The 144,179-nt window shown below is 42.1% G+C and overlaps 2 protein-coding genes across 5 annotated transcripts; one reads left to right on the top strand and one right to left on the bottom strand.

The window, feature by feature from the left end:
- Positions 1-35,281: 35,281 nt before the first annotated feature.
- On the top strand, positions 35,282-45,522 carry LOC134612020 (leukemia inhibitory factor receptor-like). The gene is made up of 5 exons (XM_063456405.1): positions 35,282-35,537; positions 39,266-39,427; positions 44,252-44,374; positions 45,258-45,410; positions 45,518-45,522. The coding sequence occupies exons 1-5, from the start codon at positions 35,282-35,284 to the stop codon at positions 45,520-45,522; spliced, it is 699 nt and encodes a 232-aa protein (XP_063312475.1).
- A 38,487-nt stretch (positions 45,523-84,009) lies between these two features.
- SREK1 (splicing regulatory glutamic acid and lysine rich protein 1) lies at positions 84,010-142,810 on the bottom strand. Of its 4 annotated transcripts, XM_063454079.1 has the most exons (14): positions 142,604-142,810; positions 130,958-131,091; positions 115,992-116,119; positions 108,533-108,565; positions 105,567-105,626; positions 104,259-104,465; positions 95,691-95,869; positions 94,306-94,436; positions 92,652-92,757; positions 90,803-90,922; positions 88,584-88,730; positions 86,761-86,853; positions 85,081-85,222; positions 84,010-84,777 (listed from the first exon to the last, which is right to left on the bottom strand). In XM_063454079.1, exons 1-14 carry the CDS (start codon positions 142,726-142,728, stop codon positions 84,646-84,648), a joined length of 1,737 nt encoding a protein of 578 aa, XP_063310149.1. In that variant the 5' UTR covers positions 142,729-142,810; the 3' UTR covers positions 84,010-84,645. The 4 variants fall into 4 exon arrangements, with proteins under 4 accessions (XP_063310149.1, XP_063310151.1, XP_063310150.1 ...); XM_063454081.1 differs by lacking the exon at positions 105,567-105,626; XM_063454080.1 differs by lacking the exon at positions 108,533-108,565.
- Between the last annotated feature and the right edge of the window lie 1,369 nt (positions 142,811-144,179).

Raw genomic sequence — 144,179 nt, 5'->3', positions numbered from 1 at the left:
GTTGCATAGAGGAGTCGGGCAACTAGAGGCCATTAAATCTTACTTCAGTAGTGGAGAAAGAGACAGAAGCCATGTTAAAGGAAATGATTGTTGAACATCTAAACATGGATTTTAATATCAGAGACAAAATGGGTTTACTTCAGGAAGATCAAACTAATCTTATTGATTTTTTTGATTGGGTAACTAAAATTATAGATCAGGGTGGTGCAGTAGACATTGCTTACCTAGATTTCAGTAAGACTTTTGACACTGTTGCACATAGAAGGCTTATCAATAAACTGCAATATTGAAGTTTGGATTCCAAATTGTTGAATGGGTTAAGCAGTGGCTGAGTGACAGGCAACAGAAGGTTGTAGTCAATGGAGTATATTCGAAGCTTGGGCTTGTCACCAGAGGGGTACGTCAGGGATCTGTACTTGGACCCATTCTCTTTAATATTTTTATTAGTGATATTGCAGGTCTTGATGGTAAGGTATGTATTTTTGCTGATGATCCTCTTCAACCTATTGTTCCTGTAACTTTTCTTGTAATTGTCCTATTTATTGTTACATCCCCCCTCTCAAAATATTGTAAAGCGCTACGGAATCTGTTGGCGCTATATAAATGGCAATAATAATAATAATAATAATAATAATACTAAGATCTGTAACAGGGTTGATGTTCCAGTAGGGATAAGCCAAATGGCAAAAGATTTATGTAAAGTAGAAAAATGGTTAGAGTTGTGGCAACTGACATTTAATGTGGATAAGTGCAAGATAATGCATCTTGGACATAAAAACCCAAGGGCAGAGTACAGAATATTTGATACACTACTAACCACAACATTTGAGGAAAGGGATATAGGGGTGATTATTTCAGATGACTTAAATGTAGGCAGACAATGTAATAGAGCAGCAGGAAATGCTAGCAGAATGCTTGGTTGTATAGGGAGAGGTATTAGCAGTAGAAAGAGGGAAGTGCTCATGCCATTGTACAGAACACTGGTGATACCTCACTTGGAGTATTGTACTCAGTACTGGGGACCTATCTCCAGAAGGATATTGATACTCTGGAAAGAGTTCAGAGAGTGGGTACAAAACTGGTTCATGGATTGCAGGATAAAACGTACAAGGAAAGGTTAAAGGGTCTTAACATGTATAGCTTGGAGGAAAGACGAGACAGGGGGGATATGATAGAAACATTTAAATACATAAAGGGAGTCAACACAGTAAGGAGGACACTATATTTAAAAGAGGAAAAACTACCACAACAAGAATACAGGGCAAAGGTTTAAAAATAATATCAGGAAGTATTACTTTACAAAGAGGGTAGTGGATGCACGGAATAGCCTTCCAGCTGAAGTGGTAGATGTTAACACAGGCTATAAGGCTATCCTAACTATAAGATAAGGCCAGGGACTAATGAAAGTATTTAGAAAATTGGGCAGACTAGATGGGCCGAATGGTTCTCATCTGCCGTCACATCCTATGTTTCTATGCTTGTGGGGCCCCCGAGCGTGCCCATACGGAAAGACTGCTCTTTATGGAAAAAATAGTAATTTGAACATAATAATCACATCCACAATCTGGCAATACAGGTTTGAAACCCTTGCAAAGTATAGGAACTGCATTGGGAAACATCAATTTTCTTGAGGAAAATCCACCTGCTTTTGCAAGTGAAATCCAATTATTATTATTATTATTATTATTATTATTATTTTATTTTATTTTATTTATTTTTTCTAGTTAAATGCTAATTTATATGGTGTTTGTACGAAATGATTTCCATTAAACTCGAGAATTGACATCTAATATAAGGTCTCTGCAAGAGAACAAAACTGGGCAATTAACAAAGAATTTATAACAAGAGCAACATTTACCTGTGGTACAAAATGTTTCTGAATATTTAATTCAAATCCTGATTCATTTTTAAATATAGGACCTGCAGCTTTCTCTTTCATTGCCGCCATGTTTAAACCACACCAAGACGTCAAGAGGCATCATTCATTGCTGAGCCTGTGCTGTACCAGCACCATGTGAGTAGAAATCCCTATACCATGCTACTCTACACCCCCATGTTGCTGTACTATAACTATAACTCCCATGGCTTTCTGGTCATCTACTCTATCTCTATCTTTATCCCTATAAGTTGTAAGCCTTCAGCATCTGGGAAGCCAGAGTTTGATATCCCTACTCTATACTCACTAATTGTTCATATGCATACCTTCCAACTGTCCCTATTAAGGAGGGACAGTCACTATTTTGTGTCCAAATCCCTCTGTCCCTCTTTTCTCTGCTATTGTCCTTTTTTCAAGGAGCTCCATATTGTTTGTGTCTGAGTGTAAAATAGCTGCATACATTTCTAGTAAGTCAACTAGCCACACCTAAACTCAATCCCAAAATTAAAGTATCATTCTTTGTCCTTTTAACATGTTGAGAGGTATGCATGTGTGATAATACTGTATTGTACTCTTTCTGTACTTATGTCATGTTACAGTTACTAACTACCATAGAAGAATGGGGTATATGTTTTCTTTTTCGTGACCTAGCTGTTATTTAGAGGATATGGTAAAGACCTAATTTCAGCCACTTGACAACCCTGTGTCCACATGGAGTGTCCTCCTTGTTTAAAACTGACAGAGCAATATAGAGAGTGGTGTATTTTGAATTTGTGCTGCCCTAGGCATGGCGAATCTCGGGCACCCCCTAATCAAACCTCTTCCTGTTTTAGGACCAACACGCAATTTGACTGACAGACATACGGCCTCACTGATGCATGCACAGATATATACATACTCTTTGGCGCACAGACTGTTTACCCAGCACACACTTTCACTCCCACTCACTGATACACATGCACTGACATACACTCACTGATATACACACACTCACTGATTTGACACACTCTGACAGACACACACAATCACTCAGAACCACAGAAACACATATTTACTCGTTGATACACTCACTCACTCAAAGACACAAACACATTCTGACTGACTCACACTCACTGACAAAGCTTGCTGAAGTGATTATGGTTCCAGGAATGCCCTGGTGCCCTCATACAGTAAGTTGACAAAAATAAGAACTCTCAGTCAATATGCTCAACCTTTAGCTCACTTGCAGAGCTTCCAGGTGCTGAGGAGGTGTGAGCCAAGGTACGTTGTCAAACCATTTGTGTCCCACCTTTGTTTCCACAGGAGCAATGTATTTATTAAGTGTCACTCATTAACTTTAAGCTTTTGTGTATGTTTTTTATTTTTATTTTAGAGGGATGAACTATTTCTGGATCCTCATATTCTTGATTTCTTTTAAGACAGGTATGGTATTATGTGTGAGTCTAGAATGAATGCGGTTTCCATCTATAAAGAGTTAATTCATCCCTGACATACATAGATATAGTCACCCATACCAGCATTTCTACAATGCAGTGAGTCAGTACACCCACTCTGTACAGCAAAAATTGCCCTTCCACCCCTCACCTTCCTCTATGACAGAATGAATATCTGCCTCATCTCCAAAACAAATTGAGCCCCATCTCTGTGATAGGGTGAGCCTCTATCCATGCACACCTGAGTGAATTAAAGATTTGTTTTCCCCTTCTATTACAGTGTGCTTCTGGACCCTCTGTTCTGTAACAGAACTGTACCTCTATAACTGACTTAATTATTTATTGTCCGATTTTAAACACCAGTCAATATATATAAAAAAATGTTTTTAAAAAAATGTGTTATATAGAGGGCAATGAAAGAATTCTTATGTCTGTCAATTTATTGCAATTTATCTTACAAGACCCATCCATGACTTAATGGGATCCTACAGTGTCACAAAAACAAAGCCGTTTTCCTGGCACTATAGGGTTAATAGGTCCCCCCTTCAGCCATTTACCTGAATCCAGCGCCGGTGTCCCTCGACATCAGTTGGCGGGGGACACCTAATGCGCATGCAGCACTAGGTGCAATAGGGACATTGCACCCAGACCAGTTCAATGAGCTGAAGTGGTCTGGGTGCCTACAGTGTCCCTGTAATATAGCTGACTTCCCCAGTTCCCCCAAACGGCATAAGTTACACTAGTCATGCTCTGACTTCTTTTAGGCATGCTCTCACCGTTCTGAATATATGGAACAGGAAGCCCAATTATTCAGCTCCAGATTTTTATTATTGTTTTTGGTTATGACCCAAAGCATAAAATTGTCTCCTGACCACTAATTATCATTTAGCATACCAAAAGTGCACAAGGTCTGCTAAGCAAACTTAGCCAAAATTTGTGTAGAATATTGTGTAGATCATATAAGGCGAGTCCATCGTATCTGCCATTTAATGGTCTCTGTCCAGTTATTCATCCTAAATATTGAACATTGCAATATCAACCAATGTGCTTTAATTTTTTTTAGGGTTGATATATTCATCAAGCTGCACTAGTTCAAACTGTGAGCTAATTCCAGGTAAGCCAGGATTTTATTACTCAAAGTATTTTTATTAATGCAATAGTGGAATGCATACAAATTGTTACCTAGTTCTGTCACTGTCATGTTTTTTGTTGTTGTTTATTGGGCATTTTTAAAAAGCTCTGGATGTAATGCTTCACAATAAGCAGTTTCTTATTAATTTCTTCAAACCTATCATTTAAAAAGATTGGTTTGAAAATCCGTTTTCCTGGACTCTAAATGCATAGTTGGCAGTCAAATTCTAAAGTGAAGAACTCGTCTTTGCCACATGCACATACATCTTCCATTGTTAAATATGTCCGAATTACCGTAATAAAAAAAAAAGTCTCAAACCATGATAGCGGACAAAGACCCCACCAAATAAAAGGAGTTGGCTCTTTTTGCTTCCAGTGTTTCAGAGAAATCCAAATGTAATTTAAAAAAATAGTACATACATTTATCAAACAGAATTTTATAAGAATGGAAGTGAGCAGTCCTTCCCACCACCTTTTTCACTGTTAAAATTAATGTTGATGGTTTGTTGTAATTTTTGATAAGCTCTGTGTCTGACAGGAAGTTTCTTGCATATCAGCCCGGTTGAGGTTTTTGATCAGATTTGGTAGGATCCAGCTATAAAACCAGTATTAACTACCCAAATATGGTCTATGGAAGGCAACTGTTTGGGTGGGGGTATTAATAACATAAGGGGGGAGGACATGCCACTGTCCACTCCCCAATCTCTTAAATGTTGGGCCCCTAACTCTAGGTTAGGGGGTCTAATAGCCACTCCCCAATAACATAATGCCCTAGCTACCTCCTTCTTTCTAATAATAGGGAGGAGCCAATAAATCTAACTCCTGTAAAAAAAAAAAGTAAAAAAAACTTCCCTTCAGACGTCTTCTATTCTTTATCCCCTAAAAAGGCTGGAAATATTCCCAAGCAAGTCTTCTGAGAGCTCCCTGATTGGTTGGCTTCCTTTTTATTTTAATAGTGGGTTTATGTGATTATTTTATTATTTTTATTTGTTATTATTTAGCCTTTTGGGGGGCTGAAGAAAAGACTCCTGGTAGCAAGTATGAGCTTTACTTTGAACTTTTTTTTTTTACATGTTAGATTTATTGGCCTCCCACACTACTATTTGGGGAGAGGCAAGGGGCTTTGGGACACATAGCTACCAGGAAGGGAGGGAGGAAGAGGATCCCCAAACTTTGTGGAGTGGACAATAGCATATCCACCCCATAAGTAAATGCCGCCACCCAAAGCTCGGGGGTGAACAAAGGCACCTTTTATCAGCTCCTACCTGCCACCAATAAGTTTGACAGAGAGGACTTTAGCAAGTCCCACCCATGTTTGTTTTTTAATTATTTTTTTTTTGTAGATGTCCCACTAGCCATGGGTGGTGGCAGGGGTGAAAGGTAACCTGTCCAGCACTCCATTAATTAATTTCTGCTCCCACCCAATGTCCATGGATGGTTTTACAAGAGGTCCAATGACAGGTTCCCCCGCCCAATATTAAAATCCTAATTGTAGTGAGCTGAAAATCTGAATGCTAAAATAGTCTAGTTGTGACTATATCTAATTGGACAATATGTCAAAATCCTTGTACACTATTAAAATATTTCACATATAAGGTTTCTATTACACTTCTCCATGTTCATCTGTTAATGTAACCTGCAACTCATTAACAGGAACAGTGCTAAGTTCCTTAACCAGATGGAACAAAGAGGTTATTTCTTCTCCGGAGATTTCAGGCACTTCACTCATAAATAAGAACTTGCTACAGGGAAGTATATATAGAAAGTAATATATTCACTACTTTATTTTAGAGATGTGTATTCACTGACCCCTCTACATCCGTGTCAAAAATACCCATCTTCCTTCACACTTCTCTTCCATGTAACCACTTTACCCTTTCCCAAGCATCAACCATAACACAATCCCATCCTTCACTCATTTTCTGACACAATGCTAAATGTACCCTGCCGGCTTTGTGTGACCTTTTCCTCCAATCTCTGCCTTATTCCTTCCTTTTCACTCCTCCCATACAGCGATAGCTGTTTTTTTCCTATAATAAAGTGTCCCTGTATCATTATAACAGAAACATATACCTTAAGCATATCATAATGAACCAAATGATATGAGCTTTGCTTGAAAAAACTCCTAAAAGATCTTATTCCAGTGGTATACTACCTCTGTACATATGAACTGTATGATCCACACTTCTTCTGACATATGTTGTTGCTCAAGTGGACCGTGTGGAACATTCTACCACATCTGGTGGACTGCTCCAAGCTAGTAACTTTCTGGGTGAGGGTGTGTTCACTCTTGCAGGATATCTTTCACAGAGCTTTTGACCTTGACCTACAGAGGTTTTAACAATACACCAACAGAAGCTATTTAGCAAGATTAAACTAGCGTCTCAAAGGGCCCTTGCTGCCTATTGGTTACAGGACATGCCCCCAAGAGGGAGGTTCTAATGATTAAAAATTAACATTAAGCAAATTGATGAACTCACGATTATTGTCCAGATACCTATGACAGAGTGCTTGTACCCAAAGTGGTACCTCCGCTGTAGATTCTCCCAGGTTTCATAGTGAAGCAGTGATCCATGTATTCCAGCCGAATCGCCACTGGGGTAAAGTTAATAGGCAGCGGTCGGTCAACTCTCGGGAGTTCCCATACGAAAACTGTAGCAGAATGGATTAGCTATAAAATACTTATTTCCCTTTTGTTTGGCTGTCCGCACCACCCTCTGTTTGTTTCCTGAACAGAATATGTGTGCTGCCCTTTTATAACCCCACGAGCACCGACCATTACTGGCTGTTAACTGCAAATGAACAATTATCTTTAAGTGCTTCACCTGGGTGGCCACCATTCGTATATACGAACACATGTGCTCAAAAGAATGGCGGCCATTTTTTCTCCCAAACGCAGGTAGCGGTACATGGTCGTTGAGTGTACGAAACTCTAAGGCAAATATGCAACCCCGCAAATGCCGGAGAAACTTGTACCACTGACCGTACAACTTCCGTACAACCGTACAAAGTTAGGAGAATGGCATTAGGGGGAATATAACTACCGAAGCCAGGGGGAGCATTCATTGGTGTTCATACAGGAGCCCGCAAAAGAAGACCGGCCATTGCTTCTGTTTCTGTGGAACTTTTTTGGGCTATCATCTGGTGGCCGGCCGGTCAAAACCTTACCCGAATGGCGATTCAGTTCTACCGAAGGGATCTGAGAGCTATTTGGACAACTTGAGCACTCAGATCCGAGCTATTTAGGGATATGACTTTTGTGGGGATCCTGTATAATTTTGACATGTTTTGGGAGTGTTTTGCATGATTTTGTATTATGTCTTGTGGCTGAGAGATAATTGAGTTGGCTTCTTTGGACTTAATTATCTCCCAGACACAGAGACGCCTGGGAGTGACATGTACCTCTTTCTATGGAGACCCCATGCTGGGGGTCTGTGCATAAAATGCAGAGTGCAGCATAATAAACCTCAGTTGACTCCCAGAACTATGTGTCGTCTAGTTGCTGGGGGGGGAAGGGTTATAATCACTACAGCGTTTCTTACAGTTTCGAGGAAGAATCAGCGGAGATACCTAATTGTGGTAACAGAGCTCTGCTACAAAAGCAAATGAAGGTTCCCCCTGGCTCGTAGGGAGTGAATGATCTCTTTGTTCGGAAGTGTCTCTTCACCGAAAAGTGCTCTTCTGGCTTGTCTGGGAACGAAGTAGGCAACGGTACGATCGTCCCCGGGGTTTGCGAGGTCAGGTAGCCGAACCAGAGTTCCATACACTCGATGACGAAGTACCGCTGCCTGCGTTCGGCAGACAAAACGGCCACTATTTTCTGTAGCACGTGTTTTCAGTTATACGAATGGCGGTCACCCAGAAAGAGCACTTAGGTCTGTGGTTACTTTGTAGTTAACGAGCCAAGGGGGTCAGTGTTTGCGAATACCGAACCAGGGAAAAACACTGAGTTTGGGGAAACTTGGGAAAACTAAATAGGGGGAACTCTTCGCAATAGATGAGTAATAGTGAGTTTGTCACAATAAAACCACTTAATTTCTCAAGGTATGGAATCCTTGGATTGACGCAGTGTGTGACTAATGCGACCCAAAGTCTTATGCTTTATGGGCTTACTCCTCCAAGGAGTTCTCATTCCCTGTGTTTTCTCTTTTTTTTTTTTTGCTTTTGCTCGTCACAATTTGTGTGAGTTAATAAAGAATTTTTAAATAATAAACATGTCCGTATGGTAAAACTATAATGATGTTGCAGTCCTGCTACACAGCATTGTAAAGGATGCACAGGTTACAGTACTGTACACCACCCTGTAGGTTTAGGAAGACTTAGGGTGTGAGGTTTAGGATTAAGTAATCTTTAAAGTGGCGAGTGCTTAGGTTTAGTGGGAATTAGGGGTTAACATAGGGTTATGATTGGGGACCCTTCACGGCAAAGGGTATCTGCCACTAAGTGGAGCTAAACTCAAGAGGCAGGCAAATGCTCAGCGCATCTGTCTTGAAAATACTTCACATTGAGCTGCATTGGGAAGTGATTGTACAGCCAAAGTCTGGGTGAGGAGGGCTTGCAAAGGCTTCAGGCTAAAAAAGATCTGCAGCGTTTGCAAGCTATTTTAGATATATCCCCAATGAAAAATGCATAATTAAATGTTTAAATTTGGAGTATATCTACTAAATATTTTTTTATGTTTTGGGCAGTGGAGTGTCCCTTTAACCCCTTAACGACCGCTGACGGTTCAGGACCGTCAGCGGTAAAACGTGCGTTTGGACCGCTGACGGTCCTGAACCGTCATAACGGTTTTGGGCTACTTACCTGATCGCCGTCGGTCCCACGGCGGCGATCAGTGCTCCACCCGGTCCAGGGGGGTTGCCTGTCTGCCCAGGCAGTCCCCCTTCGGCAGATCAGGACCCCACGGCCATGTGATCACTCGATCACATGACCGCAATAGGTGTCCATGTGTCTGCCTGCAGGGGGACTGTCTGTGCTGACAGGCAGTCTCCCTGCAAGTAAAAAATCCAAAATAAAGTGTAAAAAAAAAATCTGTGTAAAAAAAAAAAAAAATATGTGTATATATATGCTATATATACATGTATTATATCTATATATACCTATATATAATATATGTATATATATCATATATATAATGTCACACTAAGTGTATTTTTATATTTATATATACGTATATAATTATAAAAATACACTTATATTTAAATTACACACGAATATATACAATATATATAATAACTATATATATGGTATATATATATTATTATAAAATACAAATAATATGTTAATAAAAATAAATAACAAAAAATAAAAATAATTTTTAATAATTAAAAAAAAATTATATATATATATTCAGTTTTATTCTAACAGTATTTTGATATTGATATATATATATTTATATCAAAATATACTTAGAATGTAATGATATATATATCTATGTATAAATAAATAAATAAAAATAATACGAAATATACATGTGTCCACATACATAATTACATAAATAATTTCATAAATATACACGTAGACGTCAAATATATAAATATGTATATATATTAAAATTCTACGTGCATATTTATGTAATATTTTTACCTAATTAAGTAATTTTAATGATTGCAATTTGAGGGACCTGCCTGCCAACCCAGGCCAAAAGTACAGATAATTTAATTTGCTAGCACTGTGTTTAACCCTGTAACTTTCTATGACACCCTAAATCCTGTACATGGGGGTACTGTTTTACTCGGGAGACTTCGCTGAACACAAATATTAGTGTTTCAAAACAGTAAAACATATCACAGCGATGATATTGTCAGTGAAAGTGAAGTTTTTTGCATTTTTCACACACAAACAGCTCTTTCACTGAGGATATTATTGCTGTGATATATTTTACTGTTCTGATACACTAATATTTGTGTTCAGCGAAGTCTCCTGAGTATAACAGTACCCCACATGTAGAGGTTTTATAGTGTTTGTGAAAGTTACAGGGTCAAATATAAGGCTTGATTTTACTTTTTTTTTTTTATTGAAATTTGTCAGATTGGTTAGGTTGCCTTTGAGAGCGTATGGTAGCCAAGGAATGAGAATTAGCCCCATGATGGCATACCATTTGCGAAAGAAGACAACCCAAGGTATTGCAAATGGGGTATGTTCAGCTTTTTTTAGTAGCCACTTAGTCACAAACACCGGCCAAAGTTAGCGTTTTTTGCATTTTTAACACACAAACAAATATAAATGCTAACTTTGGCCAGTGTTTGTGACTAGGTGGCTACTAAAAAAAACTGGACATACCCCATTTTGAATACCCTGGGTTGTCTACTTTAAAAAATATGTACATGTTAGGTGTGTTTCGGGGATTTATGACAGATAACGGTGTAACAATGTCACTATTGATACATTTAAAATATATATATATTGAAACAGCAATTTCCTACTTGTATTTATAGGCCTATAACTTGCAAAAAAAAGCAATAAAGCATGTAAACACTGGGTGTTTTTAAACTCGGGACAAAATTTTGAATCTATTTAGCAGTTTTTTTCATTAGCTTTTGTAGATAAGTAAAAGATTTTTCAAGTAAAAGTCCAAAAACATGTTTTTTTTTTTATTTTTCACCATATTTTATTATTTTTTTTAAATACAATATATGACATAATATATATACTGGTATGTAAAGAAAGCCCTTCTTGTCGTGAAAAAAACAGTATATAACTTGTATGGGAACCGTAAATGAGAGAGCGGAAAATTACAGCTAAACACAAACACCACAAAAGTGTTAAAACTGCTCTGGTCCTTAACGTACAAACATCGCAAAAACAGGCCGGTCCTGAAGGGGTTAAAGGAGTGCAGGTCCTTGCGTGCCTCCTCTCATGCTGATGAAGAAAAGGTGAGGGAGAGAGCCTCACAAGACCTGGCCGCCAAGCAGTAAAACATGGACTAGACTTTAGAAGGTTCAGCAGCAGGCTAAGAGAATATTTAACCCACCCCCACAGGCCAGACCACTCTGACTACACAAGATATGCAGCAATAAAGGCTTATTTCAGCCTCTCATAAGTGAAATGTGTCTGATAACTCTCTAGATAATAACAACATTGGAATGAGTGCGGTGGACTTTTATTTTCCAAACTACAAAAGCTGTGCTCTGTCTAATCCTCAAGTCTTTTTACCACTAGTATACAATACATAATTCAGGAATACATAGACACAGCACAACCAAAATTACATATACAGTATTTCATTAACAATATAAACCTCACATATTTCATTCTAGCTATGCTAACTATCCTCACTATATATATATATATATTTGTAATTTGTAAAGCTAAATGTATATATACATTGTTTATTTTATCAATATACAAATAATTAAGGTCCCTAAGGATTTGCAACAAATCTGTTTTATGATAAAATTTTGTGTATAATAGAGATTGCTATATAATAATCATTTATTTAGTACCAAAATATTTCACAGCGTCCTACAATTATAGAAAGGGGATATTCTGGGTAAAGAAGACCCTGTTCAAACAATGAGGATCTCTGAGCATTTAAGGCAAGCAGATGTATATCGCTAGGTGTCTTACCCAAGGACACTTACTGGTGAGGTGGCTTGACTGGGATTTAAACCTAGCTTTGTCAGTTCTAAAGCAGTGATGTGATGGTGTGCATTCGTATACTTCGTGTAATGTACTACAATCAGTGTGGGTTTGGAGAAGCTGTTACTAAGTAAATCCCAGTTTACATGTAGAAAGTGATCCCAAAAATGGTACAGCTATGATTGTGGTAGAAACCAGATTCGTTTCATAATTTATGAAAATGCAAGCTCTTGTTAGGTTGTAGATGCAGCAGAAGGTCACATAAATAGTAGTTCCCTTGTGCTGGACATAATATGACACACAGAAGCATGTATGTTGGTAATAGCTGAGTTTTGGTTCCTGTAAATAGTTATTTTGATAACGGTCTCAGTACCTTGGACATGATATGACACGTGATAATGGGTCATAGTGTCCTGTTATTATCAATAACTGAGAATGACTTCCACAAACACCACAGCTGAACAGGACTGCTGTGATTTTCCAAGCGAACATGTAGATTGCATATAACTGTGTTTGAATTCATTTCTTAATGTGAAATTAAAATTAATATATGAATTTAATTAGCTGCTGGTCACTACTAAGTTTATTTGCTAACACCAATAAAAATAAAGTCTAAAACGTAGTGTACTTTTTTTGGTAGCCTGCCTCATGTCCTCTCATTTTTCTTTTGATGGCTACAGGACTTTGGTGCCACCCTCTGTTATATAGTGTGGAGTTTTGGTGACTTATTTCATTTTTAATGGCTAAGCTTTGTGTTAAAATTTTTTGTGCATCTACATCCAAATGACGCCAGCATTAAAGCTCTCCTGGGGCCATATAAAAGTATTCTACAATATGATGAGTCTACAAGCCGTAACATAGAAATGTGTATCTATTTTGTTTAATTCAAATTTTGAAAGCAGTTTTTGTTTGTTAATGCTTAATGTGCTTTTTCTGTTCTTGCTCTATGTACAGGTGATACACACTGCAGCCGGTTCCCACTTACAAGTTGTTTTTACTTTTTGCAATTGCAGATGGTTCTTGCTCTACCTCCAGGTGTTGCTGACTCCAATAGTACATTATTCTCACAGTTCATTAGTGCTCCACTCTCAGTTTGTTCATGGTACTTTCCAATCTATTCACTAGTAATACTCCTTTCTAAATAAGCCATTTATTCAAATTAGCTTTGAAACCCAATAGTTAACACATTACACATAACACATTGCAAAGTAGATTCTGAAAAAAACACATTCTTGGTGTAGACCAACATTTCTGAATACTTTTTAGATTACATACATGGCTTTAACCTGGCCCCAGATTACATATATGGCTTTAACCTGACATTAACATTAGCTCCGTAACCCAATCGTCAATAGTTTATATAACACATTGCAAAGTAGTTTCTGAAAAAAACACCTTCTTTTATTTATTCCACCGTCTCCCAGGACTTCCTTGGGTGCATTAGACCTGGTGAATTTATTGTGCTATTTCATGAATTGGGGGTCCCTCTGAATTGGCATGTGGTATTGGCTTCCCACTGTGACGGACTGCCAGGCACCCCGACTGGGTGCCTCTGCCAATTACTGCTTCCTAGTACCTCTGGGTACTTCCAAGCACTCCACCAGACACCATCAGTACTGTAGACCCTTAGCCACCGCAGCTTGGCTGGAGTCTCGCTGTCCTCCACCCACCCTGGACCCTAGTCAGGGATCCAGCTTCCAGTGGATAGACCTCTCCTACTCCAGAGAGTATAGCAGGATAGCTCTTACAAGAGCTAGTGATATAGTTTGTATAGCTGTTCTCTACAATCACTAGACGAGGCTCTGTGTTGAGGGTGAAGTTGAACTGCTTAATGGCAGCCACAACTGACCTTATATGAATGTCCCCATGCAAGGGGTTTTCTATAACATATTCCAGGGGCATTCCCCTCTGAACCTGAGAGGGGACTGTGACAAAGTACACACTGTAATTACATTGGCTCTCAGGTCCAGGACACTTCCACTCAAAACAGGATAACCCCTCCCCTGTGCCTGAGAGATAATTGAGTCAGGGACTGTACTAAACTCAATTATCTCCAGGCACAGAAAATCTATATTTTACAATAACCCAAAAGTACCCCCAAAACACATGGAAACCCCACAAAAGTCATATCCCCTGACAGCCTCGATCTGGGGGACCAACATATCCAAAAATCACCCAAATCAGTTCATGGGTTTGGGATTTGCATAGAAGTCATAATTTTGACTGACCGTGCACATGGTCCGATGTCCAAAACAGTTAAAGGGAATTAGGGCCAACGGTCGGTCTCTCTTTCTGGAGTACAAAAGTACATGAAATCACATACGTTTTTAAAGGGCCCATAGTATTTTGTCAGGAAGCTGGCAAGCAGGCCCCTCCAAGAAAACGTGGCAGAAGCATTTCTGCCACACACTCCTCCAATATTAAAACCAGAGAGCCAGAGGTTCCTTAGCTTAACAAGCTGAGTTTAGCTGACTTGCTAAAAGTGATTTTGAGTGCTCACAGCTAGCGAGTCAAGCCCTGCATTCCATTCAAAAAATGTTTCTTAAACTTTCAATGGTGGGGAGGGAGGCTGCCAAGGTACCCCTGGCAGGGCCGCCATCAGAAATTGTGGGGCCCCTAACACAGCTCAAGGTCTGGGCCCCTGGGTGCCCGCCTCCAAGCCCCGCCTCCAAATCCCGCCCACAGGAATACACACACACACACACAAAAGGACACAGACACACACCCAGAAAGATACACAAATACTGAAACAGACATACACACATATAGACACATACACAGATACAGATACACACCAGATACACACAAACACACACACACACATACTGACATACAGACACACACACTGACGTACATACATACTCACATACTGACACACATACATACAGGCATACATACAAACTGACATACATACACATAAATACATACTGACATACATAATGGCATACATACACATACATATTGATATACATACATACACACACAGATAGATATATACATACACAGATGCATACAGACATACTGACATACACACACACAGACATACATGCATACTGACATACATACTGATAGATATATACATACATACATACATACTGACATACACACACACACACATACATACATACAGATATATACATACTGACATACACACACACAGACATACGTACTGACATACACACACACACACACACACAGACATACATACTTGCAGACACATACACAGACATACATACTGACAAACAGACATACATATTGACATACACGCATACATACAGACATACTGACATACACGCATACATACAGACATACTAACATACACACACAGACATACATGCATACATACAGACATACTGACATGCACACACAGACATACATACTGACACACACACACACACATATATACATACTGACATACACACAGACATACATACTGACATACACACAGACATACATACTGACATACACACACACACACAGACATATATACATACTGACATACACACAGACATATATACATACTGACATACACACAGACATACATGCATACTGACATACATACACACATACATACTGACATACACATACATACTTGCAGACACATACATATACACACACACTTCATTTATAAGCCACCCTCCTCTTACCTTTAGGTTGCAGGAGGATGGCTGGGGGTGATGGGAGTGGATGCCTCTGTTGTCCTCTCCTGTACTCTGCTCTCCCTCTCCTCCGCTCTCCCTCTCCCCCCACGCGGAGTAAGCTGGGAGGAAGTGACCGGCCGTTACTTCCTCCCAGCAGCACTTGTGTGCGGCTGCATTTATTTATTTTTTTAAAGGAGCCTGGTCGTGCTATTACAGCACTGACCGGGCCCTTGTAGATAATAGGACCCATTGGGTGGCCCTAAATGCTTGGGCCACCTGATGTGCAGATGCATCTGCGGCAGTTCCGCCACTCCACGTGGGGCCCGGGCGGCCGGGCCCCCCAGGCCCGTGACAACCATCATGGTTCTCACCCCCTGATGGTGGCCCAGACCCCAGGCACCATAATGACTTCAGCTAGCTTTAGTGGTTGTTGTGCATGTAGTGTTCCCTTAATCTTCTCTTCACGTTTGCAAGAGATGAGTTAATTGAAACCTTTTCATACGCAAATATTACAAATAATGTTTTAATGCTGAAAAAAAAACTCTGCTAGATGGTAATAGTGGAACTAGATTTATTGTTAACGTGTGGTATTGTTTGTGGATAATATGAAAGTGAAAATAACACCCAATTTGGCAGGAAACAAAGGTGCTGTTGCTTATATCTTGGAGGCCTGCAGAGCAAACTTTTCCTGTTGTATGAGAAAATGAGAAATGGCAGTTTTACTTTTACAGTGTATATAATTTTATTTTTTAACCACTACTGTCATTTCAACTATTTAAATATTAAGCAAGTAAGATGCGATGAGGAAAATGTGGAAGCTTTATGGGTAGGTATCTGCTTGGGGCAAAAGAAGGGAAATCAGCTATTGGTTGGAATATGTTATAAACCACCTAATGTTAATATTGATGGGGAAGAACAGCTGTTAGAGCAAACTGGAAAAGCTGCACATCTGGGTAACGCATTAATTGTTGGAGATTCTAAATACCAAGATATAAATTTAGACTGGTAGTTTGGCAAGGGGAATCAGTTTTTTTTTAACCTGTTAAATGACACAATCTGGTTATAACAAACAATGTTGATCTTTTAAACAACATTCAAGTAGGGGAGCACTTGGGAAATAGTGATCACAATATGGTGTCTTCTGAAACTTAGAAAACATATAATTTTAAAAAGGCCAATTTGTATAAGATAAGGGTAGCTTTACAACGTATGACTGGCATGGGGGCCGTGGCTTGGACTCCGACCTGAATGGCAGCATAGTCAGAGACCATGGACAGGTCCTAACCTTTATAGAGTCCCATTTATCTGGTGGCTTAATGAGGAAGGAGCCTTGTCCCTATACTTCCAGGAGAATGACGGAAATGACATGTCGCCACTCACGCTGTTTGATTGGCCTAGCTACCAAAAAGAAAAAAGAAGCGACACAACAGCTAGCTGACTTGACGACTCGGATAGCCAATCTAGAGTCCAAGCATAAACTCACGCTTGGAGTATGTCTACACTGAATTGCTGGACGCCAGACATACACTTAAAGAACTTTTGACATGCTGACATTTCAGGGGCATCCAACGATCTAAAGTATTTTTCTACACACATGCCAATAAAAGGGGGAAGTAATCGAATGCTCAGTGGTCCATGCCAATGCAAGCAGATACAGACTTAAACTGGCATCAGGGGGCATCTCTCCATTCTTGCAAGACATTGCGAGAGGGTTCCAGGATTTTTACTCCACCTTCTACAAGACCACAGGGTATTGTTTTAGACATACCTTTACTCTGTAGTAAGCACAGAAAGATCGGTGGAATCCTCCTACTCAAATACCACTACATATGGTTGATAGCTATGCTCCAGAATGCCCTGCAGTTACTGCTCTCGTGGTTAATATGACTTTTTGCCCTTACAATGCATCTTCTCAACATGTAACAGTTTATTCTATGTAACCTTTATCAATTGACATATTACTGCTACACCTTTTGGGGCATGAGTGCTCCTACTGATCTTTACTATTTCTTTGATAAATCTTAATAAAATATGGTTTACAAAAAACACAAAAACATATGACTGGCATAAGCTCTTTAGTGAAAAAAACACTGAGGATAAATGGAATATCTTCAAATATTATAAAGATACCTTTTACAGTATGTACTATTGGGTAATAAATATAAAATAAACAAATTCAAACCAATGTGATTTAGTGGGGAAGTAAACCGAGAAATTAAAAATAAGAAAATTACCTTTACGGCATTTAAGTCGGACAAATCAGAAACAATTAGGCTGACTAAACTAGAAAGTAAAAAAGTGATAGCCAAAGAGGTCAAAACCAAGCCCATATTTTTTTAAGTACATAAATTCTAACAAACCAAAAAAGTAAAATGTAGGTACACTGAAAACAGAGTTGAATGTTTTTAGTTAATAGAGACCAAGAAAAGGCAGACATTTTAAATAACTGTTTTGTGCCAGTATACATTAAGGAGGAACCTATGGTAAAGAGATATGCAAATGATTTGATTGCTGCAAAATACCTGCAGAAATATTGTTGGATGACTCAAGACAAGGTGCTACAGCAACTAAAGAAAGTTTATATAAACAAAGCTCTGGTGCCTGATGGTATTCACCCACAAGTAGTTATGGACCTAAGTGTGAATAAAAGTGAGCCTCTGTTTTTAAATTTTCTGGATTTTTTTTTCTTTCATTAATTGTACCAGAACATTGGAGGAAGGTAGAAATGGTTCCTCTAATAAAAAGGACTCAAATAATTGGGAAAGTATTTGAAGGGTTATAATGGATACTATTTAGGAATTGGTTCAAAAGAATATTAGCAAAATTCAGCATGGGTTTAGAAACATAGATGTTCCATCTTGGGTAGAACATTGGATTAAAGGGACACTGTAGGCACCCAGACCACTTTAGCCCATTGAAGTGGTCTGGGTGCCAACTCCTATCACCCTTAGCCCTGCAAGGGTAATTATTACAGTTTTTATAAGGTTAAGTCCTCCTCTACCAGACAGCCACTATAGGGACCTTTGGCTTCTTAGACGACTTTTGGTTGTTAAAACGACGCTGGACATCCTCATGGTATGCATGAGGACCTCCAGCGTCGCCGTAATCCCCATTTCCGCGCATACGCATTAGGTCTCCCCCGACGGCGGACGTTGGCGGGGAGGAGCATGGGTGGAGCCTGACCCAGCGCCGAGGGACATCGGAGCTGGATTCAGGTAAATGTCTGAAGGGGTGGCAGGAGGAAGGGGTGATGGGGGGGGGGAGGCTAGGGGGCGGGACTAGGTTTGTTTTCCTGGCACTGGAGAATCCCTTTAAAGATAGATTAAAGAGAGTTGTCATTAATGGTCAATTTTAAAGCTGGACAAAAAGTGGTAAGTGGTGTCCCTTTAGAGTTTTGTTCTGGGACCACTTCTATTTAACATATTTATAAATGATCTTAAAGTAGGCATTTGAAGCCATGTTTCAGTGTTTGCAGATGGCAGAAAACGCGTAAGTTAGTGTAAGTTAGTGTGGGGGAGGTCTTACCTCAGTGTCACTTGGGATTCGGGCCAGCAAACAGCTTCCCTCCCGCCCACCCTATTGGTATATTTAGTCACAGCTAGCCGGGGGTATGTCCTTGCCAATTGAGTTTGAGGGGTTACGTTTAAGTATATGGAATGAGATTAACAGGTTTTTAAGGTCTCAACCTCCCCTGCTTCAAAGGTTAACATTAGGTTGCCTTAAGTCTCATGCCCATCGAGCGTGGATAAGGTCGGCTGATGGCGGGCTTTGGAAAGATATGATTTTTATGACGAGGGGGGAGGTGAGAGGAAGTGGTGATTAGGAACCACTGTATGTTTATTGGCAAGGACGGTTGGGTCACTGTATAACACTATGTGTGGAGTTATATATGTATATATGTTAATTTATGCTTATTTATGTCTAACGTTTTGGTTACAGAAAAAGAAGAGATTTAATAAATAAAGTTATGGATGTGTTATGCAGTAATTTAGTTTGTGATAATAAATGCTGTGGCCTGTTTCATCCATACTAAGTGGTCTGTCGTTATTGGGGGGTTGAATGGGGTTAGATTTTGTTCTAGGCTGCATCGTGATTCCCCACTACGTACATACATGTGAAGTCAGTGGCAGACCTACTGCAGAGGGGACCCTGGTGCAAGAAATATTTTTGGCACAAGAGTGCCCAGAAAGATTCCCATCTGTTGTACATACTGTATGATGCATTGCCAGCTAAAGATCTACTATTTGCTCATCCATGCAGGGTTTTGCTTGCGAACAGTTTGTGTGTTTGAATGTATTTGGTAAGAACGTCAAACTTTTTTTTTGCCTTCTTTGGATCAACAACAAAAAACAGATGTCAGGAAGGCTGAACATGAGAGACATGTCTCTTTTCAGCCTCCTTAACGTGTAATGTTCTACCGATTGTCACGCATTCATCCGCTTATAAAAATGTGGTTAATGGCCTTTACTGTCCACACAGGAAAAGTTGTGCCGAGCAGCAACCAAATCCACAGAAGGGTTGATGCTGAGCAGCAATAATGCAAATGGGAACCTGGTTACTGACTTTGGGGTCAAAGGCCGGTTACAGCCTATCAGAACTAGAGGAGGGGTATTTAGGCCCAGTTCTCATCCTGCTCAGTGCCCTGTTGTGGTTTCCCTTGTGGTTGTCCGAGAGCGCGTTCCTGATTCAAGTTCCTTCTGGTTTTTGACTTTGTCTTTGATTTTGACTTCCCTGTATCCCTGACTTCTGTCTTTCTCTTATCGTTGTATCTCTTTCTGTATCCCCTGACCTTGGCAAGTATCCTCACTTTTCTTTGGTATGTTAAGTCCAGCCATTCTAAGGCCCGGTAATACGTTACCTATTAGTCATCTGTGTGACACAATTCTAAGTGCTGGATCAACTAGTAATCCTGACACCGATACCATTCATCTTTTCTTTATGTTGCTATGCAGCTCAGTTTACTTGTTAAAATTTCAAAGACATGCCAAACAAGCAATTTTGCCACCAATATTTAGTGAATGGTATTGCGATTTCACAGGCATACATATTATTGGTATAGCAAATTCCTATATAATCACCTCCAAAAATAACTTAGGAGAAAATATGAGGTTGGGAACTAGTTGGATAGGCAAGACTCCGGAGGTGGCATAAAGAGATGGAATTTTATGTATCTGTAATGCATTCCATATAAAGCATTCATGAAATCCACCCATTGTACACTACGCTAAAATGCATTGGCAATATAAAATTGTATGGTATCATCATCATTGACCAAAATGTATGAACCAAGTAAAAAATTTATCTTACCGAGTCTCCACATATGTTTTAGCACTGTTACTAGTATGTTCCGTTCAGGCGGTACTTGTGAAATCTTGTGAATAGAGTCAGCTCTTGTGTATGGGAAATACACAAGGCTTTAATTTATAACATTTGTTGAATAAGTATGCTTTAAGAAAGTTTAACAATTTAATTCATGTCATGCTAATAGGAAAGTAAAGATACAAGCTACCACAAACCACACCAGTGAGGCCAGATCACACCATTGTGGTAGCCCTTTCAAGCTGTTGTGTAAGCTTATGGGTTTGTGTAAAATATTAATATCATACCACACTACCCAGCCGACCTCCTTTCTCTTGTATGTAAAAGCAAGACATGCTGGAAGGTGTTATTTTTTATTTAATTTTTTATTTTAAGCAGATACATCCTGTACCCTTGTTGCTAAGGCAGCAAACAGATTTTGTAGATGATGTTGGTTTAGGTGTCACAGAGAAAAATAATCCTTCCTGGGTGGCTTTGTCAAACACAGTAACGCCTGTGACACTACTTAATTATGCATGCACTTGGCAATTTATTAAATTAGCAACATTTGGAAACTATTATTTGTTTTAGTTGGTTGTAGCCCATTTATTCTCACAGAAAAGTAATGGATTGGACCCAGGCAAACGCAACTAAATGCCAAACTCTTCCAATCGGCAGAATGTTATTGCAGTTCTGAAGAAGACAGCCTCTAGAGGTGGATGTAACCCTGCAATATAAACAGTGTAGTTTCTACTAAACAGCAATGTTTTACAATTCAGGATTAAAAGGACAAGGTCACTGCACCCAGACCACTTCATTGAGATTAAGTAGCCTTGGTGACTTTACTGGTCCTTTTATGAAAATATGGCAAGAAGTATTGAAAATGTGTGCATTGTGATAGATAAAGATTAGGTGCTAGTTTTGCTTATGTCAAATACCAATTTGCATTTTAATAAAATTCAAGGCTTTATAACCTTACATGGCATTTAGTGCAAATTAATGAAGTCTCAATATTTTGTGCATTTGATGCTCCAGTTTCATGAGATAGCGCCCAGTACACATACACAAGAGGGGGCATGGTAATAAGATGGCAATGATCCTGACCCAGGACCTTCAATATACAATAAACTATGGGTTCAATTAATCACTACCATTTTATACAAAGGCATCATATTTAGCCCATTATATATACGTTGTTTTTCCAAATGTGTTCATCCACCAAAGACATATTTTCACTATATAACAAATTGGAATGTCTTGAATGAAACGCTTGGGACTTAATTAATAAGTGTGTTCCCTTTCCTTTACAGACACTGATGCTGACCTTTTCTGTCAGTCTTACTTTGTTCTTAACAAATTATCACATTTTGTTTGCTCATGGCTGCCCTACAATACTCCTTCGGGTACAAGCTGCACTTCGTACACTCTACATTTAACATGGTAAGTGTCAAACCATTAAACCACTAATGCCAATTATAATTTTATTTATTTTTAAAAAGCAATGTTAAAATGTATTCATTTCCTGTTTGTTCCTAGGCTGTCAGTAAATAATACAATCCTAACTCACAAGAATCATAACCAGATCACAACCAAAAAGGATAGAAAATCCACAGGAGTATCGCCGTTATACTGCCAGTCAGTTTATTAAAATCCATTTTACAATGTAAAATAAAAGGATCGTGGATTCTAAATATAAAACATCGTCATGAAACCAGATGTACACATAAATGTAGAACCATCCAAAGTCAAGGAATCTAATCTAGACTAGACTGAATAGTTGAACTCAGAGGGACATTCAAACATGTATTACTTAGATTGAAAAAGACACAAAGGCCATTAAGTTCAACTTTTCTACGTACCATTATAGGGGGAATCCAGAAATACCCAGTGACAATCATTTCACTTTTCTCAGCTTAACTAACTTTTTTTTTTTTTTTTTTTTTTTTAGGAATGACTGAATAATGTAAAAAATCTATATTTCTCAGTGAATTTTGCTTAATTGAATTTAATGTTAGAGTTCACTTTTTTTTCAATACAGAGTAAGTATAGCAAAAATGAAAATAATAGCAGAACAAAGCAAAGTAATTCATGTACCATTACATATATACCTTTAACAAAGTAAACTCATTGGGTTGAATACCTCCAAAACATAAAAAGGGGGGCGTGTCCGGCAGCCGAGGAAGATGGACGCCTAACACCAGAGCTCCTCGTGGCGCCCGCATAACAAACGCTACAATACCGGCACCAAGCCCGTCCACACACAGATATGGGTCGCACTAGAAAGCAATCCGACCCCACCGGCACCCCGAGACCCTCGGGGCGCGAAAGGGGGCACTCTATCCGCTCCTACCTCCAAGCCGCAACCCGCGCCCGATCACCACAGCGGGAGGAGGAGGCCGCAAGCCAGGACCTGGATTCCTTCCCCTCCACGCCGGCTAGGATGTCGCCGGTACCATCAACCGCATCGGAGTTACAGCCCCCACAGGAGGGTGAGTGGAAGGCCATACTCCCTAATCTGCTCACCAAGGCAGACTTTGAGGCCCTATCTGAACGCCTGGGCCGCGTGGTGAGGGAGGAGGTGGCTCAACTCCGCGCTGACCTGACTAATGTGGAAGCGTGGATGTCAGTGGCGGAGTCTGAGGCCAGGTCCCTACGCACGGACCTGGAACACACAAATTCGGCTGTTGCTAGCCAGGAAGCGGACACAGCCAACCTCGCCACGTGGATAGATGATTTAGACAACCGCGGCCGCAGGCTGAATCTACGGATCCGCGGAATGAGGGAGGGTGGCCCTGCAGAACACATACCTGACACGCTGCAGCGCCTGTTCGCCCAGATACTGGGGGGCCCACAAGTGTCCAGACTTGGCATAGTCAGAGCGCATAGGGCACTGCGACCCTTGCCAGGGCCGGGGGAACCACCTAAGACATTGTATGCTGCCTAGACAATTACCAGCTGAAGGAGGACATACTGCGCACGGCCCGCCGCATGGGTACCATCCGCTTTGAAAACCAGAACATATCAATATATCCAGATCTATCCAGGTACACCCTGCAGGCCAGGAGAGCCCTACGCCCAGTAACATCCGCTCTGCAATAGGCAGGAATACCGTACCGATGGGGCTATCCGTTCTCCCTCTCGGCCAGGCACGGCCCAGATCAACTGGTGGTAAGAAGGCCAGAAGACCTCCCGGGTTTCCTCCGCACCATGGGCCTCCCGCCGCTTCAAGTTCCAGATTGGCTGGCAAGATCGTTTTTCCAACTCCCGCCAGGACCGCAGCAACCGCGCAGGCCGGACCAAGGTCCTCAAAGACCCCAGCAACAACGCCGCAGGGACCGGAGTCCGGGCCCGGCATGGCGCGAGAAGGAGAACTAGCTGACTGCCAGCCGGAAAAGCGGGGCCCCTAGGTTGGGGACCTGCTAGCAGCAAAGAGGACTTGCAAACCGTGAGTACTACTTGGGGAGACACACAGTCGCAAACTGGCCACATAGACAGAAAATGGGGTGGGGAACGGGGATGCGGGAACAAGAGACCACAGTGCATCACGCAGCATGGGGATTCCAGCTCTAGGGCACTAATCCGCACTTGCAGAGCCACGGGGGGTGGGGTAACTCAGGACACTTGGGAGGGGAACGGGGTCCAGCACCTACACTGGCATTGCTAAGGCCGGGCAGGCACACAAGTACTCTGAACTGCTGTTGATATGTTATGAGCTACTGAACAGGGGGCCACACACGGCGCCTCGCCCGGGCCACAACAACTGACATGCTCCCTATCTTCTGGAAACAGACAAGTACCCCCCCCATAACAAGATGGTTAGAGGAGGTGGAAGCCACGAGGTCATTCGAGGACATGAAAGCAGACACCCCGAACCTCAGGGACCGTCATATCAAACGCTGGTTCCACTGGACGAGACTAACTACATCGGACTCCTTCAGGCACCACCTAAACATTCCGTAACCAGAGGCAGGTGGAGGAGGCCAGGAGAAACACGGAAGGCGAAAGGAGGTCGGCGGGACGCAGCGGCTCGGGCGGGGGACAGGGGGCGAACCACAGAACACCCGACCCACCTGACTATATCCCACACACAGACACCCACCCGCTACAGCGACTACCACAACCAACCGCGCAGACCATGACACCCACGGACAGGGCGACGTACGCATAACATACACATGACCTCCGGACAGACCACGACTGCGCATGGGGATAACTGGATTGATGGCCCTCACGCGAACAGCAGACTGATAACACACCACACAGGACCATACACTTGACCCAACACGGTACAGTACCCTATCCCAGGACATACATGACACGAACGGAGTACGAAAACAGGTGGTCGACCTGATAAGAGAGTCAAGACAACAATGATGTACACAATATTAGCGATGAAGCCAGCACACAGCACTGATTGTTAGTACTGACGCATAGTTTCTTTGCCCTAATCTGCCAACGGACCTATTAATGGCCTACTAGCGCCTAGAAGACGTTCGCCTGGAATAGTTACAATGCCAAACGCTACACAATATTAGACAGGATCATAGAACCCCTGCGCAGGCCACAACTTGCGGACTCATTCAAGCAACTATAACCAGACCTCTGCGCAGGCGCTGGCCCGCTTTTCAACCACTACGTTAGCGGTGTGTAGTATTGGGAATCCATTACCCGCACATAACAGCTCAGAGTATGGGACACAAAATAATGAACTGTGAACAAAACTGCTACGCCACATAGCCCCCTGCGCAGGCAATCATATGCATATACGGCTCTCAACTGCAGCACACGCCCACACGCAGGCAATCCCATGCCTTGGTGTCTTGCACAGCGGCTAGATTCACGTATCTATGCGGTGAACACAATAAACATATTCGAAACAGAGTAATTACATGACTAATACAAACCTGCTCACGCAAAGCACTTGCACACACCAACACACGCGCAAAACAATGCGTACACCAGCCACTCAGATGAGATTACGTAAACCGACTAGCATAAAAAACCTACACAAACAGACTCACAAACTGCAACTCGAGGGTACCTCCGGCCTGCTCTTACATTATACTGTGTATGGATGTTGAATCTTAAATACCACATTCTTGTTTTTTGTTAATACATGCCTGCACTGTATCTGTTTAAATGCTGTTACATGACAGACAACTATTGCTTAATCGCTAAATAATGCGTAAGACATCTGTAATAGTGCTAACATAATCCTGGCAATTCACGCCGCAATGCTTGTAAGTTTAACCCTGCAAAAGTTAGTTTGAATACGATTCTATGTTTTCACCGAATTCGCCTCTGCGTAGGCGATACAATACATTTCTTCTCTTCTGCTGATAATTAAGCCTCTGCGTAGGCAACAATTCACCTTATTGAAAGTTACTGCTTAGGCCCCTGCGAGGGCAACCACCTGCCTTACTATGACCTAGTTCGTAATTTACACTTATGCTGTGAAACAATAAAAATATTCAAAACAAAACATAAAAAGTTTAAAATTCAAGTAATATCAGGCAGAAAGAGAAAAGCAATAAAATATGTTTGGAAGGGAAGATAAGAAGGAACAAAAGGTGAGAAAGTGGGTTGGGAGGGAAGGGGATCCTGTTGTGGGGTTAGGGAACCGAAGGGCACAGAACAAGAACACAAGGATGCAAAGAAGGGCACCTAGGCCAGTTATCAGTCAAAAGAGGATCAGATTTTTATAAACCAATATACTTCTCACATGAAACCTCTTGAAATGCCGTTAATGTGTTTTTGACATTTGCACTCAGTTTACCCATCCAATACTTATATATCTTCCCAGACATTGCTTTCTAGGACTTCATTGAATTCTGTCTCCCTGTTCTCCTTTTATGTTGGTTTACCCTATTATTGACTGTGATTGGGGGTTGAATGTAAGAATAGAGGGAGGATGTGACATGTGTGTGAGTGTGGTGAGTGTGACAGGGTGTGTTGCATGGTGATTGATGGTAAGTGACTGTGGCAGGTTAGTGAGTGTGACCGGGTTAGGGAGGGTGAGGGTGAAGGTGTGTGGTATGGTTAGGGTGGTGAATGACTGTGGGAGGTGAAATTAACACCGGTTGGGGGTAACTGACAGAATTGGGGGATGAGTGAGAAAGGGTAAGAGGAAATGACAGGGTGTGTCATTGAGAAGGGTGGTAAATCACTATGGCAGGGTTTGAATGTGACAGGGTTAGGGTGGTGATTGAGATTTGGTGGGTAGTGAGTGTGACAGGGTGAGGGTTGGTGAGTGACTGACTGTGGCAGGGTGGTGAGTGTGACAAGGGAGAATGATAGTATGTGGTTAGGTTGTGTTAAACACTTTATCCCCACACTGAGAAGTACTGCCTTTTTTTGTAAAATATATAGAATTTGTTCTCTTCCTGCTTACCCCCCTGGGCAGTAAGGGGAGCAATAATTCATCACCTGGTGGTCCAGTGGGCTACTGGTGCAGCCTCAATCCTCCTGGTCCAGCACTCTGTGATGACGGGCTGACTGGAAAACCCAGAGCCGGCATCTGACTCCCTCACAGAGCGCCAGACCAACAAGGTAGCGTGGCTGCACCACTGACCACTAGGGAGACTTTTTTTTAAAGAGCAGGCAGGGAAATATTTTGATCTCCCTGCCGGCTCGAGGAGTGGGCCCGATCAGAGTCGGATATTATGGGCATCCAGGTCTGACAGTGGCGCCACCCTCCATGTGGTACCTGGGGCACTTGCACCCATGGACCTCACTCCTAGTTTTGCCACAGGATGGGAGTCACACCAACCAAGAGATATCAAGATGATAACTTGCTTTGTGTGGTCAGCTACATTTAATTATAAGCATAGGCTATTATTAAGTGTTTGTAAATCCAGAAAAAGCCCCAACTCTTTTTGTGTTGTCCCTATCTTTTTACGTCCTCCACTTAATGGAAAGTTGTACATTTTTCAGTTTCATTTCATTTTTATTTTTTTTGTAAATCTGTTTATTGAAGTACCAAGAAAGCAATTGTTGCAGTAATCAATACAATGAATAGTAACATGTCGGACACGCAGGTCCTCGATTTTTCAAAACTGCCATGGAACACAAATATGTATTCTAGAAATTAACGGACAGTATTGCACCGGCCTGGGAGATACCGGCCGTGTCGTACACACGCACATGGGTCGACAAGTAACATATGATATTACGCTTCGTTACCTATCACCTCCTAGTTTCAGTGTGCATAACCCTGGGCAAACTCAGAGTGTGTTACGTGTCGCTGGCGCATCCTGCAATCCAGAGTGTTTTGCATGTGTCAGTCGTGGGGATGTCACTTTTTATCGGGGTCCTAGTCATAACCGGTAAGGTTGGCTATGCAGGAGCTTTATGTGACGACCAGGCCCTCCATCAGATATGTATATGGGCCTGCGTGTATTGTTACTGACAGATCTCCGTGTCTGCCGTGGAGGCAGGCGTGTGTGCGAAAGAGGTGGGTATCGTGCCCCCTGCCCGTGTGCCGTCTGACCGGTCCCAGCTAGGGTACATGTGTTCTACAAGAGCGTAAGGTTATCGTGTCCGTGAGCTTGTTCATGCGAAAAGTGTGTAGGCGAATGTCACACATAATGTAGAAGAGAAGTAAATAGAGTTAGGGGGCATTTCATTTTTTTACATTATTTTTATTGGATTCAGTTTTGGCATATAGTTTTTCTCTTGAGGTTGCTCACTATCAACTTGGGATTTCTTATTAATTAATATCTCCTCATTTTTTTTGGAATATTTTCTAAAGCTGACCCATTTTAATTACCACAGTTGTAATATTTATTTTTCTATTCCTGAACCCTGTCTATTTTCAGAATGTCATTCTTGCTATTACCCAATGACGGCCTTTGGAGACCAGACATACCATATGTCTGTCTTTTAGGGTATCCAAGATCTACAGGTCAAATGTAAAGCCATTGGATGGTGTCAGAAATCCTGTTAGAGCAGGCTAAGCATGTCTGAGACACTTCACAGAATTGTGTCCAGCTATTATTAAGTGCGGACAAAGAGAAATAATTTGCAGAACTAATCATAAATCACAACGTTGTTTTGGGGTTTTTTTTTTTTTTTTTGCATAACACATTTATTAGTCCTTCCAATGCTATTAACCTTATAACTGCTGCCCTTAATAAGAAATGAGGAACTTAGACTAATGTTACAGAGAAGGAAAGAAAGATAATGAAACTGGAGGAACTACGGATAAATAAGAATGCAGAGGAGAAAAGGGGTGAGCCTTGAGAATGTAATATGGGGGAAATGAAACAAGGGAGAGGTAAACATGCATTAAAGAAATGAGAAAGGTCAAAGAAAATAAAAGAAGGTAGTAAATGCATAGGAGAGGGCTGGGGAGAAGATTGGTGAATAACTGTGTGCACTCAACACACGCGTAGGGATAGAAACAACATACGGGGCGGAAACAGATGCGTGTACAGACATAGACAGAGTGAAGCTCTTACAAACCACAAAGCACACACAAACACCACCCTGGCAGCTTGGAGTTACCACTACAGTTTGTTTACACTTGGGAAAAAAGGATGTGCATTAAAATAGAATACTTTTCTAGTGAAGGAACACGGATCATTTATTTATATTTTCGGTTGGGTGGAAGGTTACTGCGCTTTTGGCAGAAACCTGTTTCACACACAAATTCACACACGGTTACATTTGTGTTAGCAATGATCATTTACAGCACGCACAATGGGAAAAAATCTTTTCCTGAATGATTTTTTAAAAATGATTTACCACTCTTACATAATTATGTACATGCAACTTGTGAGGAGACCGAAAATGGCAGTAAAATGCCTTTATAGAGTTGAATTTAAAATTTTACAATCTTGTTTTAACAAGGGAATGCTCCATATAAGAATGTTCATTTTTTTTAAATGCTTTTGTTTTCCTTCTTAAGGTTAAGGCCTACAAAAATCTGTAAATTGATAGACACAAATGTGTCATTTCTGCAAATCAATCAGTCGTACAAAGCTGAAGCCATCGTTTGGGTATCTTGCAAACTATCCCAGGAGACATGCGTAAAAACAAATGAATTCCGATTTTCACCCTCCCGTAAGTGTTTTACTTTGATCTAACATGAATTTAATTTACCGTAACTCATGTCACACAAAATGTACGACGGGTCATAAATACCCTATTTTAACACATATTACAAAGACCTTTTTAATTATATTTTTATAAATAACGACCAAAAGAAAAGAGATGTAGAACTGGTCAGGTGTGTAAATCTATAAAATGGTTAAGGCATGCATCTGATGGCTTACACAGTGATGATTAACATGCTGGTTCATAATGTGTTTAAGTAGAACTATATATCTAATTAAGATTAAAAGTAAATCTTTAATAGCAAAAATAGCCACAGTGTGAAAAAGCTTGCATCCACCAGTAATATACAATACAAAAATAACAAAACATCACTATTAATTGTTGAAATACCAAGATGTTGCTATCCCACGTGAGGATTTTCCCTAAGGACTAATGGAGAGGCAGCTCTATGCCTTTGCTTTTTTAAATAAGCTCATAAAATTCACAATATAACTGCTGAGGTTTCATTTTTCACTTATGTATTTAGAAATGGGCTACTGCCACAACAATGGGGCTCGATTCATATGGAACTGTCTTTTATTTATTAAAGACTTCCAATGCTATGCACAGAGGCTGAGTTTTAATTTCTATACCCAGCCTCAAAACCAGATATGTGGGGTCATAGCTTGGCACGCAGAGAGAATGGAAGCATTAGCACTGCTCTCCATTTGAGCAGACTGCATGCATCCTGAGACAATTTTTGGAGCTTAGGGTGAACAAAAATGGCAACTCTGCTGTGGTCCGTGATACCTTTAATATCATCGGACATTTTTTGTCCCAGGATGCATGCAGTCTGCTCAAACGGAGAACAGTGCTCATGCTTTCATTCTTTTTTTGTGCAGGTTGTGTGAGTCACAGCCAGGGGAGGACCGAATCAAAGTGATTGAACTTCTAAATGGTAGAGAATTCAGCAGTGAGACTGCAGGGGCATGATCTATGCACAAAAACTGCTTCATTAAGCTAAAGTTGATGCAATGCCTATAGTATACCTTTAAGGTAAAAACTTGCGGAACTGGAAAAATTCTTTAAGTCAGCTATGCTTTCAGTGCAGCTACTACTGGACTTAAATCTGAAATTCACTTTGAATTCTCACTTTGGTGAATAACCCTGTTTATTTCACATTTTATCCTTGAAAGGTTGCATTTGCAATAGGTCATTGTTTCATGAATAAGCATAAGCGTAAATCTTGAGATTATTATTTTAGCCTCAATAATATAATCTACTTTACAATTTCAGAACAATGTGATGAACCAAAACTGATCGCGGCTATACATTCCCCTAAGATATTACGATTTAAACTGGATAATGTTGGAGAAATCAGGTATCGAGAGAAAACATCAAACATGTGGCACACGGTAAATAAACTCATGGTATAACTGTATCAGTAAACCTTATGGAACATGTTTAGAAAAATGCATAAGAATGTGTGACTTGGTATTCTATGAGCTGAGTCCTGGTCATAACTGTAAGTGGAGACAGTCAAACCTTCATACCTTTCTGGTTGAATCATTTTTTTTCACATCTTATTAAAAAAATATATACCTAGTATTTCAAGGTACATTTAAAACTACAATGTGCTGCCGAAGATTTCAAACCATCTGAGTCTTGACAACTCAAGATCTTGATAACTAAATGAGAGAACTGCGGTTGTTTTCATCTTCTTAATAATAAAATAACTGTGGTTATGGGATTTTCAGCAAGATCACATTCGATTAATAGCCAGATTCCTTTCATGGGTAGGCTCAGGATTGGCACTTTAAGGTATTATAGTGGCCCTTTTGATTTTTAAAGATAGTTTCTTTCTGAAAATTCCAACAAATCTAAAGATTTAAACATGAGGCAAAGTAGGGACTAACTAGGGATTACGTAAACGCTGATTTCTGGCAATCTTAGGCAAAAGGTGGAGTTTTTCTTGTTTCCACATACTGCGCTTGTGTATAGCACCCATATAAGCAATGGGCAACTGTGATAAACTAAATTCTGTCAGTTAACACTCCAAGCTAATCACCACCACCAATTGCTGTTTGGGCTATTGCTTCCTCATTAGCCTGAACTGCATAGAAGGTAGGGGCTGTCAGGGGCTCTTGTTTAAACCATTCAAACACATTTTAGCACTGAACACGGTACAAGAGTATTCCAGCCACTAAAACCACTTCAATAAGATAAACCTATCACCATTCCTATCCTGTCGGTTTAATTACCCCAAATCTGCATATATGAGAAGAAAAGCAATGTGCATTCTATGAAATTTAATTTTGCATCTCAACGTGATTATATTAAAGAAGAAAACCTCCAAAGCAACATCAAAGCATCTAAGGGTGCCCCTTTCAATTCGGTCAAAAGTGTAGCAGGAGGAGCATCAGACGTACTCCTCCATTAATCATTAATGATTATATCAAACAGATTGCACAGTGTTTGTGTCTTTAACATACAGAGATCATGTGCTATAAATGTGTGTCTGCAGTGTGAACACAGTGTTAAAATGTAAAGTCAATTTTAATGATGGATAACAACCACACCATAGGAAAAAAATGTTCCGTTCTGTTCTTGCTTTATTCGAAATGTATTAGATGATTATGCTCAACCTTTTTGAGCAGTGCAGTGTTTTGAAGTATGTGTGTGTGCATTATATATAGATACAGTATTATTCTTATTTGTTCATTCTTAGAAGGTCATTATTAATTAGCTAAAAAGCTTTTTCACTCGACTAGCCGGTCCAATGAAAAAGAATCAGAGAGGATAGTACCAGTCTATCCTGGGCATGAACCCTGTAGATTAGACAGCCAAAAAATGGTGGAACATTAAATGGTAAATGTTATATACAGCGTACAATAAAGGTCACTATTTATATTATTAACCTTTTGTTTACCTTTTTATTAAGGGTGTACAAGTGGATATAGATAGAGCACTAGTACCTTGTTACCTTTGGCCATATGATTGTTTCCAACAATATCAGAACCAGTTACCACCATCACCACTGCTCTATCAGATTCTGGGGTAGCTGTTCTGCAAGGAGGGTGTTTTTTTGGTATTGGTAAGTTGCTGACTTAGCACAGCTACTGAGGCAATATCCTCTATTGCAGATACTCATTTTCTGTCCTGTGCTGGTAGTGGGCTGTTGTCTTCCTTAGAACAGCTGAGGTATTGGTTAGCTGTCCCTATTTATACTCTCCTTTGAGTCATTTCTACTTACCTTGTTACAAGGGTGAACAAGTGGAGATACATACAGGTACCTTGTTACCTATGGCCAAATGATTACTTCCTGCAATAATAGAACCGGTTTCCACCATTACCACTGTTCTCTGAGATTCCTTCCCCTTATCTGCTATTTCTTATTTTATATATTTCAGTTAGTGTATCTGAGGCCCGACTCAATAAAGCCTGATTAGATACACATTTACTGATTTTATTCTTAGCCCTCCCTTTGCTACCCCCATACACTATTTGATACTTTTTTAGTGCTGTATATAACATTTACCAGTTTTTGGGACCGAGTGTTCCACCATTTTGTAGTTGTGAGATCATTATTAATCACTGTACTGTGAAAATAATAGTTTCTATATTATTTTTCATGTTATTGCGTCCCTGACAGTTGCTTTTTTTTAAAATTTAGAATAAGGGGTGTTATATAATATTACAACTTTTTCTGTGGTATTCTCTATCTAAAAGCCAGTTTGTTATCTTAAAGTGTCTGCAGAGAGTTTAATTACGATTTATATTATTTGTTTCAACAGGTTGAAGCAACAGAGAAAGACCTCAGGATTAATTTATCAGAATCTTTTAAAAACAAATCTTTTGTGGTCCAGCAAAGGTGCAAAAGTCCATCGTGCCCTCACTGTCGATGGGGGGCAGAGAGCAATGTGTATCATGGTAAATGAATTGTCTTCACGTTCAGTGGATGAAAAAGTACCTTGTATTAAGTCCACTACCTTTTTGATATATTTTATTAAAACATCACCAAACTGAAAGTTAAACTCTAACTAGGGAGATTTAAAAACAGTTAAGCAGTCTTCATCTCTCACTTCCTGTATTATGATAAAAGCCGTTGAAAAAATAAACTTTCAGATTACATTAAAAAAAATACTCTTAAATGTTGCTTTGCATGTAGACCTCCATGTCACTGTTGCGCCACAATCAAGTGTCAACCAGCTGTATTAGAGGACCTTTCAGACTTGTGAAAGTTCTTTTTGGGCAGTCCCCATGTTATTCGTTTTCTCCTAGTACCTACTGAATGATGTTCATAAGAGACTTTAGGAAAGTGCATTATGGTAGCCGGTATTTATTTGAAATGTGACATATGTACTCACTTTGGGGACTAGGAGCAAGGGAAGGGACAATATAAAATGGATAATTCCAGACAGAGTACAACATTACAGAATAAGACTTTGTTTTTTGAAAACATCCCCGGTATAACACCTTTACATAATATACAGAGGTTCTTATCAAAATGTGTAGTAAACTAGAGAATAGGGAAGATTAAGAGAGAAATATATAAAAAGAAAAAGATGAATATATTGAATGTCTTGATGCTGGTCTGACAAATTGAATATATGGAAATCAGCCAGTGGTTATTACACATTAGTTGACAATAGATAAATCATGTCTATACAGATCACATTGTAAAAAATGTAAATGGTATGGGCACACAACAGCGTCTAAATATGCAAGCTTCTTTATTGCTTTAAAAAAAAAAAAAAAAAGCAGGTGACATTTCGGACCCACTATAAGACCTTTGTCACGTCATGCAGATCACACTATCTCAAAATATAAGCACACATCCAGGTAACATGTATCAAGGTAAAACAGGAAGCTGTCCAGGCGATGACAACCCAGTATGGAAAATTAGTGAATGTATTTCTGAGGTAGGGGAGGCAAGTAGGCCAAATAAAGGAAACAAGTATATGTAGGAAGATTCGCAGATTAAATGGGTTATTTTCTGGTTTAATTATTGTTTTATATTTATAGACTTGTTCATTTTTTTTATTGCCATTTTTAGAATTGATGGAGGCTCCAGCAATAAGTGTTACCACTGAGGCGTTATCACCAGGAAGACAAAGAGTTTCCATCAAGTGGGAGGTATTTCATTTACTGTGAATATTTTCACTGTGTCTTCAACATATACTAGATATTTTTCAAGCAAAAGAGACAAGGATTGTTCTTAACTGTCCACATTTATACATGAACCAAGTAGTTTGAGACCGCAATCCAGAATTGTAACCTATTGTATGCGGACCGCTCTTCATTATTATGTAACCCTGTTGCCCTCTCTACAGTATGAACAATCGGATGAAGTCTCGTACGTCCTCAATATCACGCGATTGCCGGACAGCTGCCAAAATAGTCCTCAGTTGTATGAATTGATGGACTCCCAGTTCCATATAAACCTATCTCTGGCATTTTACGAAATCACTGTATACGCTAAAAATAAAGCTGGACCTTCACCATCATCTAGTACTTTGGTTCCATTACTCTCTGCACCAGGTAACAATTTGGCAAAATTATCAATATCAATTTTATTTATAAAATATATAAAAAAAATAAAATCTACCACAATAATTTTGGGAAGTGCAGATATGCCTACTTGGGGCAGGGCCAGATTAAGAGCCCAGTGGGCCTGGAGCTGACAATTATGATGGGCCTAATTACAGAATCTTATCGACCAAAAACACTAAAACAACCATACCTCCCAAGCGTCGTGTATCTGATGGAGATGGTGTTGGAGGGAAAGGATGCAGCTGTACAAAAACACATACTCTATGCTAATCTCTCTCTAATTTATGCTTTCATCTTTCAAGTAAATCCATACCCCCTAATAGCGTTGTCCAGTGAAGCAGGAAGTCAATGGGCATGGTAAAAGGGTGGGCCACTGATGCGAATCACGTGACCAGACCTGCCAAAAGGGGTGAACATGCCCGAAAAGGGGACATGTTTGTCCAAAGAATTGAAAGGCCAGCCTGGCATGAATGCATGTCAGGCTGCCTGCCAATCATGCAGGCTGTCCAACTAAGGGCTATGCAGGCAGCACCCTGAGCTTGACATAAATGCATCAAATGATGCGCCTACTCCACGCTTTCTAAGGACTGTCCCCTAGCACTCACATGTTCACTTGTCTCCTTATCGTCTTACTAGCAGGCAGAAGTTCCTGGTATATAGTCTGGGACAGAGTAAAGGTGTAGGTAGTGAGTGTAGAAGAAAGGGAACATGCCACAGTGTTAGAGAAACCAAAGTCTGCATTACCTAAACTAATTTTATTGTCAGCCAGTCAACACATGTTTTGTTGCCATACAACCCTCTTAAGCTTCCAAACTTAACCCCTTAAGGACCAAACTTCTGGAATAAAAGGGACTCATGACATGTCACACATGTCATGTGTCCTTAAGGGGTTAAAGGGACACTATAGTCACCAGAACAACTACAGCTTGTTGTATTTATTCTGGTAAGTAGAATCATTCCCTTCAGGCTTTTTGCATTATACACTGTCTTTTCAGAGAAAATAACTCCACTGTCCTTAGATGGATGCTAGAGGTGCTTCCTGGGGCAGTACTGCCTAGTGTGCAGCAATGACACTCAGTGTCTCCACCCTCTGTATGCAGACTGAACTTTCCTCATAGAGATGCATTGATTAAATTCATCTTAATGAGGAGATGCTGATTGGCAAGGGCTATGTTTGACTTGTGCTGGCTCTGCCCCTGATCTGCCCAGTTGACAGTCTCAGCCAATCTTATGGGGAAGCATTGTAATTTGCTCAGACCACCACTTCTGATGATGTCAATTCAGAGGCAGAGCCAGCATCTACAGACTTGAATACAAGTAAGATTTTACTATATTTAGGCAAGAGGGGGTCAGGGGGGCTAGATTGTGTTTTTTTACATAATAGGGTCAGAAATACATGATTGTGTTCCTGACCCTATAGTGTTCCTTTAAGCAAGAGTATGTGAAGAGTAGTTAGGGTTGCCACCTTTCTTGGAAAAAAAATACCAGCCATAATCATTTGTATAAATAATTAGTTATACATGACATCGCATTATGTAAATCACAAGGAGTGACATAAGAGAAAATTCTGTAAAATCACCAACAAACTACTCACAGTTTGATTCTGCTGTATAGATGAATTGCTCCCAGTGTTTCCCTGTCTCCCAGTGTCTGTCCTGCAAGTCACCCAGTGTCTCAGTGTCCCTATGCATCAGTGTCAGTGTCCCCATGTCGCCCAGTCCCATAGTCTCCCAGTGTCCCCATTTCTCTCAGTGTCCCCATGTCTCAGTGTGTCCCCATGTCACTAGGATACTAGGGGACACAGTGAGACATGGGGGCACTGGGAGACTAAGACACTTGGGGACACTGGGAGACATGGGAACACTGGGAGACATGGGGACACAGACATTTGGGGACACTGGGAGAAATGGGGACACTGAGACACTAGGGACACAGAGACATGGGGACACAGACACTGGGAGACAAGGGGACACTGAAACATTTGGGGACACTAAGACACTAGGGACATTGAGAGACATGGGAACACAGACACCGGAAGACATGGGGACAGCGGGAGACATGGGGACACTGAGGACACTTGCTGGGAGACATGGGGACACTGGGAGACATGGGGACTTTGAGTCACTAGGGACACTGAGAGACATGGGGACTCAGACACTGGGAGACTAGGTGAAACTGGGAGCCATGTGGACACTGAGCCACTAAGGACACTGGCTGGGGGACAGTGGGAGACATGGGGACACTGTGTCCCTAGTGTCTCCATGTCTCAGTGTCTCCCAATGTCCCTATGTCTCTCAGCGTCCCCATGTCTTACAGTGTCCCCTAGTGTCTGTGTCCCCATGTTTTCCAGTGTCCACAAGTATCTGTGTCCCCAGGTCTCCCAGTATCCCCTAGTGTCTGTGTCCCCTAGTGTCTCAGTGTCCCCATGCCTCCCTGCTGCCTTTCCGGTGCTGGTATTGCAGTGTAATCTCTGTTTATACTGAGCAAATACCTGCATTTGTATTGCTGGTATTACTGCAATACCTGCACAGCCAGGCAGCCTCAAATACCGACTGTGCCAGTAAAATACCAGTCAGGTGGCAAACCTAAGAGTAGTGTGTGTAAAAAAAAAAAAAAAAAAAATGAAAAAAAAAATTATTATTCTTTTTTTTTAAAAAAATGGGCATATTCCATGGGCCTGGGCCTGGGCCTGGAGCTGCAGCTCCATCAGCCCCTATTTTAATCCGGCCCTGAGTTGGGGACTGGTGGCTATTACGATACTAAATATAAAAGTAAATAAATTAAATGTATTCTTGAGAGACTGAGCCTTAACCAAGCCTTCTGCTAGCATTTCCTGCTGCTCTATTACATTGTCTGCCTACCTTTAAGTCATCAGAAATAATTACACCTAAATCCCTTTTCTCAGATGTTGAGGTTAGGACTCTATCAAATATTCTGTACTCTGCCCTTGGGTTTTTACGTCCAAGATGCATTATCTTGCACTTATTCACATTAAATGTCAGTCGCCACAATCTCATTTCTCTAGTTTACCTAAATCATTAGCCATTTGGTTTATCTATTAGCTGGAACATCAACCCTGTTACATATCTTAGTATCATCAGCAAAAATACATACCTTACCATCAAGACCTTCTGCAATATCACTAAAAAACATGCACTTGTGATCTCCAATGGAGAGTCAATACATGGTCTGAATTCGGGCGCTACTTACTCAGAATGTATACAATTTCTTGGTTACATAATCAAACATATATTACTAAGCAGGATATTTTTTTGCACATTGTTTGCATTGTAAAAAAACAAACATGTTTACAAGTAACTTAAATCTGATCTCACACTCGTATTCATATTCTTAAAATAGTGTCTGGAGGCGATACAGGCCCACTCATTTCATACCTTGGTTACGTCATTCCCACACGTTGCTCATGTATTTCAGATGATTTTACACAAGATACTAGAACTCACGCACAAAGCAGAGGATGAACCACATGCATGCAAACTCCACAAACGCTTTCAAATCTGTTAATCTCACAGTTTATGATCCTTCCACATCTGTAAATAAGTCAAAACAAGTTCAAATGTACAAAATAAGCACAAAAAAAAGAGGATGTCTGTTGCTGCACGCTAGGAAACGTGTATTCTAAATACAGTTGATGGATAAAAGAAGTGAAAATATACAATAAATTTTATACAATAACCAATTTTATTTCTCTCCAGAATTAGAAGGCAAACTATTTGCTACAGTTCAAGATGGTAACATTCTACTTACATGGAGTCCACGCTTCCAATGTGACTTTTTTATAGTGAATTGGGGTACGAACAGTTCAAAAATGGAAACAAAGACATTTATGGAGAAAATGGAAAATGTGACACTTACAGGTAATAGTGCAGTAAGTCATGTACACTTTGAGTTATATACTCTATCTTTGTATTGGCTGAAGAACACAAATATTAATATTATTTAAAATTCATAGCCCCTGCCCATTATACAGCATTCTGCTTAAAGGGACACTATGGTCACCAAAACAATTTAGCTTAAAGAGAGACTATAGTGCCAGGAAAACAATTTGTTTTCCTGGCACTATAGCTTAAACCTCTGTCAAGCCTCCCCCTATCCCCCGTGGGTCCAGCGAAGTCGATCGGCGTTGGCACAGCTCCGCCCACGCTCCTCCCTTGCCGACGTCAGCTGGCGGGGAGACCTTATGTGCATTAGAATTTCTTATCTCCAGCTCTGTTCATAGCTTTCTAGACCCTGTAGGAGCCTCCTCTATGTAATTAAAGTTAAATTTAACAGAGCAGGAGATTTTAAGGTATTTTAACATGTGATTGAAAATGAAACAATTTTTTGCATGCAGGCTGTGTCAGTCATAGCCAGGGGAGGTGTGGTTAGGGTTGTATAAACCGTAGATGCATAATCTGTACACAAAAAAACTGCTTCATTAAAGGGAAACTCCAGTGCCAGGAAAACGATCCGTTTTCCTGGCACTGGAGGGTCCCTCTCCCTCCCACCCACCAATCCCCAGTTACTGAAGGGGTGAAAACCCCTTCAGTCACTTATCTGAGGCAGCGGCGATGTCCCTCGCCGCTGTCTCCTCCTCCGCACCGCTCCTCCCTGTGCTTCCGTCGGCCGGTGGGCGAGACTGATCCCGCCCACCGGCCGAGGAGACCTAATGCGCATGCGCAGCAATGCCGCGCATGCGCATTACGTCTCCCCATAGGAAAGCATTGAAAACGAATTTCAATGCTTTCCTATGGGGATTTGAGCGACCCTGGAGGTCCTCATACAGCATGAGGACGTCCAGCGATGCTCTAGCACAGGTTTCCTGTGCTATAGAGCAGTAAGTTCCCTCTAGTGGCTGTCTAATAGACAGCCACTAGAGGTGGAGTTAACCCTGCAAGGTAATTATTGCAGTTTATAAAGAACTGCAATAATTACACTTGCAGGGTTAGGAGTAGTGGGGGTTGGCACCCAGACCACTCCAATGGGCAGAAGTGGTCTGGGTGGCTGGAGTGTCCCTTTAAGCTAAAGTTGTTTTGGTGACTATAGTGTCCCTTTAAACCTTCTATTGACTCCGACATTTAATCTGGTTATCAGATTCCTGTTCTCAGCCACTTGTTTCTTTAGCCTTTTTTGTTTGCTGCCCAGTGTAAAGCCCCTGTACCCGAGTTAGACATATTCCAATTATACTTTTAACCTATAAGTATCCCTGGTTGCAGAGGCAGAACTACCCCAGGGCCTGCACACTTTTGGGGGTCCATCGGGTGACCCATGGACTTAGGGCCATCCGATGGGTATTATAGGTGTATTGCTTAACAGGGGCCTGGTCACTAAGGCCATTTTAAACAGCAATCGGGCCCCCGTACTGTCGGACGGCTGGGAGGAAGTGACATCCGATCACTTCCTCCCAGTTAAATAGAGTATGCCACACGGGAGGGAGGAAGCGGAGCAGACAAGCAGCTGGAGGGAGAAAGGCTGCAGCAGATCCCATACTCACTCCCATCAGCCTAAGCCAGGAGCAGCAGCAGGACCCCAGGCAACCACCCTCCAGGAGGGTGGCTGCAAAAATAAAAATTATCACATGTATGTGTTTATGTATGTTTGATTGCGCGTGTGTGTGTACCTGTGTCCAGGTGTGTTTATGTATCAAAAAAACACAGCAACAGTGAAGGAGAGAAAAAAAAAAAACCACCTCCACTGGAGTTGAGTAGGTTGTAGGGTATCAGGGCATAACCCAGGGATATAAATGTTAAAAGAGAAGAGACTGAAAACAAGGGATTACCGAATGGTCCTCCCAAATATCAGTCCCTATACCCTTAGGAAAGGTTGTTCCACTTTTATAAGGCAATAAATTGCCAATTTTGAACATGGGAAAAGTTGTACATAAAAATAATAAACCTTTATTAAACCCCCTTAGGGGAAGAGATAAGTGAAATGAAACTTAATAAAAGTGTATTCACAATAAAATAAAGTGAGAAACGTCTGCTGTTCTACTTGTTAGATAATATGTCCACCACACTTAAAAGCTCCTGTTTGTAGCAACTGGGATTAAAGTCTACACTGTTGCTGATACAGATTGTGCAACAGTGTCTCAGTAACCAGTATATATTTGTGTGTGGATCTAACAGGGTCAATATTTGACCAACTAAAGTGACGTAACTTAAAAAAGAAAAGAAAAACAAGTGCCACTTATTGGGCACTGGGTGATTAAACCCTGCCTAGTCTGGTTATAAATTACCCTTCCGAAGTGTAGGGCACTTGTTCTTAGCAAGTGGGTTGGGAGTTGCAGCCGTAAAGATAACGCTAAATGGAGAAGATAGAGCGTCTGGGGTGAATAGGCGGTAGTATCACTAGAGTGATAGAATACTAGCCGATAAGATAATATAACAGCCCCTATTTTGATGCTCAAAGGAAAACAGCCCCTTAGTTACAGCTGGAGGAAGATATAGTGAAAAGAGAAGCTTAAGTGTCAGAGAGAGTCCAGCCGGACCCAAATGCAGGCAACTATACGCTCTCTTAGTCAAACGTTCTTATGCCAAGTCATAATCATTTAACACTAGTATTGGTATCTAGTATAATATCATCTAAGGCAGTCTTGCCAAACATATATGTAAACCACTATTGAGTCAGCTATTAATCTGCTAATACTCATGTGGCTATCAACTCCTATCAGCTCCTAGGTGGTAGAATGATGGCTCAGACTGCGACTAGATATTAAACCTAAAACCTGACAAATGGCAAAAATAACGAAACCCCCCTCCCAGGTCTTCAGAACAGAAGAACAGACATTATTTAAATAGCAGACCCTGTGGTCTCCGTGTAGCTCAACGCGCGTTTCGGCACCAAGATGCGCCTTTATCAAGAGAACAACCTTTCCTAAGGGTATAGGGACTGATATTTGGGAGGACCATTCGGTAATCCCTTGTTTTCAGTCTCTTCTCTTTTGGTGTTTATGTATCAGTTTGTGTATCTGAGCGTGTGTGTGTGTTTGTGTATGTGTGCGTGTGTGTGTGCATATTTGTCAGTGTGTGTATCTCATGCCAGGGTATGTGCATGTGTCAGTGTGTGTGCATCTGTGTGTGTCGGTGTGCATCTGTGTGTGTGTATATGTCAGTGTGTGTTTCTGTGTCTCAGGGTATGTGCATGTGTTAGTGTGTGTGTGTCTGTGTGTATATATATCAGTGTGTATGTCTGTGCATCTGTGTGTGTATGTCAGTGTGTGTTTCTGTATGTCAAGGTGTGCGTGTGTGTATCTGTGTGTCAGGGTATGCATATGTCTGTGTGTGTGCATGTGTCAGTGTGTGTGTATGTGTCAGTCTTTATATGAATTTGTGTGTATGTGTCAGTGTGCGTAAATGTGTAAATATCTGTTTAAGTATGCATGTAGAAGTGTATGTGCATATGTGCATACATCTAAGCAATCAATCACCAACACAACATGCAAACACACTACTGCAATCTAACACAAATATTACATACAAACATACCCCTGCATTCAAACTCCAAAATTATATACAAGCATACCCCTTTACTCTAACACTAATACTACACACAAATGTGCATTGAAATCAAACATTAATTCCAAACACACCCCTGCAATCAAATGCAAACATTATATACAATCACACCCCTGTATTAAAACATTAAAATTATATACAAGACCCCTTTGATCAAACACCAACTCTAGACACATAGTCGCACCTGCATTTAAATGCACAAACCTTGCACACAAATACAACCCCGCAAGTATGGGCAAATGGTAGATCCCCATCTGGCATTGCATCGTTGGAGTTGTACGACAGATGGGGATCTACCTTTTGCACTAGAGGGGGGCCCAAAAAGTTTGAGGGGGGCCCAAAAACTTTCTTGCAACAGGGCCCTCTCTACATTTGTTCTGCCACTGCCTGGTTGGTTTCCCTGCACTTTGAAATAAGGAACACTCATCCTGAGATGTTTGTCGAATGCAATTCTGTAGCTCATTCTTGCTTTCCTCATTCTTTGCCTCATGTTTACCTTTTGTGAACCTGAACTGATATGCTGTTGCTGCTAGCAGTCTAGCGTCCATCCTTTCTAAAGAACCTAAATGCATTGTTCCAACCCCATGAGCTCTGTGAATTGAGTGCAAACGCAACAGACATATTAGATTCCTCTTAAAGTGTGCTTTCTGTAACCTGGAGTTGCTTTTAGAGAGCTTTAAACTTCATATTGACATTGTGCTAGCAGTTTTGCAGTAAATGCATAGATTTGACAGAAGTCTTTAGAACATTGTGTCACTTTCTTTAGTCTAGCATACTATTCTAGGCAGACACTACTATAGTAAAGTGCAGAATAACCCTCCTCCAATCAGTTAGGAATGTATCACTATACACTCTCTGTGCTTTGCCCTGGCGAGCAGGCAAGTACAAGTATCTTATTCTTAGCCAAAGTAATGTAGGAACAAAGTGACAGGTGTTGTTCTATTCATCAGGACCACTCTGACAATTTGAGTAATACAATTATGCTGGGCCCCCTAGTCCTTATAGGACCCCTCATCTGTCAGTCTGTTAGAACAACGCATCCCCAGGATTTTTACATTATACCTTTTGGATTTTGGGTAGTATAAATTATTCTACATAACATTCTATCTGTAGACAAAATACAACCTCTAACAGGTACCATTTTTAGAGCATGCAGTAATTATTTTTTACACTTTATAATGAAATCAGGAGACTTTGAAAACATGAAGAAATACACAATAATGATTCACCTGTATCCCGAGTATTGTGAATGTGATGAATTTACCAATGAAAACACTTTTGGAATAACCTATAACTACGCTGAAGAAAGTGGTAAGTGCATTTTACTTAATTTATCTCACACTTTACACATATTTAGTAGGCCCCCTCCTCCCCCAATAGAGGATATGAGGTCTGAAAGAAATTAAATAGAAGACATTCCAATAAACTACAGAGAGCCAGCGCTTATTACCATGCTCTCCATCATGTCTTTGTGGAAGATGGGGTGTCCTGTGCCATGTAGAATAACAGCACTGCCCCTACTCTTTCCTGCATACCCTGAGTGTTGGAAAGGGATAGATAATAAAAAAGCACATCATCCCAGAATCATCTAGTTATTAAGAGAGAACTATATTAGTTCTAGTTTCTCACTTAGCACCATGTGCAATTGAGAGAAGTAAATCATAAAACTTGACTCTATTCCTTGGGAGGTGGGATAAAAGGAAAACTGCTGAACGTACAATGGAAGAGTTATACCAAATATCCCTAACTGCCTCGAAATAAAATATACCATTTACTGCCCCTAACCCCAAGTCCTATAGCTGTAAAATTATGTGAGGATATTTGGCATTTCCTACAGTGTAAATTAACTGTAAACTAAAATAGTCATATTCCTTACTGTCTGTGTAGATCCCATTAAGGCTCTAATGACCCTGAACTGTCTCTATAGACCCAAAGTTAAACCCTTCTTGTGTGCATAGACCTGACACAAAGTTATATATCTATAGATACCGCTATGTAGTCTACTGACTCTGAAGACCTAATATTATTATTGCTGTTGTTATTTATGGCATTTATATAGCACCAACTTATTCTGCAGCACTTTACAATATTATAAAAAGGGGGGAATTTAACAATAAATAAGACCATTACAAAATGTTACATGAACAATAGATTGATGAGATTTAACGTAAGTATTGTGTGTTTTATTTTTTAGTTCCAATAGCCGCTCCAGGAAGCATTGTTATCAAAAACATTACCAAGGAGTCTGCGCATATATCTTGGGAAGAAATCCAGGAGGAGAATTGTTTGGGTTTCTTGGTGGGCTACGTTATTCATTACAAAGATATATTACAGAACACAACTCTATGTAAGTCCAATAATATGGGCATGCTTTCACATAGAGCAGTGGTTCTTATCCCTCTGGTCCATAAATCTGGGTCCGTGTGCAATTTTCTGTGGGTTTCCATTAATCAGACTAGGTCTATCAATGCCGTATGGCCCCAAATGGTTTACTTTCGTGGCACTGCCATATCCAGGGCAGTGGAGACCGGTCTGACACTGGAAATTTTTTTATTGAAGGGGTCATTAATAAAATGTATTTTAGTATGTATAAAACCATTGTAATGTGTGTATGCACTGTAAAATGAATACTATCTTAGTCAAACGCCTGCACACAAACAAGCTTCAGTGATTTGGACTTTAACTCATATCCTCAGCAACCATTTCTGGAGTCTACCTAGGTGATAAAATAACTTTAAAGAGGTACTGTCATTTTGCAGGTTTCATTTTTAAATTAAATGAACACTATAGTCACCAAAAAATATTTAGCGTAATGAAGCAGTTTTGGTGTATAAATATGCCCCTACCTTCTTACTGTTTAATTCACTGCCATTTAGGAGTTAAATAACTTTGTTTACGCAGTCCTAGTAACACCTCCCTGCCAGTGGCGTACATACCAGGGTCGCAGGGGTCGCGGCTGCGACCGGGCCCGGCCCACCAGGGGGCCCGGCCGCCCCTGCGACCCGGTATGTACCCACAGGGCCAGCCTCTTCTGCTGGGGGGCCCAGGAGCCGGCCACCTCCGGGCCCCCCGAGGCTGGCCCTGCTGTCACCCGGCTGGCGGGCACGCGAGGGAGCACTGTCCCCTGGGTGCTCCCTCTTCAGCTCCCTCGCGCGCCGCACTGAAACCGGAGCCGGAAGATGACGTCATCTTCCGGCTCCGGTATCAGTACGCGGCGCGCGAGGGAGCTGAAGAGGGAGCACCCAGGGGACAGTGCTCCCTCGCGCGCCCGCCAGCCGGGTGACCAGCAACACCACTGGACCCCAGGGAATCCCCCCAGCTCTCACACAGGTAAGGAGGCTGGGGGGATTAAATTAAAAAAAAAAAAAAACAGAAAAAACGTGTGTGTTTAGTGAGTGTGTTTAGTGAGTGTGTTAGTGAGTGTGTGTGAGTGTGTGTGAGTGTGTGTTAGTGAGTGTGTGTGTGTGTGTGTTAGTGTTAGTGAGTGTGTTAGTGAGAGTGGTAGTGAGTGAGTGTGTTAGTGAGAGTGTTAGTGAGTGTGTTAATGTGAGTGTGTTAGTGTTAGTGAGTGTGTTAGTGTTAGTGAGTGTGTTAGTGAGAGTGTGAGTGAGTGTGTTAGTGAGTGTGTTAGTGTTAGTGAGTGTGTTAGTGAGTGTGTTAGTGTTAGTGAGTGTGTTAATGTGAGTGTGTTAGTGAGTGTGTGAGTGTTAGTGAGTGAGTGAGTGAGTGTGTGTGTGTGTTAATGTGAGTGTGTTAGTGTTAGTGAGTGTGTTAGTGTTAGTGAGTGTGTTAGTGTTAGTGAGTGTGTTAGTGAGTGTGTTAGTGTTAGTGTTAATGTGAGTGTGTTAGTGTTAGTGAGTGTGTTAGTGAGTGTGTTAATGTGAGTGTGTTAGTGTTAGTGAGTGTGTTAGTGTTAGTGAGTGTGTTAGTGTTAGTTTGTGTTAGTGTGTGTGTGTGTTAGTGAGTGTGTTAGTGTTAATGTGAGTGTGTTAGTGTTAGTGTTAGTGAGTGTGTTAGTGAGTGTGTGAGTGTTAGTGAGTGAGTGTGTGTGTTAGTGAGTGTGATAATGTGAGTGTGTTAGTGTTAGTGAGTGTGTTAGTGTGTGTTAGTGAGAGAGTGTTAGTGTGAGTGTGTTAGTGTTAGTGTGAGTGTGTTAGTGTGAGTGTGTTAGTGTGAGTGTGTTAGTGTGAGTGTGTTAGTGTGAGTGATTGTGTTAGTGAGTGTGTGAGTGTGTTAGTGAGTGTGTTAGTGAGTGTGTTAGTGAGTGTGTTAGTGTTAGTTTGTGTGTGTGTTAGTGAGTGAGTGTGTTAGTGAGTGTGAGTGAGTGTGAGTGAGTGAGTGTGAGTGAGTGAGTGTGAGTTAGTGAGTGTGTGTTAGTGAGTGTGTGTTAGTGAGTGTGTTAGTGTGAGTGATTGTGTTAGTGAGTGTGTTAGTTTTAGAGTGTGTTAGTGTTAGTGTGTGTGTCTGTTACTGAGTATGTTTGTGTGCGTCTGTCACTGAGTGTGTGTCTGTCAGTAAATGTGTGCGTCTGTTCATGAGAGTGTGTGTGTGTGTGTCTAAAGCACTTACCTTTCTCCAGCGCCGGGCTCCCTTGGCGCTGGGGATCTCTCCGTCCCGATCCGCCTCTCAGCTCCGAATGCACATGCGTGGCAAGAGCCACGCGCGCATTCAAACCGCCCATATAGGAAAGCATTACTCAATGCTTTCCTATGGACGTTCAGCGTCTTCTCACTGTGATTTTCACAGTGAGAATCGCAGAAAATCCTCTAGCGGCTGTCAATGAGACAGCCACTAGAGATGGATTAACCCTCAGTGAAACATAGCAGTTTCTCTGAAACTGCTGTTTTCAGCTGCAGGGTTAAAACTAGAGAGACCTGGCACCCAGACCACTTCATTGAGCTGATTTGATCTGGGTGTCTGTAGTGGTCCTTTAAGTGTATGTGTTTATGTATGCACTGGCGTACATACCGCGGTCGCACGGGTCGCAGCCCTGCGACCAGGTGCCCGCCCGCCATGTGTTGCGGCCCCAGCCCGCGCAGAGTAAGCGGGGGGGGGGGCCCACAGATCAGTTTTCGCACCGGGGCCCCATGGGTTGTGTGTACGCCACTGCTCCCTGCATGTGACTCACATGGCTTTATTAAACACTTAAGGACACAACTTCTGGAATAAAAGGGAATCATGACAGAATATTTCCGTCATGTGTCCTTAAGGGGTTAAACACTTCCTGTTAAGAGTCGTCTGATGTTTACACTTTTGTTTTGTCAAATTCTGTTTAAATTAGAATTTCTTATCTCCTTTTCTATTGATAGCTTGCTAGACCCTGCAGGAGCCTCCTGTATGTAATCAAAGTTTAATTTGGAGAGCAGGAGATAAAACCATTTAAAGTAAGTTGCATCTGATTGAAAGTTAACCTGTTTTGTTTTTATGCAGGCTGTGTCAGTCACACTCACGGCCATGTGGGGATAGGTCTGCATAAACAGAAACAAAAGTATTTTAATTTTTAAATGGCAGAGAATTGAGAAGTGAGACTGCATAGATATGATCTATACACCAAAACTGATTCATTAAGCAAAATATGTTTTGATGCCTATAGCAGTGGTTCCCAAACTTCTTAGGTTAAAGGCGCCCTTAATATTTCAGTATTTTTCCAAGGCACCCCAAGTCAAAATTTCTAGGTTGTATATTTGTACAGGGCTCTGGCATTTGCTGGCGATATACTGTAATATACAGTGTTGGTGTTTGAAGGGATGCTTGTATACATTTATTGTGTTTTAATACAAGGGTGTATTTGTATGTAATGTGTGATTGCAGGGGTGTGTCTGAATGCAGTGTTCACTTTTAAATGTGGATGTATATTTACACACACACTGACACACAAAGGTACATACACAGATGTGTGCACACAGACAGACACAGAAGCACACTGACATATATATACACACTTACAAACACCCTGACACACACGCACTTATACTCACTTACACACATTCTCATACATACAAACACACAGACAAACACACACTCACACACTCATACACTCACACACTCACACACTCATACACTCATACACTCATACACTCACACACTCATACACTCATACTCATACACATACACACACTCATACACTTACACTAATACACACTTACACACACACACTCAAACTCATACAAACACTCACACATAAGTGATTTTTTTTATATCTCCAGCCACCCTCCTGTTAGCTTACCTTGTGTGTCCAGGAGGGTGGCTTGGAGTCCTGGTCCTGCTGGGGGGAGTTAAGGGATCTGGAGCTCTTCATGCTCCTCTCCCCTCACACTGCGGCTGTCACTTCCTCCCAGCCGGCCGACATTACATGGGCCCGGTCGTGGTCTTAAAGGACCGTGGCACTCGACCGGGTCCCTGTTGAGCAGTAATGTTTCCCTTGTGCTACAATCATAGTATTAGGGCAACATTCCGCGCCCGCGGCACCCCTGTGTGCACGTCACGGCACACAGTTTGGAAACCGCTGGCCTATAGTATACCTCTAAGTCACTACTACCATAAAATAACAGATTTTTATTCTGCTACATACCACAAGCATATCAATACCTGCCGTGATGGACTGTTTTGCCAAGCCCATGTCTGCTTTAGATTATAATGATTCCCAAATTTGAATCTCCATCTCATGCCATATGATTTGCAAAATAAGACTTCCTAAGCTATATTACTTTGGATATGTTGAAAATTATTGCGAACCTTTTTAATTACCAACTTCACCAGACAGGCCATCCCACTAAGGGCAGAACATGCATGGAACATTGTTACAGAACTCCCTCCAGGGTCCTAGTGCCCTAAACATTTTGGGAACAATTCCCTGGTGTCTCCAAAAGCAGGAACCTAGTTTGAACCTAAAATTGTGACTATCCCACTGAAATTCTGAATGTTGCACAGCTTACATTTTTCATGAAATAACCCTCTTTGTTAGTTGTCCTTTTTTTAATTTTAACAGTGTTATCATTATTAATATTATATTTTGCATTTATATAGTGACAACTTATTCCACAGCGCTTTACAATATTATTAAAGGGAGCAATTTAACAATAAATGCGGCAATTATAAAATGTTACAGGAACAAAAGATTGATGAGGACCTTGCTCAAACGAGCTTTAAGTATAGAGAAGGTGGGGTATAAAAAACACAATAGGTAGGGCATATAGGGGTATAGCAACCAAACAACGACGTGGGAAAGTAGCAGAACTGGAGGTGAGAGTGAACTGTGACTCTTTAGAATGTGAGAGTGAACTGTGACTCTTTAGGATAGAGTAAGAGGCAGGTTTGTGAAATAGAAGTTACTCGGGGAGGCCATAAGCTTTTATGAAGAGATGGGTTTTGAGGGACTTCTTAACCTATTGCAGACTACCGGAGAGTCTAATGGGGTAGGCAGGCTGTTCCAGAGGAAAGAAGATGCCCGTGAGAAGTCCTTCAAGCGTGAGTTAGCAGTAAGGGTGTGAGCAGTGGTCAGGAGAAGGTAGAATGGCAGAACAGAGAGACCGAGAAGGGGCATACCTATGAATTTGTTAAGAAATATAATAGGGGCTAGCATTGTTTAGAGCGTTATGGGTTAGTATTGGTTAGTATTTTTAGTATGGTTAGTATGGTTAGTATTTTGAATTGACACCTATAGGAAACAGGAAGCCAATGTAGGGATTGTCATAGGCGCAAGGGATGAGAGGAGCAGCATTCGTTACGGACTGTAGTGAGGCATTACGACTTCTGGGGAGACCAATTAGGCGACAATTACAGTATTCAATACTAGCGCATGCACAAGCATCTTGTGTAAAAAAAAAAGGAGAGGACACAGGCAATGATTTTTAAGATGTAATTGACAGGTTTTTACAACAGACTAGATGTGAGGCAAAGATAACACCATCAACTTGCAGGGAGAGCAAAATTATTATTATGAGGAGGAAAAATAAGAAGCTCAGGTTTAAAGAAATTAAGTTTCAGAAAGATGGAGGACATCCATTCAGAGATGGAAGAAAGGTAAGCCATCACACATAGTAGGACAGGGGAGGAGAAACATATCTGTATGTCATTAGCATACAGATGGTATTGAAAACCAAATTAATTTCTAAGCTTCCCAAGAGAGGCAGTATAAGGAACAGTGTCTTGGGGGACACCAACAGAAACAGGGCGAGGAGAGGAGGTATCATTAGAAAAGGAGATACTGAATGAATGTTGGGCTTCAGAAGCCTTCAAAAATTACTATCAAGATCTATATAATATTAAAGATCCTATCGAAACGGCGAACATTAGTGCATTTCTCGAGAATATAAAGAGTCCAAAAATCTCACAAATGCAACTGCAGGAGCTTAATAAAACTTTTCAAGAAGAAGAACTGATTTTCTGTATCAACAAATTAAAAAAGAATAAATCCTCTGGTCCAGATGGATTTGATAACCTTTTTTACAAATTATTAGGAAATAATATTAAAACGGACCTAATTGAAGTTTTCAATTCCTTTGTTACACCTAATAGCATACCGGCAGAACTGTTACAAGCAAATATAGTGCCTATCCTTAAACAAGAAAAGGATGCAGAGAAGATAAAGAATTATCGTCCAATCTCACTGTTGAATACCGACATTAAAATATACTCTGCTATGATAGCAGAACGCTTAAAAAAAATTATATCAGAAATGATAAACAGAGACCAAGTCGGGTTTGTTCCGGGGAGGTCTTCAACCCATAACATCAGAAGATTGATTGACATATTGGATTTCGCTTGGACCACTGGAACTCCCATGTTGACCCTGTCCTTGGATGCTGAGAAAGCATTCGACAGGGTCAACTGGGAGTTCATGAGACAAACACTGCAGCGATTTGGATTGGAGGGAAGACTTCTTGAGAATATTTTTGCCCTATACACTGGCCCAACAGCAAGAATAATGGGGAATGGCTTTAGCTCAGAGTGGTTCCCATTATCTAACGGAACACGACAGGGGTGTCCGTTATCCCCCTTACTCTATATAATTTCATTAGAACCTCTGGCATCTGCCATTAGACAAGAAGAAAACATCTTTGGTTTTGACCACAAGAAAGAAAACATAAAAATAAACCTCTACGCAGATGATGTGATTATAACTTTAGAAAATCCGTTACAATCAATAACACAGCTCATGACAATTATAGAAAAGTTTTCACAGGTTTCTGGTTATAGATTAAATACAGATAAATCAACTATTCTGGCGAGTAATGTAAATATGGAAGAAAAAAAAGAGATAAAAAAGAGGTTTGATTTTATTTGGATTGAAAAATCATTTAATTATTTGGGAATTAACATCTGTACAGATCCAAGGAAAATTGTTGAGATCAATTTCCTCCCATTACTTCTAAAAATGAACAAGCTATTAAAAGATTGGAGAAATCTGGAATTCTCCTGGTGGGGCCGCATAAATATAATTAAATCCTATATTCTACCAAAGTGGTTATACCTATTTAGAATGCTTCCTTTGAAGGTACCCGATAGTTGGCTATCACTTATCCAACAATCCTTCTCTAAATTTATATGGCAATCAAAGAAACCTAGGCTGGCAAGAAAATTCTTGGCGATTAAACAAGCAAATGGAGGCGTAGGACTTGCGCTGATCCAACAATACTATCAAGCGAGTACTCTCTCTCATTGTATTATTTCACAACATACAGAGGCTAAACATGAGAGGTATGCAATAGAAAAAAAAATGTCAAATAATATAGATCTGTCTACCCTTTTTTGGTTGACGCAAAAAAAGAAAGATAACTGCCAACCATGTTCTGAAAGTATAGTGTTACAAAATATTGGAGAAGCATGGAACAAAATAAGAAAAAATATGGGTCTTAATAATCGTATCATTGACATTTTACCAATTCTAATTTTGGAAAACAATATAGAAGATCTAAATTTAAAAAATTGGGCCAAAGCAGGCATTCAAAATATAGAAGACCTAATGATAGGATCAAATCTTAAATCATTTGAACAATTAAGTACAGAATTCGCTCTTCCAGAAAAAGAAAAATATAACTTCATAAGGATTAATAGCTACTTAAGCAAAGCACTAGATAAAGAACATTCAGAAGTTAAATGTAAATTATGTCATTTGTTGAAAGCGAATGACACGAAAAATCTATTAAAAAAGTGTAATTCGATACTAAGACTCGGGGAAGAAGATCTTATTTTTCCGGCCATTGAGAAATGGGAGAAAGATTTGAAAATAAAGAAAAAATTGGAAAAAAGCGATTGGAAAAAAGCTTGGGTGTCTGTGGCTAAACACATTAAATGCTTAAATTTAGTTGAGTTACATTTTAAGATTATAAATAGACTTTATCTGGTCCCTAGTCGCATGAATAAAATGGATCATAACATATCAGCTACTTGCTGGAGGTGTGATAGAGCGACTGGAGACATGTTACATATCTGGTGGAGCTGTCCCCTGATAATAGAATTTTGGAAAATGTTTATAGGTAAAATCCAAGAAATAATCGGTACTAAAATACCCTTGTCTCCAGAATTATTCATACTACACTTAAATCTTAGCCAATATAATATGGATTTTCAATACTTTCTTACTCATGCGCTAATAGCGGCAAAGATTTCTATAGCTAGAAGATGGAGAACTAATAGTATACCAAATTGGGAAACCATAAAAAATCAGTTAACCTTTCAGCTAAAAATGGAAGGAGGCTTAAATATAAACCTGAAAAAAAAAAAAAAGATGGATATAGATAAATGGCTAAATAAGTTGTGCGTATTCTAATTTGATAAAGAAATTAGGAAAAAAAAAGAAAAGTAAGAATAAATGTTAAGATAATCAGCTAGTTACTCTAATTATTACTATGGGAACATTACTGAGGACCTTTGTCACCATCTATGTGTTTGTATTGTATTGTCTTTATGTTTTTGTTTTTGATAACGGGAAATATTAATGATGACTTAAGTACCATGGTCCGAACTACATGAACGGCAGCAGAAAATTATCGGCAGGTACTGTCTGAAATAAAAAATAAATAAAAAAAGAATGAATGTTGGGAGAGTTAGGAAAAGAACCACAAGAGGACAGTGTCAGCGAGAACGAGAGATTGAAGAGTTTGGAGAAGGAAGACATGGTCAAAGGCAGAAGAGAGGTCAAGAAGAATTAGTATAGAGTAGAAGCCTTTGGATTTAGCCACGATTAGATCATGTGTAACTTTAATCAGAGCAGTCTCAGTAGAGTGGAGGGGGAGGTAGCCAGATTGAAGAGGGTTTGAGGAGAGAGATGCCAAAACCGTAAAAACAAGTCTTTCGGGGGGCGGAGCCGAACAGGCAAGCTAGCCAGACGCACACTGCTTGAGCTCCTGCAGTGTGGGCCCGAATTTTGCAGAAAACTAGAATTTAACTGCCGCAATTTTCCCACTAACCTGCCTGTGAGCTGGGGGAAGTAACCACGAACACGCCGGTACCTGACTTGAAGCCTGACTCGACCGGGAACCGCGGCGGTGCAATGAGGCCTACTGGGAGTAGGGGGGAAGGACGGCCGCCTTCCCGCCGGACTCCGACTGCGGCGCATAAGAACAGAACATGCACCCCCCCCCCTATGGACCGGTGGGGGATATCCCGGTCCCCACCTGACGGGCTACCCCGAACCCCGCACCGACAGACAAACCTCACGACCGCCATAAGGATCGAGGGGACGGGTGGGCCCAAGATGGCGGATCACTCAGAAGCGACAATACCCGACAAGAGACAGCGACCTCCAGAAGCAGAGAACATCGGGGACCACGCAAGAGATCCCATCACAATAATCTTTGACCGCTTCTGGGCTACATTGCAGGCACGCTTACAGTCTGCAGCTCCCTGCCAATCATCACCCACGCGGGAAAGAGCAAATGGCGGACGAATGCATGGGAGTCCTCCTCAGGGCCACATCAAGACCCTCATATTGAAACCCCACATTGCAGGCCCTCCCGAGCTGAGAGCAAGAAGGGGTATACCCCAGAGGCGCGGGCCACACATGCGGAGAGAAGCAAGGCAAATGCACAAACGACTCGATCACACTCCCCGCACCACCCCGAAAGGGCCGACCCTGGACCAAGACGGTTCCCAGGCTCGTGGCATACGAGCGCCAGCTCTCCCAAGGCTCAGGGGCAAGAGAGGAATCCCGCAGCTAAGACACCGCGGCGCAGCATTGCTGGGATGGATCTCGGGCATGAGACCCAAGTCTAGAAAGCAGCCGATCACAGGGGGCCGCCGGGCCTACAGCAACAGGACTCTCATCCTGGTACAAGCTCAAGGGATGATGCGGTCTTCAGCTACCAATGCGGTCTTCAGTGACGGCCTGGATGTCCTTATCCACAGTAGACATGCGGGACTCAACACAGCGAGGCAGCGAGAGCAGCGACAGATGACCCCCAGGGAAGGTACGGACCTACCAAGCCGGGGCATCGGCTGACAGTGCCACATGCTCCCGAGCGAGGTACCCGTGCCCCCCTCAGGACTATAAGCCTCACATAGCTACATGTTGAGACTCACACTTATCATTTATCAGTTCTCATTTATCTGACCGAAGCTCCAAATCGGAACCACACTACACAATGGTGACCTGGACCCCATGGAGGGGGCATCAGCAAAAAGCTGGACTTTGGTACTACAGTGGGACTATCGTGGTGAGAGTGGGGGTGGGGTGACCCATTCATACAGGACTCTGAATCCAGCAGTAAGCCAGTCCCTTGTGTGTATATACAGTTTACCCAGTGTACCATTATCACATTTTTAGCACCAGAGTGCACATGTTTCATAGAGCCCACATAGTTAGACACATACTCATTTGTTACAGTCAGGCAAGTAGAATAGGTTCATTGATTGTACACCAGCTGACTTACACGTTTACCTTACCTTTACTGGTATCTCCACCTCACAAGTGGTCTAGCCGTTACTGAAAGTTCTGTTTAAGTTTAAACATATTGACTGTAAGCCATCTAAGCAGATTGTATATTCCGCCCCATAACAGCTCACACTATTACCTCCAACTTGGCCACCAGCGTGTGGGCTTCCCGGATAAGACCAATCTTGTTAACCAAGTTATACATCCTGCAATTTAGCATGAACTAAACTACTGTATCCTATACATGCATAATCCATAGCATTCGTTGTCTGTACAAACGACATGTCACGATATCTATTACGCTATACAATAGTGCTATTTACTCTTGTAACCTTAACTATTACAAAAAAGCAAAAGTGCAGCATATCTTGCCATTCACAATACCTGCTATGTCATTCATCCATGTTGCCTTATGTTATTTACTATACGTTCACGGTACTGTTATCATACCCTTTAAAAAATTTATGCATACTCAATCAGCCACAACTGTTATAATATGTAAATGAATAACAAGCCTGCGAATGCCGTTGGGGCGAAACAGGCACTGTTGTACCTACCTGCATACCAAAAATAAAGATTTAAAAAAAAAAAAAAAAAAAAAAAAAAACAAGTCTTTCCTGAGGAAAGGGGAGAAAGGATATGGGAGGATAGTTGGAAGGGGAAGACGGCTTATTTTTAAATGCAACAGTAGAATGTTTAAGGGGAGCAGGGACTATGCCAGAAGAGAGCAGATGAAGATATGCATTAAGGACGGCACAAGACAAAGGGAGAGAGATCTGATAAGGTGAGATGGGAGGGTATCAAGCCAACAAGTGGTGGGTCGAGAGGAAAAGATAAGTGCAGTCACCTCCTGTTTAAAAGCAGGGGAGAAGGTCTGTAAGGGGTTGAAAAGATGTGGTCCAAGTAAATTTGCGAGAGAGAAGAGCAAATGAGTGAGAATTCTTTCCTTAACTGTTTAATCTGGTCTATAAAGTAGCATGCAAAGCTATCAGCTGAAATGTTAGTTTGGGGGGCTGACCACAGCAAGGCAAAGAAGAGAGTTGAAGGTATCAAAGAGACCTTCCAAAAATGCTACCTCTACGTAAGGCTTTAGCTGCAAGACTTGGTAGCTGTAACACAAACAACCCATATTCAAATTTCACACACAACCATAAAAGCAAAAACATCCACATACAATACTACAAACACACACTACACACACCCTTTACATACATTCTAATAACACCATAGACATTCCACACACATGACTTAACACACACAATACATAAAGCCCACACACTTGCCACTCATAGGGACTTTAAAGTTTTACTTTCGCACAGCGCTACCAAAAGGTTGTCCACCTCTGTCCTAGATAAACATTCTGTTCTGGAACTGAGGCTTCTCTAACAATAACAATCTAATCTCCAAAACTACTAAGAGTTTAAAGGAAGGAAATTGATATACATATATTTTTATTTTTTTTGTAAATAGAAACTTTTGTGGTTATGTTTTGGTGGCTCTCGGATCTTCTTTGGGCATTGGTTATCAGCCACAATCTGCATAGTTTTACAAAACATGAAACCCAAAGTTGACTTTGTGACTTTTTTTTTTTTTTAATTCTTTATTTTTGTTGTGCACAAGAGTAACAAATAGCCTTGGTGCGCCACAACAGCGACATCAGGGTAAGTTGGTAAACATTTGCAATACAGGGTGTGGCAGTAGTTAGTCAGGCACATTTTTAAGTTAGTGAGATCTATATTTTAACAGTTTAGGTTCTCGTTTAGTTTAAGTGAGTTAGCAAGATGCAGATGTCAGGGAAGAGTATTCAGAGTAGTGCCAAAGAAGGAAAAACCTGACCTGTACAATCGTAATATAAACAAGGCTGTTCAATTAAGTACATGCTAATTGTGTAACAATAGTGTAACATAAGAGTCAGTGCACAGTTTACATTGTTAGAGAAAAAACATATTTGCACGAAAAGCCTATATGGTTCAGCTTCCAGTAGTGTAATAACTGGCTAATCCTGCAATTATTGAAGTTAGCATGCTTAGGGAGTAAATCTAGACCCTGTTGCTAAAGTGTGTCATCGCAGTAACATCTAGACATATCTAGGTGATTATGCTATAACAGGATTTAACGGAATGTGAGACCACTAGTAAGAAATATTAACAAAAGGAAAAATAATATGATCAATTGCGGTCTAACTCGTGGGTAGTCTCATGGGCAGTCCGATTAGAGTTCCAGGTGAGTATTGAGGCTCACTGCCGGAGGCGTCTGTGAGCTGGCCTCATTGTCTGGTGAGTCGGTGGTCAGCCGATGCCCATACTGGGCAGGGAGGTGCCTGGCGTCTGAAGTGTCTGTACGGCTTCTGCAAGTCCGGCTTCCCCAGCGTCTCTGTGTGGTGTGTCTGTTACCCTTGCCGCAGCACGCTGCTCGGTTTAAGCCCTGGGTCGCCGCGCGGGAGCTTGCTGGTCTGTGGTGTTGTGCTTTGGCATGTTGCCGGAGCCTTGGGGGTACCCGGCCCTCACCTTACCCCATTTGTGGAGGTGGGTGTGTATGCCTGGGTCTGTGAGGTTTGTTTCCCGCCCTGTTGTGGGTCGGTGCCTGCGTGGGCGGACTGCCTCCCCGAAGGTCCGCAGTGGGTCTCCATATCGGCGTCGGCAGATCCACGATGCCACTGTCCGTGCTGCCTGAGGGTAGGGCACTCCCCTGTCGCACAGTATCCTGCAGAAGGCCGAGCAGAGTCGGTCTCTCAGAGTCAGTCGAGAGGGTGCTCCTGGGTGTTTCCATTAGTTTTTTTTAGTTGTCGGTGGGCGGCCATCTTGGACACACTCTGGCTGATTCATGCTGTTGCCGGTTGTCAAGATTGTCTCCCTTGCTTTCGTTGTTAGCCTGCTTGTCTTGTGGGGACCGGGATATCCCCCACCAGTCCAGAGGGGGAGGGGGGTAGGAGGTCAGTAGTGCTTTCTGGGGTGTCCGGTGTCGAAGAGAGCGGCCGCCTCTCCCCGGCTCCAGCTCCTGCAGGCCTCAATTTGCGTTGCGGTCTATGTGCCCCTACAGGTTCCAAAAGGGTATCCCCCGATTCTTTGGAGCTCCCCTGACGTGGGTAGAGCACCCTAGTAGGTCTTTGGGCTACACAGCTGCTGATATCGCCTGATTTTCTGCTCGCCCTCTGGGAGCTCCTTCCCCATGCGTCTGTTCAGCTTGGCGGTCAGACTCCACCCCGACTTTGTGACTTTTTGATGTGCGGCCAGACACAAAGTGTGGAAATGCAAATTGTAAGACAATAGCATAACTTTCCAGTTGCATTCCTCTTACATTCAAGTTATTCAGTGTAACATAATTGTTTTGGATAGATTTATGGATCTCTTACTGTTACCTGCCAGGAAATGAATGGCTGCTTCTGAAAAGCCAGGAACACAAACGAGTGAGCTTTGTTTTGTGTAGGAAACTCAGAGATATTAATGTGAATGATTCTACTCTACGGCAACACGATATATGTTTGGCAGATGGAGTCTGTTGGCGTGTGACATTATATATACCTGCTCAGAAAGGGCAAGTCTAAGAGATACAGACTCTGTTTACTGCAATTACCTTTGCCATCAGCGACAATAAGGGTAGTACTCCAGTTGTTACATTTATCATGATACTTTGCCAGGCTTTTTCATTACAAGTAGAACTTTTGCTTTTGTGGTACATCAGCTGTGTAATAGAACAGGATTCAGATATACTGATCTTTTTACTATGCAATAAGCTGCGCCTAAAGTCATGGTTTACAGATGAAGAGACTTTGTGTCACCCCCTCTCCTCCTATGGACTTCCTCATGAAATGAAAACCTGTCTCTGTGTGGAATGTAGTGTGGTGTGGGATATGCTGTGAGTGCATGAAGGGGGTGGGGGAGCAACTACTGTGTGTCCCTATCATGTAACTGCACTGGAAAAAGACAGTCCCACAGAGGTGTTTATAGCTTGATTCCCAAAGAATGCAATGACCCCACTCAAGCACTTCCATTCATGAAATATGGAACTACAATAATCAGGTAGTTTGTTATAGATGTCTATCAAGTGACGATAACGGTGTATACCCCATGCCCAAATTTCACCACCCTCAACTCTCCAATCTTACAGAAACCTCCACTGCCTTGATCAGTATTTCTCCACCAAACTCCTAACTCTCCTTTTACCCATCTCAAATATCACTTCCCCTAACTCTGCAACTTCACTCTACAACTCCACTCTCTCCTTTCAACTACACATCATGGCACCTTCTACATTTAAACGCAGCAAGCATTCCCACTTACAACCCTGGCACACCAAGCTGACACAATATCTCCAAAAATGTTCAAGAACTGGTGAGCGCTGTTGGAGAAAGTCTCATTCTGCACCTGATTTCCTCCACTATAAGTTTATGCTACGCTCCTACACTCTTGCTCTTTCCTCTGCAAAAGTAAATTACTTCAATACCCTCATAACCACACTCTCCTGCGAACACATTACTATTTCACACTTTTAATGCTCCCCCTCCTCCTGCCACCCTGTCCGCCTCGAACTTTGCAACTCACTTCACTGAGAAGATTTCTACAATCAGGGAAGAGATCTCTAACCTCTCTCCGTCCCCTTCCAATACGTCACCAAACCCCACTCCCTCTTTTGTTCTATGCTCATTCGCACCTACCCCAACATAAGAGGTTTCTGCTCTGCTCCTGTCGTCCTGTCCCACCACCAGTTCCCTCGATCCTATTCCCTCATATCTCATCCGCACTCTGTCTCCCTCTCTTGCACTTCCTCTCTCAAAAATGTTCAATCTCTCCCTTTCCTCCAGCACATTTCCTTCATGCTTCAAGCATGCAACCATAACGCCAATTCTGAAAAAGCCCAACCTTGGCTCCAACTCCCCATCCAACTACCGCCCTATATTGCTTCTGCCGTTTGCCTCCAAGATCCTTGAGAGAGTTGTGTATGCGAGATTGACAGACCCTTGAATCCAACTCTCTGCTTGACCCGCTTCAGTCTGGATTCCGTGCTCATCACTCTGTTGAAACAGCTGTTGAAAACAGCAAAGTATCCAATGATTTAATCACTGCAAAATTTTGCGGCCATTACTCTATCTTAATTCTCCTTGATCTTTCTGCTGCCTTTGACACTGTTGATCATCAACAGCTTCTTCTCATTCTCTGTAATCTTGGTCTATGGGATACTGCTCTATCCTGGTGCTTCTCCAACCACTCCAAACACTTTTTCAGTGTATCTTTCTCTTGCTCTGCCTCTTCTTCCCAACCCTTCTCTGTTGGCGTTCCCAAGGTTTTGTCCTTGGTCCCCTACTGTTCTCTATCTATACTGCCTCCCTTGGTAAACCCATCAGCTCCTTTGGCTTCCATTATCATTTATATGCAGATGACACGCAATTCTACCTGTCCTCTCCAGATCTCTCCGCCCATCTTGACTTGTGTCTCTGACTGCCTCTCTGCAATTTCCAACTGGATGGCTGCTCACTTCCTAAAACTCAGCCTGTCCAAAACAGAACTTCTGGTCTTTCCTCCTCAAGTGTTGCTACTCCCGTGTCTGTCTCCCTCCAAGTCAACGGCACCACCATCACCTCTACCTCGCAGGCTTGCTGCCTAGGTGTTCTTTGACTCCAACCTCTCCTTCACCCCTCATGTCCAGTCGATCGCCAAATCCTGCCGCTTCCATCTCAAAAACATAGCTCGCATCCGCCCTTATTTAACATCATACACGGCTAAGGTGCTGGTCCATGCCGTTGTTCCATTCCATTGACTACTGCAATCTCAGTGGTCTTACGTGTGCCCAGATTGCACCGCTGCAATCTATAATGAATGCTGTGATAAGGCAAATGTTCCTGTTCACCTGCACCTCCCACGCCTCCCCCCTTTGTCAGTCCCTACATTGGCTTCCAGTTAGATATAGGGCTCAATTTAAGATTCTGGTGCTTGCTTACAAGTCCCTACATAATGCTTCTCCAACCTACCTATCCTCCCTAATACACAAATATGTCCCGTCGAGGCCCCTGTGCTATGCCGAAGACCTACGCCTATCCTCTGTCCGTACTCCCGCATCTGATGCTTGCCTCCAAGACTTCTCCAGGGCTGCACCTTTTTTGTGGAACTCCCTTCCCTTTTTCGTAAGACTTTCACCCAGTCTCCCACCCCACCTCATGACTCCTCTTCTGCAACTGTCAAAAATAACTTACTAAGTTCTCAGTGATGGCTTTTCTAGCAACCTATTTCATTACCCCTACTTATACCCTTTGTATCACTATACCCACTCCCTCATTGAGCAGGGCCCTCAACCCCTCTGTTGCTGTGCGTCCATTTGCCTGGTTACAATTACCTGTCTGTTAGTCCACCATTGTACAGTGCTATGGAATTTGCTGGCGCTATATACATAAGAAAATAATAATAGTAAATATAATTAGGACACTGCCCCTTGTATAGCTGAGACTAGCCTCAACCAAAGCAGTGCAGACGATAGACACTATCTGTTGGGTTTTTAAACCCTGTCTGACCAAAGGTGCATGTATATGGCTGAAGGATGCTGGTAGGGATGAGTTTTTCTCAGGGTTTTTTTTTTCTATAAATTATGTTTATGTAAAAAAATATATATTATTGTTTCATAACTTTATTAGAATAATTATTATATTAAATAGTTTTGAAGTGATAGCTGTCATTAAAGCAACCAAGGCAGCAGTCTAGGGCCCGAGCTTAGTCTAGGCCTACAGCTCTGGTTCTAAGCAGGCCTTCTTTAACTAGGCAGGAACATCAGAAGATCTTCATGCACACCCTGAGATCCCTCACTTATTTATTGGAACATTTTGGTCTGTACCAATATGAGGTGAGGACCACTTTAGGAGATCCCTCACGGTTTTCCATGGCGCTTCTCAATGACTCAGAGCACCTTAGACAACACTGAATCAGAACTGTGTGGCCGCTCTTAAGATTATCTGTGCCTGATATTGGTACAGACAACGGAGCTCCCCACTGGACCACCAGGGACCCAGCTCAGTTTCCACTGGACCACCAGGGAAGGTAAGCAAGGGGAATGGTGGACAAAATACACACACACACACAACACTCAGCTCCCCCATACACTCTCGGCCTTCTCCACACACACCGAATACTCAGCCACACACTGACACACAAACCATTCAATCACCACATACATACCACTCACAGAAACAAAGTCCAATCTGGCACCCTGTCTACTGTCCTGGGCAACCTTAATCTGGCTCTGGGCTGCACCCAGGTACAAGGAATAAAAAAAGAATAAATATAAACAAAGGCAAGGGGCAGTAGAGGTAGTATGTTCATTGAGATACAGGAGGAGAAAAAAAGACAGTACCACTTTAAATGGTACGGCAATGATGATTAACTTTGTTTCTGTAGATTTTACAAAATGCTAATTCAAGCTAGGTCAAAGACAAGATTTGTCCAACTCTAACTTAGAAATTACTTGCTTCTTTTTGCAGATGCTGTTGTGAATTCTTCATCTGTAACAAGCTACCATTTAACAGGACTCACACAAGGAAGTAAATATGCAGTCAAAATATCAGGCATGACAAGTAAAGGGGAAGGAATACCCAGTTCTTCATATATATTTCACACCCTCACCTCTGGTATTATCAATTGCATTTTTGTTTATGAAATTATTATGATGATTATCATAACCACTATAATAAGTATGATGTGTAATTTTTTTCCTCAATACTATGATACACAGTTATGGGTGTTAATATCCTGCAGTTTATTTATTAAACAGGGAATTGTAGCGAACTAAAAATAGAGCTCCAAGTTCAAGTCAAAAAGCATAATTTAATTGTATAGGAGATACATTGTATGTAGTATCTGGATTTTATTACTGTAAAAAAAAAAATGTTTTAAGTCAAAAAACAAAAGTAATCATTAATTCCCCCCCCCCTCCCTGTTGTTGGGTGAGTAGTATGACAAGTTGGGTATTATATGGCATGGTGGGTATTATGACCAGGCCACTAGACACAAGTCTACTGACACACATGCACACAGACACAAGGTCACTACACACAAGCTCACTGACACACATGCACAGACACAAGGTCACTACACACAAGCTCACTGACACACATGCACACAGACACAATGTCACTACACACGAGCTCACTGACACACATGCACACAGACACAAGGTCACTATATAGACACTTTCTTACACACATGCACACAGACACAAGGTCACTGGCAGCAGACACACTTATTAGCACCTGGCAGCAGTATACAGCGCATGGTTGTTTCTCATGCTATTCCTGTTGGTTGGAGTTTGCTGATTTACTCAAAAGTGAGTTCTCCCTTGCGGCTCCCGCACTCAGTGTTGACTCAGAGCACAGGCTGGGAATCTCCTTGGCTGAGCTCTGACTCACTAACTGAGAACCAGAGCCACGAGGGAGAGATCACTTCCAAGTATATCAGCATGCGGTACAGATATCAACAGGGAGATATCATAATAGCCCACCGGACTACCAATGAATAATTTTTATTGAATACATTGCCCATCTAGGAATATATTAAATAAAAATGAATGGCACTTTTCCTGGGGGGCGGCAGTATCCTCAGATACCACCGCCGCCCCCTGCCAAGTAGCCCTAAGGTGGACACTGGTGGTGCAAGCTGTGTCAGCCACTGGGCACCCGCATTGCTCGCACACCCCTAAGGCCGGCCCTGAATATAACCCATAGAAGATATGATCTATACCAGGGGTAGGCAGCCTTTGGCACTCCAGATGTTGTAGAATGCATCTCCCCTGATGCTTTGCTAGCATTATAGCTGTAAGGGCATTATGGGGCATGTAGTCCACAACATCTAAAGTGCCGAAGGTTGCCTACACCCGATCTATGCTATTATTTTAGTAAATTGAAAATAAATATCAGAAGACTGTAATTCCTTTAATAAATAGCAAAGAAAGCAAGGCCTGGCTCTTTAGATGACTAGTATTCATGTAGTATGTAGGTTGCAGATTTTATCGGCGGAGAGAATTGTGAATCAGGTTTTCATTGATTTGTATCATGTCCCTGACATTGTCACTTACAGCTTATCTTCTGTTTCAGAACACACAGAGATTCAAATGGTTCTTTTTTTTTCCTTCCTTGGATTCATAATTACGCTGTTACTGTTCAGTGCTTGCATGTACTCCATACTCAGGTAAGTGTTTAAATAATATTTTTCAGGTAAAATGTTTTAAGCTGGTGTGATTGGATATTATATCAACCACTTCCCTGCAAAGCCTTTGTATTAAAGGAGCATTATAGGGTCAGGAACACAAACATGTATTCCTGATCCTATAGTGAAAACCCACCATTTAGGTGGCTTGCCCATAAAATGAACAAAATAGTGCTGCATGGTGTGAAGCACCCACTACTTGGAGAAACAGCCATCCACTGCAAAACAAAACCCACAATCTTGCTGTTCCCTCTGCCATAGGCCTTAATACATCTACCTATGTGTGTGTTATAAAGTTATACAAGGAATGGCCAACACTCCTGGATCTTCCAAATAAATGCTAACTAATTTGTCAATTGATTGACCTTTCAGTTAAAAATCTAAACCTTCATCAGGAGGCACACAGTTTTAGAACCATTGTGTGCAAGCCCTCTGTGGAACGTGTGTGTTAAAGAGAGAATGCATAACGTAAAACCATGTATTATGGGTAAATAATGCTCCTGAAGGGTTTCTGGGAATATCATAGTAAACCACAAGAGGCTTTTTAATGTCTCTATAGCCCTGATATGGGTTTATTTTATTTTAAGGATGCAGGGGAAATCCTTCAAACCATCTCTAGCCATTAAAGTATATTGAGGTGTGCTGTAGATACAAATTATCCTTCACGTGATATAAATGAATTTTTACTATTATTTTCAGAACTAAAAAGTGGTATTTTCAAAAAATCCCAAACCCAAAACACAGTGACATCATGAAGTTAAACATTCAGAAAACAGCAAAGGTATGAGGGAAAAAACGCTAGTAAAATGAGCACACGCAGTAAAGAAATAAATGTTTAGTTTATTCAACAAATGAACATATATGTAACATGGATGTAAATATCTTCATCTTGCTCGGAGAATCCATCTTGAACAGACTGGCAGGATTATTTGTCCCGGTAATTTTTTTGGCCCCTTTGGAGGAGGTCAACACATTCTGATAGCATCACATGGAGTGGGGTGCGGGGTGACTGTCGAGTCACTACATTTTTTTTTTTCCCATTAGCCACATATGTGCTGAAATGAATGCAGCTGTTAACAAAAAAAAGGCTCAAACGTTTTCAAGACAGCAATCTCCACATTAGTCAGATCCTTGACATGAAATAGACACAGAAGTCTTTAGTAAGTACATTATTTCCCTCGTCCCATCTCTTTCCCAGAGACACTTATTTTTGCTGCCTGAGAGCAATAAGAATGCCAGTGTGCTGCCTAAAATAAGAGTGAGAGTAATGTTAGTAATGTTCGATTGCCTGGATGGACTGCATTTAGACCATGGAAGTGAACAGACATGGACATACTATTGGCTAATAAACATAATCTGCTCTAATATTAAGGTTTCACCTAGCACCACACACACGAGAGGGGAAGCATGTCAAGATTACGAGAACTAAATAGTGAAACTGCGCTGCCAATAGGGTGTTCAGTTGTTGTTTTACTTCAATAGAGTAATAGTTTTTTAGAGAACGAAAATCACCATTTACATATTTACCCAACACACATAAAGTAATATATAATAGTGTCCAATCTCTGCCGATATTATCTGGTGTGGAGAGCAGGCTATGATAGACTGGGAGTGTTGGCAGGTATGATAAACTAATCACGGCCAGGGTATGACTCAAAGTGGCATAAGGTGGAACTACTCTCCAGGAAAACTGTCACTGGCGGCCACGTTTAAGCTCCATGGGGCAGAAGAATGCACTTGTGGGATCTAGGCACTATAACCACTTCAATTAGTTGAAATGGTTATGGTTTCTACAGCATCTCTTATAAAATATTAAACTTGAAACTACAGTTATACTTCAGCGATAACCAAGTGTTTAAAGAGCTAGTCAAGATAGTGCTCAACAACATAACACGGCAACACAAACCTCATGGAAAGGTTCTAATAGAAACCTAAACAGGGACAGGGAGAACCATATGGCCCTGCATTATGTGCCTGGGCACACGCCTATGGACACTGATTTGCCATTTTGTTTTTTTCCATTTTTCCCCAATTTTCGGCACCTTACAAATTCCTACGACTTTATAAGTTCATATAAGGAGGGCATTAAGAAGGATCATGATTAAAACTGGGCAGTAGGGCAAATCGTGTGGGGGAGGGGATGCACTTGAATATTTTACATTTATTAGAGCTGTATTGTGCTGTACAGGTTTTACACCTCATGATTACCTAGAGAGGAGAAATTATTTAAAACATTAAATTATTTATTTGTTCTGCAGCGTGAACTCCTTTCCTCAGAAGAAGAACCAACTAGTGTAGCAGCTTTTTTGGAGATGGTTGGAACTCCATTGATGGGATCTAGATCATCCAACGAATTTAATGAGGAAAACATATCATCTGTCCAGGGAACTAAGACATGTTTTATAAATGGAATCTCTCAAACTGCAGAACTAATCGAACATTCCAAAGCACAAAGCCCACAATGTTACCTCAATATGTCTGTGCCAGAAACACTGCCACAATCTGCAGAACATACAGTGAATAAAATGGAGAATACGTCAGGAGACTTCTCAATGCACAGGAACTTACAGGACTTTACTGATTATGTCAGAGAAAATGTTCCAAGTTTTGCAACTTTGGATAAGAGTTATAATTGAGTTAAAGTGTTAATGTCTTGTGTGTAATCTAAAATATAACTACATTTTTATTATTTCAATACTATTGAATTATTATAAACCAACGTGTGAGATGTTTTAACAGAGTGAATCAAGGTCAATATAACATAACACTTCTGTTCGCAGATTATTATTTTTTTTGCCACAGTAGGAGGCTTCAAAATAGGGATCTTGTAACTGACAGCCACCATAGTAAAGGATATACCTTAATTTGATAAGGTTACTCAATCACGTGAGCTTTACCAGGAATTCAAAGTGAATTGTACTGTGCTCTTCAAGAATGAAAAAATGCAGGTTGTATTTAGAATACAGTGGTTATCTTTAGCTAGAGATGTAGTATTTTTATGCCTTTCAATCGTTCATCCTACTCTATCTCTAGTTTTCTTTGTGCATTGGGTCTACTCTGGGTTGGTACAAGACCATTTTGCACCCTAGGTAAGACCAGCTTCTTGCACACCCCCACCCAAAACAAAAATTGCCTAATTTGTGTGTCTCTCTCCCAACTCCTTTGTGTATTTTTGTGTCCGCCTAGTTTTAACCCTGCAGCTGAAAACATAGCAGTTTCAGAGAAACTGCTATGTTTACACTGCAGGGTTAATACAGTCTCTAGTGGCTGTCTCCCTGACAGCCACTAGAGGCGCTTCCGCGATTTACACTGAGTAAATCGCACTTATTTGACACTGGACACAGGTGTATTTTAAAAGGGTGATGTCCTAGGCATGACAGATCTCGGGCACCCCCTAATTTAAATTTTCCACCCCTTCCTGCTAAGGCCAAACCTCTTTCTGTAAACTAACACACATTTTGACTGACATACACACACACACACACACACACACACATACACTCACTGATTTGACACAATCTGACAGACACATACAATCATTCAGACACACACTGACAGACGCATACACTCACTGACAGACACACATAAGCACTGGCAGATGTGCCCACTTACTGACAGACATGCGTAATCACTCAGACACATACATTCACTGGACACACACTCACTGACTGACACACACTCACTCAAATTCGCTGACACACACACTCACTCACATTCACTGACACACACATTTTCCCCCAACACTCACAATTATTATTATTATTTTTTTTTTAAATATAAATCTGCCCAGCCTCACTACTTTTGGGAGAGCTGGGTGAATTTTTCAGTGGACAGGAAGGCAGGTGGATGTGCAGGCAGGCTGGCAGGTGGCCGTCAGTGAAGAAGCTGTGACCTCCCTGCTCAGCTCCCTCTCGCGCTGCAGTGATGCAAGGAGCCGGAGTGACATCATATTCTGGCATTACTGCAGATGGCGCGAGGGAGCTGAGCAGGGAGAGCTCAGGGAAAAGTGCTCCCTCGCCACCTGCCCTGGAAACAAATGGCCATCTGCCCCAGTGGGGCCCATAAGTGGCCTGCCAGCCAGCTCTTGCACCCCCATAAGACAAGGCAAACACCTCATTTACCTCGCGGTAGATACAGCCCTGTCTGGACATAGGAAAGCATTGAGTAATGCTTTCCTATGGGCGGGATTGAATGAGCGCGTGCCTCTGGCCACGCATGCGCATTCGGCTCCAATCAGGAGCTGACGGTGGGGGAGCCCAGCTCTGGATTAAGGAAAGTGGCTGAAGGGGTTTTAACCTCTTCAGCGCCGAGGTAGTGGGGCACTCCAAGAGCCTATAGTGCCAGAAAAATTGTTTTTTTTCTGGCACTATAGGATGCCTTTAAGCACCTGAACCCTTCCTTGCCTTTTTCACTGGAGGTAGATCCTGCAGAGGTGGGAGTCTTCTCTCTTTCTTCTTACGCTTTACAAATTAAACATTCAAAACAAAATAAGACTCCAAACCAAGACGTTATGTCACTCTATCATGATACGAAGACAGCTAGGCATCTTGGTATCACTAAAACTTTTCCTGCAGTTTCACAGCACTTCTGGTGGCCCTTTATGCACGAAGACATTAAAGAATATGTGCAAGCTTGGGGCAGTTCCTTGTGGGTTATTGCAGCTATTGTCTTTATCTGATAGACCTTAATCCAATCTGTCTATTGATTTTATAGCCAGTTAATTTCCCGGTTCTCGAGAGCCTTTTGCTCGGACATGGGTATTACTCTTTTTCCTCTGCCTACCACCCCTGGACTAATGGAGCTGCTGAACGTGCCAATCAGTCCCTAGAGCAGGCATAGGCAGCCTTTGGCACTCCAGATGTTTTGGACTACACCTCCCATGATGCTTTGACAGCAGTATGGGTGTGAGAGCATTATGGGGGATGTAGTCCACAACATCTGGAGTGCCAAAGGTTGCCTATCCCTGCCCTAGAGCAATATCTTCGCTGTTTTGTTTACCACCACACCACAATCTTCTGGTAATAGTCCTTTTTACATTGTTTAACAGCATCCTTTTGAACTCCTGTCTGCATTCTCTTTGCAGGGAATTACGGTTCTGGACGAACATTTAGCAAGTTTCCGTAGGCATTAGGAGCAGGTTTCGGTGTTTCTTGGTGGATTCTGTGGCTCGTCAGAAGGTTCAGGCTAATAAGCATCATAGGGCAGCTCCCTCTTATATTTTGGGATATAGGGTTTGGCTTTCTTCTTGTAATATCCGTCTCCCCAAAATATCGGTCCTTTCAGCAATTTGCATAAAGATAATCACGTTTTGTATGCCTTGGATCTTCCTAGGAACCTACGTATACCCTACGTAAGTCCTGCGCTTCTAAGGCCCGGTTATACGTTATTTCCTTGTTTTGTTCCTTCCTGTCCTGAACTCTGCATGTTGGGGTATTACACCTCGACAAAGAAGAGCTCAAACTTAAAGGAAAACTCCAGCTTGTTAAATTTGTCATGTTCTTGACAGGTTATAAAAACAACAAAAATAGAGACCAAAAACACTTCTCTGGATGTTAATCAGCAAGCCAGAGAGGTTTCCTTCCACTCCTATTCGCTCCACAGAGTAGTCTGGAGTATTACCGAACACAAACTGAAAGTCTATCAGGGAACAGGGAAGGATTTACAAAGGCTGCAGACAGCAGGTCTGCATCTTTTGCTAGATGTTTTTCATATACTGTAACGTACCGTTTCGCCCACAAGAGGATAAAAACCGTTTAGGCGATATGCCCCTTTCCAGATACACAGGCAGCTACTGTAAGCACCAATCTTCCAAACTGCAGACTACACAAATTCACCAACTCCGAACTGCACATACATGAATTACCCAATGTACCGAACTGGAATCATACGAACACTGGAAACAGCCGAACAGGAAAAGCCATAAAACAGCTTACACTCCTGGCAATCGGCATACATTCAAATTCCCCCAAAGAACGAGACGACACATCGCTTTGAGGGTTAAGCAGGAACAACACTGATTTATTCACACAACTGCCTTATAAAGGATTCTCCCATGCAAGGGAGGGATTTACAACAATTACATAATACACCAATCACACAGGAGTTACCTCCCACAATGCCTCCCAATCCCTCCCCTCTGGCCTGGAGATAATTGTGGAAGAAATCCAATTATCTCCTAGGACAGAGGCAAACTCCATTACACACATGGCAGACAAAAAGACAGTAAAAGACATAAAATTACCTACTGATACATTTAGGACATAAAATATATACATTCTACATATCCCCAGATAGCTTGGATCTGAGCGCACATTATTACCGAATGGTGCTCAGATCATATACATACAGTTCAATCGCCATGGAGCCAAAGTCTTTCACATAGTCTTTCGTTACACGAATGGGCTCCATGGCTTAGCTATCTGGGGTAACATTCACATATTCCAAAATACCGAATGAACCGGTGTTTGACCCTAAGGGCACGAATAGGAACCAGGGGGCGGACGGCTCAGCGGTGTTCACGCAAATAAGTGTCAGTTTTTAGTTCCATAGTTTTAGTGCTGAACACCGCTGGCCGGTCGGGACTCGTAAGATGGCCGTCGCCACGTTTTCGACAAACGAACAAAGGCCACCCAGCGTTCGTCAATTAAGCTGCGGTTAACCGCAGCTTCTGGGCGGTCAATTGGCGGCACACTCCAGCTCCCAGGTGGTCCATCGATGGCCAGTTTGTTCGGTAGCTGGAATCTACCGAACACCCCGGCAGAAAGGCACGAATAAGCCTTTCTGCAGGGAATATAAACGGTTTAACCTGCAGGGCCATAGTCCAAGGGCAGGAGGCTAGCAACCAGGCTTCTCCAGTTCACAGTGGCGAGGTTGGTTTCGCCACACTTCTCCCCTTTACCAATTAGACTAACAGGGTATCTGAGAGTTAAAAATGGGTCGCAAGAGAATACTGAGAACGGGCAGCAGCTGAAATAGCCTGCCCTTCGGTCGGTCCCCGCTCAGTTCTCAAGCTGTTTTTTGCTCATCTTGTGCCATTACAGAGAGAACTTCTCTGAAACATATCAGACTGGTCCCACCCATACGGGCAGTCCAGATCCGAAATGCCAGCAAGTTCCCTCTGCACGAGAGACACAGCAACCCCAGACGATCGTTTCAGCCTTGTTAGGCATCATCAGTGAGGCATAGCTGATATCTCCCTAGGCACCATGAGCAAGGGGTCCACGTCTGGATTATCCCTTTAAACTTGTGGAGAATAAAAAATGGGTCGCAAGAGAATACTGAGAACGGGCAGCAGCTGAAATAGCCTGCCCTTCGGTCGGTCCCCGCTCAGTTCTCAAGCTGTTTTTTGCTCATCTTGTGCCATTACAGAGAGAACTTCTCTGAAACATATCAGACTGGTCCCACCCATACGGGCAGTCCAGATCCGAAATGCCAGCAAGTTCCCTCTGCAGGAGAGACACAGCAACCCCAGACAATCGTTTCAGCCTTGTTAGGCATCATCAGTGAGGCATAGCTGATATCTCCCTAGGCACCATGAGCAAGTGGTCCACGTCTGGATTATCCCTTTAAACTTGTGGAAAGTAAAAAATGGGTCGCAAGAGAATACTGAGAATGGGTAGCAGCTGAAATAGCCTGCCCTTCGGTCAGTCCCCGCTCAGTTCTCAAGCTGTTTTTTGCTCATCTTGTGCCATTACAGAGAGAACTTCTCCGAAACATATCAGACTGGTCCCACCCATACGGGCAGTCCAGATCCGAAATGCCAGCAAGTTCCCTCTGCACGAGAGACACAGCAACCCCAGACGATCGTTTCAGCCTTGTTAGGCATCATCAGTGAGGCATAGCTGATATCTCCCTAGGCACCATGAGCAAGGGGTCCACGTCTGGATTATCCCTTTAAACTTGTGGAGAATAAAAAATGGGTCGCAAGAGAATACTGAGAACGGGCAGCAGCTGAAATAGCCTGCCCTTCGGTCGGTCCCCGCTCAGTTCTCAAGCTGTTTTTTGCTCATCTTGTGCCATTACAGAGAGAACTTCTCTGAAACATATCAGACTGGTCCCACCCATACGGGCAGTCCAGATCCGAAATGCCAGCAAGTTCCCTCTGCACGAGAGACACAGCAACCCCAGACAATCGTTTCAGCCTTGTTAGGCATCATCAGTGAGGCATAACTGATATCTCCCTAGGCACCATGAGCAAGTGGTCCACGTCTGGATTATCCCTTTAAACTTGTGGAGAGTAAAAAATGGGTCGCAAGAGATTACTGAGAACGGGCAGCAGCTGAAATAGCCTGCCCTTCGGTCGGTCCCCGCTCAGTTCTCAAGCTGTTTTTTGCTCATCTTGTGCCATTACAGAGAGAACTTCTCTGAAACATATCAGACTGGTCCCACCCGTACGGGCAGTCCAGATCCGAAATGCCAGCAAGTTCCCTCTGCACGAGAGACACAGCAACCCCAGACGATCGTTTCAGCCTTGTTAGGCATCATCAGTGAGGCATAGCTGATATCTCCCTAGGCACCGTGAGCAAGGGGTCCACGTCCGGATTATCCCTTTAAACTTGTGGAGAGTAAGAAATGGGTCGCAAGAGAATACTGAGAACGGGCAGCAGCTGAAATAGCCTGCCCTTCGGTCGGTCCCCGCTCAGTTCTCAAGCTGTTTTTTGCTCATCTTGTGCCATTACAGAGAGAACTTCTCTGAAACATATCAGACTGGTCCCACCCATACGGGCAGTCCAGATCCGAAATGCCAGCAAGTTCCCTCTGCAGGAGAGACACAGCAACCCCAGACAATCGTTTCAGCCTTGTTAGGCATCATCAGTGAGGCATAGCTGATATCTCCCTAGGCACCATGAGCAAGTGGTCCACGTCTGGATTATCCCTTTAAACTTGTGGAAAGTAAAAAATGGGTCGCAAGAGAATACTGAGAATGGGTAGCAGCTGAAATAGCCTGCCCTTCGGTCAGTCCCCGCTCAGTTCTCAAGCTGTTTTTTGCTCATCTTGTGCCATTACAGAGAGAACTTCTCTGAAACATTTTAGCCTGGTCCCAACCATACGGGCAGTCCAGATCCGAAATGCCAGCAAGTTCCCTGTGCACGAGAGACACAGCAACCCCAGACGATCGTTTCAGCCTTGTTAGGCATCATCAGTGAGGCATAGCTGATATCTCCCTAGGCACCGTGAGCAAGTGGTCCACGTCTGGATTATCCCTTTAAACTTGTGGAGAGTAAAAAATGGGCCGCAAGAGAATACTGAGAACGGGCAGCAGCTGAAATAGCCTGCCCTTCGGTCGGTCCCCGCTCAGTTCTCAAGCTGTTTTTTGCTCATCTTGTGTCATTACAGAGAGAACTTCTCTGAAACATATCAGACTGGTCCCACCCATACGGGCAGTCCAGATCCGAAATGCCAGCAAGTTCCCTCTGCACGAGAGACACAGCAACCCCAGACGATCATTTCAGCCTTGTTAGGCATCATCAGTGAGGCATAGCTGATATCTCCCTAGGAACCGTGAGCAAGGGGTCCACGTCTGGATTATCCCTTTAAACTTGTGGAGAGTAAAAAATGGGTCGCAAGAGAATACTGAGAACGGGCAGCAGCTGAAATAGCCTGTCCTTCGGTGGGTCCCCGCTCAGTTCTCAAGCTCAAGCTCTCTTGCGACCCATTTTTTACTCTCCACAAGTTTAAAGGGAGTTCTCTCTGTAATGGCACAAGATGAGCAAAAAACAGCTTGAGAACTGAGCGGGGACCGACCGAAGGGCAGGCTATTTCAGCTGCTGCCCGTTCTCAGTATTCTCTTGCGACCCATTTTTTACTCTTAACAGGGTATCTGACCTCCTGCCGGTCAGTGCCCTGGTTAGTCCAGCAACCCACCCACGAAGCACAAACAGCAGTACAGCCCACCCACAATAAATAGTTACTGCACCTGGATAAAGTAGAAACTTGTCCATGTCCAGGTGCCTCACCACGGCTGTGTGAGGGACTGGTAGGCTGCCTTGGTGGGTTGCTGAGTGGACAGAGACCAGCGGTACTCTGCCCTGGTGCCAGCGCTACCCCGAAAGTAGCCTGGTTGGAGCCTGGTTGTGGGAGGGGGAGACTGACTGTCTCCCCTCTGGATACCCGGCTCTGTGGCTGGGGGACAGGACTGACCATCCCTACCCCTTGTGCTGCAAGCGCAGAGACTACGGTCCCATCTGCACCGTTGGGGGGCGTAACATCTCCCCTTGGTGGGTTAGGCTGCTGCTGGGGAGAGGGTGTAACAAGCTCCTCTCCCTGAATCGTAGACTGCCGCTGGAGAGAGGGGGTAATACGCTCCTCTCCCTGACACTCTTTCTGCTGGTGGAGAGGGGGACCAACTGTCTCCCCTTTCAATATTTTGTCCTGCGGCTGGGGTGCGAGACAGACTGCCTCTGCTCCCTGCAGGACACTCTGCCGCTGGGGAGGAAGGACGGCACCTTTAGCTCCCTGGGTTACACACTGCCGCTGGGGAGTAAGGATGGCACCTTCAGCTCCCTGGGACTCACACTGCTGCTGGGGAGGAAGGACGGCACCTTCAGCTCCCTGGGGTACACACTGCAGCTGGGGAGGAAGGACGACATCTTCAGCTCCCTGGGGTACACACTGCCGCTGGGGAGGAAGGACAGCACCTTCAGCTCCCTGGGGTACACACTGCCGCTGGGGAGGAAGGACGACACCTTCAGCTCCCTGGGGTACACACTGCCGCTGGGGAGGAAGGACGGCACCTTCAGCTCCCTGGGGTACACACTGCCGCTGGGGAGGAAGGACGGCATCGTCAGCTCCCTGGGATACACACTGCTGCTGGGGCGGAAGGACGACACCTTCAGCTCCCTGGGACTCACACTGCCGCTGGGGAGGAAGGACGGCACCTTCAGCTCCCTGGGGTACACACTGCCGCTGGGGAGGAAGGACGGCACCTTCAGCTCCCTGGGGTACCCACTGCTGCTGTGGTTTCTCCCGACATACCAACCCCCTTGCCCGCTCTGATTCAAACGGCAAGTACTCTCCCACTATTCTCTTCACGAGCTGCACGGACCTCTCCGGGGGGTTGGGTCCATAGTGAGCCAGCAGCGTGGCAACCTCTCTGTCAAACGCCTCCTGAGTGTAGTTGGGCGCCATGCTTGCTCTGACGAAGTTAGTTCCTTTGTAGATAGGGTCGCTGTACGGGGACTAGTGTTGCCCACACTACGGAGTCTAGGCCTATGGCTGCTCACTGCAAAAAAACAAAACACATGACCCAGTCCCGAGCCACGCGAGTGGGGGCTTCTAACCTGAAGGGGGGATCTATTGCCCCCCCCGAACGGCGGGTGGGGGCCCTAAAGTAACATAAGGGGGGGACACCTATTGTCCATTATCCCCGGCCCCCACCCCTGAGCGGCGGGTGGGAGCCCTAAAGTAAAATAATGGGGGGGAACTATTGTCCTCCCCCCTGTCCCCCATCCCTGACCGGCGGGTGGGGGCCCTAAATTAGAATAATGGGGGGGACCTATTGTCCTCACCCCCGGCCCCCATCCCTGAGCGGCGGGTGGAGGCCCTAAATAAAAATGTAAAACCCCCCAGGTGACTAGGGGTCCTCAAACCCCTAGTCACCCCCCTCCAAAAAAATTTTATTAACCCCTACCTACCCCCCTCACCCTAAAAATAATGAGGGGGGAACAATAACTAGGTACCTGTAAAACAAGTAAATAAAACTTACCATTTGATGTCTTCTTTTTTCAGTCCCAAAAAAGGCCGAATAAATTAAAAAGAAACCAGACAGCAAAAAAAAAAGAATCCATCTTCACCCATGGAGGGCTCCGCGCAGACTGAGCTCTGCTGGGCGGGGGAAGGCTTATCGCCCTGCAATGAGGCTCAGAGCACTCTAGTTGGTTGGTTTAAGCCACCCAATCAGAGTGCTCTGACAGGTAAATGAATTTTCCCACACTGTGTAATTTGACTGTTAACAACACTGTGATTGGTTAACTGAAAGTAACCAATCAGAGAGGTTTGAGTCAAAGTGCGACAGTTATTGTGGATTTTTATTTGCCCTTTTTTGGGGCTGAAAAAAATAAAAAAAAGAAGACATCAAATGGTAAGTTTTATTTATTTGTTTTACAGGTACCTAGTTATTGGTCCCCCATCATTATTTTTAGTGTGAGGGGAGTAGGTAGGGGTTAATAAATTTTTTGGGAAGGGGGTGACCAGGGGTTTGGGGACCCCTAGTCACCTGGGGGGGGGGTTACATTTTTATTTAGGGCCCCCACCCGACGCTCAGGGGTCGGGGCCAGGGGGTCGGACAATAGCCCCCCCTATTCTAATTTATGGCCCCCACCCACCGCTCAGGGATGGGGGCCATGGGGGAGGACAATAGGCCCCCCCCTTATTGGTATTTAAGGTCCCCACCCGCCGCTCAGGGGTGGGGGCTGGGGGGAGGACAATAGGTCCCCCCCCCTTTATTCTAATTTAGGGGCCCCCACCCGCCGCACAGGGGTGGGGGCCGGGGGGGTTGGACAATAGGTCCCCCCCATTATTTTACTTTAGGGCCCCCACCCGTCGCTTGGGAGTGGGGAGGACAATAGGTCCCCCCTTGAAGCAATTTAGGGCCCCCACCCACCGCTCAGGGTTGGGGGAGGACAAAAGGTCCCCCTCTTATTCTAATTTAGGGCCCCCACCCACTGTTCAGGGATGGGGGCCATGGGGAGCACAATAGGTCCCTCCCCTTATTGGTATTTAGGGCTCCCACCCACCGCTCTGGGGTGGGAGCCAATAGCCCCCCCTTATTTTACTTTAGGGCCGCCACCCACTGCTCAGGGGTGGGGGCCAGGTGGGAGGACAATAGGTCCCCCCTTCAGTTTAAAAGCCCCCACTCGCGCGGCAGGGGTGGGGGCTCGGGAGGAGGAACACTTTTTTTTTTTTTTTTTAAACAGTGGGAATTAGGGAGTTATCTACCAAGCGGCTGCAAGAGAAGTCCCGAAATTCCGAACCGAAGTTCCGAATTTCGGAAGGCCGAACCGAACATTTTCCCCATGCACATCCCTACTTTATATGAACTAAAAATTGTTTAAAACTTGCAATGTTTTTTTTTCAGGGATTGCTTATCTCTCTCACCAGTTGAGGGAGGCACTACCACACAAGTAATGGGTTCTTGTGGACCCTGACCATATTGTGACTAAAATCTTATCCATAATCTCCCACGAGGGCCAACATTTTTTTAGAGCAGCTGTGACAAACACTCTTTTACTCGCACGTTTGCCACAAACTCCTGGAGGAGAGTAGAAGCTGGCCTCCTGCCCACCAACTATAGTCCAGGTCTGAGACCCTTACCCTGGGTGCCCCTGGTTCGTCACTTTCCCTTCATCCGAATAGAACCGAAAGCTAGCTCCCTGAACCACATGAACCAAACCCACAAATGGTTCTCATTATTTTTAGGGTGAGGGGAGTAGGTAGGGGTCAATAAAAAAATTTGGGAGGGGGGTGACTAGGGGTTTGGGGACCCCTAGTCGCCTGGGGGAGTTTACATTTTTATTTAGGGCCTCCACCTGCCGCTCAGGGGCGGGGGCCGGACAATAGGTGTCCCCACTTATTCTAATTTAGGGTCCCCACCCACCGCTCAGGGGGGAGGGCAATAGTTCCTCCCCCTTATTGGTATGTAGTGCCCCCAACCGCCGCTCAGGGGTGGGGGCCGGACAATAGGCCCACCCCGTATTGGTATTGAGGGCCCCCCTTATTGGGGGGGCCAGGGGGAGGACAATAGGTCCCCCCCCTTATTCTAATTTAGGGCCCCCACCCACCACTCAGGGATGGGGGCCATGGGGGAAGACAATAGGAACCGAACGCTAGCTCCCTGGCGGCCGTTCACATGAACCAAACCCACATAGCTGTGACTGCTATGGAACTAATTTTGGCATGAGGACTTTGTAGGTCCCCAGTCACCTAAGCGGCACATAGCCATGAATGTTATGTAACAGTTTTCAACATGAGGTGACTGTGCGGTTCCCGGACAACTTGGTTGATGTATCAGAGGGATAAGCCAAATGGCAAATGATTTAGGTAAACTAGAAAAAAGGTCAGAGCTGTGGCAGCTGACGTTTAATGTGGATAAGTGCAAGATAATGCATCTTGGGCATAAAAACCCAGGGGCAGAGTACAGAATATTTGATAGAGTCCTAACCTCGACATCTGAGGAAAGAGATTTAGGGGTGATTATTTCTGATGACAAAGGTAGACAGACCTAATGTTATAGAGCTGCAGGAAATTCTAGCAGAATGCTTGGTTGTATAGGGAGAGGTATTAGCAGTAGAAAGAGGGAAGTGCTCATGCCATTGTACAGAACACTGGTGAGACCTCACTTGGAGTATTGTATGCAGTACTGGAGACCATATCTCCAGAAGGATATTGATACTCTGGAGAGAGTTCAGAGAAGGGTTACTAAACTGGTTCATGGATTGCAGGATAAAACTTACCAGGAAAGGTTAAAGGATCTTAACATATATAGCTTGGAGCTATATAAAGATGAGACAGGGGGATATGATAGAAACATTTGAATACATAAAGTAAATCAACACAGTAAAGGAGAAGACTATATTTTAAAGAAGAAAAACCACAAGAGTACATGGTCTTAAATTAGAGGGGCAAAGGTTTAAAAATATCAGGACGTATTACTTTACTGAGAGGGTAGTGGATGCATGGAATAACCATCCAGCTGAAGTGGTAGAGGTTAACACAGTGAAGGAGTTTAAAAGGATACTGTAGGCACCCAGACCACTTCAGCTCATTGACGTGGTCTGGGTGCTGTGTCCCTTTTGGACCTAGTGCTGCAATGTTAAGCATTGCAGTTGCAGCACTAAGTCTGCACTCAGTGGCTGTCTACAAGACAGCCACTGGGGGTGCTTCCAGAATCGTAACATACTTTTGGTCCAGCGACAGATAACTTCAGAGCCCTCTGATGAACCGAAAGGTGAAACGCGCGTCAGGGGTATAGACGCTGCAATCCACCTGCGCTATTTATATGCTGACTTAGTTATTATACACATCATGGTTATGCTCCACAACTCCTATTTAGATACTGTACTGTTCTGTAGCAGGTCAGCTGGCTGGGTGGTATTATTTAATATCTACAGACTTAGGGACAGCTTTTTTTAATTAAGGGGTGCCCTCGAAGGCACATTAGGGAATACTTCACAACCGTTACTACAGTACACTTAGCAATGATAGTAGCGAATTGTGTGCTCTATATATAGCTTTTTAATACAGCAACTCTGCCACTCGCTACTTGCCTATTCCCAACTGTTACATTGTTGCACTTCAAACTGTTAAATCCAACTCTTTACTGCAGTTTAGTGTTGGTGGCATCTGTCAAAATAATTCTAGCATTTATCTAGATTTTTTTTTTTTTAGAGACTTTTGTTATACACATAACCTCTGTAGATCACATTTACTTGGGAGGCAAAACTACTTATTTAGCAGACCTACCCTTTCTACTCTATTTCCTTTGCCTATAGGTAGACTGTTTCTACATTTAGTAGATCCTCCCTTTGTGGTCTATTTATCTATTTGTTTATGTGTTTTCTGTTATTGGTGGGTATTATTGCATTTAGTCTATCCCACTTTTTTTTTTACTAGTACTCATTAAAGGTCAAGTTTTAATATATATATTTTTTTTTTGTTCGGTAATTTTTGACTGAAATAGGTAGCTTTCTACTTATACTAGCATTACTATATTGTCAGGATATTTATATCGGCAGACATTTTGTGCTAAGATAGAAATTAAAAGTGTATATTGCCAGAGTCACTCAGAACAGAGCGGACTCCATTTTGAATTTCAGGCAAGACAGACAAAATTTCTTTCCTTGCTTTCAGTAACACTCGCCATCAACCTGAGCTAAGGAATGCATTATGTAAACAAGCCAAGTGATAAGCAATGAAGCAGGGGGATGGAATGCTCTGTTTAAATGTTAATAGAATAGAAATAATTTTAAACACAGACAGTAGTGACAGAGAAGACTAAGTAATTAATTTTACTTTCTAAATTTTACAAGGTCCCATTGTAAGTAAGGGGTGAAATTGAGTTTAGAACTGTCAATTTTAGAAATTACAACAGGAATTGTCGACGCGCTGTCTGGAGAAAATCCAAAGAAACGCTTTGAACTGACAGCAAATGTAAGTTATGGTAGTCATTTAGATAAGCCAAATGACGTCAAAATCGTCATCAGGAAAAGTTAACTCTTTCCTGTATAGGAAAGTTTAATTAGGCAATTGCACCCTCTATGGACGAAAAATCTAAATTGCGATCTGCAGTTTGACCACACCTTCAGTATCCTATTGGTTTTACCAACTGATGACGTAGAAAGAATCTTTCCCTTTAAAAAGTTAGGACAAAGGGAAGAGAGGAGTTTGGGCATTCAGATTCGGACATTCAGAGATATTCAGGACACAACTCAAGAAACACTCATTGACACTTAGAATTTTACTCTTACTTTCTAACCAACATCACTTTTCTCTATTACTTACACACCTCCATACAACCAATCATACTCGCATTCAAGTTCCTGGGACTACCTACTCATCTGATGAGAACATCTACATAACTGGTAATTTTGCTGGTTTTATTTATTAATCTAAATTAATTAAAATCTAATAGCATGATATATGACTGGATAAATCACGGTCAGATTTTAATATTTAGAAATCTTAGTTAACTAAAGAATATATAGTTATAAACATTCCATTCTGCAGGTGGAATTAAGAATAATTATATATTAATGTGATATTATCACGTGTTAGCATACCACTGTTTTTATCCAGGTGTATTGATTTGCTCTAAAATAAGATAAGATATCTTTTTAGGCAAATTAAAATTTGGCTTATAGAATCTGGTAGATTCTTATTGGATGGTTCCAGGAAATGATTAATGAGCTGGTTTAAATGTTATTTTAATTGAAAATTACATGAGAATATGATATTATATGCCTAGGAGGATCTAGCCAGCATTGAAAGGGATACTCAGTTGATCTAACTGTTAGCCAAGGTTTTACGACTTTTCGCTGTGCTGTGTGAAGTTTAGCTTTCTGTGTCTGTGAAGTACCCTCATAAATCAGTTGATGCGGTTAGCCATTGGATTGTTTTAACATTGCCATTGTATACGATGTTTTACTAAATATTCACTGATTATTATCATGCATGTTGCCTAATATTATTATTATTTTATTTGTCACAATAAATTATATCTATTATTATAACAAATTGTGATTATTTTTTGTATGGAATACATTTCACTTACATTATAACGATCTCTAAGATCTAAGAGAATTGAAATAGTGGGCGATTCTCAACTGTATAATATTATCATCCCATAAATATCCCCACAATATCCACATTTTTGTTTTCTAATCATCCATAGGGGTTACCACCCACTTTAGGTTTTCTCAGTATCGGTTCCCTAATATCTTATTTTCTTTCCTGTTTCTAATACAACAGACGGCACCCAAAAAACACCTCTCTCTCTCATATATAATGGTGAGACCCTGCTACAAGGCACTAACAAGCCACCGTTTGTTACAGCCTGGGAAAAAGATTTCCAAAAAACACTAGATGACACCCAATAGTCTAGGACCATTTTGGCAAACAAACGATTTACATATTGTACATCCCATAGAGAACTATCAAGAAAACTTTTGTACCACTGGTGTTTGGTGCCTGCCAGAGTGAAAAATATAAATCCAGGTACCTCAGGTGTCTGCTGGAGGTGTCTTACACAACCCGGCACTATGTACCATGTCTGGTGGTCGTGTCCCAAACTAAAGTTATTCTGGGACAATGTTCTGAAGCTAATTCTGCAGTCCGCAAAAGTGGCATTGCCAAGAGACCAAGAGATATACTTACTACAACTTCTTCCAGTAGGCATACCGAAATCCAAACAACATAACTGCCAGATGCAAATGTCTGAAAGGTAGATTGATCCTACTTGTGTTCATGCGAGAGCCTTTGTGCCGACTTAGATATCTGTCTAAATAACTGCTTGGGTACCTACTTAAGTAGCTGCTTATGCTTCTACTCATGTAACTATGTATGTTCTACTCAAGACTCCACCTGTGATCAACTTATGCCTGTGTTCAGGTTTATATCCATATGCCCATCTACAACTTGTCTACTTCCTGTTTACGGATAGTTTCCACCTTGCTTCCATTTGATATGCATATACGGACCGTAGCCATAGTCCTATACCCCTGAGGCTTTATACACAAAGAGCCACACCAGACCCTCCTCGACACCCCTCTCCCCCCTGCCTCCCCTCTCCCTTGCTTGACCCTCCCCATCTGTTATGATTTCTGGTTTGAGTTTATTATCCCTAAAAATCAGTGCACAGTACAATTCAACAACCAACTATGAAAATCTCATCAATGCAAAATATGCATTATGTGATGACTGTTATTGTTACTACTGTTATTAACACTATTTTGTAACAAATGTTCAAAACACAATATACAGCAATTGCTCTTTTCTTTACTTTGTACTGTGCATTTGGAAAAACTGCTAATAAGAAAAAAAAAATTCAAGCACTCATTATAGAGAACAAAACATAACTATTGTAAAGCACTTGTTCGCGTGTCTTGGTTTAATACTCATGTTTTAGACTGAATCTAAAAAAACCTATCCGGAAGCAGTCCTGTAAAACACACCGCACAACTTAATGCACTGAAACTTCCACTGTGTGCTCGAATTGATTCAATAATAAAGACTTTCATCCAATGAAACAGTACTTTTTTTCTATTTGAATAAGAACCATACAGACATTAGCCCAAATAAATTATGGAGCAAACTATGGTACTTAGAAAGAACAAAAATATATAATAAAAAATATATATTTTTTTCAAAAATGTGAAAATGATAATCATGCATCATCATTCTCTGTACAGTATCCAATACAAGTTTATTGGTGGAAACAAAAACTATTACTTTTATTTCTTTTCACAGTTAATGCATATTAAAAATGTGGTTTGAACCGAAATACAGCTTTTCTTGTAAGCTGCAAAATGTAAAATAAAAAAAAAATGTAAGAAAGATTTCGCGTTTGTAGTTTGAATTCCTAAATATTAACAAGAAAAACAATATATAAAAAATTAAATTACCGCCATTATGTTAATAACAAGCAGTGCTTGTTTGTAACTTTTTCCTATGCATCACAGGAACCAAAAATTAATAGTGTGTTGTGTGTGTACATATAATTATATTATATATATACATACACACACACACCTATAGACAAACAAGCACTTTGTTAGAGAATGGGAAATGTCTGGAGAGAAGGGGAAATGTCTGAAAATTATGATGATTGATATCTCTACTGTAGCACAAACCGTTTTCAGCAAGTTCATAGGTCCATAGTCTATTCAACACTGTTGAACGGAGACAATACTAGGGAAGTTACCGCAGCAGAAAACAATACAAAACTCCCACACAGTTTTTTGTTTATGGAAATTGTTAACATAGTTTTCATGGAGCGTCCTCGAGGAAGGCATATTAACCAATGCTGGCTGTTCTTAGACATCTATCTTGCTTGTTGGACTGTCATCTGCAGTTCGATAGCTTCCATTGTGCTTTGAATTCCCTTGATCAACCATTCCATCTTTGTCATCTTCCTGTCCTTTGTAAGTAGTCTGTCCATCTTTTTCCTGAGCCAAATAAAAAATTAATTAAAATTTGATCACAGTGTGTGTCTTTTTAGCAAACAGTATAAGCACCTACTCGTCCCTCTAGTAGGAAAACACAATCAGTAGGCTCATGCACATCTTAATAAAAAAGACTGCAAATATGTAAGTTACACATACAGCTAGGTTAGTCAACTTAAACAGAAATGCACAAATAAAGCAGTGTACACAGGATATTCTGTTGGAACACTAATTAGATAACATACAGAATAGGAGACATGTTTCAGGAAACAGCTTGTTTTAGAACACAAGCAAAACATGGCTTACCTTTATGTTATCATATTTATCACTAATCGACTTAACTTCATGCTCTTTACTGCTAGTTTTTTTGGACGTGGAGCGCTCTCTCTCCCTTCTTTCTTCACTGTGATCCCGTTCTTTCCCCCTTTTTTTCTCTTTTCTACTTTTGCTGAGAGAATAATATTTTGTAAAACTGAAATTTACTGGAAAATCCCTGTTATACAAATGTGATTTGTAGAACATAATTTTTTAGGTATAATAAAAGAAAACCAATCTCAAACGTATACTTAAAGACAACTTACTCCAAGCCCTAACAGCAGCAATATAAGTAACATTTCTATATTCAGAATTTACCTCTAATTAAGGACAGCTGATATAGTTCAAAATAAATCCCACCGTGAGCAATATCCAAAAAGTTGCTTTGTATTTCTTAGTAGATTAGATTTAATTTCTTAGTTTGTACAAGATTCCCAGCAAGTATAAAGGTCAAAAGCAAACAAAATAATGGAGATAGTAAGAAATAACTTGCCACCTCTGTTTATATTGTTAAACTTCTAGACTGGTTTCCCAAATAAAATAACAATTTAGTTTTTCTTATGACTTTAAACATGGTTTGGTATCGTTGGTTATGATAACAGTTTTAACAATTCAGAGAAGATGTAAGATTAGCCAAACAGTAACACCTTCTATGGTGAACATCTTACAAATGTTAGCTTGTAGCATAGAGTACTTTAAAAAGGAAAATAGTCAGTATCTGCCACGTACGTACCCTCCCGAGCATTGCTATTTAAGGGATACTAGGAGAAAGTCTACCCAATTGAAAGTCACTTTGTTTTATTGGCAGTGCTATATAATGAGCTATTGCACAGGCACGCTAGGCACCGACACTGGATTTTTATCACAAAGTGAACATTGTGTTGGACAAAGCAGAGATTTTTTTAATTGGGTAAGCACTTTTTTTATATAATGAAGGGTCACATAAATGGCACCACTTAGGAAAGAAATTACACTGCATGGACAGTTCTCTTTTCAAGACTATATTAGATTCAAGGTAATCGGATATACGCCTAAACAGCCTATATCATTAATTCATAAGGTATGTGTTTACAGTATGCTGGATAACATCTTGCTAAATAGACTATGATTTACAAGATATAGGCCTACTGGGGCGAAGCTGCTGTTTTTGTCTTGAGAGACAATTCTGAAAACATTTTGTTCTGTTTACAAAGCAGTTAAGTGTTTGTTTGTTTTTTACAGTCCACAGACTGACCAGTCCAGTAATGGCTAACCTGACATTATGGCAGCAGCAAAGGTGACAAAAGTTAGAACACGGTCAACTAGAAAGTAAATAAACACTGAAGCCCGTAGTTTGATATGAGTAATTACCATTGTGACAATACATATCTGTATGCCTCCACAAATTACAAAATGAGCAACCCACACTACCAAGCACATGGGAGTCTTAGATACTGCAAGATACCATGGATACTTGCTAGTGCAGCATCTGCAGCTGCCAAATATTATGTTTTCACCACTAGGACAACCAAATAGAACTACAATCACAAAATAAAAAAATCTGCATTTATATATTTGCTAGAGCATTGTAAATATCAAAAGGGTATATTTTACAAAAAACACTATAGAATAAATTATGTCCTGCAATAAGCAAACAGTTCTAATAACACCAGTACACAAAAGTCTTATTACCTTCGAGGAGAGGGTGAGCGAGAAGACCTTTTTACAGTTTTGGAACTTTTAGGAGAGTTGGATAAACTTCGGCTTTTCCTTCTGCGCTTTTCCCTAGAAGAAAATGATTCATATTTAAAATTTACAGACATTCTGGAATAAAATCAAAAAGTCTCAGCAGTAATACTATTTACAAGCTCTCCAGCATTAAGTCTCCCTCAGCACTACCACAATCTCCTTCTCGACTTATGTCATGACAGGCTAATATAATGTAGTATCTACGTAGGCGCATGTGCGGCATCGCAGTAATGCGCCTACGATGATTCCTCCATAAAGAATCAATGATTCAATGATTCTATATTGTCAGCTGTGACAGCACCGCACATGCGAGCGACGTCATGGTATGTTACAGTATTTGGGGGTGGGAGAGTGTAGTTAGCACTGCAGGCACTCTAACAACGTCAATAAGATAAAGTTGTAAAAGTGTCTACATTTGTTCATTTAATCTTCCCATCTTCAAAAAATAATAGTTTAAATAGTTTATAAATAGTGATTATCTTGTGCAAGACCACCTCATGGGGCAATATAGATATCTCTCTCTCTCTCTATATATATATATATATATATATATATATATATATATATATATTTATTTATCTCCCTATTGTACAGCGCTGCGGAATTTGTTGGCGCTTTATAAACAATAATTAGATATAATCTGCTGTTAATGTTGTTTGTTTGTTTTTTGGAAATATTTCTTCTATTGAGTGGGAAATGCACAAAATATACATCCCAGTCAGATTGTTTATGTTTACACAAATATTTAATTGTAGTGGATGCAGTGTGTGTGTGTGTGTGTGTAAATATGTGGGGTTGCATTCTATGGACCCAGCACACACTATGCTCTGTCTTCTCTCCAACTCTCATGAGGTTGGTAGGCAGCATGTTGCCATGGTAACCCGCGGCAACGCTTTGACAAGAGAAGGCCCGCGAGAGAGGAGCTGAAGACGGCGTTTGCTCAGTAATATCAGTATCATTATAGAACAACACTAATGGTATGTGTGACGTAATTTTCACCATAGCTCAAACTTGGGCTCTCTGCAGGGAAATGGAGACATCCACCCTAGTTTTGCAAGTGGGGTACATGCATATCACACAGACAAGTTGGCAAAAACAGATATTGAAAAAGGAGGAAATAAAACACCCCGCGTTTAATGTATCTAGAAGTTACTGCAACTATAAGCTACCTCTGTAAGAACAACATGGAGCAAGGTACACTCTGCATATAACCTTCGAAATCATGTAAAGTTATGTGAACCTATACCTATAAAGCACTGAACAATTCTAGCCCCTCATATCTCTTCAGAGATCCATAGCTATGCCCCTTCTCTGTCTCTCCGCTCTGCCCGTGACCACCTCCTGTCCGGTGCTCGCACCTGTACTGCCAATTCGCCCTTGCAGGGCTTCTCGTGGGCAACTCCCTTCCTATGGAATTGCCTGCCTACCGCCATATAGTGCCTTAAAATCCATACCTGTCTCTTGCTCTCTCCTAAAGGGCAGCACTCTCTCTCCTCCAGCTCGGCTTCACTCCCACCTTATTTGATTGCTATTTCCTGTCCTATTGTGTTTTATACCCCACCTCCTATAGACTGAAAGCTGGTTTGAGCAGTTTCCTCTTCAACCTATTGTTCCTGTAAGTTTTCTTGTAATTGTCCTATTTATAGTTAAATCCCCCCTCTAATAATATTGTAAAGAGCTATAGAATCTGTTGGCGCTATATACATGGCAATAATAATAATAATGTGTGAAAGAAATCATTTAACTACTACTTTTGCATAACCAACCTGCTAACACTGCGAGATTTTCGGGCAGAAGATTGGCTTTTAGAGGGGCTTCTAGATCGTTTTTCTTTTCTCCTTTTGTCATTTTTGTCCTTCGTCTTTTCCCTTTCCTTAGCTTTGCTTTTGTTTTCTTTGTCTCTCTTTTTCTCTCTGTAGGAAAAAAAAAGAAATTAACAAGCTACTACTAAAGAAGCAGTTCACTAACACACGGAAGAGTAGAAAACTAATCTCACAAAATTACATACAGTGTAAATAACTTATTACAATGTTGCAGCGATTTCTTTAAAAATTGACTTTTGCAGTCTGCTTGACATCTGGGAAGGTACAACTTAGGAGCTTTAGAAAAGAGCAGATTTATCTTGGAAACTACACTTTATCAAAGTAAGAATGTAAAGAGACATTTTGTTGCACCATGAAGCACACCAGCAAGCTGAAGTGTCTGAGGGGTTTGGAGTGTTTCTTTAATTCAACAGTGCAATCATTGGACATCTAGAAATTATTACCTTTTGAAGACCAAAAAAAGCTTTAGCTGTTTCTATCGTCACAAGTAATACGAAAAAAAAGGAAAAGAAAAATATCATAGGTGTATCTTATTTTATTCTCTCAAGCAACACAAGAAGAAATATCATAAAAGTATATATCATCTTATTGCAGCCTCCTAAGAAAAAAAATAATATCATAAGTATCTGAATATAACGTCTTTATCTAACCAGAATACCTTACCAATGTTGCAATGAACATTTACCTTTTTTATAAGGTGGTTCCCTGGAAAGTGGCTGATATTTTGAGACTCATTTACAAAATACAGCTGAGGTGGAGAACAGGTCACTTTTCATCAGTTAATAAACCACACCTCCCATGATGATCTGTCAGCTGAAAGGGACACTAAGCACCTAATCTTAATGTAGAGGTTCTGGGTAAGGCGAAACCTGTTCGTTAGGAACGACAATGGTTGTATATGTCTAAAATAATGCCTCTAGCGACTGTCAGACCAACAGCCACTAGAAGCATTTCGTCCTTAAGACCTTTGATCTTGAAGGATCTTCACGTTTGGCGTCATCATGCACGAGATGCTGAATGTGCCCAATGCTTCCCCATGAGCAATATTGGTGATCTCAGCCAATCAAATGCTTTTCTATAGGAAAGCATTGGGAGGCTAGTGAGCATGTGCAGCAAAACAGTGCGCCACATCAGCATCTCCTCCTTGAATCAATGCATCTCTATAAGGAGCGTTCAAACTCCGCTAAAGGCCAGTACTGCACTGAGATAGGCAGCACCTCTAGTGCCCTTCTGAGTCTGAAAAGGCAGTGTTTTCAGTGCCAACACTGCAGGGACATGCTATAGACACCAAAACCACTACAGTAAGCTATAGTGGTTCTGGTGACTATAGTGTCCGTTTAACCTTTGCAGTTACAAACTTCTCAAATACATGCATAAATGCTATTTTATTAAGGGGTTTAGTGAAGAAAAAACGTAGGTAGAACAGACAGAAGCCAATGTGGTAATTTTGTGGGGCTCTTATCTGACCTATTGGTTACAGCTGCAAAGTTTCACAAGCAGAAAACCTACATGTGAACTGCTAACCTTTTAAGGCACAATCTGAACAAATAATCTAAGATAAGATAAAATAACTGCATGCTTAGCAGTACTATTTCTCAAATGCAAATACATTATCTAGTAAAATATGTGTTATGGGAATAGTAGTGTGAGTATAGTCTCACTAATTGAACTATGAATAATATTGATGTGCAGTGGAATATGAAACTCAGTGGTTGTACCCTAGAAAAGGAGGAGTCTGTGGAAAAGATCAACAAATCATTATAAAAGATGTAGTGCAATGATGGCTAGAGGCTAACTTCTTGGTTTCCTGGACTATCAACATTCAACTTAAGGACCACTAGCTTACATGAGGGAAAATGCATACCTTTTAGGAAGCTACACCACTAAAAATAAACAATATAAAAGGCAGGGCAGTGTATCATCTAATTGCATGCCATATAAATACTAGACCATTAACCCCTTGTAACACAGCATTGTAACAAATAGGTTACAGGGGAAAAAAATACAGTTATACTTCAGTAAAATTTACGGTTTGTATCAATAATAATAATAATAATACAGAAAAGGCAATGGAAGTCTAGTAGCACACTATGTTAATGTAGCAAGAATACATACACAGGGTCATTCTGGTCATTCTGTTCGTTAAAAGTAAAAATAAATACCTGGAGCGTGAACGACTTTTTGACTTTCGGCGTTCTCTTGATCTAGATCTCTTCTTGTGAGGGCTTTTGGATCGCCTTCGCTCCTTATGTCTGGACCTTGATCTGTTACGTGATCGGCTTCTGATGCAAACATCGACAGGATGATCAGTAACATGGCTACAATGAAACTGCAGATTTGCTGTGTTTCTTGGTGCACTCTCGCTGTCACCCCACCCTCTTGAAATTGGAATATTTCATAAAGATAAACTCTTTACGAAACATTCACACTGATTCTGTTGGAATTTTGCTGCATGCACTCAGAAGATATAAGACAAAGTAGGGTAGTATGCATTTTTCCTTTGCTTGACAAAACAAGAAGCTCTATTGTCAAATTTTGTTAAGTACCCCAGTTATCACAATCGACAGCTGAGAGGAAGAAGGCATTGTCTGTGGAGACTTCCACAATCTTTACAAATGAAGTTCCATTCTGAACAGGATCCCCAAGATGGACATAACGGTGGCTGTGAGGGTCAGCTTCGAGTAAGTTCAACTTACCTTCCTCTGTACCCTTGGATCAAAGGACACCAAGCAGCGATGTCACCATCGGGAGTCATTGCAAAATATGCATTGATCCCAGAAGATGACAGAGCTGCTTTAACCCCTTAACCCCTTAAGGACCAAACTTCTGGAATAAAAGGGAATCATGACATGCCACACATGTCATGTGTCCTTAAGGGGTTAAGGACACATGACATGTGTGACATGTCATGATTCCCTTTTATTCCAGAAGTTTGGTCCTTAAGGGGTTAAAGAAAAACTCTAGAATTCAAAATAAAAGATTACTTGCATTATAGCCTTAATGTGAATTATTTCAAGTACATACCACTTTTCAGTGCATCTCCTGGCTAACAATGCCCTATGGACTAACCACCTTGACTCTGGTTGGACACACCACTGCTCAAACTAAAACAAACATGCAGCTAATCAATAGATAGTGTGCATTCATAATCCTGACTTGTGCAAGTGCAGTGCATCTCGAAAATGCACTTTAGGATGGCTTCACACTTTGATATTGGGCATGGCTTTGTTGCATAAGTGGTGCTTCTGAACAATGACAGCAACATATAACCACCCCTACAGAGCAAAGGTAAGGCAGGAGATATAAGAAAAAAATAGGGGATGATCTGCTAAACCAATGACAAACAAAAAAACATAGCGTATAACTGTGTATATGAATTAACCACAAGTGCTGTGTTCACAAATGGCCACTCACACATTCACTGAAGTTAGAAAGCCTTAAGCACAAATTCCTTCTCAGGATTCAATTCTTCCATCTGCATTTAAATCACCATGGGTTTGCTGAGATGTAAGTGCTCAAGATAAAAAATATAATAGAATTGCAGTGCACATTCAAGAGTGCAGTAAAAAATCAATTTAATAACTTATATCAAGGTTTAAAACAACAGGTGTAGTCTCTCTGAGTCACCACCAGGGGTGCTAAGCGTTTTGTCAGTGTATAGGACTTCCTCAGGGACTTTGGTAGTGTGCAGTAACAAGATTCAAATAAACAATAAAACTTCCCTCCCCAGTCCTTTATACCTGAAGCCAGGAGATACACTGAAGAGTAACTTATTTGTATCCATTACAAAAGTATTCACACACTATAGCACATCAAATATTTTTATTTTTAGTAATAACAAATAACAGCTCTCCCGTAACCTTGTAGAAAGCTGTATCATGGTATTTAGGAAGAGCATTTTCCTAAAATTTGATCTGAATATCATCACAAATAAATGCAGTACTCTGCGATATGCCAAGTGATGAATGATACATAGATTGGGCTGGACAATATCCGCACACTGCTTTTTACCTGTGCTTTGAATGTGACCTTTTCCTCCTTGACCTAGACTTTGAACGAGAATGTGATCGCGATCTGGAGTGTTTCTGAGCGACTTTCTCGACAGGCTTCCCAGTTTCTGTAGAATAGAAGATTAGAACCAAATTAATGAACTCACACCAATTAATACTTTCCACTGAAATAAATAGAAGAAGAAATCTATTGCATGCTCCATGTAAGGAGCCAAAGAACTTAAAGACTTAAATTTAGTAATGTTTTAAAATGACATTTGAGGGGGGCGGGGCCTGACTTGCAAGCTAACCAGGCGTGTTTTCCTGGAGCTCCTGCCAGAGTATACTTTAAACTTACTAAACATGCATAAAAACCGTGGCAAACAGCTCAAAATCAAGAGCAGAAGGCATCTTAGTTTAGGGGGACACTGAGGATCCCAAAATAATTGATTTTTCAGTGTGTTATGCCGTCTGGCCCTGCAGGCTTACAGGGGTTGCTGGTCTGTTGGCTGAGAGAGGCAGCCGATCTCCCACTCGGGACCGCATGCCCTGAACAGAATCTACTACTGCTTCGTTAACCTGCCCCCCTCCCCTCCCTCTGGGCCAGTAGGGGATATGCTGGTCCCCACTGGGCATCCTACCCACGTTGCAGTGGCCTGTTTACTTTCTGGCACTCCTCATACCGCGTGATGCATCAAAGATGGCCGTTGAGCTGAAGCATCCTATATACCAAGCAAACCCAGAATGCCTTGACTGGGTACAACACTTTGAGGCTAGATTCGACAGGCTGTGTAGGGATTTCTGGGCTCGTCTGACAAGTCCTCACTCTTACCATACCAGCTCGAAACCACCAAAGAATGAGGTCTACAGCTACAGCGGTGCCTAATCCACCACAAGGCAAAACCCAGACGCAACGCCAAAGAAGGTGAAATTGAGACCATAGCATAGCGCGCTGCTCCGACAACAACAGTCCAGTCCCACTGTTAAGCCACAGTTCCCCAGGGGACACCTCCACACACACTGCTCACAACGTCAGAAGGCCAATACTCTGCGCACTTACCGAAAGTCGGACAATGAGCTCCGATATCAAGCCTGGTTAAAGGCACAGCAAGAGCCTGGCGGGATTGGCGACACGGGGTTGGCAGGCTGCAGGTAAGTGGGACTCCCGTGTATACTCTTAACGGGCCACAGTACATACCATGAAGGGCATAGGTTGAGTCTGGGGATAACACTACGCAGCTTAACATAGGATGGGATGCAGGCTGCTTTCTCCCAGTTTGTAACCATGCCCAGTGGACTTTAATGTAAGCTAATTCAAGTTACTTAACGGTTTAACATGTTTATTTTTATTTACCTTTAGTTTATATCAAATATCTCTGGAGAGCTTTATATGCATATGTATGCCTAGCTTGATCCTTTAGCTTATTGATGCCTATACAATACTTTAAGCGTTATGAAACCAGTGAAAAATGACCTCCTAGATATGTCAGCCCAGCATGATTTCACTATTATTATTCTACAAAAATAGGCAAATTTTCTGCCTACAATGACAAAGCTTTGTAAACTGAACTGTCTGACATTTGCTGTTGGGGCATGTCAAACTTGTTTGTATTTATTGCATGACAAAAATAAAGAATATGGGAAAAAAAAAAAAAAAGACACATGAAACTATATACCTGGTTCAATAGCTTCTGAAATTAAGGACTGAGCTTCCCTTACACGCTTCATCACCTCTTCAAGTTCCTTGGCAGCTGCTTGGGGGGTTAGTTCAGGAGGTTTGACGATTGCATTGTTTGAGTGATTTATCCTAAATGAGGGGAGGGAGGATGCACAATGCCATTAGAAACACAACAATATTTTTGCAAGCCAAAGATCTAAATAAATAAATAAAATAATTACCATGCTATTTTAGAATTGTAAACTCAAGTGAACGTGTTTAATATGCTAAAAAGGTAAATGCCGGGTGAAAGATATTACTTCAAAACATACTGCTTTAGTAGTATTTATGGTGCAATGTGACTTTGGACATGATTTTCAAGTGGTTTGAAAAAGAGCAGGACTCACGCAGCACATAAAGCCTGGCCTTTTTGATATTTTCCATAAAAATCCATTTACCGGTACATTTGGATGGTAAAGACAAGCTATGAGCCATTTACTTGTTCAAATTAAACAGTGTAAAATAGATAACAAGCAGTAAGGTAAGGGAGCTGAATTATTTCTAAATACAATTCATGTCATAGTTGGTCAGTTAAACCATGATTCATTAGATTCATTAGATCATAGAAACCTGTAGAAATGTTAAATTATGGTGGTATTACATTGTAAATAAATGTTCGTTCTTTTTTTTTAATCTCTTTTACTTCCATATAAACAATTACGGTGTGGCTGAGGGCGGTTTCTCTTACTAATCTAAAGCTTACAGATGTTGGGATGTTTATGCTTAGGTCTCAATAGAAAAGATGTGCCTTAGAAGAAAATGCACATTTAATGCAGTATATAAAAAAAAAGTGTATTTAAAAGATTAAAAGATTTATAGAAAATCTATGAAAATATATTTTCTGAATATAATTGAAAAATGTCCCCTTTTACTAAATATTCTTATGTCTGGCATCCACCACTGTAAAGCCCTGAAATCGTACCATGGTTTAGTATGGTTTGACAACTTACCTCAGCTACTTGGGCACCAGCATCACATCAGGTTTTCTCCTGCAGAATTAAGCACTGCCAAACCAAGACCACAGTCGCTGTCTGACAACTGATGTTCCCAGTCAATGGCCCTACTTAGATTTGTAGAGCTCTAAAGACCGGAAGCAAGGGATGCAGTCGTGGGCACTCATGTAAGTTGCTAAACCATATTAAAATGCTTTGACTACTTAAAATTGCACTCCTGGTACTATAACTACAAAAGCAGTAATAGTGATTATGGTGCTAGTAGTGCCTTAATAGTTTAAAAAACACTTCATTTTCTTAATAAATAAGTATTTTAAACTATTAAGTGCTGTGAACGCCATCTTGTGGATAAATGGATTATGATTCTTATAATACAATAAAATAGACTTACTTAAGGGGCCTGTCGCCAAACATAACCCCATTGAAGGTAAGAGCTCTTGTCACAGAATTTTGATCAGCAAACTCCACAAAAGCAAACCGCGTAGGTTGGGTCTCATCCCCTGCCATGCGAACAAAACGGACATCTCCTACTTGTTTAAAGAACTCTAGCAGCTGCTCTGCTGTTGTAGTCTGAGGATACAATTTGTGAAATATAACAATTAACAAAGTATTGGTGTGTTACACATATCTAAATCCAGAGGGTTTCAGCTACATCTGAATAAGAGATACGTTGGTACGTAGCAAATAAAACTAGAATACAAGGACCATGAAGAGGAGGACAAGTTCAGGTTACAGAAAAAAGGAGACAAAATAACACCCCTGGGCATATGATTCTGTTTGTGCAACCAAACATTCTACCAGATGTGTTCACATGTGAATTCATTGTAGCGTAGCCGTTTTGTAAAGTAAATAAGACCCTGATACAGCAATTCTGTACTCATAAAAGTTAGAAATCAGAAGATTGTGAAGTGAAGATTTACCTCTCACTCCAAGCCCTCTAATTGTTCTTATTGGGTACATTGACCATATCCTATAAACTGTGCCCAAGTGGGTTTTCAGTTAAGCATATAGCTACAATGTCATCAACGAAGAGACATATGAAACCAGTTCAACAAGCCTTCTTTTAGCTGGTGAATATCTTTGCTATTTTTTTCCCCATGAATGAAGCTACATGCATACAGTTAAAATTAGTAAAATCGTATACATGTCCAGTGTTAATTTATTCGACTAAAAATTTTCATAAAATTGAGTAGACTAAAATTTGGGAGATTTAGTCGACTAAAACAAACAATTCAGATGACTAAAACTAAATTGAAATGTGCTGCAATGTGTAAGACACATGGGGGAGGGAGAAGAGGGAATGAGACACTTGGTTGGGCTGGGGGAATGAGACGCACAAAGGGGTCTGGATGAATGAGACGCACAAAGGGGTCTGGATGAAGGAGACGCACAAAGGGGGCTGGATGAAGGAGACGCACAAAGGGGGCTGGATGAAGGAGACGCACAAAGGGGGCTGGATGAAGGAGACGCACAAAGGGGGCTGGATGAAGGAGACGCACAAAGGGGCTTGGGGGAACGAGACGCACGAAGGGGCTTGGGGGAACGAGACGCACGAAGGGGCTTGGGGGAACGAGACGCACGAAGGGGCTTGGGGGAACGAGACGCACGAAGGGGCTTGGGGGAACGAGACGCACGAAGGGGTTTGGGGGAACGAGACGCACGAAGGGGCTTGGGGGAACGAGACGCACGAAGGGGCTTGGGGGAACGAGACGCACGAAGGGGCTTGGGGGAACGAGACGCACGAAGGGGCTTGGGGGAACGAGACGCACGAAGGGGCTTGGGGGAACGAGACGCACGAAGGGGCTTGGGGGAACGAGACGCACGAAGGGGCTTGGGGGAACGAGACGCACGAAGGGGCTTGGGGGAACGAGACGCACGAAGGGGCTTGGGGGGAACGAGACGCACGGAGGGGCTTGGGGGGGAACGAGACGCACGGAGGGGCTTGGGGGGAACGAGACGCACGGAGGGGCTTGGGGGGAACGAGACGCACGAAGGGGTTTGGGGGGGAACGAGACGCACGAAGGGGCTTGGGGGGAACGAGACGCACAAAGGGGCTTGGGGGGAACGAGACGCACAAAGGGGCTTGGGGGGAACGAGACGCACAAAGGGGCTTGGGGGGAACGAGACGCACAAAGGGGCTTGGGGGAACGAGACGCACAAAGGGGCTTGGGGGGAACGAGACGCACGAAGGGGCTTGTGGCGAACGAGACGCACGAAGGGGCTTGGGGGGAACGAGACGCACGAATGGGGCTTGGGGGGAACGAGACGCACGAATGGGGCTTGGGGGGAACGAGACGCACGAAGGGGCTTGGGGGGAACGAGACGCACGGAGGGGCTTGGGGGGAACGAGACGCACGGAGGGGCTTGGGGGGGAACGAGACGCACGGAGGGGCTTGGGGGGAACGAGACGCACGAAGGGGCTTGGGGGGAACGAGACGCACGAAGGGGCTTGGGGGGGAACGAGACGCACGAAGGGGCTTGGGGGAACAAGACGCACGAAGGGGCTTGGGGGAACGAGACGCACGAAGGGGCTTGGGGGAACGAGACGCACGAAGGGGCTTGGGGGAACGAGACGCACGGAGGGGATTGGGGGGAACGAGACGCACGGAGGGGCTTGGGGGGAACGAGACGCACGGAGCGGCTTGGGGGGAACGAGACGCACGGAGGGGCTTGGGGGAACGAGACGCACGAAGGGGCTTGGGGGGGAACGAGACGCACGAAGGGGCTTGGGGGGGGAACGAGACGCACAAAGGGGCTTGGGGGAACAAGACGCACGAAGGGGCTTGGGGGAACGAGACGCACGAAGGGGCTTGGGGGAACGAGACGCACGAAGGGGATTGGGGGGAACGAGACGCACGGAGGGGATTGGGGGGAACGAGACGCACGGAGGGGCTTGGGGGGAACGAGACGCACGGAGGGGCTTGGGGGGAACGAGACGCACGGAGGGGCTTGGGGGGGAACGAGACGCACGAAGGGGCTTGGGGGCGAACGAGACGCACGAAGGGGCTTGGGGGCGAACGAGACGCACGAAGGGGCTTGGGGGCGAACGAGACGCACGAAGGGGCTTGGGGGGGAACGAGACGCACGAAGGGGCTTGGGGGGGAACGAGACGCACAAAGGGGCTTGGGGGGAACGAGACGCACGAAGGGGCTTGGGGGAACGAGACGCACGGAGGGGCTTAGGGGGAAACGAGACGCACGGAGGGGCTTGGGGGGGAACGAGACGCACGGAGGGGCTTGGGGGGGAACGAGACGCACGAAGGGGCTTGGGGGGGAACGAGACGCACGAAGGGGCTTGGGGGGAACGAGACGCACAAAGGGGCTTGGGGGGAACGAGACGCACGGAGGGGCTTGGGGGAACGAGACGCAAGGAGGGGCTTGGGGGGAACGAGACGCACGGAGGGGCTTGGGGGGGAACGAGACGCACGGAGGGGCTTGGGGGGGAACGAGACGCACGAAGGGGCTTGGGGGGGGAACGAGACGCACGAAGGGGCTTGGGGGGAACGAGACGCACGAAGGGGCTTGGGGGAACAAGACGCACGAAGGGGCTTGGGGGAACAAGAAGCACGAAGGGGCTTGGGGGGAACGAGACGCACGAAGGGGCTTGGGGGAACAAGACGCACGAAGGGGCTTGGGGGAACAAGACGCACGAAGGGGCTTGGGGGGAACAAGACGCACGAAAGGGGCTTGGGGGGAACAAGACGCACGAAAGGGGCTTGGGGGGAACGAGACGCACGAAAGGGGCTTGGGGGGGAACGAGACGCACGAAGGGGCTTGGGAGGGAACGAGACGCACGAAGGGGCTTGGGGGGGAACGAGACGCACGAAGGGGCTTGGGGGGGAACGAGACGCACGAAGGGGCTTGGGGGAACGAGACGCACAAAGGGGCTTGGGGGGAACGAGACGCACGAAGGGGCTTGGGGGGAACGAGACGCACAAAGGGGCTTGGGGGGAACGAGACGCACAAAGGGGCTTGGGGGGAACGAGACGCACAAAGGGGCTTGGGGGGAACGAGACGCACAAAGGGGCTTGGGGGGAACGAGACGCACGAAGGGGCTTGGGGGGAACGAGACGCACGGAGGGGCTTGGGGGGAACGAGACGCACGGAGGGGCTTGGGGGGAACGAGACGCACGGAGGGGCTTGGGGGGAACGAGACGCACGGAGGGGCTTGGGGGGGAACGAGACGCACAAAGGGGCTTGGGGGGAACGAGACGCACAAAGGGGCTTGGGGGGAACGAGACGCACAAAGGGGCTTGGGGGGAACGAGACGCACAAAGGGGCTTGGGGGGAACGAGACGCACGAAGGGGCTTGGGGGGAACGAGACGCACGGAGGGGCTTGGGGGGAACGAGACGCACGGAGGGGCTTGGGGGGAACGAGACGCACGGAGGGGCTTGGGGGGAACGAGACGCACGGAGGGGCTTGGGGGGAACGAGACGCACGGAGGGGCTTGGGGGGAACGAGACGCACGGAGGGGCTTGGGGGGAACGAGACGCACGGAGGGGCTTGGGGGGGAACGAGACGCACGGAGGGGCTTGGGGGGGAACGAGACGCACGGAGGGGCTTGGGGGGAACGAGACGCAGGGAGGGGCTTGGGGGGAACGAGACGCACGGAGGGGCTTGGGGGGGAACGAGACGCACGGAGGGGCTTGGGGGGGAACGAGACGCACGGAGGGGCTTGGGGGGAACGAGACGCACAAAGGGGCTTGGGGGGAACGAGACGCACAAAGGGGCTTGGGGGGAACGAGACGCACGAAGGGGCTTGGGGGGAACGAGACGCACGAAGGGGCTTGGGGGGAACGAGACGCACGAAGGGGCTTGGGGGGAACGAGACGCACGAAGGGGCTTGGGGGGAACGAGACGCACGAAGGGGCTTGGGGGGAACGAGACGCACGAAGGGGCTTGGGGGGAACGAGACGCACGAAGGGGCTTGGGGGGAACGAGACGCACGGAGGGGCTTGGGGGAACGAGACGCACGGAGGGGCTTGGGCGGAACGAGACGCACGGAGGGGCTTGGGGGGGAACGAGACGCACGGAGGGGCTTGGGGGGGGAACGAGACGCACGGAGGGGCTTGGGGGGGAACGAGACGCAGGGAGGGGCTTGGGGGAACGAGACGCACGGAGGGGCTTGGGGGAACGAGACGCACGGAGGGGCTTGGGGGGGAACGAGACGCACGGAGGGGCTTGGGGGGAACGAGACGCACGGAGGGGCTTGGGGGAACGAGACTCACGAAGGGGCTTGGGGGGGAACGAGACGCACGGAGGGGCTTGGGGGGGAACGAGACGCACGGAGGGGCTTGGGGGAACGAGACGCACGGAGGGGCTTGGGGGAACGAGACGCACGGAGAGGCTTGGGGGGGAACGAGACGCACGGAGAGGCTTGGGGGGGAACGAGACGCACGGAGGGGCTTGGGGGGGAACGAGACGCACGGAGGGGCTTGGGGGGGAACGAGACGCACGGAGGGGCTTGGGGGGGAACGAGACGCACGGAGGGGCTTGGGGGGAACGAGACGCACGGAGGGGCTTGGGGGGGAACGAGACGCACGGAGGGGCTTGGGGGGGAACGAGACGCACGGAGGGGCTTGGGGGGGAACGAGACGCACGGAGGGGCTTGGGGGGGAACGAGACGCACGGAGGGGCTTGGGGGGGGAACGAGACGCACGGAGGGGCTTGGGGGGGAACGAGACGCACGGAGGGGCTTGGGGGGGAACGAGACGCACAGAGGGGCTTGGGGGGGAACGAGACGCACAGAGGGGCTTGGGGGGGAACGAGACGCACAGAGGGGCTTGGGGGGGAACGAGACGCACGAAGGGGCTTGGGGGGAACGAGACTCACGAAGGGGCTTGGGGGGAACGAGATGCACGAAGGGGCTTGGGGGGAACGAGACGCACGAAGGGGCTTGGGGGGAACGAGACGCACGAAGGGGCTTGGGGGGAACGAGACGCACGAAGGGGCTTGGGGGGAACGAGACGCACGAAGGGGCTTGGGGGGAACGAGACGCACGAAGGGGCTTGGGGGGAACGAGACGCACGAAGGGGCTTGGGGGGAACGAGACGCACGAAGGGGCTTGGGGGGAACGAGACGCACGAAGGGGCTTGGGGGGAACGAGACGCACGAAGGGGCTTGGGGGGAACGAGACGCACGAAGGGGCTTGGGGGGAACGAGACGCACGAAGGTGCTTGGGGGGAACGAGACGCACGAAGGGGCTTGGGGGGGAACGAGACGCACAGAGGGGCTTGGGGGGGAACGAGACGCACAGAGGGGCTTGGGGGGGAACGAGACGCACAGAGGGGCTTGGGGGGGAACGAGACGCACAGATGGGGCTTGGGGGGGAACGAGACGCACAGATGGGGCTTGGGGGGGAACGAGACGCACAGATGGGGCTTGGGGGGGAACGAGACTCACGAAGGGGCTTGGGGGAACGAGACGCACGAAGGGGCTTGGGGGGAACGAGACGCACGAAGGGGCTTGGGGGAACGAGACGCACGAAGGGGCTTGGGGGGAACGAGACGCACGAAGGGGCTTGGGGGGAACGAGACGCACGAAGGGGCTTGGGGGGGGAACGATTATTATTTATATTCTTTGCAAATGCAACTAATCAATTTTATATCACATTCTCTTAAATATCTATTTCACACAGTACTTTATTCATCCCTAATATACATGCTTACTGTACGAAATGTTTCTTCACCTAGAATTCAAATATATCTAATTGACCCTTTAAGAACCAATTGCACTACTCTTGCAAGATAAATTGGGGCCCTAAAGACCCTATGGCAGAATGGAATTTCATCAGCAGTTCTATAAATCCATGCTATTAAAAAAAATAGGGCATTCCCTTTTTGAAAGAGGATTCCTGAAGGCCAGAATGTTAAAGCTTCGTGTAGTGATTCTGAGAACTACAGCCTGTCCCTACAGCCTTAGCACTGTAAACAATGCCTTTTCAGTAACACTTCTAGTGGCATTCACTCAGACGGCCACTAAAGGTGCTTCCTGTGTCAGTAGTGCAGCACATACTTTCAGCGCTTCCAGGAGATACTGATTGACGCAGCACTTTAGGAAAGTATTGGATTGGCTAATGATCTCAGCCAAAGAGGCGTAACCCGCCACAAAGAGACCTGCATGGCGAGGGAGAAAAGGGAAGTATAATCACCTTTTTAAAGAAAAGAGTGGTAAATAGCAATTTTACCACAACAGTGTGAGGAATATATGTGTGTGCCCCTGACACTAGTGTTCCTTTAAGGAAAAGAGGTGAAGCCAGGAGAGGGTAGACTGGTCGCAGGAAAAAAAGGGGAGTAAATTCATCTTTAATCTCAATGGAGAGGGGAGCCAAGGGCATAAACAGCAAATCCTAGACTGTCAGGAATATAAGTGGGTGGAGGGGGGGTTAGAACTGGTCTCAGACAAAGAACTGGTACCAGGACTTACAATGTTACCACTATAGATTTTCAGGTCCTATGCGTAGCAAAATTAAAAAAAAGAAAACTGTATTAGATGGCAATGACGTATAGTAGTGCCACAAAGAGTAAAAATGAACCACAGATAAACACTTAAAGGACCACTCTAGGCACCCAGAGAAACTGCTATGTTAATGAAACTGCTATGTTTATCAATTAGTTAAGCCTTCCCCCTAATCCTCTAGTGGCTGTCTCATTGAAAGCCGCTAGAGGCGCTTGCGTGATTCTCACTGTGAAAATCACAGTGAGAGCACGCAAGCGTCCATAGGAAAGCATTATGAATGCTTTCCTATGTGACCGGCTGAATGCGCGCGCAGCTCTTGCCGCGCGTGCGCATTCAGCCGACGGAGAGGAGAAGAGGCGGATCGGAGGAGGAGAGCAGGAGGAGAGCTTTCCGCCCAGCGCTGGAAAAAGGTAAGATTTAACCCCTTTCCCCTTTCCAGAGCCGGGCGGGAGGGGGTCCCTGAGGGTGGGGGCACCCTCAGGGCACTCTAGTGCCAGGAAAACGAGTATGCTTTCCTGGCACTAGAGTGGTCCTTTAATTGTAATAGTGTTAGAAACCGTGAAAAACAATAGTGATTAAAAAGGGAACCAATTGCTTTCAAGAATGTGCATTTGGTAATGAAAAGATTAGATGTAATATTTAATAGCTTGGGGGTATATTGTATCCACCTGGCTGTTGTATCCACCTGGCTGTTTGATACAAAAACAGTGTTGCCAGGTTAAACTTAATAGTATCGGTTTCCTTATGAATTCTAGGCTATGTTCGGTGCACAGTAGCTATAAAAAAAAAATCTCATTTACAGTTCTTTGTCTGAGACCAGTTCTAATTGTTTTTCTTTTCTTCTATATCTGTACTTCGGGGTTATGCCCTGGTTATCCACTTAGTCCCCTTCTTAACACAACAGGTGTAGGACATTTTCTGCCCTGCACCTGATGTGCGTTTTTTCTAACTATGTCAGGAATATTAGGTTTGTATTCCTAACACTATAGTGTTCCTTTAAAAAGATCCAGACAGCTACTGGTCCTCAAACCAAATCTCAGAATCTTCTCTCAAGAGAAGACATCAACCAGGAATTTACAGATATGAAACCCTTGCTCTTTCAATAAAACAAACGGGCAAAGTATGATGATGTTTTCTTGTTCATAAAATTAATCCCATAAAATGTATCTGTTTCACATATGTGTGAGTGCATGCATTAGTTTACAGATGAAATACATTTGCATCATATGCATGGTTGCAAGTTTGGGTGCTGTACTATTCTCAAATATTTACAAAATATTTTTTTCTCATATCCCTCAGCTTATCTCTCAAAACATTGTATTGGGAAAAAAAAAAAAAAAAGTTGGCTTCCAATCTCAGCTTTTACATACTTTTAAATTCCTTCTAAAACAGGAGAAACTATGAGTTATATTGTTACTTCCTATGCACTTTGTGTGCGAAACCATAGCTTATAAACAGACTATATTCTAAAATGCTGAGTGTGTAACATATTACAATCACCTGCGAATTTAGGTTTCCAACATAAATTGTTCTCCTGATTTCGTCAACTTTTGTAGGATCCACATTACCCATCAAAGGTGGTTGCGGCAAGTCAGCAAGTGCTGGGATGGCAGGTGTTAAAGCTGGTATCACGGGGGCTAAGGTCGGTATAACAGGTTCCAAAGGTGTTGGTAATGTCGTCGCCAATGTGGTAAACGGGACACTTAGCTGCCAAAACAAAGTAATGTGAAAATGCTGCCTATTAAAATATTTTAATATATAGAAACTATTTTAGGCAGACCCTCTGTCACAAATCACACAACACATGTTAGGAATTAACATTCACTATTCTGCAAACAAAAGAATAAAATAAAAAAAAGTATAAGCTTCAGTATGTCAGAGAAAGGGCCTCACTTGTTTAAAATAGGCAAATTGCAATGGGGGTCACTGAGCTAAACAGTGAAATGCTTAGAATTTGGCATTCCTGCAGCTATTAACAGAGCCAACAGAGGTGCCTAGTTACCTGCAGAGGAATCATTGATAGGGAATGCCAACCGAGACTAGAAGCTTGCAGACACGGATCAGCCTTATTGAGCAAAGTCAAGCAGAGATGTGTGTGTTTCAATTACAGAGGTTATATCTGGTGAACTTCTACTAAATAAATTTAAAGAGGAACTGTCCTTTTTCCTCATTTACTACACTACAGTAAAATCTTCAAAAAAAAATTCCCAGAGGAGTGAGTAACATAGTGGCAGGATGGAGGAGGGGGGAAAAACCCTCAAACTAATAAATACATAAAAACACTTACCTCCTCCATGGCCCAATTATGTTTGGGATGCACTCTGCATGTGTAGAGAATGGCCATAAGAGCACATGCATGCTCTGGCATTCCTTTAGAATTTTTTCTTGAACACCAGAACCCATGCAGAAGTTTAAGGAAACTAATTAGTTACTAAAAATGTGATAGTTGTAGATTGACTTTAAACACACACACTCAAAAAACAAAACAAAAAAACAACCTCCATGTAAACCTTAACAGGGCACTTTATTAACAACTGAAATAGCTTACTGGTAGGTAATCTGCAACCTCCCACCCTATATACCAAACAGCTCCAGTCACAATTAACATATATCATGTATATTACACATTGTTTTGCATACATCTCTCCATAGAGTTTGAAAATCAATTATTTTGATATTCTATGTATTTCGAGATACTGTCTACTCAAAAGAAACATTTAAACAAAAACAATCTAAAAGTTTAATTCTAAACATTCTAAATTAAATTGTGTATAAAACATAAATGCCCAAAACAGAATAATAAATTACCTTTATAGTGGGTGTAGTGTTCTCTGCCACCAGTCTTTTTGATGTGTGCAGCTGCAATAGCTTTAGATATGTGGATAAAATCAAATAAGGTTGAATAGATGCCACACTTTCATAGCAGACTACAATAACAGCAACTTAAGTACTTCAAGTTACAAAGAGTTTTGTGTTTGATATATTTTGCAACAAACTGATGATAAATTAAGACTAAAAACCACAGTTTATGCATCAGTTATTTATACATATTATAGCTGCTTTGTAGCCGCTGTTAGAAAACTCCGGTAGCCTTAGCCAAGTAATTTATGTACTCAATAAGAAGAAAATGCAACTGTAAACACCAAAATTATTAGTAGCAAGAAAAAAAAGTAGATTTTTGGAAATAAGCATTGCAATTTGGGCATTTAAGCGCATTTAATGTAAGTTTAATATTGGCAGAGAAACCTTGGTAATGAAGTCAAACTTGCTATTATCAGGTTTCAAGAAATTAGATTACTGAAAGGAACAGAACCAATTTCATAGTGATAAAATAAAGAAATCAAGAGAAAGCAAATATTTCATAATGAAACCAAATACTTAGCCAACATCTTATTCAGGGTTAGCCTTTAAACTCCACTTTACAGATTGCGAAACATGTAATATTTGGACATGGCAGCAGTGAATGACTCAAAAATGCATTACTTTATCTTGTTGATTTTGAAGTCCTCTGAGTGTGTTCACTTTCACAAACTTGATGATCTCAAGCTATAATGCAAGTGTGGCAAAAAGTTGCGCGGCCAGTCAGCATCTCCATGGAGAGCGTTCAGCGCCTCCATGCAGACCCAATCTAATATGCTGCCCCTATTTAATACACTGCCCACAAATCGAATACACAGGGATTATTTGTATATCCTCATTAGAAGGGACATAGCTGGGATCCTGCCTACTGATTACATATAAAATGCATGAAGCATCAAGCTTCATGCTTAAGCATGGAAGCTCCTGCAAAAGATATAAATTAGCATGCATGTCAGTTATCCTCATACATACTAATGATTTGCTTCAATAATAGAGAAAACCGTTTAGCATCAATAAAGATATACAATTCAAATCTCGTGCCGAGTGCAGCTTTGTATGGTGAGATGCAGGGTAAAGGTTATATGTCAAGACTGGTTTAAAAAAACAAAAACAAAAAACATGCACATAACTATAAATTAAAATTACTCATGAAAGTACATAATAGAAATGTATTGTTTTGTAACTTGGGGAAGAATTACATGTACAACAAAAGCTAACATTTGAACACTCTTGGTGTCCAATAACAAGGTGTGGGTAAAACTAACATTGATATATTGGCAGCGACCAGTATTCTGTGTAGAGCAACAAGGAATTAGCCACCAAAAGGAATATACCAATTACAAAATCACCAATGCGGTACCCTGTGTGCATAACCAAAGGCAGCAGGGACAGCTTTACTGTAGGGATGTTGCTATTATTCTGCAGAACCAGTATTTGTTTATGAAAACCGTAACGATAACAATGAGGAACATGGTTACGCATACAGTGTGATTTAATGAGCTGTGTGCCCTAAACATGTTCATACAAATGTGATTGCATGCGTAATAAAACTAGAGCTGAAGCAGAATATACAGTTGGCATATAAAACATCCACTCTATAACTAACTAGATACATCTAAGAAACAATTACCTACACACACTGCATATCAAGGGCATGATATACACTGATTGTACAGAAAACACTGCAAGCTTAAATAAATAGTGGTGAGTACATTGCTGGAAAGAACATTACAAGTAGAATAGAGGCAGAATGTTAACAATTAGAAATGTATTGTGATTAAATGGAACAAGTAACTTCCAGATTTCAAATTCACAATTTTCCCTCTTTTGGTAAACAATACATTCTATACAGAGAAGTTTATTTTTGATTGATTTAATGTATAACAATAAACTCTTCACACAAATCGCAGTAACATTCTGTGTGACTAAGTCAATTTCAATAATTTATTTTCTTATATCATTAATTTACTCTCATTAGTAAGAGGTACCAAAGCAAAGGCTAAATAGCATCTGCTTAGTATGTGATATTGCCTTGGGCCCTGTAAATTAATATGACTGATCTATGCAGGTTTGCGTTTTTACAGAATTCAACATTGTGGAAGTAACAGATTATACAAGGTGTAGTAGGTTGCCTCCCAGAAAACATGACAATGTATTTACTGACAGCTGGAGAGCACCATAGCAAGTGACACAGTGTTTAATAATAATAATAATAATTAGACAAAGAAAATATTTACTTTCGCACTATCCCAAATCCCTATTTAAATAGCTGGAGGATTTTAGGATCACTCAAATGGCCGTTAGATTGCAAGCTCACCTGCCCCATCAAGGCAAACCTCTTAGCTGGGTCCTACACTAACAATTCACTTTGCTTCATTCACCTTCAGGTAAAAAAAAAATTCTAATGAGACAGTGAGGGGTATTTTTCTAAATCCTTACATACTTTTATTAACCCTTAATAGGGAACACATGGGGTGGACAGTAGCATGCCCACCTCAGTGGGCATTGAGTGTAGCACTCTCCTAAGAGGTTTGCCTTGATGTGGTATGTGAGTTTACAATCTAATGGCCATTGGAGTGATACTAAAGACCTCCAGTTATTTAAATAGTGATTTGGGATAGTGCACAAGTAACTTCTCTTGTTTGGTTTTTACTGTATGTATTGGGGCTGATGTGTATTATGGTCATTGCTGTCGCCCAAGAGTAGTGGAAGTCTGAGCGCAGGACTTATTTTTGTGTATTTTTAATAATTAGTCAGTCTAATTTGAGAAATTAAGATGTATAGCACATTTTAAAGAGGGCTGTTTCACCTCAGATTGAGTTGTTTTGGTGTCTTGAACCCCTCCAACAATGTAATCACCCCAATGGAAAATGGTCCAGCACTCACAAATTAGATTAATAATCAGATTTCCTTACCAATGGCACATCAACTTTTTCTCTCCTAAGGACCTAAACAAAGTTAGACTGATTAATAGTCGTGTCACACAAACACACAGTATAATAAAATATTCTAAAAATGCCACATTAGTAAAACAAGTAAAGAGGTTAAACAGGCATTTTGGCACATCAGCTACTGAGAAATGGTGACCAGAATTATCATTTTCAACTATCAGATATGTTTTCTAGGATAAAATGGCAACTTTTCTATGGAGTAAGGTATGTAGCTAGCATCAACTAATTAAAAAGACAAAACACAATAAATATAAAAAGTGTCTTATTTTACTGTGCGTTAATACCATGCTTAGCACATGAGGTATGAAAGAAGCAGTGTGGTGGACTTATTCATTTCTAGTAAAGCCGCCGGAATATCATTTAACTTGTGTGCCTCCCAAAGCCATGCTCTGCAGGTAATGCCAGTACTTATAGAAGAAAAACATGACCAATATCAAGAAATACTGATACACTGATAAAACAAAGTATCAATACATTATTTAATCTGATCCTTGAGTTCACTGAATCCAGCAAGTTAAAAGTATCAGCGACAGTCAGTGGCCTAAAGAATGGTTACAGTGACAGTCAGTGGCCAAAAGAATGATTACAGTGACAGTCAGTGGCCTAAAGAATGATTACAGTGACAGTCAGTGGCCTAAAGAATGATTACAGAGAAAGGATAGGGGGCACTCCCGAGACCTGAATTTTGCATGAAAGGTGCTGCCGCTTTCATCACTTTTGTTTGTATACTCACTATGCTCTTACTAGTATTTAACACTATTTTATTTATGACACTATTACTATTTATTTGTCTCCCACATTGTAGTGTAGGACCCACCGATAATGGGGTACTTTGAAAGTAGTGGTGGGCTTAACAACATATGGCCATATGGTGGAACCAAATCCCCATATTTATACTTAGTTAGGCATTTTAGTAGCCTTCTTTGTTTTTTGTATTTTTGTAGTCTGAGTGCGCTGCACTACTTTCTCATTCATGAAATTTTGGTCACAGCAGGCAGCACCTTTCATGCAAAATTCAGGTCTCGGGAGTGCCCCCTATCCTTTCTCTGTTAATACTATATTTGGAGTCCAGACCAGATTCCTTAGGGGTTAAGCACCCCGCCCAGGCCCCCCCAGCTTCAGAGTCTCCTTTAGAGGTGGCCACAGGTGTGTATATTAAGGAGGAGTTTGTCATTAGTCTAGTCACTTTTATTATTTTTTCCAGTGAACACAGTCATCTGCATTAGTGAGTATACTCATTTTCAGCACTAACACATTAATTATTTAGTTTTAACACTGCTTTTAATTGCTTTCATCACTTTTGTTTGTATACTCACTATGCTCTTACTAGTATTTAACACTATTTTATTTATGACACTATTACTATTTATTTGTCTCCCACATTGTAGTGTAGGACCCACCGATAATGGGGTACTTTGAAAGTAGTGGTGGGCTTAACAACATATGGCCATATGGTGGAACCAAATCCCCATATTTATACTTAGTTAGGCATTTTAGTAGCCTTCTTTGTTTTTTGTATTTTTGTAGTCTGAGTGCGCTGCACTACTTTCTCATTAAAGAATGATTACAGTGACAGTCAGTGGCCTAAAGAATGATTACAGTGACAGTCAGTGGCCTAAAGAATGGTTACAGTGACAGTCAGTGGCCTAAAGAATGGTTACAGAGAGAGTAAGTGGCCTAAAGAATGGTTACGGAGAGAGTCAATGGCCTAAAGAATGGTTACAGAGAGAGTCAATGGCCTAAAGAATGGTTACAGAGAGAGTCAGTGGCCTAAATAATGGTTACAGTGACAGTCAATGGCCTAAAGAATGATTCAGTGATAGTCAGTGGCCTAAAGAATGGTTACAGTGACAGTCAGTGGCCTAAAGAATGGTTACAGTGACAGTCAGTGGCCTAAAGAATGGTTACAGTGACAGTCAGTGGCCTAAAGAATGGTTACAGTGACAGTCAGTGGCCTAAAGAATGGTTACAGAGAGAGTCAGTGGCCAAAAGAATGGTTACAGAGAGAGTCAGTGGCCAAAAGAATGGTTACAGAGAGAGTCAGTGGCCAAAAGAATGGTTACAGAGAGAGTCAGTGGCCAAAAGAATGGTTACAGAGAGAGTCAGTGGCCAAAATAATGGTTACAGAGAGAGCCAGTGGCCTAAAGAATGGTTACAGAGAGAGTCAGTGGCCTAAATAATGGTTACAGTGACAGTCAATGGCCTAAAGAATGATTCAGTGATAGTCAGTGGCCTAAAGAATGGTTACAGAGAGAGTAAGTGGCCTAAAGAATGGTTACAGAGAGAGTCAATGGCCTAAAGAATGGTTACAGAGAGAGTCAATGGCCTAAAGAATGGTTACAGAGAGAGTCAATGGCCTAAAGAATGGTTACAGAGAGAGTCAATGGCCTAAAGAATGGTTACAGAGAGAGTCAATGGCCTAAAGAATGGTTACAGAGAGAGTCAATGGCCTAAAGAATGGTTACAGAGAGAGTCAATGGCCTAAAGAATGGTTACAGAGAGAGTCAATGGCCTAAAGAATGGTTACAGAGAGAGTCAATGGCCTAAAGAATGGTTACAGTGACAGTCAGTGGCCTAAAGAATGATTCAGTGATAGTCAGTGGCCTAAAGAATGGTTACAGAGAGAGTCAGTGGCCAAAAGAATGGTTACAGAGAGAGTCAGTGGCCAAAAGAATGGTTACAGAGAGAGTCAGTGGCCAAAAGAATGGTTACAGAGAGAGTCAGTGGCCAAAAGAATGGTTACAGAGAGAGTCAGTGGCCAAAAGAATGGTTACAGAGAGAGCCAGTGGCCTAAAGAATGGTTACAGAGAGAGTCAGTGGCCTAAATAATGGTTAGTGACAGTCAATGGCCTAAAGAATGATTCAGTGATAGTCAGTGGCCTAAAGAATGGTTACAGTGACAGTCAGTGGCCTAAAGAATGGTTACAGTGACAGTCAGTGGCCTAAAGAATGGTTACAGTGACAGTCAGTGGCCTAAAGAATGGTTACAGTGACAGTCAGTGGCCTAAAGAATGGTTACAGAGAGAGTCAATGGCCTAAAGAATGGTTACAGAGAGAGTCAATGGCCTAAAGAACGGTTACAGAGAGAGTCAATGGCCTAAAGAACGGTTACAGTGACAGTCAGTGGCCTAAAGAATGATTCAGTGATAGTCAGTGGCCTAAAGAATGGTTACAGAGAGAGTCAGTGGCCAAAAGAATGGTTACAGAGAGAGTCAGTGGCCTAAAGAATGGTTAGAGAGAGAGTCAGTGGCCTAAATAATGGTTACAGTGAAAGTCAATGGCCTAAAGAATGGTTACAGTGACAGTCAATGGCCTAAAGAATGGTTACAGTGACAGTCAATGGCCTAAAGAATGGCTACAGTGACAGTCAATGGCCTAAAGAATGGTTACAGTGACAGTCAATGGCCTAAAGAATGGTTCAGTGATAGTCAGTGGCCTAAAGAATGGTTACAGAGAGAGTCAGTGGCAAAAAGAAAGGATTACAATGACAGTCAGTGGCCCAAATAATGATTACAATGACAGTCAGGGGCCCAAATAATGATTACATTGACAGTCAGTGGGTTTATGATAGATTGCAGAGAACCCAGGCACGAAGCATACACGATGCCCCCTGAACTGCGCAGTGACGTTCTCCTGCAATGGCGGATGCCATGAGGCACCAAACATTCAACGCTGACACCACCGATATACTCACTCAACTGGACAGGCACTTCCACAACTTCTGGACGACTGCTTGAACGCGGGATGAATCGACCTGCCGCATCCCCGACAAGTTCTCACTCATCTCAAGGCTCCACGCGAGCATCTACGAGCTCACACAAGGTGAGAGCACCCACAAGACGGCGGATCAAATGGCGCAGTGGCACAGTGCCCAAACGCGTAATGCAGTGAAAGCCTGTTCCACAAGTGCCAAAGTCTACTTACCAAAGGGTTACACAGAGGCACTCCAACACAGAACAGCACCTGAGGCTCCCACAACGCTGGTGCCTATCTGTCGGAAGCCTTCTGTCCAGCCTCAAACTAGGATTCGGGTGAAGGAGTGTGGAAGCCCTGGCAGACCTCGGGCTCAATAGGGTGATCTGGCCGGTACAGATACCACTCTAGTTCATATAATCTGTGGTGGACTTGTGTCTCATACACTGCTTAGCCACTCTACGCTGATCTAACTCACTTTTAACCATCTCTAAGCTCTATAGTCTGGCATGTCTACTAGCATTGACCTTTCACTACATGTATCTCAATCGTCTAGACTCACGTTCAAACATGTCCGGTTTTCTTGATTATTATTTTACATTTAAAATTTGTGCTAATCTATTCAATGTCATGCCATGTTATACTATATTTGACATGAATGCGCCTGTCTCTGCTGTCGTGGCATTACAGGCATTCTTGTAACATTCGGCACAACCAAAATAAAAAAATTAAAAAAAGATAGATTACAGACGCTCCCTCACAAGCTTAATTTCTTTTAACTAGCACTGCAACACTTCCACATAGTAGCTATTTGTAAGAAAAATTGCAGTGCAGCAATAGAAATTTAGTCCACAAAAACTGCCGAGGCAAACATTTTAAGTGCAGTACCTCCATTCAGTAATTACACTGAATACTAGGAATCGACCGATATTGATTTTTTTTAGAGCAGATACCGATAATCTCTGAACTTTCAGGCCGATAACTTATATTCTGTACATTTACCATTTTAAAAGCAAAAAATATACATACCACGTTCAGTGGATACAGTGTGTTTAGACCAGGGAGCTGTGTGTGTTTGTGTAGTGTGTGTGTAGTGGATGCAGTGTGTATATAATGAATGCAGAGTGTGTTTGTGTAGTGTGTATTGAAAGAATGCAGAGTGTGTGTTTGTGCAGTGTGCGTAAAGTGAATGCAGTCTGTGTGTAGTGTGGTGTGTATATAGTAAATGCAAAGTGTGTATATAATGCAGTGTGTGTTTGTGTAGTGTGTGTATATAATGCAGTGTGTTTGTGTAGTGTGTGTATATAACCGAAAATACTGAATAACTGCCGATAATATCGGCCAGACCGATAATCGGTTGATCCCTACTGAATACATTTTAGTCATTTCGATGTGTATTTTCGGAAAGAATTCAAAAGTTACTAAAGTTAACATTTTACACAGTTTAAGCTCAACAAAGTAAAAATATTGCCAGAGACAAGAATTCCTATTTAAAGTGAAACCCACAAACATGCAAACCGTAACACTATTTGAGGGGCATCATTTTCTTTATATTTAAAGGGACACTATAGTCACCCAGACCACTTAAGCTCAAAGAAGGTCCCTCAGGTTTTAACCCTTCAGATGCAAACATATTAGTTTCAGAGAAACTGCTATGTTTGCATTGCATGTCTTCCGGACAGCCACTAAAGGCGCATCTGTGACGCTGGAGGCACATTGCGCATTCGGCTCCGCTAACGTCGGACGGGGGAGCTGACGTCGGCGGGAGAGGAGAGGTCACCAGCACCGAGGAAGCCCGGCGCTGGATTAAGGTAAGTGGCTGAGGGTTTTTTAACCCCTTCAGGGCCACGGGAGGGGGACCCTGAGGGTGGGGGCACCCCAAGAAAACCGCTTTGTTTTCCTGACACTATAGTGATCCTTTAAGTTAAATTAATATTTTCTGCAGTGCTGTACAGGTTAGACTACTACAAAAAAATTTCACCGTTCATTAAATGAACACCTTAGGGTCAGGAACAGAAACATGTATTTCTGACCCTATAATGCTAAAAACACCATCTGGCTTCACCGCCCGCACCCCCCCTCCTAAATATAGTAAAATCTTACTTTTATTTCAGTCTGCTGGTGCTGGCTCGGCCCGTGATATGCCTACTTGGCTGACATCAGAAGTGTCGATCAAAGCCAATCACAATGTTTTCCCATAGGAAAGCATTGGATTTGCTGAGACAGTCAAGGAGACAGATCAAGCACAAGCCCTAGGCTGTAGAGGTATCCCTAGGCTTTAATGTAAAGATTGCATTTTCTCTAAAAAGACAGTGTTTACTGCAAAAAGCCTGAGGGGAATGATTATACTCACCAGAACAAATACAATAAGCTGGTGACTAGAGTGTCCCTTTAAGCACAGTGAATCATTCCAAACCATATTCAGTTTAGACATTAACATACACCAGGAATCATTTAAGCTGATAATTCAGCAATTTAATTGCTTGAAACTTTAGGAACCACAATCAACAAATGCCTAGTGGTAAACACATGCCCTTTAGACTTTATATTCTCCCATGGGGCCACAGATCCACATTCACATCCCTGCATGCGTGTGTACACAAGCTCGCACCCACACACCTTCTAGTCACAGTACATATAAATGAACCACTCTTGAATGAGCCTTGCTAACCACTGTTCACTAGTAAGGTGAGGAAAGATGTTAGTGCTCCAACATCATTAGCAATGCAGGGCACTTAGGGAAAATCACTGCTCAGGATGCATATTTTAAACTTTATTCTACCACAAAGTTAAAACAAAAATTAAGAGTCATGTTATAAAATGCTACAAAAAATATTACAAGGTCAGTCTAAGCACCATAAGCACTTCCTGCAAAGTGCACTGTGCTTAGAGAACCATGAACCCACTCAACTCTTCCAGGTTGCCTTGCTTTATATACATTTTGCCCTGATTGTGTAGAGCACGGGCATGTAACAATGAGCAAATAGTTATTTACAAGGGTGAAAAAGTAGTCAAGTCTACTTTCAGTTTTGTCCATTTTTCCTCTAAACTTGAAATTCACTTTTAACTTCTGGCAATTCTCACTTTAGAGAATAACCCTGTCAAGAGTTTGCCAAACATTCATTTGTACATCAGTATGAATGAATGTATGAAGCGTTTTTATAAATATTAATATGATTTTACTTACACCTACGAATTTGCTTATAGATTGTGATTTTCTATTGTTAAGGCAACTGAATAAAATATAACAGTTTAACACACTCATAGGACACTCTTTGTACAAAACAAATTTAGCTTAATGAAGCCGTTTTGGTGCATAAATCATGCCCCTAAAAAGTGTCACTGCTCGATACTTTGCTATTTCTTAATAAAGTATTCCTTTTCTATGTAGTACATTGGTTCCTGCTTCTTTCCATGCTATTTGAAAGCACATTAGCCTAAAAGGCAACCATTTCATTAGGAACGTACTGAAAGAGCTCACGTAGGACGTACAAGAACGTGCACATATTCTCCAGTATGACAGAGTTCAAAAACTAAACCACACATCACAGAAAAAGATGGATATATTATGTTGGCATCTGCGTGAAACCCACTGAGACTAGGTAGTTAAGAAAACAATTTCATTCATGTGAGAAACATAAAAAAAAAAAAAAAAATGTATGTTGTTCATTCAAGGATTGCACAGCACAAACATTCAAAAAAAATGTTTAAATTCAAGTGATTTACTTACCGATGCTAAAGGAGAAGGTGATGGAGTTGGAGTAGGAATTGGAAGTAAACCTGCCCCAGGAAGCAGGCTAGATAATGAAGGAGCTGGAGCCAAAAGAGATAAGGCCTTGGCTTCTTCTGGTATTTTACCTGTGGAGGCAAATTCAGAATATTAGAAAGGGAAATGGAAGACCTGGTTGATCAGTTCCCTTTTTATAATCCTTGTACTACATAAAAGAAAATCAAAGGAACTAACAGATCCGTAGTAAGAAAGAAATAAGAACTTAAGGCCTTTTTTCCTCCCATCCTATTTTATTACCCTGCTCTACAAGGAAAAAACAAAAGTGAGCAAAACTTCAAAAACTAAGTCTCAATAAAGGAATATTATTTTAAAACTGAATAGACAATTATTTAACACTTTGAGCTATGGGTCACCTGTACTGGAAACTTATGGTTCATGAACCAAACGATATCAAGCATGGAGGCTTTTCCCAGGACGGTGTTTTCACGGTGATCGAAAGTTGTGTTACACATGACAACCGTTCGTGTTGGCTGCATCACTAATAGCACACAGAACATCAGATACAGAAAAGAAGAACATTTTTTAAAGTTTAATCCCCAGAAAATGCAAGTTACCAAATTAGTTTTGTTTTTAAAAATAGGAAACAAACAAAAAAAAAATGAAAAAAAGAGAGAGAAAAAAAGGAAACAAAAATAAATGGGGGAGAAAAGAACCAAAATAAAATAAAAAACAAGCGCTATGTAATATCAGTTCCTTCTCCATCAAATGTATTTTAGTACGTCTATCTGTCCGAGCGGTATCGTGAGGAAAATTAGCCAGAGGATTTACCATTTAAAATACAGATGGTAAGTTTATAATGACTGGAAACCTGGCAGATTGGCTAAAATAGATACAGAGTCATCTATCAGCCACCAACAAAGTTTATGTGCCAAGTTACTTTGATGCCAACCATGACTATAAAGCTTGAATTTAAAAGTTTCTAAGGTGAGAGAAAGCTTTCACACATTGTGTGTGTACCATACCTTGAATAACCAAGCATAGATATCCTTTTTTATTTCCTGTTTTACAGAAACAAAGGATCTAAAATTCCAATTTGTCCAGGAAGTGTTTTGCTTGAAGCACAAAGGAGGGTCAGGAGAGTGCCACTCACTATGCTCCTGTCCATTTGTAATCAACAGAGATCATCACAATTAACTCCTTAGTCAATTTAATCTGAAAGCAAGTGTCTCTCACTTCAGGAACAGTGAGAGAAAAATAATTTGCCAGCAGGCTCTTGACTGAAGAATGAATAAATCAAGATGCATGCTAATTTTCCATCATTCACGGTGAATACTGGAGAAAAAACCCAAAACACCATTCTGTGTAGGTTACAGTGAGATAGATTATATATATATATTAATATATATATATATGAAGATGAGTGCACTCTGGAGACTGTAGTAGTAAAGTAGAAATGCTTTTACTTAGCACAAATAAACATTAATGTTTCAGCCCTCCTGGACTTTTCTCAAGACCAGGAGGACTGAAACGTTGATGTTTATTTGTGCTAAATAAAAGCATTTTTACTTTACTACTACAGTCTCCAGAGTGCACTCATCTTCTTTCCTATACTATGGCTGGAGTTGGCACCGGAGCATCATAGTTACCTCCCATTATATAGCGCAACAGAATCTGTTGGCGCTATATAAATGGCAATAATAATAATTAACTTGTTAGTGCAAGGTTGAGCAGCAACATGGGGCAAAGTCTTCAAAAGTAAAGTGGCAAGAGGTCTGTGTGTGTGTACACACACACACATACATTTATAGCACTTAAAAGAAGGCGTTTTTGCTTGAAGGGACACTAAGCAACAAAACAGCTTTAGCTCAATGAAGCTGTTTTGGTGCATACATCATCCATCTACAGTTTCAATGCTCAATTAATAATAATAACAAAGTATTTAACCAGGAAAGGAACATTCAGATTCCGCTGGTTTTCAAGTACGTCCTGGGGATGTTACCTTAGCCCAACATCCAGGGGTTGTTACTAACATTTAAGAGTTAAATCCCTTTTATTTCCGTATTGTGTAGCCCTAACAACACTTCCCCAGCTGTGACTCGTAAAAACACAAAATGGCTTAATCTTCAGTCAGATCTTACAGCACAGTGTGTTTACGTTACAAGTTTTTAACTTCTGCTCTAACTTTAATCATACACGTGGCTGGTGCAGGTTAAAAACAAGCAGGAAATAAGGCATTCTAAAATTTAATAAAGCACTGTTCAAAAAAACAAAGTTAAAAATGTAAGTGGATACGGAAGCTGTGTAAGTCACGGTCAGGGGAGTTGTGCCTATGGCTGCATAAACACATAGGTGTAATGGCATCATAATGCTGAAGTGCATTAGGTGTTAACTGCAGAATTAATTTGGGAACACCCTGGTAGTCTGACAGACAGGAGGGCTTCCTGTCCATTACTAAAGCAAAAGAGATGGCTTCCATAAGGAAGCATTAGTCTAATGCTTCCCTATGAACGAGAAGCATTCTAGTATTCGCAGAAATAGCTGCACGTGTGCCAATTTCATCAGAACAGGAAGGATGAGACTGTAATCCCTGATAGTCTCCTCGGGAAGAAGACTTCAAGGGGAAAAAAAAAAAAAGCACCTAAATGGATAAAGGAACACTTTATGCTTAAACAATATATATATATATATATATATATATATATACACATATATTTTTGTTGGAGTGCCGTAAATCATCTTTACTACAATTTAGTACAGATTAGCTATGTTCACATTAAACGCAATATGAACTTTCTCAGAGCAAAAACTTGGTGGCATTTGTGTTTTCACTCAACCTTAGCAAATGCTATTGAAGAATCAAATAGCCAGGTGTGTAGCGGAGGCAAGTATAGGACACACTTACCTCTGCAACACATCCATCCAAGTACTGCTGACATCTTCCAGTGATGCACTATGTACACATATGTGCATTTGCCATTAAGGTGGCACATTTGTGCCTCGTCTTTCTATGGTAGATTTCTGCCAAAATGCTTCACTGGTCTGTGCAAAGCATCACAAGAATAAAGTGATTGCCATCAACAGCCAGACATTACTTTGACAGTTTGGCATACAAAGTTAATCAAAATAATAAAAAAAAAATTATAGGGTAGTAAAAATATTGTCAAAGGCGGGAATTCCTCTTTAAAGTGAAACCCACAAACATGCATACCTTAACACTATGAGCAGCATCATTTTCTTTATATTTAAGTTAAATTAATATTTTCTGAAGTGGCGTACAATAAGAATGCAAAACAAATCAAACAAACTGTAGCAAGTGTGTGAAGGTGAACAGAAACATGAGGTTAGGAGGCTCCTGCTCACTTAAGCTTGAAGTTCATAGGTCTAGTGACAAACATCTGGTATTGTCTATGTGTAGTAGAACTCAGTCATCTAAACAAACACCTTTAAAATTAATATTCACATCGCTAATTAACTTTTTTATTCCCATGAATTGAAGGGGCTATATAAAAAAAAAAAAAGAAACACTGCAATTGCACATCACATGTTCCATGGATGTAAACTATTCCAAAAACTGACAATTATATAAATCTCACGTCATCTTGAAACCAATGCAGTCTCAAAATAAAACCACTGTCACTCTGTATTTAGAGGAACATTCCAGGCACCATAACATTAACAACGGAATAATGAAACGGTCTAACACCAAAGTCTTGAATCCAGTGGCATTTAGCTCTGCCCCGTCCTTCCGCTTTTTTGAAACAGAAAGTCTCGGACAGGGGCAGCGCTGACTGGCTGAGAGCATCAGCGGACACTCTAAGCCAATCAGTAGCTGCCCATTCACAAAACTGTTTGAGGAATGTACTTCTTTTTCTCAAGCTGTTTCGTGAATGGTGAGCTACCAATTGTCTTAGAGCACCAGCTGATTCTTAAAGCTAATCAGCAACAGCCCTCTCCAAGGCTTCCTATTTCAAGAATCAGTGATTCTGGAAGGAAAAGGGCATTAACCCTCAAGGTAACCCGACAACAGTGACCTTCTGACACCCCAACTTCATTCCAATGAAGTGGTCATAGTGCCCAAAGTGTTATTTTAAGATAGTGTTGCCATGTGAGGGGTTCAATGCTGTGTAAACTGGTTTCATATGGACACCTACAGCAATCTGCATCACTCTTCTTTCCAGCCTAGTACAACACTGGGAGTTAAATAAGCTTTAGTGTGTAAATCACATACTATGCTGTCCATCCCATTAACCAGGGACATTCCATTACCCATGGGACTTTTGCAGCAAGGTGAAACAACACAAATTTATCAAGAATAAACAAATAATCTAATTTGCTATAAGCAACAGCTACATTGGTCATTGTTAAATAAAACAAAATCAAGGTCATAATATATTTTGTAACCAGATCAAGGGGCACATGCTGTAAATACCATTGATATTCTGACAACCTTTTCTGTGGATATTAACGCTAATCACATTCTCAGCTTCCCATACAAATCCAATATTAACTAGGTATAGGATAAATAAATGACAGTCTAATAAAACATTTTGTGTACTAAAAGATTTTAAAAAGAATCTTCTGAGGAGCTCGAAGTTTTCTTCAATACACTGCTAGTTAGGACTCTTGTCTTTTGAATGTGTATACCTGCATACTTTGATGTCAAGAAAATTCAGGGTAGGAAAATATATGTCTATTGGTATAAGGAATTGATTATGTATTTGCGATATACGCAAGACTAAATAGCATGCTTAAAAATAAATAAAATGTGGACTTAATTTCAGATGCAAGGAACACTGCCATATTAAATAAAAAGCATTTTCACAAGTAACATGCGTTATGAACCAAAAGAACCAGATTCTGCACTTCTAATGCTACCAAAGGATAGATTCAATTCTAGTGTCTTTATACACTGCACAATTATGCTTTATATACAAGGTTGATGTTACACAGATTACAATAACGTCAAGTGTTCTGACATTTTAAAGCTAAATAGAGGGATTCAAAGAATAAGGAGAGGTATTGATTGTGGGTGTAATTTTTAACAATGAATCACCTACATCAATATTCAGCATTGTTTTAGTATAAGGAGGCAGATAATTAAAATTCAAGTAATGAAGTATATACAAAATAGAACAAATACAAAAGGAAAAAAAAATGAAAGGAGAAAAAAACAAAACAACCAAAAAAAAATAAAAAAAAACACAGAGACAGGCGTCCATCTTCATCAGTCAGATTCCGAGCTCATCCTCATATGAAGGTTTCCCTTGACGGCAGGTATAGTGGCATAGCAAACTGAGCCTTACTCAGGCAAGTGTAACAGGTCTGCCTTGGCCAGGCTAGTCATCTAATAATGCACATATATCACACAGAAAGAAAACAAAAAAGAAAAGGAAATAAAAAAGGAAAAAAAAAAAAAAAACATACAAAACCAAATTGTTAAAATTCATCTAAATTTGAAATGTGGACATAAAAGAAAATGAAGTGTAAAGACTATTATAAGTTTCTATAAAATAATTATAGTATTTTAATTTTAAAACATTCTTATGCTTTTTAAGGTGTTATTGTTCTTTAGTGCATTGCTAGCAATTTGCTATACCACATGATTTTTAGATGCTGAATATATGGTGTGCAGCCTCAATGTTTAGGTGTATAATTCACATTACATTTTAAAAAATATGCCAACTGCATAAATCTTTGATGAAAACATTTGTTAATAAAATCAGATTTAAAATTTTTGTATTTTCATTGAAATGTGGAATACTACCTGCCAAGTCCAAAAAAGTCTAACAGTATATTAGAGCAGTGATAAAGTATTTATCTAGTTTTTGGAAAATGTGGGTATACTAAGGAAGACTCTTTAGAAACCAAGGGTGGGTGGATTTATCCATACCATCTAAACGATGCCAGGCTTTTTAAACGCTTTTAACAAACGGCAAAGTATTTATACTCTGAAACGCACAGTGGACTCATATTCCACGTGTATATACTTGGAATGAGATATGGTGCAAGCTAATTTAGACTTAAATATATAAAATTGGTACAGCTGTATAGTACACCCAAGTTCTGCTTAAGTAAATCGTCTGCTTAAATAAATAAGCACCTCCCTAAAAGCAGGGCACTTGACCATGCAAAATTATTTCTATACTCAGATGTAGTGCACTGTGGATGTACACATTTTATTTTTTTGTATTTCTTTATTTTTGTTGTGGTAGAGTTTCCACTGGTTTTGGTGGTAACATACAGTCAATCAGTGCAAAAGAATAAAGTTTAAACATAACAATAATTATTAGTATACATGTGTCCATCTTGGTTGAGCGCGCTGGCTGCTCAGGTAAAGGGTGGATGTACATATTTAGATTTGCATCACATGCATATTTGAAGGAGAGAACAGAATTTTAACTTACCGTAGACTTTTTTTGTTGTATTAGTAGCAGTACTAACATTTGGGTATTTGCTTTTACAACTGACTGGTAAAGATTGGTGACCTGGAATTTAAAATGTAGGTCCCTCCAATTCTCTAAAGGTATAACAACCTCCTACCTTCATCAATACACAAGACATTACCACTAATAATAATAATTTTTTTTATATATATATATATATATATATATATATTCTGCACTTACATCGCATATGCCACAAGCTATACTCAGAGACGTGGGTACAGTTCGTCAATAAATTTATACTGAAAATCAGGTTGCCTTTTGAGGTTATTTTAAAATGTAACTTTTACTATTAAAATTCACACAACCAATCCCTTAGGTCTACAAGAAATTAAAAAAAAAAAAAAACTAACTTAAGTGGAGTATATACCAAAAAAAATGAAATTATATACTGAACTGGTGAACTAATAGATACAACAAAGCTATACTCCATAAATCCCAAGGCCAGAATAATAACCAGTTATCATGTGTTACTGTTTGAGAGGTCTCCTATGATTAGCAATAGCTTGCAGTCCTGTATCCTATAGTGCAAGACTCTGAACAGAGACAACTTGATTATTCCCTACAATTGTACCCTTTTTATTTCCCCTGTGATGTAAATACTGTGCTGTGAGTTGATCGTGGCAAGTCTGCAATGTGACCTGGACAGGTTCGTTCCCTCATTTAAGCAGGAACAGATGGCTATGAGCATCCAGTTTTATATGTCTTTATTATTCATTATACCTAATGAATAATTATCTAACCTGCTTGCCTTCATTCATACCTGCTTCATAAATCCTGCACTCCTGATAAACACCTGGTGGTTCTTTTCATACCATTTACCCAAGCACAGACCACATATGATGTTAAAATCATATAAATTTCTCTCATCTTAATGTCAGTTTGCGTAGCTTGTTCTTTTCATATTTATTGTGGTTTGTGTACTGACATTACAAAAATTGTGAACGTTTTCTCAGTTACCCCACATGATATGCATGAGGATTGCCCAAGCTTGTCTGTATCAATATTATGCACTGCAAAAACACAAACTAAACTAATGTCATTAATATACTATCTTCCGCCAAAAAATTATAAGGTGGTTTTCTACCCATTTTCTAAATTATATATTGTATCTTTCAGAGGGGTTGTAAAGACAACCACCGTTCTGTGTTGGTTTTCTTGCAAGAATTTTCCAAAATTCAGGAGAGCCCACAAGACCATTTTTAATTCTCTGCCCACTATTTTCTGCAAATCACGCAGAACCCCAACTGGGCTCATCAATCTGCTAGTGATGCATCTCTCATTAACGTCATGGAATTGAAAAAATAAACTAGAATCCATGTACTAATACAAATGTGATCATTTCATTTTTGAAATAGGTATTTTCTGATTGCTGGCCATCAGGAAGCTAGTAAAGGAGAACACTCACAGCTTGATACATCTATTGTCAAACTAAGACAGAGCATTCTTTTTGCTGAATCAAATGCAAAATTCAGGACATATTCATGTTGTTGAAGTAAGTTTGCAGTGAGTTTTAAGTATTTTTCCAGTTGAGGAACAGAATCTGTAATGAGGAGTAGTATTGATGTATGGAATTACTGAAATTCCTATTTCACTTAGAGATGCTGCCAGTAACATAGTCTTAGTAAAAAATCTTTAGGTTTCAATTGTTCCTTTAATACTTCTTTATTGCAAATCTGTGAAACCCTTTTCACTTCTCTGGAATAAGAACATGAAAGTAAGCATCCTTTAAGTTTACAGCTCACATATAGTTCTCAAACAAACAATGTGCGTAGCTAAGCAATGGTTTCCATGTGGCATTTTCTTATTGGTATGAAATTGGTGACTTGTTTTAAGTCTAGCATGTGAAAAAAAAGCTGCTTCGTGACCAAACACAGAGAGGGACAACTTAAAATAGTGCTCTGGTTCTTTCTTCCATTCCTTTAGGTAATTGGATTGTTTCTGCAATTAGAGCTTGATGACAATGTCTCTATGCGTTCCCTTTCGAACACAGGAATAAATGTTATTACGTAACCCAGACTACTGTGTGGTCTTTTTCCAGATGTGCATAGCCTTCTGGCATCAAAACACATGCTTCTTATCTTGCTTGGAACTCTGTATTTCGTCTCAGCCGTTTTTCTACCTGCAAAAAGGCCCTGGTCTCTAATTCCTAGATGCACCAATTGATCTTGATTGTCTACCGACAAGAACACTTATACCCAAGACAATTAATGGAGCACACATAAGACATTCTTTGATACTATATTTGTTGCACAAGACTTCAACCAATTGCCTCTTCTGCAGATTGCATAGAAAACTGTGTTTCTCATTACTACCTTGAAAAAACAAAACAAAAAAACCTAATTGTACATATAGCAAAGAAATTTGGTTGCCATCTTAAAACTGCATAATAAAGCTTTATGTTCGCCATTTTCTCCTGACGAACTCTCCTCCTATGAGACATAGCTCCTGGAAAATATCTGCAAGATGTTTCCAACTTCCTGTTCACCAATTCTCTTGGCTTTAGATGCCAATCAGATGCTGGCCATGGAGAAGCATTACGACACACTAACAATGATTCTCATAGAGAAACCCGAAAAGCACTCATTAACACTTTCTACTTCTCTTGAAACTGGCACTAATTAAATAATCCTTCAGGGACATGGAGTTAGCCTACTAGAGTGCCCCTTTATAAAGATCTGCACTGACTAGATCACAACTCTACCTCGGGGGGGGGGGGGGGAGGGGAATGGAAGAAGCTGGAGGCATAGCTTGTGCTATCCCATTGCCCCGCAGATGATTAGCTATCTGTCCCATTTTCAGAGCAGGCAAAATCTGAAGGTAGATGAGTGTTCAGGGGGTGCTTCGTGATAATGTGGGAGTAAGACCTACGTTTTAAATTCTACACTCTTCAATGCTTTATATCCAGTTGTGAAGTTTAATACCCAAATGTAAGCACTACTACTATACGTGGGTTATAAATGTGATAATTTTAAAATGAAAGTATATATTTTTTAGTTTTTGTGGCCATCTGTTTTGTATTGAGCAGTTCACAAATAATACAATACTGAAACATTTATAAATCAATGTACCACAATTTATAATTAAGGCAATGAAGCAAGTAAGCAGTTTATATTTGGAATCATAGTATGAGAAACTAGTAGCTAGCCAGTTGTGAGTAGCTAGTTAAACTCAAATATCAACATAAAAGTATAATAGTTTAAAATAACTATGCATCAGCCGTGCATTTATAGATTATGTTAACATTTAGTACTACATGCAGTTCCGTTATCTTGGTAAAAAAAAGTGCCATACCATTACTCGTAAATTGTGTAAACCTACCTAAGGAACTTCATTTAAATACTTTTTACAACAGGCCAACTGTAACAGTCATCAAGGCAACTATTAATGAATTCACATTACTTACAATACGAGACTTTTTACCAAAATGGGATGATTATAATCCTTCAATAACATTTGCTTATGGCAAACAAACTAAACTTGGTATTGCAAACTAGAATAGATTTTGTTCTAATACAGGACATAGATTCAGATCAGGAGCCACTTCGGATACATTTCGTGTATATTAAAGGGACACTAAAGGCACCCAGACTACTTATCTAAGTGCAGTGGCACTGTCTTTTGAAGCCGGCATTGTAAAACATTACCCTTCTGCAGGAACAGCAATATTTACTTTGCAGCGTTAACACGCCTCTAGTGGCTGTCAGGAATACAGCCACTACAGGCACTTCCTCTTCTATAATAGTAAAACTCTGTTATAAAACAAATACTGCTCCAAGAACAGCATTAGATTGGTGCAGTGAAGCGTTTTGTGAAGCATTGGATGCTCTAAGTCAAAGCGGCAAGGGCTGAAAGATAATCAGATGCCAAACCCTCACATGGGAATGGAGGAACAAAACACCTAGATAAGTCCTACAATACTATAGCATTAGGAATGTTTATATTCCTAACGCTATAGTGTTCCTTTAACAGTTTTTCATTTTATTTTTTTATTTTATTATTTTATTTTTTACACAGGAGACATTTTTAAAGGAGGGTTTAGCTGCAAACAAGCACTGATCTACCATCTTGACACGGTTGTAACCATATCACTCCTGAAATCTCATGTTCTATTTATCTACTCAAAAATGTAATTTCTCACAGCAAACAATTTGCCACTCAACCTAGATAAAGTCAGATGGTGAATTAAGGGGCAGTCTAAGTACTATAACCACTACATCCAGTGATAGTGGTTAATATGCTATTAGCTTGCACCTACCATCCCCAACTTGAGGGTCAAGCCTAAACCATGAGCCGCCTTGACACCCACTGTTTGTGCCCTACTCACCAAAATTGCTAATATAGACATTCCAGTTCTGTATCGGCCACAAATGACAAGATAGCCATCTGTTTTGGAGAAAACTAATTTAAATGGATGGACCATAAACTGGGTGGATGGTGATGAGATATCCTGTAGAGTGGGCTTTAGGGGTTTTGGTGCTTAGACCGTCTCTTTAATTTCAGATCATGACATGAAAGACTAAGGTGTGTAGACTCTTCCTATAGATAGCTTTATCAAAATGATTTAGCAAACTTTAATAAAAAGTATCTGGCTGCAGTTATTTTGTTGTCCTCTGCCCATGATGTTTGCCCTTATATGGGATTGATGGATTGCTGTAAATTTGATTGGCAACTGAAACAGAACCTTGCTTAAAGACAACTGTCACCTCAAAACCATTTTAATATCTTTTTGAAAGTCAATAGAATATTTAAAATGAAGTATGTGTAAAAACATTAGAAAAAAAAAAACACAGCTCAACCCTACTAGACAGTATTTTAAACAAGACAGTTTCTCTCTACGGCAGGGGTAGGTAACCGTCGGCACTTCAAATGTTGTGGACTACATCTCCCCTGATGCTTTGCCAGTATTTTGGGAGATGTAGTCCACAGCATATGGAGTACCAAAAGATACCTCAGCTCTATGATCTTCCCTGCTTCACTCACTGCACAGAAACAGAAAAGACCAAAAACTGCCAGTTTTCAAACACAATCTAACCCAAGGTGTAAGTATATGGTTGAAGGAACCTGTCATAAACAAAAAGGAAGGGGTGGGATTTTCTCTTTTTTTTTCCCTTTTCATTTTACATATACTTTATTCAAAAAGGCTTACTATATTAAACATAGTTTTGAGGTGGCGTTTTTTCTTTGAAGCTCAACGTTTTGTTAAATCTGATTGCTGTACATAACAAAATGTATTCCCCTAACAAATAAATAAAAATATCCAGACCAATGGAGCTATCTAGAAGTGAGATTATTTCTGGTGACAGAATTTAATTTATGGATACAGCTGTTCACAGCTTCATTACAGTATTCTTTTAAAAAAGAAATTAGTGACAAGACCCATACAAATTAATTAGGATTTGTATATGTGTATTCAATGTGTGCACATGCAATACTACGACTTGTTCATCCAGAGTGAAGGCAAGTTTCCACTCACAGACACCACTGAGCAGGGCAAGGCGAGCTTGTAGCTGCAGTAATTTTTGTAAAAAAAAGTGCAACTTATAATTAACAAAATGGGGGTGCCAAGAACAACAGACCCATGGAAGCATTAACAGTAGTTTTGATGCTCAGGAGTGTCCCTTTAACATTAAATAAACTGGTAACTTGTTTTTAGCTCTATAACTTGGTATCTTGTAAACTCCTCTGCATATATTTTGGGAATGTATCATCCATTTAAAGCACAAAGATCTGGTACAGAGCTGGGATACAAAGGGCAGATTGTTTGTTCAAGAAATATAACGGTTTTATCATGCACTTTTCAATGGAAAAGCGGTTTCATCCGAAGCCTTTTATATTGTTCATTGTATAATATTTAATCCTCCTCTTCAATGTTAATTTTTTCAAAACCATGAAGGTTGTCTTTTGTAAAAATGTTTTTTAGTTTTAATCTGAAGAAGCTAAATGTTAATACAAAACCACATGTATTTATATGCTCAATAGTGTGTTTAAGAGAATTACATCACAAAATGTAAAATAAATATTGTTATGACACACTTTATACTTTTTTTTTTTTTTTACAAAACAGTTAAATGTCATAATACTAACGAAGAGCACATTCAACCATGATTTAAAACAATAGCTTGGAGGTGCGCAAAAAAATGCTTTCACTGGATGTTTGAGTAATAGAGATTGACAAAATGGAGGTCTCCTCTCCAGATATCAACAACTAGAGATTGCATTAAAATATAAGAAAGACAATAACCTGGCAAATATCACACTATGTTTTTCGTTTAATAAACTGTAGTTAACTAAAGAACACAGGTCTGTTGCCTTTAAAGAGCAACTTCTGTCATTTGATGATACACTGCATTAATTCACTAAACCAGGAATCAGAAATTGTGAACACTAAAATTGGAATTCCAAATTTTAGGTCAATATAGTCAAATTCATGGGAAGGGGGGAGTATTTTCCCAGCTTTTCTATTTCCACGCATGTTACCAGCTATGCAATACTACACAATATCCATTGTACTAAATCCCACTGTGCAAATATGTTGCCAATCTGGGACCATCATATAATGAATAGGGAAGCTTGTTTACTGTAATCCCATGGGATAACAAAGTTCCAATTATTAAACATTTCCCACTGAAGGATAAAATAGCAATAAAACGCTGCTGAAACTTACCCATAAGATGTCTGTTTAATTTCCCAACCCAGATAAGGCAACTAATACATTGATCAATACAGAAAAATACTATAAATGTCTACAGTTAATTAACATGGGAGAATACATATGTCACTACTAAAAATCACAGAAAAAGAATGGTATGCATATCAGGCCTCACATAGATTTTCCAATCTAAACCCTTTCCTACGTCTGCTCTACATACAGGAAACCCTCCAGACTATTATTCTAAACATAGCAATGACAATTACGAACACCGTTGAATGATGTCGGCCACTAGGCAATTTGGAAAAACAAATTTGCGAATTTGTTATTAAAGGCGTAAAATGTTACAACTAAGTTCACTAGTTAGTGAATACATCCCCAAATACAAATCCCCATTGCACTAGGTTATTTATCTTCTCTACTCCGTAAACGGATACAGTAGGGTTGCCAGATCCACATGGTGGACAAATATTACGTTTGGGCAGTACAAAGTGCTCTGCTGCTGAATGTACAATTCATATAATTCATATGCAAGAGGAAGGAAATTGAAGAAAGCAGTTGATTAGGGATACCTTCCTGATATCAATATACATAATACAGCACACCATATGAATTCTACATATTACAATTCACCACTTTCCATGTGATGCAAATCAGTATATGCAAAATATGGTGGATCTGGCAACTCTAAACAGACATGACCCAACTAATTATAATACAGTTAATAAAAGTAATAGACCATGCATTACATCTAGGGGTGATTAAGATAAATTAAGTACTGCCCATTATTCAGCTAAACCAAACCTTATTAGATTTTAATTTCTTTTCAACAAATATGAAATTCTGGGGCTAATTGAGGTACTTTTTAAAAGAAAACCTCAATATCTTATATAAAATGTCTTGGATTAAGCAAAATCACAAACTGGTCTTAATTTGCTTTGTAAACAGCAACTTTAGAAAATACTCAAAAGTAAGGATGCAAAATGCTATATATATATAGCTGACTCGTAAGCCAAAAAAGTAGCTTTGAAATTGAAATAAAAAAGGACAAGCAAAAGTCCTTAAATACAATTATCTCGTAATATGCATCCTTAATGGTAAACATGATGTTAATATTTGAAATGGGATAGGTGGCAAAAGACTAATGTGCATTAAAATATTGTTTTTTCCTGGCACTAGAATACCTTCTTAAAAGAATTGTAAGATGGTACAGATTTCATACAGACCCAGGCTAAAAATGGGATATTTACATAAAATATTAGCCCGCAATAATATTTTAATGCTCTCAATATATACCTTCAGTTTCAAAAGGAGTTAAGAATACAGTTTATTATGCATAATAAAGTGCAAAACACGAGTATGTTTTTAAGAGAGCAATGTGTTTTGCTAGTTTTGATTGCTTTATTCAGACGTGATATATCAAACTCTAAGCTAACCTAAATGTAAACATTTTGAATCATTCCTAACTGCCAACAAGAGACAGAGGAAACACTAATTCACTGTATTTAAAATTAAAAACATCTGGGTTAGGTTTGTTGCTTGGTAGTTTTGGGGTTTTTTTGGGGAGCGTTTGGGTTACTGTAACAAACTTGCATCGTGTGAATATGTATTGCTGAATTAATTTATCTTCAGGAGGCTTTAGAAGAAAAAAAAATCCAGCCAAATGGGAACTTCTGAAAAATATTAGCAACATACCTTTTCTGAACATTACCATAATACATTGAACGTATATATTAAATGCCCCTGGATGGCAGTTGTGAAGCAAATATAAAATCTAAACTGTATTATCCAAGTAATCTACATGTTCTAAGAAAAAGCACATGGAAAAAAGAAGTGAACAGACAGGACAGACCAACATCTCAAATACCAACCTTCTGCACAGGGAACAACTATCAAAGCTCTGTCAATAAAAACCGTGTTAGTTAGATGCTGGGCCACACCAACGCTCGAAGGATCACGATACTTAATATAACATACTTTGGAGGAAAAAGCAAGCGGTGCATTGCTGAAAAATAAAAAAGGAAGAACAAACAATTAGTCTAGGAGATAATAGTCACCAAAGCTACTTAATTACAAAAGTTGTTAAACAGGGTCTACAATATATAAAAAAATAACTAGTAACTCCTGAGACACACATACCTCTTTGTCCCTAGCTTCTATTAGTATGAACTAATTAGCTTGCGAATGGAATACATTTTTTTTATTTCTATCTCTCAGATATCGATCATGGTGCTCTATTTCCTTCACCTATATCAAATAAAAAAGCACTGTCACTTTTTGGGTCCTTCAGGTGACAGGTCTGCTTATACTGAACAAGCAGGAGGGGAGACATACTTACATGAATTTGTTGGTCCATGCTATCATTTTATCCCCACATCTTCAGATCCTAGAGGCTTTACCTACCAGTACAAAGCTGGGTCTAATGAAGATTTTTCTTCTATATATAATATCTTGCTTATGCAATGAGATGCCATGGGCATCTATTCTGCATCATGCACGAAGATACCCGTTCCCATCAGTCAGACTATAGTCTCTATAGCTTTGTGGCTGTTCACCCACCACCCCCGACACAGGTAAGCAGCTTTCGTGTTCTTAATTTCGTTTAAGGAAAATAAATAAAAAACATTTTTAAATCACATTTCAAATGCATTTTTTTTTTCCTGGTAATATTGATCATTGTGTGAATTAATCATGGTAAAATCATCAGGGGAAAAAAAAAAGGAGCAAAAAATCTGATAGATACATAAAAAGTGCCATAAAACAAGCTACTAATGTATAAAGAAAATAGACCACACACAAAACAAAATATGCCTTCCTCAATATACAGGCATGTAGCACTTCAATTACAGTGCAAAATACAAAAAAACAAACACAAAAAACACTTTTCAGTAAATATACCCAAATGAAAACACAATTGCATTTAAATATGACTTTTTTTTTTTTTATTTTTTTTTTTTACTGGGGTAGAACCAAAAACAAATGCTGATCTCTTGTCTGCAGCCTTTGCAAGTCCTCCCCTTCTTCCCCAGCCCATACTATCTGACTGTCAAATCACAGAATAGAAGTAATTGCAATGCATGTGCCCTGAGCAATTGCTTGCCTCTTGCGTTTAGCTTCACAGAGCTAAATCAGGAAATAAGACCGGTTTGTCTGATTGACAGCCAGGAAATGTAACAAGGCTAAGTTTTAAAGTGCCAATTTCCATTGAAATCGACACCTTTTGAAAAGACAAAAAAAAATAGGACACGTTCTTCACACATAAGGAGTCCAGAGTGTCCCTTTAAGCCAGGGCTTGAACATTTGCTTTGACTATTAGCCAGTTAAAAAAGTTAGGAGCCAGTTTTGTTTTTGAAACTAACAAAGCTTTATTTTCAATGACAAACATACAATTCTTAAAGGGACGCTATAGTCACCAGAATAACTACAGCTTAATGTAGTGATTCTGGTTTTTATAACATGACCCTGCAGGCTTTTCAATGTAAACACTGCCTTTTCGAAGAAAAAGAAAACACCTCTAATGGCAGTCACTCAAAGTGCTTCCACAGTGTGCAGCACCTACATTCAGCTTCTCTATGCACTGAATGGAGGAACGTTCCCTATAGAGAGAGTTGAGGAGATGCTGATTGGCACACAGTTTTGCCATGCATGCACAATATAGTCTCTCAATGCTTTCCTATGGAAAAGCATTTGATTGGCTCAGATTGGCTCAGAATGTGATGTGGGCATTACTGTATGAGTACTAAATGAGATGGATGCTATTAGATGTGCAGTGGTGCACGGATGCAATTTGGATAGTACTGTATGACTGCTTCCTACACTTCTGGGCTGCCTCCAAGGACCAGAATAAATTTGGAAATCCCTGACACAATGTTCTACTTACAAGAGGAACTCAGAAGCAAAAAAAAAAAAAACATTATCAATCTGAAAAAATGAATACTGGACACTCTGGTATTCAAGTCTTTTGTCCAGCACCTGACCATTAAAGTTGAACGTGGCTTGAGATAGCTACTGTAAGCCAAAACGTTGCCTGTTTTACACCAATAAAGCCTGCATCTTGAATAGAGCCTATATGTGTCCAGATATTTATTTTTAATTCTGGAATATTCTGAGGGGTGTGTAGTTTCCTTTATCGGAGTGGCAACATAGTGTTGATTGGTGAGTGCTGTTCCTGCTTTTAATTTCATTTAAATTGAACTCAGAGCCAAATGCCAGCCTGGCCAATCAGCATCTACTCATAGAGATCCGTTGAATGAATACATCTGAATAATGAAAGTTCAGCCGTCTATGCAGCTGTCCCGGGCCCAGTTGCTCCTGGGGGGCCCCAGAGCAGCTGCCCCGTGATTTAAGCAGCCTTGATGGACCCAGTGGTGCGGCTGCACAGAGCTGCACCGGCCCGCAGACTAAAGAGGGCCCCCGGGTGACCCATGCACTAAGGGCCACCCGGTAGGCATGTGTCAGCAGGGGCCCGGCTGTGGCGCTTAAACAGCGCGACCGGACCCTTCCTGTTCGGCAGCCGGCTGGGAGGAAGTGAGTGCCGCATGTCTCTTTCTCCCACCGGAGATCAGAGTCACGAGGGGGGGGGGAGCAGGGAGTTCTAGAAGATAACTCCCAACTGCCTCAGCCTGCCACTTGACTGTGCAGCAGAAGACACTGGCTACTCAACTTCCCTCATTTCCTTTAATAGGACACTAAGCACCACAGCCACTTTTGATTGTTGAAGTGGATCTGGTGCATTAGGGTTTTGTCTTGAAACGCTTCATATAAAGAAATCTTTATTTACTTGCTGGTGTGTAACTCTGCCTAGGGCGATTGGCATCGGTTGGCACAGAACCATGTGGAGTGTGCAAAAGTCACAACTCCAGCATTCATCCTATGCACACAGCAAACTGACTGGTACTGCGAGTGTGATTGCCAATATACGCTGCTCCTGCTATGTGTGTCTCACTCGCACAATCATATCCTACCCTCTTACCAGGTTTATCCCTGCTCAGGTAGCTCTCAGCTGATAGACATCCAATGTTTCACTGGATGCTACCCAGAAAAAGCAAGGAGTCCCTCTAAATTAGGGTCAAGGATAAATGTTAGGGTAGGTAAAAGGTTAGAGCTAGTGTAAGCATAGTAAAGCGTAAAAATGGTATAGAGTATTGGGGGGGAGGGGGTTAGTGATAATTACCAAAAAAAAAAAAAACTATTGAAGCATTTAACAATCAGTAGTGATATGTGAATCTAGTTTGGCTACTTTTTGGTTAATTGCACTTGAGGTGTACATATTTGTAAGAAAACGTGAGAAAGAGATTTGTTTTGTTTTCCATTGTCAACATTTTATTCAGTGTTGTGTTAGGTATACATATAGGATATTAAAACAAATCATTTTCTATCCTTTACAAAAACAATATATGATATGTATGGAAGCACAGTGGAACAAACAGAGCACATTCTACGTTTTATTTTGGTTAAGCAGTTTGACAATTGCCTCCATCCTTAAGGTGTTGCAGACAAAAAAAAAAAAATTAAAAAAAAAAAAATCACACACCATGCATTTTAGAGAATACAATAAGCTTGTAAGAGTTAGTGGCCCATGATTCATCTTTATGAGCATATATCTATGCACACCTTATGTTTCATGAAAAATTTCCTTTACTTCTATTTGCATGTAAATCTTTTATAATGAACCTGTAGGCACTTTATTAACAGCATTAATGCATCAATTTCACACAATGCTACATTGGATTTAATAGTATACACTGTAGCCACATTTTGTTTGGAAACCCGGCAACTGTGTATCATTATGCTCTGACAGCCAATGGTTAACCATCACAGCTAAGATCTAAAACTTAATTTCTTCTCTATATGAGACCTTGGCCCAAAAAATAAATACCAACCTGTATCAGAACTAAAATGCCCATAATGCATAACCAGCTAAAGTTGGAAAGGCATCATGGAAACTCAGCTGCTGCTATGGTCTACATTTTGGTCATGCATCCCTCTAAGACAATAACTCCTCTTACTCCAGACGTTTTCTGAACTGCACCATGGCAAATGCAGTTAGGAAACATCTGCAGTCCTTGGGTAATCTATCACTGCTAGCCCAATCCTAGCATCTATACATGACTTAAATGACTGTATACCTCAGAAAACTTGCTTGGCCCTAGCATCTCCACTTGCCACCAATGCATGTGTACTCCAACATCTCTCCATAACTTTGATATCCCGCCTGTTTGCCTGGCAACTCTCCATGTCACCCCAGCCTGCTGACCTGGCTCTCTCGCCATGTCAGAATGCTTGGGTATCCCAGCCTGCCTCTCTCCATACTTTAAATGTCACTGTACCCCAGACTGGCTCTATCCTCTCTCCATACTATAATATCTGTGTATCTAGATGGCCCTATTCTATCTCCATACCATAAATGTCAGTGTATCCTAGGCTGGCCCTATCCTCTATCCATACTATCAATGTCTGTGAATCCAATGCTGGCCCTATTCTCTCTCCATACTACTATACAGACTGGCTCTGTCCTATTAATGTCTGTCCATTGCAGACTGGCCCTGTCCTCTCTATTAATGTCTGTGTTACAGACTGGCCCTGTCCTCTCTATTAAATGTCTGTGTGTTACAGACTGGCCCTGTCCTCTCTATTAACGTCTGTGTGTTGCAGACTGGCCCTGTCCTCTCTATTAACGTCTGTGTGTTGCAGACTGGCCCTGTCCTCTCTATTAACGTCTGTGTGTTGCAGACTGGCCCTGTCCTCTCTATTAACGTCTGTGTGTTGCAGACTGGCCCTGTCCTCTCTATTAACGTCTGTGTGTTGCAGACTGGCCCTGTCCTCTCTATTAACGTCTGTGTGTTGCAGACTGGCCCTGTCCTCTCTATTAACGTCTGTGTGTTGCAGACTGGCCCTGTCCTCTCTATTAACGTCTGTGTGTTGCAGACTGGCCCTGTCCTCTCTATTAACGTCTGTGTGTTGCAGACTGGCCCTGTCCTCTCTATTAACGTCTGTGTGTTGCAGACTGGCCCTGTCCTCTCTATTAACGTCTGTGTGTTGCAGACTGGCCCTGTCCTCTCTATTAACGTCTGTGTGTTGCAGACTGGCCCTGTCCTCTCTATTAACGTCTGTGTGTTGCAGACTGGCCCTGTCCTCTCTATTAACGTCTGTGTGTTGCAGACTGGCCCTGTCCTCTCTATTAACGTCTGTGTGTTGCAGACTGGCCCTGTCCTCTCTATTAACGTCTGTGTGTTGCAGACTGGCCCTGTCCTCTCTATTAACGTCTGTGTGTTGCAGACTGGCCCTGTCCTCTCTATTAACGTCTGTGTGTTGCAGACTGGCCCTGTCCTCTCTATTAACGTCTGTGTGTTGCAGACTGGCCCTGTCCTCTCTATTAACGTCTGTGTGTTGCAGACTGGCCCTGTCCTCTCTATTAACGTCTGTGTGTTGCAGACTGGCCCTGTCCTCTCTATTAACGTCTGTGTGTTGCAGACTGGCCCTGTCCTCTCTATTAACGTCTGTGTGTTGCAGACTGGCCCTGTCCTCTCTATTAACGTCTGTGTGTTGCAGACTGGCCCTGTCCTCTCTATTAACGTCTGTGTGTTGCAGACTGGCCCTGTCCTCTCTATTAACGTCTGTGTGTTGCAGACTGGCCCTGTCCTCTCTATTAACGTCTGTGTGTTGCAGACTGGCCCTGTCCTCTCTATTAACGTCTGTGTGTTGCAGACTGGCCCTGTCCTCTCTATTAACGTCTGTGTGTTGCAGACTGGCCCTGTCCTCTCTATTAACGTCTGTGTGTTGCAGACTGGCCCTGTCCTCTCTATTAACGTCTGTGTGTTGCAGACTGGCCCTGTCCTCTCTATTAACGTCTGTGTGTTGCAGACTGGCCCTGTCCTCTCTATTAACGTCTGTGTGTTGCAGACTGGCCCTGTCCTCTCTATTAACGTCTGTGTGTTGCAGACTGGCCCTGTCCTCTCTATTAACGTCTGTGTGTTGCAGACTGGCCCTGTCCTCTCTATTAACGTCTGTGTGTTGCAGACTGGCCCTGTCCTCTCTATTAACGTCTGTGTGTTGCAGACTGGCCCTGTCCTCTCTATTAACGTCTGTGTGTTGCAGACTGGCCCTGTCCTCTCTATTAACGTCTGTGTGTTGCAGACTGGCCCTGTCCTCTCTATTAACGTCTGTGTGTTGCAGACTGGCCCTGTCCTCTCTATTAACGTCTGTGTGTTGCAGACTGGCCCTGTCCTCTCTATTAACGTCTGTGTGTTGCAGACTGGCCCTGTCCTCTCTATTAACGTCTGTGTGTTGCAGACTGGCCCTGTCCTCTCTATTAACGTCTGTGTGTTGCAGACTGGCCCTGTCCTCTCTATTAACGTCTGTGTGTTGCAGACTGGCCCTGTCCTCTCTATTAACGTCTGTGTGTTGCAGACTGGCCCTGTCCTCTCTATTAACGTCTGTGTGTTGCAGACTGGCCCTGTCCTCTCTATTAACGTCTGTGTGTTGCAGACTGGCCCTGTCCTCTCTATTAACGTCTGTGTGTTGCAGACTGGCCCTGTCCTCTCTATTAACGTCTGTGTGTTGCAGACTGGCCCTGTCCTCTCTATTAACGTCTGTGTGTTGCAGACTGGCCCTGTCCTCTCTATTAACGTCTGTGTGTTGCAGACTGGCCCTGTCCTCTCTATTAACGTCTGTGTGTTGCAGACTGGCCCTGTCCTCTCTATTAACGTCTGTGTGTTGCAGACTGGCCCTGTCCTCTCTATTAACGTCTGTGTGTTGCAGACTGGCCCTGTCCTCTCTATTAACGTCTGTGTGTTGCAGACTGGCCCTGTCCTCTCTATTAACGTCTGTGTGTTGCAGACTGGCCCTGTCCTCTCTATTAACGTCTGTGTGTTGCAGACTGGCCCTGTCCTCTCTATTAACGTCTGTGTGTTGCAGACTGGCCCTGTCCTCTCTATTAACGTCTGTGTGTTGCAGACTGGCCCTGTCCTCTCTATTAACGTCTGTGTGTTGCAGACTGGCCCTGTCCTCTCTATTAACGTCTGTGTGTTGCAGACTGGCCCTGTCCTCTCTATTAACGTCTGTGTGTTGCAGACTGGCCCTGTCCTCTCTATTAACGTCTGTGTGTTGCAGACTGGCCCTGTCCTCTCTATTAACGTCTGTGTGTTGCAGACTGGCCCTGTCCTCTCTATTAACGTCTGTGTGTTGCAGACTGGCCCTGTCCTCTCTATTAACGTCTGTGTGTTGCAGACTGGCCCTGTCCTCTCTATTAACGTCTGTGTGTTGCAGACTGGCCCTGTCCTCTCTATTAACGTCTGTGTGTTGCAGACTGGCCCTGTCCTCTCTATTAACGTCTGTGTGTTGCAGACTGGCCCTGTCCTCTCTATTAACGTCTGTGTGTTGCAGACTGGCCCTGTCCTCTCTATTAACGTCTGTGTGTTGCAGACTGGCCCTGTCCTCTCTATTAACGTCTGTGTGTTGCAGACTGGCCCTGTCCTCTCTATTAACGTCTGTGTGTTGCAGACTGGCCCTGTCCTCTCTATTAACGTCTGTGTGTTGCAGACTGGCCCTGTCCTCTCTATTAACGTCTGTGTGTTGCAGACTGGCCCTGTCCTCTCTATTAACGTCTGTGTGTTGCAGACTGGCCCTGTCCTCTCTATTAACGTCTGTGTGTTGCAGACTGGCCCTGTCCTCTCTATTAACGTCTGTGTGTTGCAGACTGGCCCTGTCCTCTCTATTAACGTCTGTGTGTTGCAGACTGGCCCTGTCCTCTCTATTAACGTCTGTGTGTTGCAGACTGGCCCTGTCCTCTCTATTAACGTCTGTGTGTTGCAGACTGGCCCTGTCCTCTCTATTAACGTCTGTGTGTTGCAGACTGGCCCTGTCCTCTCTATTAACGTCTGTGTATTGCAGACTGGCCCTGTCCTCTCTATTAACGTCTGTGTATTGCAGACTGGCCCTGTCCTCTCTATTAACGTCTGTGTATTGCAGACTGGCCCTGTCCTCTCTATTAACGTCGGTGTATTGCAGACTGGCCCTGTCCTCTCTATTAACGTCGGTGTATTGCAGACTGGCCCTGTCCTCTCTATTAACGTCGGTGTATTGCAGACTGGCCCTGTCCTCTCTATTAACGTCGGTGTATTGCAGACTGGCCCTGTCCTCTCTATTAACGTCTGTGTATTGCAGACTGGCCCTGTCCTCTCTATTAACGTCTGTGTATTGCAGACTGGCCCTGTCCTCTCTATTAACGTCTGTGTATTGCAGACTGGCCCTGTCCTCTCTATTAACGTCTGTGTATTGCAGACTGGCCCTGTCCTCTCTATTAACGTCTGTGTATTGCAGACTGGCCCTGTCCTCTCTATTAACGTCTGTGTATTGCAGACTGGCCCTGTCCTCTCTATTAACGTCTGTGTATTGCAGACTGGCCCTGTCCTCTCTATTAACGTCTGTGTATTGCAGACTGGCCCTGTCCTCTCTATTAACGTCTGTGTATTGCAGACTGGCCCTGTCCTCTCTATTAACGTCTGTGTATTGCAGACTGGCCCTGTCCTCTCTATTAACGTCTGTGTATTGCAGACTGGCCCTGTCCTCTCTATTAACGTCTGTGTATTGCAGACTGGCCCTGTCCTCTCTATTAACGTCTGTGCATTGCAGACTGGCCCTGTCCTCTCTATTAATGTCTGTGCATTGCAGACTGGCCCTGTCCTCTCTATTAATGTCTGTGCATTGCAGACTGGCCCTGTCCTCTCTATTAATGTCTGTGCATTGCAGACTGGCCCTGTCCTCTCTATTAATGTCTGTGTATTGCAGACTGGCCCTGTCCTCTCTATTAATGTCTGTGTATTGCAGACTGGCCCTGTCCTCTCTATTAATGTCTGTGTATTGCAGACTGGCCCTGTCCTCTCTATTAATGTCTGTGTATTGCAGACTGGCCCTGTCCTCTCTATTAATGTCTGTGTATTGCAGACTGGCCCTGTCCTCTCTATTAATGTCTGTGTATTGCAGACTGGCCCTGTCCTCTCTATTAATGTCTGTGTATTGCAGACTGGCCCTGTCCTCTCTATTAATGTCTGTGTATTGCAGACTGGCCCTGTCCTCTCTATTAATGTCTGTGTATTGCAGACTGGCCCTGTCCTCTCTATTAATGTCTGTGTATTGCAGACTGGCCCTGTCCTCTCTATTAATGTCTGTGTATTGCAGACTGGCCCTGTCCTCTCTTTTAATGTCTGTGTATTGCAGACTGGCCCTGTCCTCTCTATTAATGTCTGTGTATTGCAGACTGGCCCTGTCCTCTCTATTAATGTCTGTGTATTGCAGACTGGCCCTGTCCTCTCTATTAATGTCTGTGTATTGCAGACTGGCCCTGTCCTCTCTATTAATGTCTGTGTATTGCAGACTGGCCCTGTCCTCTCTATTAATGTCTGTGTATTGCAGACTGGCCCTGTCCTCTCTATTAATGTCTGTGTATTGCAGACTGGCCCTGTCCTCTCTATTAATGTCTGTGTATTGCAGACTGGCCCTGTCCTCTCTATTAATGTCTGTGTATTGCAGACTGGCCCTGTCCTCTCTATTAATGTCTGTGTATTGCAGACTGGCCCTGTCCTCTCTATTAATGTCTGTGTATTGCAGACTGGCCCTGTCCTCTCTATTAATGTCTGTGTATTGCAGACTGGCCCTGTCCTCTCTATTAATGTCTGTGTATTGCAGACTGGCCCTGTCCTCTCTATTAATGTCTGTGTATTGCAGACTGGCCCTGTCCTCTCTTAATGTCTGTGTATTGCAGACTGGCCCTGTCCTCTCTATTAATGTCTGTGTATTGCAGACTGGCCCTGTCCTCTCTATTAATGTCTGTGTATTGCAGACTGGCCCTGTCCTCTCTATTAATGTCTGTGTATTGCAGACTGGCCCTGTCCTCTCTATTAATGTCTGTGTATTGCAGACTGGCCCTGTCCTCTCTATTAATGTATGTGTATTGCAGACTGGCCCTGTCCTCTCTATTAATGTATGTGTATTGCAGACTGGCCCTGTCCTCTATTAATGTCTGTGTATTGCAGACTGGCCCTGTCCTCTCTATTAATGTCTGTGTATTGCAGACTGGCCCTGTCCTCTCTATTAATGTCTGTGTATTGCAGACTGGCCCTGTCCTCTCTATTAATGTCTGTGTATTGCAGACTGGCCCTGTCCTCTCTATTAATGTCTGTGTATTGCAGACTGGCCCTGTCCTCTCTATTAATGTCTGTGTATTGCAGACTGGCCCTGTCCTCTCTATTAATGTCTGTGTATTGCAGACTGGCCCTGTCCTCTCTATTAATGTCTGTGTATTGCAGACTGGCCCTGTCCTCTCTATTAATGTCTGTGTATTGCAGACTGGCCCTGTCCTCTCTATTAATGTCTGTGTATTGCAGACTGGCCCTGTCCTCTCTATTAATGTCTGTGTATTGCAGACTGGCCCTGTCCTCTCTATTAATGTCTGTGTATTGCAGACTGGCCCTGTCCTCTCTATTAATGTCTGTGTATTGCAGACTGGCCCTGTCCTCTCTATTAATGTCTGTGTATTGCAGACTGGCCCTGTCCTCTCTATTAATGTCTGTGTATTGCAGACTGGCCCTGTCCTCTCTATTAATGTCTGTGTATTGCAGACTGGCCCTGTCCTCTCTATTAATGTCTGTGTATTGCAGACTGGCCCTGTCCTCTCTATTAATGTCTGTGTATTGCAGACTGGCCCTGTCCGCTCTATTAATGTCTGTGTATTGCAGACTGGCCCTGTCCTCTCTATTAATGTCTGTGTATTGCAGACTGGCCCTGTCCTCTCTATTAATGTCTGTGTATTGCAGACTGGCCCTGTCCTCTCTATTAATGTCTGTGTGTTGCAGACTGGCCCTGTCCTCTCTATTAATGTCTGTGTGTTGCAGACTGGCCCTGTCCTCTCTATTAATGTCTGTGTATGGCAGACTGGCCCTGTCCTCTCTATTAATGTCTGTGTATTGCAGACTGGCCCTGTCCTCTCTATTAATGTCTGTGTATTGCAGACTGGCCCTGTCCTCTCTATTAATGTCTGTGTGTTGCAGACTGGCCCTATCCTCTCTATTAATGTCTGTGTATTGCAGACTGGCCCCGTCCTCTCTATTAATGTCTGTGTATTGCAGACTGGCCCTGTCCTCTCTATTAATGTCTGTGTGTTGCAGACTGGCCCCGTCCTCTCTATTAATGTCTGTGTGTTGCAGACTGGCCCTGTCCTCTCTATTAATGTCTGTGTATTGCAGACTGGCACTGTCCTCTCTATTAATGTCTGTGTATTGCAGACTGGCCCTGTCCTCTCTATTAATGTCTGTGTATTGCAGACTGGCCCTGTCCTCTCTATTAATGTCTGTGTATTGCAGACTGGCCCCGTCCTCTCTATTAATGTCTGTGTATTGCAGACTGGCCCTGTCCTCTCTATTAATGTCTGTGTATTGCAGACTGGCCCTGTCCTCTCTATTAATGTCTGTGTATTGCAGACTGGCCCCGCCCCCTCCTCCCAGCAGGCCTCTGGCACTCACTCTGGTGGGTAGAGCCGCAGGTCCTCGATGTCTCCCAGGAAGGTGAATAGAGTCCGCATCTGCTCGCTGGTGACGGCGGCCGACAGGTTGGTGACCTGGATGACGGAGGTCTGCCCGCTGCTCATGGCGGCGGCAGAGGCTGCACAACCAGGACGGGCACAGCGATCCGAGCGCACTCCCGCCTCAGTACTGCACCACCGAGACGAGACAGCGCGGCCGACTGGCCATCGGCAGGATTTTCAACTACGGCCATCTAGCGGCCGGACCTCATTACTGCACTCTGAGGGATAATGGGAACTGTGCATTGGCATCACTGCAGACAAAAAGAATGTTTAATCATACTGCAGCTCTATGTGCATTCCATGTAAACCATACTCACTGCATACCACTAAGCTAAATGGCATGATACAGGGGGGAGGCTGGCAGGGCCGGACTGGGAATAAACAGCAGCCCTGGAAAAACATATATATATATTTTTTTTAGCAGCCCTATAATGCATCGCTTCAGTATAGCCCGCAAATACAGAGGTGGATAAAAAAGACTTAACATTGAACATTCTTCCAGCAACTTGAAGGACCCCTAAAGCCCACTTCATAATACTAAAGTGCTTTGGGTGTTAACTGTGTGCCCCCCCAATTCATAAAACAAGAGAAATCGTCACGTCTTTGAATTAGTTTGTGACCACCCCCTTGCAGTCCTATAGCCAAATAAGGGAGTTATCTGCTAAATGGCTCCCTCATTCGGTATCCTTAAATATGACAAATCTACATAAGGGTACCAATTAAGGAAGTTATCTATTAAACAGATGAAATGTCAAAATTAAGAAAATCAATTCTTCATTTGATCTTTCAGCTGCTTAGTAGATAGTTGCTAATTTGTTATCCTTATGTGGGATTGCCATATTTAAAGATTCCAAATTAGGGAGTTATTTACTAAATCCATACAAATTCTCATACAAACATTTAATCACAGGCATGTAAATACTAATATAATATATATATATACATTATATATGCATATGCATAATACCTTCAAATATCCTGTAAACTAAGTAAAACATTCACACTGACACACGTTGACCCATACACACATTGACAAAAACACAGACACACACACTGGTCCATACACACATACACTGAGACATATTGACCCAACCACACATTAACAGATTCCATGACCCAACACACACAGACACACATACACAAACACAGACATACTGACACACATACACTGAATCATAAACAAACACAGACACTCTCACACACCTACACTGAACATGCACTGACCCATAAACACAGAGACACGAATGGTGCAACCCACACTCATATAAGCAATGGGTGAAACTGGAAGCTGCCTATTTCAGAACCCCGATCTACACAATCCCGTGGCACAAGGTAGGATCTTTCCTACTACACCATGGCACACATCCTACCATCACCCCCAAGCTCAGACTATGGGCGCACATACGCTCACATCAGGACATATTCCCCTATCCCTCACCTATGTATCCAATCACTCACAACCCCCTGTTCCCTCCTGGAGCAGATGGGAAAATAAATAAGCAATATCATAACTC

Source organism: Pelobates fuscus, chromosome 5 (genome assembly GCF_036172605.1).
Source record: "Pelobates fuscus isolate aPelFus1 chromosome 5, aPelFus1.pri, whole genome shotgun sequence".
Classification (NCBI taxonomy): domain Eukaryota; kingdom Metazoa; phylum Chordata; class Amphibia; order Anura; family Pelobatidae; genus Pelobates; species Pelobates fuscus.
Note: the sequence above shows the minus strand (reverse complement) of the source record. Positions and strands in the feature narration are given on the sequence as shown.

Excerpts from the sequence above, each read along its gene's own strand:
- LOC134612020 (XM_063456405.1), top strand. The coding sequence starts at position 35,282 with ATGCGGACCGCTCTTCATTATTATGTAACCCTGTTGCCCTCTCTACAG. Across the intron at positions 35,538-39,265 it reads TCCATTACTCTCTGCACCAG|AATTAGAAGGCAAACTATTT; the intron begins GTAACAATTTGG and ends ATTTCTCTCCAG. Across the intron at positions 39,428-44,251 it reads GGAAAATGTGACACTTACAG|GAGACTTTGAAAACATGAAG; the intron begins GTAATAGTGCAG and ends TAATGAAATCAG.
- SREK1 (XM_063454079.1), bottom strand. The coding sequence starts at position 142,728 with ATGAGCAGCGGGCAGACCTCCGTCATCCAGGTCACCAACCTGTCGGCC. Across the intron at positions 105,627-108,532 it reads AAAAAGTTGATGTGCCATTG|CTATTGCAGCTGCACACATC; the intron begins GTAAGGAAATCT and ends ACATATCTAAAG. Across the intron at positions 85,223-86,760 it reads CGCTCACCCTCTCCTCGAAG|CAAAAGTAGAAAAGAGAAAA; the intron begins GTAATAAGACTT and ends TTATTCTCTCAG.